Source organism: Rhodamnia argentea, chromosome 4 (assembly GCF_020921035.1).
Source record: "Rhodamnia argentea isolate NSW1041297 chromosome 4, ASM2092103v1, whole genome shotgun sequence".
Classification (NCBI taxonomy): Eukaryota; Viridiplantae; Streptophyta; class Magnoliopsida; order Myrtales; family Myrtaceae; genus Rhodamnia; species Rhodamnia argentea.
Genome location: NC_063153.1, coordinates 22,581,201 through 22,693,320, shown reverse-complemented (window position 1 = coordinate 22,693,320; position 112,120 = coordinate 22,581,201). Strand labels below are relative to the sequence as shown.

Sequence of the window (112,120 nt, the reverse complement as noted above, 5' to 3'; positions counted from 1 at the left end):
CGATGACTTATCTTCAACAAACTTGACTATTATCTAATACAGTAATAAATTCGCTAAAAACTTTGAGTTCTATTATTGATTAAGAGATTTACAGAGAGTGCATTAGGTATTTAGACTGCACAAAAGATGCTGGTCGGATATCCCACCTGAACGCGTCCGGACATTGATCGGTTCATCAACTTTCACCTGCAACTTTCTTGCTAAGCTAATTCTCTTTGATCGAACTCTAAGCTTAATTAATTATGCGGCAAAGAGAATATTTTTTGCTCAGAGAGTTCGTGTTCTCAATTATCATTTAATAAAACTATTGAAGGTTGGTTTTGAATTGATTATGTGGTCAGCTCATCCTTCTTGATGGGAAGTTAGACATTTGTCTTTGCACTAACTAAAGCACAACGAATAAATGATTGCGCAACAACACTGGACTCCTTTTGTTTCGCGATAGATGAATAATTTGAATAACATTTCTTCAAAAATTGATCGTTTTTATAGCTTGTTAAAGTGAATGAATGGGGAAAAAAAGTTCCACTGTTCACAAAAATATTTTGGACATAAGTTATTGTCGATAACGAGGACGTTTTTCATTGACGCAAGTGACATGAGCAATTATTTTAAGGAAATATTATCTGAATCAATTTTAATTTATGCGAAATAAATGTTGGCCAGCTTCTTTAAATTTCAAGAATTGAAATGTTTGACATTTTCCACACATACTTATACGTGTAGCTGATAAATTCAGGATTTAGCATGCATTCGTTTGCATCATCGGTATTATATCTGCAATCCGCTATCACAATAATCACAGGACTTTCTTTTGTCATATTTATTACTTGCGAGTTACCATTTGTACTTATAGTAAAGTATGTAGAGGAAGGTACAAGGGAATAGTTAAGACTCGAGTTATATTCTCAAGAAGATATTTTTCAAATCATTTATTTTTTTTACGAAACAAATAGAGTTGGTGGGATCCGATTGTTCCGAAGAAAAACCGCAAAACGAAATAAGATGCATATTCTATTGTACCCTACAGAGCTTTATCGATATGTTCGTTTAATCCCAATTCCCATTTTTAAGCGGACCATTTTAATGAACGTAGCTTCGAAACACGAAATGATTAATTTGTTCTCTCTTTGAGATGATGGCTCATCATTTTTTGAATGAACATTTGTTACATTAAACAGTACACATAAAACCCAATTGATCCTACCTGTTCACATGAATCTCGCTCGAGACGTATGCGATCCACTGGTTAGGATCTCCGGACTCAGGAGCACCCAGAGCATGCAAGCAATAGAAAAAATAATGGAGATCACATTTGGCAAATCTTAGCAACACGGTCGTCCCTCTAATTCCTAGCTAAGCATGAGATTGATTCCTTGGTGCTACATTTCTATGGGAGTTATATGAAAGGCAAGCAAAATTAGGGGCGATCGGTTCTTAATACGGTCCGGTCCTATCCCGAAACAGGGGACCGGACAGGATCGGAGGTGCCCGAAATTGATCGGGTCTAGTTCTTGGGTGAGTTAGTATAACCGGTAAACATGTACTCACATTTTCAATGTGTAGATATATTCCTAATAAGAGTTTAAATGGGTTTCTTTAAATGTTTTTAAGAAGTAAAATTATAGGTTAGTACCACGAAAAATCTCAAACCGGTACACTCGTGATAAATTTACCTCAAACTATTTTTTTTTTACCACAAAAAACCCAAACTGGTATACTATGATAAATTTACTCCAAGCTATTTTTTGACTATCAAAAATCCTAAACTAACACATCCGTGACAAATTTATCATAAATTAAATTTTTTTATCACAAAAAATCCTAAACCGATACACCCGTAACAAATTTATTCTCCATTAAATTGGATTAATACCACAAAAAAAAATACAAAATTGATACACTTGTACAAATAGAGGGTAAAAATCTTAAAATGGTATACCCCGTTAACTACAACGTGCCATTAAATTTAAGGAAAATTAACTAATGGTAAATTTATCATGTGTTACAGTTTGGGGTAAATTTGTCACAAGTATGCCAGTTTGAGATTTTTGTAGTAAAGAAATAGTTTAGAATAAATTTATCTCAGGTTTATCATTTTGAAATTTTTCACGGTATTAACCCTAAAATTAAAGTAAAAAAAAATAGTTAAACCGGATGGGAGGTTCCATCTCTGGATTCAAGAATCAAACCGACAGTTAACCAATTACAATTTTGTGAAATTGAGAACTGGACTGGAGCAATCGATTCGGTGCAGTTCGATCCGGACGGCTCTCGATCCGATCGGCTTGTTTTGCTCTGCTCTAAGCAGAACTCTCCAATTTTAGGGACTATTGCTTCAGGCCCAACTAAGATCTGTGCAAGTGTCATGAGAACAAGGGGAAGTGGGCCACACGCTGGGCCCCACCTCAAAAGGGCATCCGATGACAGATGTACAAATCACGACAACAACAAAAAAAATCCAACGGCTAATTTTACCAATTTAGAACAAATAAAATAAGAGAATGAAAGGAAAAAGACAACCGCATTAAGTCAAACCTAATGATAGGACATGCCCAACTCCATCATTTGCTCCAGTCAAAAGTTGTAAGGAAACCGTGAGGACCCTCCATATGTCTAAAAAAAAAAAAAAAAAACACCCACCAGCTAAAATGACCCATAAATAAATAAAAAAAAACCTTTTTACTATTGGAATTCTTGTAACTGCTGTTTGTTGAGAGATCCTTGTTACTTCATTGGATTTGATAAACCGAACACCTACCTACCTTTCTATAATCAATTTGAGAAATCATCAGTTAATGCGTTAATGCTCTTCCTACTGCCATATTAAATTTGATAAATTCGCGAGAAACTTTTGAAATTTCTTTTGGAAAAATGACAGAAATGGTCCATGAACTTTGACCCAACGTGTAATATGGTCATTGAACTTTTAATTTGACCAATATAATCCCCGAGCTTTAGCCCAATATACAATGTAATCTCTGAACTTTTAATTTATTCAATGCGATCCTCAAACTTTTAGAACATGTTTAACTTAATCTCTGAACTATAAAAAAAAAAAATTCAAAGTGGTCCTTGAACTTAAATTAATGAAAGGACTAACTTGATCATGTTTCAAAAGTTCAGAAATCATATTGATCAAATTAAAAGTTCAAGGACCACATTGCATATTGAGCTAAAGTTTATAGACCACATTGGTCAAATTAAAAGTTCATGGATCAAATTACAGATTGAATCAAAGTTCAAAGATCATTTGTGTCATTATCTCAATTTTTTTTAAAGAAGTCATTGCGAGATTATAAAATACCCACTCTGACAAGTCTCGTGGTTTTGATTAGGCATGTAAATGATTACGCTTTCTTTTTAATTGTACGAGGCGCTCGACTTCATTTTCGGGGTATATTTTGCGGACAAAAAAAAATGTAGGGGCATAGATTGCTCGTAGTGTTCGAATTGGAAAGCAAGTAAAGGTGACAAAAAAACCATCTTTAGCAAGAAGTTAAATGGAGTTTACTGAAGGCAATGCAATACTTTCGGTAATTGAATTCGAAGAAGGAAGGAGAGATTTTCCTGCCTTGTTTGGACGCGAGCAACAGAGCAAGAAAAGATTCTGACCCGTGGTCAACCGCCTATGTTTCCCCTTGATTGGTTGCCTTCGTCTTCCCAAACAACTGTATATCCACGTTATTCAGCAAACGAGGAGAAAATAAAACGACAGTTGAAAAATGAACGAGGTGGGGGTGGATGACGTAATTTCGGTCTGTATCGAGGTCATTTCGAGCGTCGGTGGAGGGAGGGACGCATAAAATCGCGGGTTAATTCTCTGCAGCATTTCGAGAGAGAGAGAGAGAGAGAGAGAGAGAGATATTGGGTGTATAAAGTCGTTGAAGAGAAGGCGAAAATATTTCTTGAAGGAGAAACTTCGTACGCAGGGAGAGGGAGAGAGAGAGGCGAGAGATTCGTTGTTGGGTTCTTGGGGTGGACAGAGAGGTGGGGAAAGGGCCTCCCATGGTCATGGGAGAGTCAAACGAATCCGTTTCCGTTGATGTGGAGAAGATCTATCTCGGTGGAAAGGTATCATCTTTGTCCCGAACTCGCAAATGTTTTCGGAAATGGGTTTTCGATTTTCAGTCTGTTGTCGAATCGAGTGTCGAGGCGATCCTGCATTTCCTTCGTCTGAAATCTTGATTCCTAGTGGGTCGCTTCGAATGTTTCTGTTCTTTCCCTTCTTGGGTGACGCGAGCTTTGTCGAAAAGCTAGACTTTGGGGCTGCACCTGCATCTGGAATTGCTGGTCTTTGCCATGTTTGATTGCTGAATATGGTAGGAGAGAGATGTACAAAGCCTGGAACTTTTTGTCGTTTTAACGCTTTGTTAACCAAATGAGAGGAAAAGTCCACGCTTAGCAAGCTTGTTATTATTTTGTTCTTCTTCCTTACCTCAAGTCGTGAAATGGAAGCAATACTTTGTGTTTCTTCCTTTTCACTGATTAGAATGGAGGGTTTCTTCGTTCGTAGATGTACATTTGGATTCTACTCTTTCCACTGTGTTGGTATTTTTCTCATGCTTTTATCAATGTTGATATCTGCCATAGCCATTTCGGAGGTTGCTTCTGATCTGAGTCTGGACTCGTTTTTTCCTCTTTTCATTGGTGATTTATTTATCATTTATTTTATTTTTTTGCATTTGTACCATTGAACATTCTCTTTTTATGCTAAAGTGGTCTATTTTAGATGCGTTATTCATGTTTGGATTTTATGTTCCTTGATCGACTGGTATGATGACGTGCTTTATTGATCTATTGGGCTTAGCTGTTGTGCTTTGATCTATGGGATACCTGACTTAATGTTTGATGATTTCCTTGTGGATTATTTGATGTCTTTGTTTTTCTAATTCAGTCATTGTGAGTTGGAGCCCGAAGTGATCCTCTCTCCTTGTCTTATATCGTCTTTGTGTTTTCTAATTCATGTCTTTTTTGGTATTGTCTTTCTCACTACCATCGATTGAAATTTACACCTACAATTTTGTGCCAGCTGTTTCTTCTAAGTTGTTATGTGGATTCGATACCATATAATTGCATGTACTATGTAGGGAGCCCTCCTATATGGGGCCAGCAAAATGGACAAAAGAGAATTCTTTCTTACTTGAGGAGTTCACATCGGTGTGGTGCACTGACTTGAAGTTTACTGAAGTTAATTTACTGATTAGAGAACATGAAATGGTGGTGGTTGAACATTTACTTGTTGTCATGCAAAACGGAAGTGACATTTTGTCTGTTGTTGAGCAATTCCTCTACAAACTTTTGGTTGGTTCTACAACTGGTAATGGTTTTTCTATGCCCGGCTCTTAACAGGCAATTTTATTTGTCTTTTACCAGGAACATCTTATCCAAACTGGTTCCGGTTCAGTCTCTGTTATAGTATATGGAGATCCAGATAAGCCAGCATTAATCACCTATCCAGATTTAGCTCTTAACTGTAAGTGTCATTTAATCAATGTGTTTTTTCCTTGTTTCATTTGTTTTAATCTAAACATTATCTTACCTCCTTTTAGAAAATTAGCCCCATTCGTCAAGTGTCAAGAGTAAAGATGAGGTGCCGCTTTGGTTTCTCAATGCTTGTTATTTACGTAACATTTTGGTCTCAGATGCACCCATAATACAGGTGCAGCACATAGATGTTCGTGTCTTGATATTGTGCTAATGAGTCCCTTTCTCCATTCTCCTGAATGGATCCCTCGTTTTCTTATCTATTAATTCTAGTGACTTTGTTCGGTACCTTGTAAGTTTTAAGACATCACCATTTTTAGTGCAACATCCAGGATGAATTTTGTTGCAGAAGTTTTCCTGAGTCCATATTATGCTTGCTGCATCTATTTTCTTCTTATGTAGTGATGCTTCAGAAGGTGTTTATATGCAATTTTTGAAATCTCTCTTTCCTTAATAAGCTTTTGTTTTCCTGGATTTTCCATTTCAGATATGTCCTGTTTCCAGGGATTGTTCTTTTGTCCTGAAGCAGCTTCTTTGCTTCTCCACAACTTTTGTGTCTATCATATAAGCCCTCCTGGACACGAGGTCTGTAAATTTATTGATTTGCAAGGTGAAATGTTCATTATTTAACTTCATTTGCTCTATCTTATATACGTACTTTGCTGAATTTCTTAGTGCCATTATTAACGTGATTCCTTCATTTGGACTGCCACAAGTGTTCTTGCAGTTGGGAGCCGCTACACTTTGTCCAGATGATCCTGTACCTTCTCTAGATGGTTTAGCTGATCAGATTATCGAGATCCTAAATTATTTTAGGTAATTAAGGGTGAAGTTCTTTGCTGCTTTCATTCTATCTTAATAGCGGAACACTGAATAATCTTTCAGTATTTGGGGTTGGTCAACATTTGTTAGCCTGCTTAGTTATTGCTAGTTATAGCCAGAGACATAAAAGGGTATTTCTGGGCCATGTCCTGTCATTCTATTTAGCATCATCTTCCTTCTATATTTATGATTTTGTTGCTGATCAAAGCTTATCTCCTTATTAGGCTCGGTGCAGTAATGTGCATGGGATTCGCTGCTGGTGCTTACATCCTCACCTTATTTGCCGTATGTATTCACACGAAAGTAATTATAAGGAACTTTAACGCATGGTGCTTATAGACTTGCTTTTCTATTGCAGATGAAATATAGGGAGCGTGTTCTTGGGCTTATATTAGTATCACCTTTATGCAGATCTCCTTCTTGGAGTGAATGGTTTTACAATAAGGTCCCATTAAAACCTTCTGCTTATTGTAGTCTAAGGATGTTGGCTAGTTCCTGGAAATAAAAAGCTACTTATGACATTTTAGGTTATGGCGAACCTACTATATTATTACGGCATGTGTGGATTGGTGAAGGACTACTTGCTCCAGCGGTATTTCAGCAAGGTGTTATGATCTTTCATCTTTTTTTCTAGTATTATTTCGTGTTGAGTCATGAAATAGCCTTTTTACTGGTCTATAGAAACTGAAATGTTCTACATCATAACAGGAAGTTCGAGGAAGCAGTGAAGTTCCAGAATCAGACATAGTTAGAGCTTGTAGAAAAGTAGCGTTCTCTAACTGTTTCCTCTCTCTCTCCCTCTCTCTCTCGTACAAGCACACATGATGTATTCTTTGTCATAATTTTCATGTTTATGTCTTCAGTTGCTTGATGAGAGGCAAAGTGCAAACGTTTCGAGGTTTCTGGAGGCAATTAACGGGTAAAAGGAGAAAAAAATAAATTGTTGATTATCTCTGAAGGTTTTGGCATGCATGCTATTTCCCTTTTAAGTTATTTCCTCGAGTGATTCCAAGTATCCCTTTCAACTACTTTCAGAAGACGTGATATTACCGGTGGATTGAAGAGACTGAGATGCCGAACGCTAATATTTGTCGGTGAGCATTCTACTTTTCACTCCGAGGCTATCCATATGATGTCAAAGCTGGATAGGAGATACAGCGCCCTAGTTGAGGTACTTCTCTTCTCCGTTTGCCTGCATAAGAAAGGCCCTTACTCTTCTTTTTTTAGTCGTTTCTGATTTATGGTTGATGAACGTTCCGAGGATATTGGGGATGGTCAAATGCCCTTATCAATCGAGTGTTGTTTTCAAAACTGGTGTGCAGGTCCAAGCTTGTGGATCAATGGTGACAGAAGAGCAGCCACATGCAATGCTGATCCCCATGGAGTACTTCCTCATGGGGTACGGATTGTACAGGCCGTGCAAGTTCAACGACAGCCCGAGGAGCCCTCTCAGCCCGTCTTGCATCTCTCCTGAGCTTCTCTCTCCCGAGAGCATGGGCTTGAAGCTCAAACCGATAAAGACTCGCGTCACTCTCGATGACTCCAATTGAATCGAGTGTTAGGATCAGATCTTTTCTTCTTCTTCTTTTCCGGTTATTGCTTGCTCGATCGATATTTTTCGTTGTGTTTCTTTGATTCTTGATTGGTTCGGGATGGGGGAAGGGTACAAGGTCAGTTGGGAGAATGTAGATAGGAGGTGGGGGTTGAAGAAGTCTAGGACAAAACACACATTCATTCTTTTGTAGAGTCGATCATAACAGGAACAAGAGCTGTCTAAATGAACCAAGACTTTCATATTCATTTACGACAAGAAGCAATAAACAGTGGAAAGAAACCATAGATGTGCTAAAAATTTCGTGTGGTGCCTATTTTATTGTAAAAAGTTTTCGTCGGCTCACTTAAGTGCCAAACCGAATAAACAAGCAATAAATTAAATGCCTCTGGCGAGAAATTCCAGTCAAAAATATCGCATGGCTTTTTTAGGAAGAAGTTTAGTCCGACTTGGCATTTTCATTTTAAAAACGACTCCAAGTAGACTTCTGAAAATCATGTCGCACGAGCAATTCTTGTAAACTGAGAGGTGGCCTTACCGCAAGGTCACCGGACTCAAATCGCCGAGTATAGTCCTTGGCCACAACCACGGCGGCTTTCTTCTGTAGTGCAGCATAGTTTGCCTGTGTTGACAAAGCGCCCAACGCATCCTTCTGTAGTGCAGCATAGTTTGCCTGTGTTGACACAGCGCCCAACGCATCATCCGCTCCATCAGCACCAACACCATCAGTGCTGCCACCGACGATCTCGAGCACATTGACCATAGTCGCGGGTTGAGGTAGAGGCGGAGGCAGCGGAACAACCTTGGGAACCACGACCTGCAGAGTACCAACGCTCTCTCGAGCCCTGGTCCTCCGAGCATCGTTCAAAAGCTCCTCGAGCTTCAGAATCTCCTGCACAAACGCGTTCTTTTGGGTGTTGAGCTCACGATCATAGTAATATTCGACTTCTTCTTTGCTTCGTTGAAACGAATTTGAGCCGCTTGTCATGTTTCTGCTTTTCATTTGCAAGATTGAGTTGTTTATTTTGAGGGGAAATCGAATTAGTGTCTATATTTGGGAAATTGGATGAATGGCCAATTTAGGATTTATATTTGGGGTAAAATATGTAGAACACGTTGTTCAGGATATATATGCAGACTAGGCACGCCGGCCAGCCACATCGATCGGAGAAATCAATTAAAACTGGCTATGTCGAATTTCCGGCAATCCAAATCAAAGTTGGCACTTAAGTGATCGATTTTTTTTTTTAAAGTGGTACTTAAGTTATATGAAAAAAAAAAAAAACTTTTGGCGTACAAACAAGCATCATACAAAATTTTTGACACTTTCAATATCTTTATGTCCAAAGATGTACAATTATTTTCATTGAAGGGAAGGCTGAAAGTACGTTTTCGATGCTCGGGCAAAAGGCTTTAAAACTCTCACGAAATTCAAATCAGTTAAATCTTAATCCGAGAATGGTTAAGTAGAGAGTTCCACTTGCCTCCCGTCAATTTTTCTTGTGAAGATTAACACACGGAAAGATTTTAGACTAAGTTAATATAATCTATCTTTTCCGCCATTATGTTTCCTTCTTTTTTTTGTCGAAATAAGCATTTCATATACTAATTAATATAGTTCTTACAATAAGCGACCAAAGAGGGGGGCGTCAAAACAAAGTAAGTCCCAAAGAGTTTTGAGGGGATTAACAAACCAATTATTAGGGATAGAATCCAACCGATATGCTCTGGCAACCCAGTCGGCGACAGAATTTGTTAAACTGTTGCAATGGGCCAAAGCAATGTTTTTGAATTGGGCCATAAGGGCCCAAATGTTCACCAAGCAAGCCTCGGTCTCCCATAAAAAAAAGTCTCTTCTCCACAGATTCCTCGAACGTTCTCTGCACAGTCAACTTCCATCTCAATTGCTATCTCTCTCTTCGATGCGAGCCACTTCAAAGCTTCCTCCATGGCGACGCCTCTGCAAGCTTCGGCGACCAAGCTCGGATCTTTCCGTTCCGCCGTTATGTTAAGCTTCTCAATTTTCCGCGATAAGTGATTCTAAATAAATGATTCGTGAAAGCATATCATATTGAGATTATTATGTCCGCAATAGTGTCCCTGTCCAAAATCAATTAATAATTTTGCTGTCTCCCGTGATTTATATAATCAACGTGCTATTTCTTTTGAGTAAAAATGAAAGCCTAAGACCCGTGCAACGCACTAGTTAACCACTCTGTGCTAAAGTTTTGCTATTCAGAAATCAGGTCATCGAATTTTAATTTAAGGCTCCATATGTTTTGTGTAAGATGAATGGTTTGCAAGATATTTTCCTAAAAACGAATTTTTATATCTTTGAAATAATTAAAATAAGTAATCGATGCAAATTATTTTCCAAATCATTCATCCTTCGCAGAACAAACGGAACCTAAAAATTATCCGAGTGGCTTATCTCCATTCATCTTTTCTTAACTTGATTTGACTCGACGAGTTAATAGAATTGTTTGTTGCAACTTATCTTTTCAGATTTACGAACAGAACAGAAGAAAAATCTATAAGCTCGAAAGAATTACGAATAAGTATCTTAAACACGACATGGGAATATAAGCATAATCTCAAAAAGTCAAATGGTGAAAGAGGTGATATTTGAGAAAATTTGGAGAAAGGGGCAAATCCCAAAAAAGGCTTGACCTTTGCGCTTGGAGAAAATATCACAATCTCCCAGTCCCAAGCATTCTAAAAGCAAAAGCTCCCTTGCAACAGAAATATCACAACCCCGTTAAACATATAAAACTGACACTCGTTACGAATTCCGTCCGCTCTAATAAGTAAGCCACCGTGCTCGTACTACATGTCTTACGGTGCCAAATCTTGTATTATGTACAAAAAACATTACTTTTTTTCGTGATTAGTCAGGTTCAATGTGCATGTCAGTAAACTGAGCCACGCGGGATGAAACATTATTATTTCTTTTTTCGTGATTAGTCAGGTTTAGTGTGCATGTTAGCAAAGTGAACCACGCAGGATGAAACATCAATTTTTTTCATGATTGATCAGGTTCAGCAAAAAGGTTCGGCTTTTCTTGGTATTTGGCCCCAAGAAAGTGACAAATTTAAGAAGCAAAATGACAGCTTAAACCCAGCCTACCGACGTACACAAAGCTACCCACCAAAGCTACATGCTAAAATCAAAGCGTCGGTTCTATCAACTCTTGGTCAAAATCGCAAATATCCACGCTGAAATTAAGACAGAACCCTCAGTAATTCAAGATTTCTGGTGTCATTACGAGAAGATTCGCTCAGAGCCTTCGACCAGCTCTAGATGAATTCGAGCAAGATGGGGTGTGTTGTGATGCAGGGTGAGCTAATGGTGTGCTCTGCATAATCTATCAAAGCTAGAGTGGTCTGCTAATTTGCATTAATAACGCATACAAAAGCAACCCAATCTCTATTTCGACAACTTAGTACTACAAAGCAACTCGATACTTAAATACAAGACGTAATCGGCGAGTTAAGAACGCCTAATTATGCCATATCACGAAAGAAGAATAGGACCTGATTCTTGCAGTCGATTCTATCCATCGCTTATCAGCAACTAAACAGCAGGACAATAGTAAGCCAGGGGATTGATACAAGGAGTTGATGGTATACATATGTAAGGAAGCGATTCCAAGGCTCGCGACACGATCTGCACTGTTCCTTAGCCAACATAAACAGACATACGAGCTAAAGCGGCATAGCAAGTAAAATTCATGCCATCATCCATACTAAACCATCACGCATACAAAAAGAAGAACCAACATGTCAGATTATATAACCTGACCACTCGGAAATGAATGAAGTATGATCCATGGACTCTCCGGGAACCTCCTCGTGCTCCTTTGGCTTCTCCTTTCCTCCCACCAGCCTCGCTGGGTTCCCCACTGCAGTTGTCCTAGGTGGCACATCGATCAGCACAACTGATCCAGCCCCAATCTTTGCTCCCTCTCCAATGTTTACGTTCCCTAGTATTGTCGCGCCTGCTCCAATCAGGACCCCATCCCTGATCTTAGGATGCCTATCACCACCCGCCTTACCCGTTCCGCCGAGAGTAACATGATGCAGAATGGACACGTTGTTCCCAATCACGGCCGTTTCCCCGACCACCACTCCTGTCGCGTGATCGAACAAGACCCCTTTACCAATTTTAGCGGCTGGATGTATGTCGACAGCGAAGACATCAGATATACGAGACTGAAGTGCAAGTGCTAGCGGCTGACGCGACTGATTCCACAGTTTATGAGCCACTCGTTGTGCCTAATAGGAGCAGAAGACAACAATGTCAGCATCCTTACTGTTTAACCTCCGAATTAACTATCAGGAGAAGCCCAGAAGCCAAGCCACGGGCAAAAGAATAGCAAAATTATTCTTCTCGCCTCCCTACACTTAAAAGCCCAAGCTTGTACACACAAACAATGGATATGATCATAGAAGATAGGATGTCGGTCCAGCTCATAATACCCAACACGCTCTTCAATCTTCAAACGCAGAACCTCATTTGAAATTTTGTAATTTGAATCCAGTCGCATCAATCTAGAAGACCAATTATAATCCAGTCGAGAAGCAGTAGTCTCTTAATTTCCACATTTAGCATTGAATTTTCACTATTCTAAGCCAACAAATCCAGGTCATTCCCTCTCTTCACTATTTTAAACAGGAGATTTAGGTCAAACACCATTCTTACATTATTAAATAAGAAAATAAGCAGTGCAACGCAATCATCCGCCTCGATCAAACGACACGCGAATAAGCAGTATGTTCCCCTAGTCCCTGTTTCTCCCGCAGACAACGAAATCACAATCAAACGAACGGTACGACACATTCCCTAACCTGACAAGCCAGAAACCCCTTGTAATTGAGAAGGCAGTGCGAGAACGACACGCAGGCCGGGTCGCGAGCCCTGGCGGCGCGCAGGTCGGCGACGGTGGCGGCGCGCAGCTCGTGATCGGAGGAGAAGGCGTTGAGGAAGAGGTCGTACAGCAGCGTCGACAGCATCGTGGAGGAGCAGAGCTTGTTGCCGAGGTGGAACGAGATCGACCGCGCGAGCGAGGAGTGGGAGAGGACCGTCGAGTAGAGGAAGCTCGCGAGGGCCGGCTCCGACTCGGCGTCGCGCCGGGCCTCCGCCTTTATCTGCGTCCACACGAACTCCTCCTCCTCCCTCTCGTAGTCCGACTGCCGGTGAGGCTGCGGATGCGGCTGAGCCGCCGGCGCCTGCTGACGGAGCTCGCTGGCGGGCATGGCGCGGCGCGAGCTGAACCGCAGAGCTCGAGGGAGTCGAGCGTCCTGAGATTTTTCTGGAGAGGATTGAGAAGAGGCGTGAGGTTTCGGCCGTTAATTAATGGATTGGCCGCGAGCAACTTCTTATCAACCATATTTTTTTATTCTCTTATGGCGGAGAATATCCTCTATTTATTTTACGCCCAAGGGATTCGAGGCCCGGACGACACCTCAAACGAAATATTTTAAGGACTTACTCAGAAATAAAGATTCTTCTTTATATACGCACGTGAATGGTCGTGTTTACCACGTGCATCGATCAAGATTTACATGGAAAAATTAAGGAAAAGCGACACAAATGATCCTGAACTTTGACCCAATATACAATGTGGTCCCCGAGTTTTAAATTTGTTCAAAGTGGTCACCGAACTTTAGCCTGATGCTCAATGTAGTCCATGAAACTATAATTTGTTCGGTGTAGTCCCTAAATCGTTGGTACATGTTTGATATTGTTCATGATCTCAAATTTATTGAAGAATTACATTGAATGTTTTCACATAGGTTAAGGATTACATTGAACAAACTAAAAGTAAAGGGATCACGTTGACTAGTATGTTTAAAGTTCAAGGATCATATTGAACAAATTAAAAGGTCATGAATAATATTACACATCGGGTCAAGATTCAAGTGGACGTGGTAAATAAATACGTAAAAAGAAAAATCAATAATTGATTAGAGTGGCCCAATAATAGAACGTTTGTTATTACTTGCATGGTGAAAATGAGTTGCTGTAGTTACCCTTTGATGGAGCAAGTAGGTGTCGAGAAGGCGAGGGTTCCAATGGGGAAAAGAAAGCAGAAAGCTTTGACTAGACGTACTATCGGACAAATAGCCGGGGTTGGAGTTAGTCATGATTAGAGTCGTCAACACTGAGTACATCATTTTCTAACTCATATTTTATGCAAACGAGTTATACACGGATCGTAAGTTCTTAAAGGTCCCAATGAAACTGAATCCAAAAGATTAAAGTTAAATCAGATGGGTCAAAAATGGGCCACACAGTTGAATCTATTTTCGACCCATTAAGTCATCAGTTATGTTGGGCTTGGCTTGGGAGACCTCAACTATGTTAGTTCATATTTTTTTTTTCTTTTATAAGTAAACGAAAGAAAGAAAAGTAAAATTTAAAAAAAAAGCATTAAAAATGTTCAAGAGGTGTAATGCCGCTGCCACCAGATTTTGAAGGGAAAAAAGCAAAAGAAAATAGAAAATAAAAGTAAAAATATATTATTTGTTTATTTATTTATTTTGCGTTTGGTTAACCTGTGAAAAAAAGGGACACCACAAGTTACAAAAAAAAAAATTTTAAAAAAATATTTTTGTTAAAAATTAAAAAGATATATTGAAATTTTTTGCAAGATTGGTATTGCGTGAAAATGCTTTAGAAAATCATTCTTTAACAAATTATAAGGAACAAGTATCTCATGATTTGGTTAAATATGAAAATGTTTAAGTAATACGGGTCGGGTCCGGTATGGGTAATATATGAGTCGGACCATTTTTAATTTGATTCATTCGTTTGGCACCTACGGTATTGACAGAGAACAAAGTTAGATTAAAGCGCGGGAAGAGAAAGAGATGAACAATCTCCGAGTTACGAAGGATGGGAAGTCAAGGCATGGACCGACTGCTGCCAGATAGAGCAAGAATTCTGTTTGGTGGAAAAACTTTGAACAAACGTTTAGTCGCCCAATAACAAACTCATCCTAGACCGAAAGTTCGGTCGATACGTAAAACTGTTGGATCGGTGTTGACACATCAATTTATCGCTAAAGAGTTTTCTCACTCATCCCACATTAAACAATAGAGGTCGGACTCGTCAATATCGACAGAATTAGACCCCTAAGCAAAAATATTAACTCCCCATGTCATCGCATGAAATATTGGGGACAAGTAGGTTTAGGAACAGCATTTCGCGGAAAATGAAACAAAGGCCTCGGGTACGAATTTCATTTGAATTAAGTCCAATGGATGGTCCGACATGCGAGACGAACTCCGAGAGCTCCAAAAACTTAATTTTTTTTAAGATCACGTCCACACGAGCCTGACCTCCATGTAAGTTCGGCAACTCTCCTTCATTGTGCTCGCATTGGCATGCAAAGGCGAGGAAAATTTTGCAAATTATTTCAATCTTTTGGTCTAGTTCCGGCTACGACTCAAGAGAATCTGGGAATTGGTCGGAGTTCGGATGGAAGTCGGATGAAATTTTGGAGATGATGACTCGATTCGGATTGAGTGAGCCAGCTGGAATTGACCGGATCTCGTCGGGTGGGTTTGGGAGCAAGTTTGTGGAGATTCGAAAAGGAAACAGAAAGGAATGATGGGGAGCATTCCGATAATGAGAGCGGCAGTCACGGATGAAGAAGAGATTCTTTCTGATACAAAATGGCTACGCGGGAGCTCCATCTTCGGGATTTTCGCCGTCGCCGAAGGAGAAACGCCACCATCAGCCCCCGTTCTCTCTCTCTCTCTCACAGAGCCAATTTCGCTCCCCGCCGTACGAATGCACCTCACCGCCGAACCTCCGAGATATCACCGGAATCCACCGCTGGCTTGGGCGGTCCAGCCCGTCATCGTCAGCCGCGACCGCTGTTGTAAAACCCGCCATGGCTGCTATCCGAGTCTCCACCGCCAGGCGCTTTCTGACGGCCATTCGCTGCCACTGTGGATTCTCGTGCCGGCGGAGCGGGCGCCGTTCCAGTCGAACCCAATCGCGTCGTGTGGTTTTGCGAGCCTCCCTCACCGCTCGTCCTTGACACAGACTCTTCTTGCGCCGATTGCCCTTCCCTGATTCCTGATATTTCTCGCATATCATTGCATGTCTCTATAGCTGTTCCTCGTAGGAAACGTTGAATATAATCTCGTTTTACTGCATCTAGGTTATTAATTATGATCAAGATTGCTTTTTTTTTTGTTAACTATTAGTATTCATCGTGTAGCACTTTAGTCTATGCATAATGGATTATGTCTTTTTACGTCTAGGATTCAATACATGGCATGTTTCTAGGGTTCGTTCCATTCATGCATGTTGATAAGATGAAGAAAGACTTTCAAAAATAAAAGTAGCATCTCATATAGATTGCTTTCAACTATGGGATTAACTTGTGTTTATTTCTATTTGATAAAAAGTGTTGATGTCATTTAGGGCGTGATATGTCCTTTGAATCCGATTCGATTTTTGTGATTAACGCACCATATAGTCATTTTACGCAAGTAACTTTGAAATTGTCATCGAAGTTAAATGAAGAAAATATGATAATGACGTAGATTAGGTTGCATATTAGATAGTTTTGCATCGTAGCAAAAAGAACGCGTTAGTTAGATGATTTATGCACCAGTCATTCATGTGTTAGGCATCTCATCTGGGCCATGTATAGATTATGTCGTTGCAGCTTCACCTTCTGATTTTTGGTGCGCAGGACCTTGTGCCAAAGCTTGGTGACGAGCTTCGCTTAAGCTTGCTTGGCGCATTTCAGGTTCTTTTAACTTTATTCACAACTTATTTACCGCATTGATTACTGGTTATCGTTTTTGGTTGCGCCCCATGCGTGATCACCTTCACATGTTAGTGGCGATGAAGAGATCGCATGCAAAAGGTCTTCACAGAAGGAGTACTAGTAATTACCCGCATTCAGAAAATCTGGTTGTAGAAGTAAGACAAGACTCCCGTGTGTTATTTGGGTTTCTAATTAATCCCTAAATGATTAGCGGCGGCTTAGTTTTATTGCATGATTGAATTGAGAAAGCCAATTTGCAACAGGAACGGTTTGGGAGAACCCGCGCTAAGCGTAAGCATTTCTAACCTTTGCTCTCGCTTAGCAATATGTCAAATTTCCCTTAGCGGTTCACCTCGACCAAGGTTGCTACAACAACATAGCATATAAATCATACAGAAGTTGACCATCTGTTGTGAGGAAAAGCTTAGGGACATTTCCGATCCCCAACCTGTGCAGATTATCTAGAAGAGCTATGATCAGAGCCAATATCTATATACTTCAATCATTCTCCAGAATGATAGAAAGAGAAAGAGTCAACAGAAAATGCGCAAACTTCCTTAAACCGGATTCCTTGCATTTGGAACTACCACATCACTAAGCTCTCCGAATAAAACAGAAAGGCAGCCTGTGCCGGCAATAATTCTGTTCCTTATGCTGGTTCGCGATACCATAAGACCATTAAATTAGTTTCGATCCATCAACAGAAGCAAGCTGTCGGTTTTAATATTCCTGGTGCCAATGTCTGCTCCGTATGTTATAATTTAATGGCTCAAAGAATATTGCATTGTCTTCAGCTGCCGACATGTTTCTTTTTTATCTGGTTTATCCTCATCCCTTTGTGATGCTCGCACCGAACTCTTCCTCGAGCAGCTCTCCTCGTGCAGAACGTGCCATCACCGAAATCCACTCCACATACAGTACCAAAGTCATTTTTGACGTTCCCCTGCTGTAAGAAAGCTTCTTCTACCATGTTTCCCAGTTCATGGATCTTGCTGGATGCTCCTTTTCTGCTCAGTACAGAATTTGATGCTGGAATCCTCATCCCCTTATGCTCGATACATCTTTTCCTCCCTTGTACTGGTGGTTTTGTACAGGGAGAGCCATCTTCCAATATGACCCCGCATGAAGGAGAGAAGCTCTCGTTAGCTGGGTAGCTAACCGAAATTGCAGTGTCATTAGCATGGGATACGGAATTCGATGCCCAAATCCTCATCCCCTTATGTCCGCTACATCTTTTCCTCCCTTGTAGTGTTGGTTTTGTACAGGGAGAGCCATCTTCCAAGATGACCCCACATAAAGGAGAGAAGCTCTCGTTAGCTGGGGAGGTACCCGAAATCGCAGTGTCATTAGCACGGGATTCACTTATGACCAGCCTAGGCCGCGATTTGCTGAACTTGAAAATCCCGTTTAAGAAATTGTTGTTTTCTCCTCCAGTTTGGGGAGAGGTTTCTTTCTTCTCTGAAAGGAGCTTTCCTCTGATTCTGATGCCCACTTCCCTGGGACGGAAAGGGAGAAGCTTCCTTGCCATGCTGGAAATGTGGTATGTGCTTGAAGCGATTTCATCAAGTTTCCGGAAAATATCACTGGGCCGCCGTGAACCGTTACTGCCTTTGTTCCATGCATAATCAAAGGTGTCTAGAAGCGAAAGTTCCGCTCTTTGAGCATCTCCCTTGTCATTCAGCTGCAGATATCAACTCGGAAATAAAATAAAATACGATGGATAATTTTAGAATATCAAATTATGAGGCAAGAGTTAGCCTCTACTAGGTCGATCAGCACAATGCAACCGCCGCAATTGATTAAGAAACTTACGGTAGCCCATCGGAACACAATGGGGTTGCCTCTTGACAACACTTCCTCAAACAATCCAAGCTGTCTGGTGGGAGAGCATGTCTTGCAGTCAATTTCACAAGCAGCTGGCGAGCACCTGCCCAAGTGAGCACCGGACCGACCGTACTGCTGGAGTCTGGTCCTGACACAGTCCGCCTTCCCAAGGTAAACCACAACTACGAGTCGTGGATCGAGCTTGGCGACCTCACGCCCCGACTTGGCGTGAGAAGCAGCCACGCCGAGCTCATATATCCCCGGCCCCGGACTTCTCGGGAGATTATGGACCCTGTACCTGGTGGCACCTTCCTTCCCCGATGAATAATCTTCCCAATCAGTAGGTCCTACGAGCACCTAAGGACGAAAAGTCGCACCACGATATCAAGAATTCAAGATCCATTCATCACAACACAAGAAGCCGACCCTTACGAATCTCCTCCTCCCAATTCGACCTCCATAAAATGCCAAAGAGTCGAATTTCAAAGTAAACATTAGCCTCACCAAGAGTGCTTCGATCAAACCCTTCCTCCATCATAAAAATTCAACAGCTTGGAATCGAAATGCTCGGAAACAAAAACGATCATGAAGCAAAACCCATTTTCAGGAATTGATGGTTTATGAAGATAAATTTCGTTTCGGGGGAATGTAGAAAAATCGATACCTTCCAAGTGGAGAACGCAGAGTCGTGTTTGGTTCGTCCGCAGTCTTCCCTCTTCAACCTCGGGAGGACAACGTTCGAATCGGAATCGCTGCCTCCCATTCAAGCTTGGCAGAGTCGAACGTTGATGACGAAACAGCTTCCTGAAGACTGAAAGTAAGATCGCTTCAGACAAATTAATCCAGTGACCACTTTGACCTCAAGGAGCGGGCACAATTACCGGTAGGGTCCTCGATGTGGGCTCAAGCCCAGTTCGCCATTTTCGGCCATGAAGAGTCCAGTGGGCTTGGCTTGAAGAGTCCAGTGGGCTTATCTCTCTCTCTCTCTCTCTCTCTCTCTCTCTCTCTCTCCAAATCTTGCTTTTTCACAAAACGGAATCCTATGATTCTTGCTCTCTTTTTCCCAGCCCGCCGGCAGAAAAAGCGAACCGATCTTACTGTTCAAGAGGTTTGCGAACGACGGAATTCGCGCCGACTTTAGGCGGATAATCGAGACACGGGTCAAGCAATCTCTCTATTCTTCCATAAAAAATGCGCAAATGAGGTCGAAGAAGGTGAATCACCATCATCGTCTTGTTCTTGCTTTAGGCAAAGTGTCCTTTTTCTTGCATTGCTTTCACGTGCACGCTTCTCTTCTGCGGCCTTCAAGCCATGACCCGCCTTTGCCTCCGTTTCTTTCGTGCATTGCCAGCTTTTTATCCTTATCTGTATTCCATGCATGATTGCGAAGGTGTGCACCAAACTCTCTCCTTTTCCTTTTGGCCGTGCAAATGTGCACAAAAGGGTCTGTGCGTTTTCAGCTCAAAGGAGCTCATTTTTTTATTCCAATTTTCCCTTCAACGTTTTTAAAAAATAAATTTTTTTTATAAAAATTGTTGAGACGATAAATGAATGTTTCCGTCCGGCAAGAGCCCCGTGTTTCGACACGTTTATTGTTCTAAGCGTAGTGGTTTTTCATGTGTGACGTTATATCCATGCCGAACTTCGAACGCCATAGAAAGATATTAGAAAAGATACAACACAGTGAACATCACTTCAAATGAATTCGATATAGTCACAAGAAAGGAAAAGGAAGAATAAGTTTGTGCGCCGTGCTAAATAACTAAAGTTGAAAGAGAGATCCCATGAGCAAAAAAGGTAATGATCGACGCTCGAAATGGCCATATTCGATCTGTCACTTAAATGAGGTGTAGTGTGCTGCTTTCTTCATTTCCTTTGGCCAATCTTTAACCGACCAACTAAAAAAGAAAAACTCAGATGGCCGGTTGACATCGTTGTTTTCATCATAGGTCATCGCGGAAGGACGATGCATCGCATTTGATGTAATGACTGTGCGCACGACATCTCACATTAAGCGTGAGGACACGAGTCTTGCTCTCTCGAACGGTAATATCAAGTTGCGATTACTCTACATTAGATAAACGATAAGGGAAAAACGATAGCCAATTATTCATAAACCAGGTGAGTCAACTCGGGGTGCTCGTGCAAGGAAAATTGGAATCTTTGAAGGAGCACAGGAGCATCTACCCGTCCCTCTTCTCGGACATTTGGATGAAAGAAGACTTTCTTGGACTTTATGTCCTTTCTGCTTCCGCCCATCACTCACCTAAAACTTTGCCTAATGCTTTGAAACTTTCAGCTTCGGGCCACCCGGAAATTATAGAAAGAAGGAAAAGCTAGCTCTCAATTAGTCTTTTACATGGCCCAGCCAAAAGGAATCATACAAGCAAAAAAAAAAAAAAAAACAACTAGGGTTTCCTTTTCATGATGCAGTCGCTGTTAGTTGCTTCCCAGCTAATATTCTACATCTTAAAAAAACCGCCGTATGACCTAATCGGGAGCGACCCGGTAACAAGGACGTCTCCGTTCTTTCGATCTAGAAATCGGTGATTGCGGGTTCGATTCTTATCATAAAGAACTCGAATCTAAGCTAAGGGTCACGGATATTCCTCCGAATAGCCGGTTAATTAAGATGGTGCCCGAAATTGTAAAACGAATAACACTTGATGGAACCGAATAGAGAAAAAAGAAAGGAATAGTGGCAACCTTACATATATGACAATGATGATAGAGGCGGAAGCAACGGACGATCATAAATTAGGTGGAGGTGGGCTGGCCATTAAGATTGTGCAGTCAAATCAATGTTTTGGTCGATCCATTTCTTAATGGAGAGGCTTGTAACTAATTAATGCCCTATTGTTCCTAACATCTTACAGCCAAAGCACGAGGGTGGTGATGGGACTTGTCGGACTGGGAAATTCAACTCTTCTAATGAAAAATTTTAGGAATTGCACTTCATTTTTTTTTTTTGTCACGAAGAAATAGGACTATCGATTGTAAATAAAGATGGACGGCGAATTCGGATAGAGATTTGAAGTGATCTAGTTACGTTGAGCTGGGAAAAAAGTGAAAAAAAAAAAAGGTTCTAAACCTAATTTATAGATGTCAATTCGGTCTTAAATTTTTCAACTAAACTAATTTAGCCATAAACATATTTACATTTTGCAAATCAAGTCCATCTAGACAATATAGGCCAGAAATAGTTGACGTGAAAGTCGGCGGTCTTATGTGATATAGTCGATGCTAACGTGCATATTTTTTTATAATTTTTTGATAATATTTTATTTTATTTTCTTTTTTTCCTTTCTTTTCTTTCCATTCTCTTTTTACCAGTAAGCAGCCACCAACCACTGGCCATAGGCTATGGTCAACGAGGGCTCCCCTTGCCTAGGTCTAGCAAGGCTGACCCTTGCCCAAATTAGACCTCGCCAGGGCAAGGGCCACCTTGGCTAGATCCGGCTAGGCCGTCCCTCGCCCAGGTAAGGCCAACCATCACCTAGGATGACGCCCGGCTAGGTTAGCCTAGCCCGGATGACGGTTAGCCTCTCCGGATCCGGTGAGGGAAGCCCTCGCCCTTGCTCGATTGAGGCCAGCATAGGCTAGCCGGGGCATGTGGCCGATGGTGGGCATCCGTCCACTGGTAAAAAACAAAGGGAAGGAAAAAAAATAAAAATTTATTGAAAAATTTTGAAAAAAATGACCACGTTAACATCAATTGTGCAAAGTAGGCTAGTGGGCGTTCACGTCGGTAATTTAAGGCCAAAATTGGTTTAATGAATTAGGTTGGTAAAATGTAAAAAATATTTAAGATTAAATTAATTTTAATTGAATTGTTTATAACTAAATTGGCGTAAATACGGTAGGTTCATAATTTTTTGTGTACGTTTCCCTCGAAGCGAAAGGATGAGATACGTAAAGATGACAGACAGGCTCCAATACAGAAGACCCCTCCTAAAAAACCCTTAATTCACTATCGTGATGTGCCGAAGTCAAAGCGTTTGTTATTCGGATCAACAGATATTCAGACTTTAGTAATAAATTATTATATTAATGTCTAGACATCATATATATATATATCCTATGAATGTATAGGATACTAGTGTTTTTGTAGCTTTCCTACTTTCCAGCTATAAGATTGGAATCACAGGCGAACTCAGAATAATGTCCCCGAGGCCCACTCTGTTGCATCCCTTTGAAAATGACAACGATATGTTCCCCTGCCGTTTCGTTGATTGATTCAATCGGGCTGGCTGTTAAGCGTTCTACATCAAAGGACCCCCATCGCTTCTTAAATTCGAGGAAGCAGGTTGGTCTAGGGCACCCTATGCATGCTCCTTGAACATCAAAAGAATATGAGTGTTCATCGTTGTCGAGAAAAAGTCGTTCCGACACGTGATGCCAACGGTCAAAGCAATAGAAATCTGTTCAGGAGATAGTGAATATTGAATCGGCCATGCTGGTTAGATCAGAACGCAACGAGAGAATAGGCGGTCAAAATCCGAAACTCGAAAAGGGTTGTGCTCATATAAATGTGTTATCGATGGGAAGATGATGAGTAGCGAGAATTGTTCATTTTCGGGGCAAATTCAATACGGTAAGAAAGGTGAACTCTCCTATTAAGAGAGGGTAATTTGGTGAATAGTGTTCTGCAACGTTCTCGAGTAGCCAGACATAGGAAAAAAAAAAAATCAGTCATTGCCTACAGTAATTGATTGAAGATGTATAAGCTTGTTCGAATTCTTTGTTTCATTTTTCAACCAATGCGATTGACTTGGGAACAAGCGGTGAGTGTCTTAACTGATTTTGTGCTTTACTTTTTGCATTTTCTAATGATTTCATATTGCAATTTACAATACTTAATCAAATCGCTTATATTTGATTTCACTTTTCTAAGTATCGGATATATCATGTGACAGTGATGGGTAATGAAATAAAATTATCGTAAATGAGAAATTATCATTACACGCAAAGATAAAGGTTGGTTAGAAATGCATATCGTGTTCGTTTTATGATCGGCATAGAGGGTTAAAAAAGCACTAGCTTTATCCTTACAAAACAGTGGACATCAAACAGGCGCAAGAAAAAAGACACATGGCAGGCAAAGTTTCATTGGCCAATGAACACTGCTTAAGGTCCTCCACGATGATGATGATAATAAAATGTCGGATAAGACAATGAAGTACGACAAGCGGTTTCTCACACCCAGAATTCGATTGTCCCCACTTGACATAATCGAAGATTATTGAGCATGGTCCTCCAACAACGAAGACCGATTTCTAGACATTTGCAGACGAATTAAAGTTCACATTTTTATCTGATTAATTAAATGGGCGTTTCCCCATCTGGCTCCAATTGTTCATATGCCTTTTTCTACTTTCTCCTTTCTTCTTCCCTTTTTGTCTGTCCGCATTTGGTTTTTGGGGATCCGCGGGTGTCGTTATTCGTGATTGGAACGGAGGGGGTTGTTTTCTTTTTCTTGATTTGTTCATTTGGGTCTTTCTATTTCGGCCTTAATCTATCAGGATCTAATCTAATGCGCAGGACTGTGCCAAAGTGAACAGCTTCAAAACGAAGATTTTGCCCTTAGCTTTGGCTTCTTTCGCTTTGCTTTGCTTTACCTGAGACCGTAAAGTGTGATCTTACGAGAGAAAAATGTTGGACCCGGTTTGAGAGAGAGAGAGAGAGAGAGAGAGAGAGAGAGAGAGAGCATGTTGTCTCGCATCACATGTACTTTGTGAAAGGAGAGATGGGAAAATAAAAGGGGGGAACGGGTGATCAGATTGATATAGATGAAAAGGAAGGTGTCTTGAAGTGCCCGTCCTCTTCAAGCTTTTTCTCTCTTTCAGCTTTCCATTTGGGTTTAGCCGAGAAAAGCCATCGTCATGGGGTCCATCACCGTGTTGTTACAGTGATGATTCGATCTTTTTGGTGTCGCTTAAAAGCTGGACCAAAGAAGACTTGAGATGGGTTTTTGGTATAGGTGCTGGCGAGCAATAATAATCGTTGTGCTCAGTAATAATTGAGATCCTTTTGGAGAGTTGAGCATGAAAGAGAAGGGCTCTTCAGATGGAGTTGGGGATGGGAAGGTGGTGGTTGTTGCTGTGAAAGCCTCAAGGGAAATACCAAGAGCTGCATTGGTGTGGACTTTGACTCATGTTGCTCAACCTGGGGATTTCATCAAACTGTTGGTGGTCATTCCTCACTCCTCAAGTAAACTCAGATTCCTTTTTCTTCTCTTTCGTTCTTCCTTAAATGTTTTTTTTTTTCAATTCGTTTCCTCCTATGTTGAAGTAAGAAGGGATTTTTTCTCCTCATAAAGTACGTGGAAGAGATGTGGACCTGTGATTTGGTTCATGGGATTTCACATGATTCCTGTTCCCATGTCTGCTTGCTGTGTATTCCCCTGTTTTCTTTGCTGCTGAGTTGGGCAACTAGTGTAAGAATCTGATCTTCGTCAAAAAGAAATGATCTTTGCCTTCCATGAAGCGTTATACCAAGTTCGATTGTCTGTAGAGATCTATCGGTTTTTCACAACGATGCAGTCTCTTTTAAGTTTCTCTTCGACAAGAGGTGTTTGAGGAAGAGCACAATCAAATCGTTGTCTTGCGAAGGCCAAACTTTTTAAAGAAACTCAATTTGCAGTTGCCAACTCCTCTTCGATTGATCTCTAGTTTTTTGTTCACTCTTTTGGCCTGAGGTTTCAGTTCTGTAGCACTGCAATGATTGGAAATGACTGACGTATCGGTGTTAATTTCATTTGCCAGGCAAAAAGATGTGGATGTTTTCAAAGTTTGCAAGTGACTGCACCACCGGTCATCACCGGTCTATCTCAGAGATCAGTTTGGATGAGAAGGACGACATTGCAAATTCTTGCTCTCAAATGATGTATGGACTCGACGATTTCTATGACCCAGATAAGGTTGGTACATTTATCTCCTGCTCTTTGCATCTGTCTATTCAACCTTTGGATTCCATTTATTCAATCTTGTTGCTCTTCTTGACAGGTCAAGGTTCGGCTGAAAATTGTTTCCAGCATGCCAATTGGAGTGGTTGCCGCTGAAGCCAAAAGAGTACATTCAAACTGGGTTATATTGGATAAGTAATGGTTACATATTGTGTCATGTGGTCAATTAAGGAACTGATGCATAGCTGTTGATGGCAAAACTGCGTTTTTTTTTTTTCCTAATCACTCTTCTAAAACCCATTTTCCCTCGACTTGTTTGATGAAGTGGTCTGTTGCAATTGTATGACAGGCGGCTGAAACACGAGAAACGGGTCTGCATGGATGAACTGCAGTGCAATTTTGTGGTCATGGACCGATCTAAAGCAAAGGTCTTGCGTCTGAATTTGATTGGATCACCAGCACTTGACCCAGAAATATCAACTTCATCAATGGTCGACATCGATGTATCTCATATGGATGCTAGTCTTGAATTTGAAAGTATGATCAGAGGGCCTCTTGTGACTCCTGCAAGTAGTCCAGACCACGAGTCACCGTCGGCCACAACCGATGTTGGAACTTCATCTTTATCAAGTTCAGATCAAGGGAACTCTCCATTTCTCCTCTCCGAAGTTCACAGAAAACTACAGAATGAGTATATAGGTAAAACTGAAGTGAAACTGAATTTTGAATATTCTGACTCCGATGTAGACAGTGAAAAGCTGGGTCCACCTGCCATATCATGGGCGGGACATACTTTCGAGACTTTGGAGGATGAATCACCAAAGCCTGACAACAAAGCTTTCTTTTGCAACTATGGATCTTTGATGGATCAAATTTCTAATTTGGATAGAGACCCTGATAGTGGAATAAATTTTAAGCTTGACATGGACTTAGGCAGAAGCGTTAGGGAAGCAATTTCATTGTCCAGAAATGCACCTCCTAGTCCTCCTCCGCTATGCTCAGTGTGTCGACACAAAGCACCTGTTTTTGGGAATCCCCCAAGGTGGTTCTCTTACGCTGAGCTGGAACTTGCTACTGGTGCATTTTCTCAAGCAAATTTTTTGGCTGAAGGTGGATATGGTTCTGTCCATCGAGGGGTTTTGCCCGATGGCCAGGTCGTTGCCGTGAAACAGCACAAGTCAGCAAGTTCACAGGGTGATGTAGAATTTTGTGCAGAAGTCGAGGTTTTGAGCTGTGCCCAGCATCGCAATCTCGTCACGTTGATTGGGTTCTGTGTTGAGGATGGAAGAAGACTGCTGGTTTATGAATATATTTGCAATGGCTCTCTGGATTCACATCTTAAAGGTGTTCTTCTGTCACTGATGTGTCATTTGAAATTTGCAATAGGATGAAGAATAGAGAGATAATGGTGGCTACTCACCAAATATAAAACATCTGTAAAATATGAAATGTGAAAAGTTGATATTGGGTTGATATTGGATCCACAGTCATGTCCTTAACTTAGTAGTTTTTCTTTTTCCTTTTTTTTTTTTCCAGGACATGATCGGGGCTCTTTATCATGGTGCGCACGGCAAAAAATTGCAGTTGGAGCAGCTCGAGGATTGAGATACCTTCATGAAGAATGTCGAGTGGGTTGCATTGTACACCGTGATATGCGGCCTAACAATATTCTTCTCACGCATGATTTTGAACCATTGGTATGACATGCTGAACTGTATATAGTTGATAGTCCTTCGTATGGTTATTAATCTTATTTGTCTCTGCCCAATTCAGTCAATTAACACTTCTGGCTTCATCTGCTTAACGTCATTCATTCCATATTATCTCCAACTGCTTTGGCCGCATATCTTAGAGGTGATTTTCATCGCTGGATGTTAGGTTGGAGATTTTGGACTTGCGAGATGGCAACCGGATGGAGACATGGGAGTAGAAACAAGAGTGATAGGAACATTCGGGTACTTTCATGTTCTCTCTTGAGCTTCGTTTAACATTACTCACCATAATCAAAATCTAACGAGGATGAGCTGCCATTATTCAGGTACTTGGCTCCAGAATACGCTCAAAGTGGTCAAATCACTGAAAAAGCTGATGTATATTCATTCGGTGTGGTACTCGTAGAGCTTGTTACGGGACGAAAGGCAATGGATATAAAACGTCCCAGGGGTCAGCAATGCCTCACTGAATGGGTATGGTTTGGAAACGTTCTTCCAAAGAAATGATTTCATCATCAAATATGTGTGGGCGATTTTACTCATTGTTCAGTTTTGGTGCAGGCACGGCCATTACTAGAAAGACGTTCAATCGGTGAATTGATTGACCCGAGTTTGAAAAATTGCTACTCAGAGCAGGAGGTTCTTCGAATGCTGCGGTGTGCTTCATTGTGCATCCGGCGGGATCCTCAATTGAGGCCTCGCATGTCTCAGGTTGTGTACATCTTAACTTGTTTCCAAAACTGTTTGTGAATTTACTGCTAGAACTTAGTTTTCTCCAATCTCTTTGGAAGCAATAGTAAAGCACTAATGGAATGTCCATTGTTTGCTGTAAAAGAACATGCACCTGTACCTAATTACATGATGCATATTTCTTGACACATGCACGTTCGAATGAACTTTTTTGCAAGTTTCTGCGCATGTTTCCTTAGGACTTCTAGGCATATAGCTCTCTTTCCACTTTCGAAATATTCACCTGCTCATTGCCTCTTTGCCTTTCCTTTAGGTACTACGTATGTTAGAGAGTGATATTGCCTTGAACTAAACAGAGAAGCAGCGATACATGCTCATTATATCAAAATATGAGTGGAGCATGCACATCAGCATGTGGATGGTAACTGATGGCAACACTAATATAACAGTGCTTCAGATATGGGTGTTGGAACCGAGGTACTAAGCATTCAATCTGATAAATGGAAGCGAAAGTCCTCATTTTCAGAGCAATTGTAGAATATCATATCTGGGGTCTGGCAGACCAAGAGGCGGATGGAATACGGGGAACTTTTCTTCGACTACCTTTGCAACTGGAATGCAAACTGACAAGGGATTATTGAGGTGGAAACTCTTGTAAGAAGCACTACTTATCAGTGTTAATTCAAGAAGCTGCAGAATGGGTGAGCAGATGCCTATGCCGTGACGCTCCAAGTACTTGCAGCTCGAGTTCTTTCTTCACTGTCTAATCTGGAATGCGATTGCATTTCTAGCACTATTGTAGGAGCTTTATCTGGCGTATATTCTGAGGAAATAGGCCACTCAAACTTGATGCCTACTTCTCAACATGCTCTAGGAAGATCTTTTTCAGACAGCGGCAGTGTACGATGACTTACGATGTAGTTGCTTGGCAGGAACAATGTTGGTGACGGACTACTGCAGAATCAGCTCGAGAGCTTCTTTTTCGAGACTTCCGTGATGTGCCGGGATCTTTTCTTGCATTGCATGTGCAGTGACTGGAAGAAGAGGCTCACATGACTGGGTTGTGCGTAGCATACCATGTGACAATCCAAGCAAAATTCAGGAAGCTTCTTGCTGAGCAGGAGGCTTTGTCATTTTCTTGAAGCTGTGTACATTAGAGTAGAATTGGTAGCTTATATCGTTTCATTTGTTAATTTTTCACCGGAATGACATTTACACAATGGTTCAATGAATTGAGGTATCTAATGACTGAATTTTTGAGGGCTTGAATTGATGTAGTAAAAAAGATACGGAGCTAAAGCGAGAGCACTGTAAATTGTTGGAGAAAGTACAACATCCGAGGTTCCACTTCTACTCAAAGAAAAGATTTTGAACTCAGCAGCAAAATGAATCCTTTCAATAACTTGTGCCCAGAATCAATCCACAACAAAAGTTGACAAAGTACATAGTGTCCGAATCCTGAGATAAGGGTACAATGATCGGGGCCTAATCTCGGCAACTCGAAACACAAAAGAAGTAATTTTTTCCGTTTGTCGGTCGAAGAACCACTCATGGGCTGCCTCTATCACCGATCTGGCCACCGTTATTTGGTCTTTCACCATCATCACCAGCCGCGATTGGCCCCATCCACAGTAGAACGATGGGGTTCAGGAAAGTCACCCGAACCCGCTCCCACTACGGCGGGCCATTAGGTCCATAGGTCTAATTTCACCCTGTTACAAGCGTAACCCACTCAAACGTCGTGTGTCCGTGCATTGGTCCGAAGCAGAGTTTGAAATTTCAACTCGATTCAACTCAAGAATCTCTCTGTCGCTGACACCGAGCTCCAGAGCCATGAGTCCACTCCTCAGGGTGCGCAGGGCTGTTTCGTCCCTTCATCGCTTCTCCAGAACCGTCTCGCGTATCTCTCTCGTTCCTCTCTCCTGCTTTGTACTTGCGAGCTCATTAATTTGAATAGCTCCTCATACTTGTGGAAGCTTTGGTTATATTATGCAGGTGTTTCAGCTTCAGAGCACAAATTCGCAGAACCTACACTGGAGACAAATCCATGCTCCATTCACCCAGCTGCGGTCGTCCACCCAAACGCCGTTATTGGTCAGGTACTTAATGCTTCTAAAGAACATGGCCTTTTGGCTTGTATTGTGTGATCATCTTGGGGGGTATTAGCTTGGGAGGAAAACAATAGGAAAAGGATATTTCTCGTATAGAAGTTGGCTTCTGGGTTGAGACTGTGTGGAACCATTTTGTCAGGCACATGTCATTCTGTGATGCCAATTTGTTTGAGCAAGTCGTCTTTATGAAACCCCTGTTCCTGGAGAGGGCAGTTCTCGTTCTGATCATAGCCATGTCATGATATTTCAGGGTGTTTCGATCGGTCCTTTTTGCACCGTTGGGGCTTCTGTTAAGCTTGGCAATCGGTGTCGGTTGTACCCAGGAAGCCATGTTTTCGGAGACACAGTCTTGGGCGAGCATTGTGCGCTCTTAACGTGAGTTGTAACTACCATAGGGCGTTGCTTATGTGTGAGTTATGCAAAATGCACTCTCCTAGTTACATAAAAATTCTGAATTTGTGTCAGGCAGTGGTGCCGTGGTTGGCGATGATCTTCCGGGGCAAACAGTGATTGGGTGCAATAACACAATTGGTTATCATGCTGTGGTTGGTGTGAAATGCCAAGACTTGAAGTATGAGGTAATTGCAGTTTCTCATGTGACAGATAGCATATTGGCCATATCGTGACATAGTCATAGTTCTTGTGTGTCTTACGGCATGTATCAGGTAGTATATCAAGGTTGTGACCTGGTAGTTCTACTAATAATCTTCCATAGAAGTATCCAATTCAGTTACTTTTGCAGTATATGTATAATTAGCTGTTGACAATTGTCTCAGTTTCTTTTACATCAAAGTGCCACTTATAGGTTCAAACTTTGAGCAAGCTAGCTGTTTCCAGGTTTTCATTTCCTTTGATCTATGTCCTGTGGCAGTAAAAAAATAGAGACCCAGTTTATCGAAGAATTTGGTTTGGGATAAGTTTCTCTTCACAAGAGTAAATGAAATGGAGCACTCAACTGAAAATTGCACGGGAATAAACATTTGATCGGGACATACTAATCCCATGTTATTGTTCTTGTCAGTGTGAAGAATGCTTATTGTTTTGCATGCCTTAGGTTTCACATTTGGCATCTGATTGAAGTAATTATCATAAGATTGGCTTGTTGGCATCCAAGCTTGAAACGCTAGCTGGACCAGTATGACTTAATGGAGTTTTTTCTTCTTTTCTTTTTTGGCTTCATCAACATCTTGTTAGTTGTTAGTAGTGGAAGCCAATGTTCTGTTGCCATGGCCCAAATGTGAAGATTAATTCTGTGATTCCTAATATCATTTTGCTAATTGTTTGACATTATCCTTCTTTTGGTATGACTTTAGACAGGGGATGAATGTTTCCTTCAAATCGGGGACAACAATGAGATCAGAGAATATGCCTCCATCCACCGATCTTCAAAGTCAAGTGATAGAACTGTAGTACTCTTGCTAAAAACTTGCATTGCATCATATGGAACCTTAGATGCTTACCCCGTACCCTTACTTACATTTTTACTAGGTAATTGGTGATAACAATCTCATCATGGGGTCTTGTCACATTGCACATGATTGCAAAATTGGGAACAATAACATCTTTGCAAATAACACTCTTCTGGCGGGCCATGTAATAATAGAAGTAAGTTACAAGCTTTTCTTTTCACAAACTTTGAGTAACTTTTCATCATCATCTATATTATCTCTTGACTGCAACGTCCATCCTGAAGTTAATGAAGCATTGCAAATGTAGGACTATGTTCATACTGCAGGCGCCATAGTAATTCATCAGTTCTGTCATGTCGGCTCGTTTGCTTTCATCGGTGGTGGTTCTGCGGTATGTCGTATGAAATGCTTTATATGGTATTGCCCTCAAAGCACGAGAACAGAGCTATGAACTGTTTCCTATTTTTTATATGTTGTTCATGTAAATACACTTGTATATTGTGCTGTATAAACCTCATCATCAAAATTTGCTTCTGTGTCCACAGATTTCACAAGATGTACCCAAATACATGATGGTGACTGGAGAAAGAGCTGAACTTCGAGGTTTAAATCTCGAGGGTCTTCGGCGACATGGATTCACGACCAGAGAGGTTGGCATGAAACTCGGTTTTTTTCTCATCTTCTAAAGGTCCTAGATTTAGTGGGTGAAAGATTGATATATGGTCTGGCGATGACATCGTTCATTTACGATTCCAACTTATTCTGTTTGTACCTAGAATTTTTTGTGTCAGAAGAGACCATGTAAGAAAGAAGCACTCAGTGGCATGTGATGTTACTCTAGGAAAAGGAACCATGTGAAACTGTAGGGGTGGAAAGAGACCATGTAAAATGAACTTAGGAAAAGTCACGAATGAAGAGGCTGGTGTCACACAAACTTATTTTAAGTGGAGAGTGAGACTATGATTAGCTCAAGTGCATCTTTTGGAGTACAAAAATTGGTAAAAGTTGAGATACCTGATCGAAGTGAATACTGTGTAATTCTTGTTGCCTGAATGACATACCAATCTGTCTCTGTGGTCTATCTACTGCAATGCAACATCTGTAAACATTTCAATGTGGATTTGTGGTTCATGATTGATTGATCTAGATGAGGAGCCTAAGGACAGCTTACCAGAGGATATTCATGCCATCAGATGCCAGTTCTGGGGGTTTCGAGGAACGTCTCGCTGAAGTGGTACTCAACACCGTGAAGTATATTGGCTTATATCAAAGTGAACTTGAAATGCTCATGGTGGGGTTAAATCTACTCTGCAGGAACGACATGAAGTATTGGCACAAGTTTCTTCTGTAAGGTCTATGGTGCAGTCCATTCGTGATTGTTTTGCTGAAAATCGCCGTGGAATATGCAAGTTCAGGCACTGGAATGGCTGATTAGCTATGCTACAGTAATTTCTATGGGTAAATGTCTTCAATCTAAACATTAGTCACCGTACATTTTGACATTCTTTGTTAATTTCTTTTTGCTGATTTAGTTATAGTCATGCTACCATATTGTTATTTGTATCTTTGTCTAGCTTCCGAAATTTTGGAGTCATCAGTGGAGATTCAATGCAACCAAGTAGCAGATGTTACCCAATTTTTTTGGCTTGTTTCCTACACGCAGCTTGTCTTGTGGACTGAGGCAATTGTATTGTATGCACTCGCTTGACTCTTGCATGAAGCTCATTAAACTTGTTTGAAACCAATTTGTGCAGCTTCATAGAGATTATTCATGAACCATTGTTGTGCACCAGTCACCATGAAGGGCAAGAGAGCCCTCGATCTTGGCTTGAACTGAATCCACAGAATTGGGTGAATCATGTAATAGGACTCGAGAGTAAGTTTCTTTAACTTTGTAGGGGATTCAAGTTCTAAGAGTTCTTCTTTTTCCTTTTCCATATCGTGATGTTGGATTGCAATATTACTATATTTCAGCGTTGTTCATCTGTAGTACCAGTTTACCACAGTTGAAAAAGAAAAATCTTTGGAATCAGTTTAATTAATTTGTATGGTTCTTGATCGTTGATGGTACTGTTTATTCTGAATGCGCAGCCAGAAGCCGCTCTTTCTTTCACTACTTAATGGAATAAGCTTATGTTTATGAATGTTATGGAATTGTCACCTTATTGGAGAACAAAACCTCTGTTTTTCTTGTTGTCGTCGTCACATTTTGGGTATCTGTCTGTTTTTAAGGATAAACCTTTCTAATCATGTTTGGCCTTTGTTAAGTAGACGAAAAGAGTGAGAAAAGTCTACTTTTTTAATGAGGTTTGATGACAATAACAGCTACTACTCTTGTGGTTTGTTTATTGGTCATGCAAGAAAGCGCTTGAATCATTTATCTTGTATGGTTTGAGTCAAATATACTGTTGACATCTCCCTCTCTATCATTTATCTTCTATGGTTTGAATCAAATATACTGTTGACATCTCCCTCTCTATCATTGCGGGTCAGTTCTGATATTAATAGAGAACTTCTAGCCTTCTAACTTCAGGACATAATCTGGTTAATCATGTCTCTGTGTTTACAGTAACTGCTTTTTAAGGAGTATTGCTAGGAACTTCATTCCCAATTCAAACATAAAAGTTGAACGCCCGTTAGTCTCTTTTCATATCTTTTGCTGTCTGCGCTATAATCAACTAGGGTCTGTCACCAAATTATGTATCACCACGCAACTTGTATCATTGAGAAATCTATTATTAGCCTATAGCTAACCATTTCTTTTAAATGTGGATGTCCATAAACCATGTGTCTCTGCCTTCCTATGGTGGAATGATGATTGCTTGCTTGTATTTGCATCCCTCCTATATGTTCGACAGCGAGTGTTACATTCTTCCTCTCATCTAATCAAACCCTAACATGCAGTCAGTCCGCGAAGCAGGAGATGGAGTTCCTGCCAAAGAGGAATTAGCTGGAATTATCACGGGCAAATGGACGTGGACTTGTACGACAACTTCATTTTCTGTACTCGTAGTCTCTTAAAAATTGTCGCCTATCATTACGCAGTTTACTCTCTCCTCTAACTCTCTGTTCTTTTTAACATTTGAGGCGCGAGCTGGGGTTTCCAGGAATGATGCTAGAACCTGTCCTGTACTTGACCTGCTAAGATAACATCTATTCTCATGATACGACACCAGTTAATATTTTACTGCAGCATCCAGATGCTTTGCTGGTAGCATAGTTATTGTTTAGTATGTGTCGACCTCAGGTATGACATCCCTTGAAAAAGCAAGTTCTTTTTTATTTTTCCACTCTCCCCTTTGGTTTTCCTTCACAAGCCGAAACAAAAGCATCAAATGCTCCGAACCGAATGTGGAGCGTCTAATGTCAACGACATGCTCGGTTCTTACGTTGTCGCCCCAATTGGAGCTTGTCAATGAGGGTTGCGCCAGCCTGATCGCAGAGAGTCGCCGACGATATGATTGGACAGGAGCGAGAAGAAAGAATCTTTTAGGTCCTTGAACAATCTTTACACCAACCCTTTTTTCTCGTTCTTTACATCTCCTCTGTTTGTTCTCGCTTGCCCTTTATTCTCCCCTATGTTCCTTTATCTGGTGTTGAGGAAGAACGTCGAGCTGCCATGCGCGGCATACAGTCTTGAGCGACAGATGCGTTTCCTAAAATATGCTTGCATAGTTCTGACATGGTGCTCCCATCGAATTCTTTTGCTTTTTAAAAAATATAGGTTAACATAAAGTAAGAAAAAAAAATGAATTAGGAATAGTAATGTCTTATGTCTTTCTAACGTATTTACCAGTTATTTACTCATATAAATTATGTATTTCTTGGTGAGAGATAGCTCTTCAGGAAAATAGAATTTCCACTTCCTTCAATTCTTTTGTTTATTGTGTTGATTGTGTTTTCCACTAATTAGCACCGACATACGACATGACAGGTTGACACATCAATTTTCAAAAAATAGAGAATTCCGACACGTTGGGACAAGTTATATATTAAATGTATATTTTTATATATGCATGAGGACTTATCATTTTTATGATTATTTTAATCAAATTAATTTGATTCAAATCCTTAAATAAATAATAATAAAAAGAGCTTAGAATGAACTTACACTAAAAACATTGAAAATTAGAGCAAGCCGACTAGGGTGGAGGATTTTAGAATATTAAGTTTTAATAGATTTACGTTTTGACTCCTAAAAATATTGAAAATTTATACAATTGATCCCGTGCGTAACGGAATGGAGTGTCGGGATGCTAGACTCGCGTGTCGGGAGCGTTGATCACATTTCGGCACCCGTCATATACCGACACGCGTCCGACACCGACAGGGTGGTTCCCGGAGAGTGTTTGTGCTTCTTAGGTTTTCCAGACAGTAGGTGCGGAGAAGATTCCATGGATAGGCAGTGCCAAATATTTTCAACGTGAAAAGCAAGTCTCAAATCATTTGTAGTTCAAAAAAACAGTTGGGCCATGAAAATATCCTCCCACTTGGCATCCGCGATCGTTGTTTTTTTTTTTTTTTTCAAGTTGGCCATTTGTATATAAAAATAAAAGCACCAAGACAAATTAAAAATGGGTAGTTGTGTTAAAAATAATCATATGTTCCACCAAATTATGTCACTGTCTCCATCTACATATGTTTCATGGGCCACTTTGTCTTATCCTCTTTGCTTGCTTTCTATGGGGGAAAGAATGTTCCCAATTGCCTCATTTATGCACGACACGTTAATTAATCTTAATTTTTTTTTTTCGCAATAAGTATCCAATTTGGATTGACAAGACGGAGTATCTTTTGCTATTGTCACTGATTAGGCAACACTAATTATGGATTTTGAACAATGTGCGGAATGCCTCAAGTGATAAAAGAAAATCAAAAGAGAGAATGGTTGATATGACACGCGTAATGCTTAGAGAAGACAAGATGTCCAAAAAGTCATAAACTCATTGTATGGCAGTTAATTCAGTCTTAAACCTTTCAATTGTGCCAAAGTAATCCTAGATTTTTTGAAGACTTATCAATTTAATCCCAAATCTTTCAATTGTGTCAATTTGGTTCTAAATATTTTGATAATTTGCCAATTTAGTTCTAAAGCATTTTGATAATTTGTTGATGCTTTCAAAATAATAGGTTCATGACTAAACTAGCAAAATTTCAAAATGTTTAGGACTAAATTGGCGAAATTTCAAAATGATTAGAATTAAATTGGCACGGTTGAAAGGTTTAGTACTAAATTGGCAAATCATCAAAAAGTCTAAAAATGAATTAACATAATTGAAAGGTTTAAGACTGAACCGACCACCGTGTAATAAGTTTGGGACTTTTTGAACAATTATCTTCGAACCGTGATGGTATGAATTGCCATGAAAAAAAAAGAGCAAATCAAGAAACAATTATCCAAAAAAAAAAAAAAAAGCCCAGAAGCGAATTTCGAATATGAATAGGAAGAAAAAGGAGAACATAAAAGGTGAACGACAGGAAATAATAATTTGTCACTCAAGGTACATTATACAACGCCGGTTCCGTTCCGATCCTAAATCAATGTACAAATCCGCAAAGTCCGATACGAAGTAGGGATCAACAACGGAGCCGGTTCAATCCGAGAACCGAACAAAACCGGCCTTAATTGATTTCATCCTCCGTAGTGACCGGTAATCAAATCTTAGCTTCTTCTTCTTCTTCATCATCATTTTGGGTTGTTTAAGAAAAAGATAGAAGTGTTGGAGATGGGCTTGGAACTTAGAAAAAATTGAAGATCATCCGAATCCTTGACTATTATACCACGAATTGTTCCCCGGTTCTTGGTTTACAACCTATCTACTCTGGAACTCACCATCCCTAATTTGAAGTCTGAGTAATTTACGAAATCATATGGATCGTTTGATATTCCTTTAATTAATGTCTCTTTTTTTTTTTTCATTTTCTAGAATACACTTGTGACTATAGCTACTTATTATCTAATCTTCAGGTCAATTTTGATTTTGAGAAACGGTTTCTTTGGCAAGATTTATTCAATCTCGTCGGACCCACTTGTAATTAACTAGGGCTTTCTCCCAAAAATAAAATATTAAAAATACAGGCTCAACTAACTTCTTTTATTTTCTTACCTGTAGTACTGGGTCGATTGAATATAGTGACAATTTATATAGCAGCATATCGTTGTACGATGATTCTAACTCCGAGGAAAAGGTGAGAATTGGTTGATCAACGTTAGACTTCGAAATTTCTATTTTGTTGAGGGTCTTTTAATTTCCCTTTTTTGCAAGACATTTAAGGCCAACAACTTATCCCAAATGATTAGAAGATCATTTATTTTGACGGTTTGCTAACGTAATCCATTAGCTAATTTGGCCGGAATTTGATGGTGGTGTGGGACATAATTTTAATGCCCTTCTCAATATCATGTTAGAAAGTCCAATCCAAAAACTTAAGCTAATAGGCGGAACGAGACCACATGAATATAAAAAGCGTATGGGACCCATTTACAATCGATGTGGGATAACAACTTCAACAGCCTTATACTAAGCCAAAAAATTATTCAAGTATTGTTATGAACACAGTTGCTGTGATGAACAAATCAATCACTTTTCCAACAACTTGATTGCAAGAAATATGAGGAAAAAAAAACTGTTTTTTTGGAATTTATCTAATTCCAAGCTCTTATTGGTGTTTGATATGCAAAATACTTTTGAGACAAGCTAAATAGAGTTTTCGAAATCATATCGAAGATCGAACCAAATCCTCAAATGTTGCGGACTCTAGTCAAGTTTGAATTGGCCAAGAAAGACCGGATTGGAAATCGGATTAGTCCCCGATTAATCCAGCCGGTGTGGCTCATTTTTTCAAACTACTACTTCCCCCAAAATAAGAGCGAGAGGAAGATGGGGACAAAAACAATAAGAGTGGTATAACTTTCGTATGACACTCACTTTAGTGTAACATCGGAGTAAAATTCATCATTTGAGTGTCGGTTACGGCAAATCGACTTACGCGATTTTTTACTTAAATTTTCATCCGACATGAAGTTCTTATAAACAAAAACCAAAGTTCCACGTGGATTTTTTCTTTGTTATTTTTTTTTTTCTGTAACCGTGATGGGCAACCAGCAAGGCTGTGAAGGCCCTGGGTAAGGGCTTCGCGACCCTCGTCGGCCAAAAAATAAAAAAGTCAAAATAAAAAAAAATAGTCATTCACGTCGGTTTTTTGGCATTCACATTGGCTTTTTTCGGTGAGAGAAATCATCAATGGCACTTAGGTGATCGATTTTTCAAATTTGTGATACTTAAGTGAACAAAAAAACAATGATACTCAAGTAAATATCCTACAAAAGTTATGGCACTTCTGATATTTTTTTTTTAGGAAGATACTATCATTAGAAAGATACCCCGTAAAGGAAACGACTATGATAAGATAGGGAAGCTTACGAGATGAATGAGATGTCTACTTATTTGAAAAAAGGATACCTTTTTGAGTATGGTGCTCACTTTAATGTCAATATAATTTTTTTATCACTTAAGTGCCATTTTTAAAAAAAATGATTATTGAAGTGCCAACTCCAGTGAAGTTGCCGGAATTTCTTGTCGTTGGCACCAAAGTGATCCTTTTTTTTTCTGATTTGGCATTAAGGTGATTTTTACGGATCACTTAACAGTCAATTTTTTTTAAAAAAATATTATTTAAATGCCAAGTCCCGTGAGGTCGCTGGAATTTCTCGTTGTTGGCACTAAAGTGATCGTTTTTTCTCCTATTTAACACTTAAGTGATTTAAAAAAAAATATTGACACAAAAGTGAGTCCGTACACAAATATTGACGCTTAAAAGTGTCCTTGTGCCCTACTTATTCCCAATCTTTTTTAACACAAGTTGGGGGAAATATCCAACCAAAATTAAACAATGTCCATCCAATCATCCCCTCCTGGGGTGCATCTCATTTCTTGTAAACCCCACCCTCTCCTCCTCATCTTACATACCTCTCCACCATCCACCCACCAGACCCCATCACTCCCCTCCCTCCCTCTCCCCATAACATTTCTGGTCTTCTCTTTTGTCTGGACGAGAAATGGGAAGGAAGTGCTCGCGTTGTGGGAACATAGGCCATAACTCAAGGACTTGCACAGCTCTCATGGGCGCAGCAAGTGCTTGTGGACACAAGCTCTTTGGCGTTCAACTTGACCTATCGCCGCCGCCGCCGCCGCCGTCGTCTTCTTCTTCTTCTTCGTCGTCGTCAGCATCTCGTAGTTGTGCACATCCTTATTCACTTGCCGTAAGGAAGAGCCTCAGCATGGACTGTCTCTCTTCTTCCTCGGCCTCCTCCTCGTCTCCATCTTCATCTCTCTCCTCGCCGAGAGTTCTTGCCGACGAACCCTGCGATAAGACCTCCCTCGGGGATCTCTCCGACGGCCTCGCCGCCGGATCCCAAGAGAAAAGGAAAGGTGAGAGTTTGGAACCTCGGTTATTTTTGGAAGTCCTCATGATTCATATTGGCTACCTTCTTGAGGAAAAAGAATGTATGTATTGACGAAAAATAGTGTATTAAATCTCATCATTAGCATCTCAACTAGTTGTATGCTTTCTGAATTATCATGTCCCGCCGATTGTGTTTATGTGTTATCGGATGATGAAACTGTCAGGAGTTCCGTGGACGGAGGAAGAGCATCGGACATTCTTGATCGGGCTAGAGAAGTTGGGGAAAGGCGATTGGAGAGGCATCTCTAGGAACTACGTGACCACGAGAACCCCGACCCAAGTCGCGAGCCACGCCCAAAAATACTTCCTCCGGCAGGCTAGTCTTAACAAGAAGAAGCGACGGTCCAGCCTCTTCGATATGGTTAGTTTTCCGGTAACCACGGCACAGATAGGGCACCGAAAGAAAACTCGGTTCTTTTCAAAAAGATCTCACAATTTCGAAGAATGACGAACAAATTATTCGCTTGTGATGTTGTGGCAGATTGGAGGCGGTTCTACCTTGCACGAGCTGAACGAACGACCGCGGTTGATCAGAACAAAGAGCTCTCTCCGACGCGAGGCGGCGCCTCTTCTTGCGATGAGCTCCTTCAAGCCCGGCGATGGAGAAAGCGATCGCGACCCGCATGGTTCGATTTCAAGAGCTGTTTCATTCCATGATTCGGCCAATCCCTTGGAGCCGAAACCATCACCATTGAACCCAATGATGAATCCACCGAGGGCTGGAACAGCACCAGACCTAGAGCTCACACTGGCTGTTCCAGTGCCATTAGACCAAAATGAAACCTCGACTTCCTCTCTTTTTCATTGGAGGACCAATTAGGGTGACCTAAACGATGACGTTTGCCTATATTTTTCCTAAACAATGGATGTGGTTTCTCTTATCTCTCTCTCTCTCTCTGTCCCAAGTCTAAATGGATCAAGAAGATCAAATTGTGGAAATGTTTCCCATGTTACAGATGCTTCTTTTACTCTTTCCATACTGGTAGAGGATTGTTATTAGTGGATGAGCAGAGATCTAGAGGGTGATCAGCACATTGTCTGTATAAGTTTGATTAAATCTCTCCGTTCATGACTTTCCAAGATGCGATTTTTCATGTTCGCCCCTTAATCTGAGCTGCTTCGATAGTTTCTACAGATAATTTTTAGGAATTTTCGGCAGTAGCGACGATGATAAAAATCAGTTCACCTTTCATGAGACAAGAATATTATACAACCGTCATTAGATGCATGCACTCACGGAAAATCGGATAAATGCACTCACGGAAAATCGGATAAATGTAATTTGTTTACGCCGCCTGTTCACATGATGCAATTTCCTATCGCATTTTCTTATCGTCTGTGTGCTCATGTCCGAAACAAAAATCTTGTTCAACACAGGCTAATTTGGAGGAACCACGCGTGTCCATTCGAATACTCCATGACAATTATCCGGATCGGTCTCTCCAGATAAGATTTCACCCGAGTCATGTGCACGTAGAGCGATCGTCCCCCATCAAGTCAAAATTAGGGTTTCTGAAATCCGAGTTGTGCTAAGAGGAGAAACAGCAATCCATGCTCTCTCATCTCTCTGACTCACACAAGTCACAAGAAGATCCATCTTTTTCCAGGGGAGAGCAATTACTAGAACCTTGCCGTTGCCATTTTCGCTTCCTCCTGTGAATCCAAAAATTAGAAGCATCAATGGAAGGACCACTTTGCACTTTTTCATGAAAGGCATATATTTCTACGTACGCTAGGGCACGACCGCAGTAAATTACACACTCCGTAATTTAATACATCGGCCGACGGAACGGACAAAAGAAGAAATAGTTGTCGTCGAGATGCAAAGGCTTGGACCACTTTGACCTTTACTCCTCGCAAAATCGGCAGCGGTGTCCTCCGCTGGAACCAGAACTATGAAATCCATGAACAACCTTTCGTCGAGAAGCTTTTTCTGTTTCTGATGACCGGCCATTCATGTGAAATCGCATTGCATACTAGGATTGATTTGAATTTTTCGCCGACTTCTTTTGTCACATTTTTCGTTCTTCGATACGGCGAAAACCGATGATGAGTCGTGTGAACACGGTAATCGATTTGTTGGAGCATGGGGAGATTTTCGAGTCGTTACTGAACGGTCCATTAGCACACTGAGTAAAGAAGAAGTACGGCGATCGGAACTCGAGCAACGTAAAAAAAAAAAAAATAGAGATGCAAACATGAAAAGAGATTATGGACACAGGCCGTCCGGCATAAAACCACAAATCGAATTGCGCGAATCCAACAAATTAAAGGACTTGATTGTGCAAATAGAAAAGTTCGAGACTCCGCCTATACATTTTGCAAGAGTTTTAGCCCATTATCGTATATTTTTTTTTTTCGATTTTATTTTGTCGAAATTGCACATGAAAGCAAGTTCGCCAAATTAACAAAAGGGACTGCGGTTTCATTTTTGGTACACAAGGCAACAAGAATTTATGTGACTAGAAAAGTGACACATCTTGAAACGTCGGCTGTCGCTATAAAGATAAGGAGGAAACGCAGCTTGTCCACAAAACTGAGTTAGAACTTGGAAGAAACCGCTTTGTCGAGTCCAGCCGGCATTTGATGTTCAATAATGGAGTAAATCCACCTCGTTTTGTACCTTTGCGGGGAACATTTCCAAGGCGGATATGAAATGGGGGGGCCTCTAATTCGTCGTCATCGTTTTTCGATATATTTCTCCCGAATCGCAAGTAGGTGAAAACAAATATCGACGCGTCATCCGAGAGTTTTAGCATTAATCTCTAATCGGGAGATGGAGAGAGATGAGCAACATGGGTAAATTTGCGCAATCACAGACTGGTTAGTGGAGTGAATATCCGGAATAATGGAACTTTGACTAGGATAAATCGAGACGGAAAACGACGAAAACGTTATCTTGAGAGTGGTGTCATCCGAACCATTTAGCCAAACTCGTGAAATGCCCACGTGTTGTTTAATGTTTGGTAGCCGATCCGAAATCGAGTGCCAATATCTTTCGGAAAGGAAATAATGTGACATTGACTTGGCCTTGAATGGCCACCCAATTAGATGACAAATCAAAGTTTTCGAGTGGTCTTTTCTTTAGGTACCATAAAGAATCTTTTTGGCTCGGCTGTCCAAGTGAGATTTTGGCTCATGAAGCACCTCAGAAATGTCTGATCGTGCAATTGATCTGGGTGTTCAGAAAGGACATGGTCGAGAGGATCCGAGACTCCGTTTCCTTCCGGAACTGTGGGAGAAGGTCTAGTCATTCACCTTGAACTTGTCCTCCCACGGCTCAGTATGCTTTTGGCCTTTCTTAACGCTCTTTCTGGAGCGGATGGACCATCAGTAGATGCGCATGTCCCCAGGACAGGACACTCCTCCAAATCGAACGAATTGTCGCACGTGCAGACATGTTCATTTCGCTGGGATCGGAAAGATCTTGATGCATTTAATACTCGCTTTTGGAAGAAAACGACACCTGAACCACCCGTTTGCTTTCTAAGGCCTTGGACCAACCCGAGAGAGCTATCCGTACATGACACGAAAAACCAAAAACACGCGTCAGAAATAAATGGGGGATTCGGAGAAACTTTAATGGGGACGACCATGAGCCGGCCCCATGACGACTTGAACCGGCTTCACGTGCTAATAATTCCTAAGAAGTTTCGAGTACACGTAGGGCATATTTGTATAGTATCTGAAATCATCCTCTCTTCCTTGAGAAATGCGTTTCGACAACAACGGCTGCTACATTACAGGGGAAAGAAAATATATTTCTATATATATGCCAAAATGTAAATAAGTACATAGCAAAACTAGAGGAAGCACTTATGATAATGTGGGAAAGCGTGGATATGATACACTAGTTAGGACACTACATCAGATCTTTGTTAGTTCATATCCGAAGTAACTCAAACCGAGAAGTTCAAAATTGTGAAGAGGGAAAAAAAATGAATCAATCAACTTGCTAAATGACAGGAAAGAGAATATGAATATTCTACCTACATTTCCATGGACAATATGTTACACTAGAGGCCACCAAAGAGACTAAAAATGACGACCTAGATCCAAGATTAGCAGTATATTTTCGCGTGTGAATCATATACACTCCCCCATTCTTTTTTTTCCTTTACTTGGGTTACGGTTGGCATGCTGTTCACTCTGCTCTGATCAGAAATATGTACTGGACGTAGGCAAACACAAGAAGAGCTTTCACAAAAGGAAGAAACCGCATGCTCAGTCGACTTCCTTTGCAGTCTTATGCACCTGTCCCCCCAGAGTATTAAGAAGCCCATCAGGAAAGGCGGGAAATTTGCATTTCTGTGGGTTTGTGATTTATTTAATATCATGAATCATGAGAGCCTTGGACCATGAAGGTAATACGCTTAGCACTTTCTGCACGTAGGCTATCTCCTTTATATCCAATCTGGGAGCAGAAACCATATTCAATATACCTCAAAGCGCTTGCTCCAGCAAGAATTTGCCGAAAGTACTTTTAAATTGCACGGTTCGCACCGGGCAACATAAATGTATAAGGAAAAGAGAATAATCGGGTGCATGGGATTACCTCACTAGGACTGTCCGGGGTGAACCAGCCCAATAGTACTCCAAGATGTACAACAGCAGGAATCAGCTTGAACAGCAATGGCGTGGTCACCTGAAAAGGCCCCATTGAAATAGTCATGAACATGCGCCTAATGTTTGCTAGAGAGGATTAAGCAACGTGCTTCACAATTTTTAGACATTATGGAAGTTTGATCAGAACGGGTCACTACTAACTATGCACCATCTCTTCTAGTTCTAGTATGCTAACTGTGACACGAGCCATACAAGATTCAAGAAGATTCACCATCAATGACAGTTCTTTTCCATCTTTTTTGCAACATCCTCATTCACCATTGAAAAGTAAGAACAATATCTGGATTCTTGATACTACACATAATTTACAGAATTCAAGCATCTTGTAGTCTGACCTAGCAATTGCTCATCGACACCAGAAAAAATTAGTACACAGCTATGCAGGGTATATTGAAAGACAGACAGTAAAGCTGATACATACCAAACTGAGAGCTGTGGTACCAAGTAGCAAGAGGTACAGTTTACCCTACAAACAACAGTAAACATCTTTAATTGCTTGGCTTAAAATACACATAAAGCAAATATGTGCACAATCATCCTTTTTTGGGAGTTAATACTCTCATTTACAAAAGAATAAGATAGTTTCTCTTTCTTTCTTCCTTTGCTAAGCAGAACTTTTGCGGTCCAAGGTTTCCAAACCTCACCCCCACCCCTGTAAAGGAATTTTTCAACCCCAACATTCGGGCAGTGCCCGGAGGGGAATGTTCCAGTGACTGATTCAATAGACAAAATATAGACAACATTGATGCCTCTATACTGCATATATTCCCAGCTATCCATTTGTCCGTTTCTTTTAATATATAACATATTTTTCTATGTTTACTTTAGGGACCAATACACTAGCATCGAGAGGCTAGGTGTGTGTGTCTCCTCTAAAGTTAGGCATAATATTATATGTGCTGGAAACACAGACTTCAAACTAAAATAAATTGAAGCACAGACCTCAATTATTCGAAGATTAGAAGCACGACTGAGAAGGACAAAAGCAAATTCCCCAATCTGTGCCAGAGACATTCCCACCTACAGATAAAAAATCAATAAAGGCAGGGTAAGGAATGTGTCAAATACCTAAGGCGAAGGCGAAGCAACAGAGAGAAGATAGCCAAGGAAACGCTATCTAGTAAAATCTTACAAGAAGTGCTGTCTTGTTGTTGTATCCAAATCCTTTCACAACTGTGGCCACGACTACTGTTTTTATGATGATCACCAATATAACAGCTGCTACTAAAATATCAACATGATTCCAGAGAAAATGAATATGTATCAACATCCCGATGCTGGCAAGAAAAAGAGCAGCAAAGAAGTTTCGGATAGGTTCAACCTAAGAAAAAAGGACCAATGTAAGAGCATAACAACAGATCAAGTATAACAAGAAAAATAACGTCTAGACACAGTTGCAACATAAATACGGAAGAACATGGTCACTGATCAAAAGTCAACAGTTACAACTCATATCCATGCCACCAAAAGCATGTATTGTTTAGCAAGCTATTCAAAGTGATTTTCTGAATGGCTGGGGACATGAAGCAACTCTCTGAGTCACATTTAGTGCAGCCTACAGTCGAAAATTCATCACGTTTGCTCAAAATTCTTAATTCAACAACACACACACACACACACACACACACCCCCCAAAAAAAAAAAAAAAAAGAGAGAGAGAGAGAGAGAGAGACCCACAAAGGAAGAAAAACACGAAAAATATTGCAAAGCAGCGAAAGAAAATAAAAGAGTTTTGAGACTAATAAGAAAGGAAAAGGAAAGAATCACTACAGATCCAATTGCAGAATCATCTCTCGATATGTAAAAAGGGAACCAAAAAAGCAATAAGTGATATTGGTCATCAGCCGCTGTGTTTCGTAAAACTATTCTAGAAGGGAATTCATACTTGTTCGAGTGTGTGTTGAGCTAGATCAGTCGTTGATATCATCACTCCAGCAGCAAAGGAGCCCAGTTCAAGGCTCAGGCCCAACTTGTCACTACACTGAAACAAGGCCGACATATCATATTAAATAACAATGACATGTATGCTCAAATATGAGTGTGGATATGCTGCAGATGACTTGATTCATCACTCATAAGGCTTTACTTAATGCATTTGAACAAAGTGACATGTACCAGTACTTGTGCAGGTGTCTCCAGATGAGTATTCAGTGATAAAACAGAAAGAAAGAGAAATAGAGCTAACCCAAGCAACAAGCAGGCAGAAAGCCACCGATGCCAATTGATAAAGTTCATTAGTCTGCATAGCATGAGTTCCAGTCAAACAGAGTCTAACAACAGAATAGTCATTTTGAATGTAAACTCTATGCTTACTTGTGATGACAAACTGATCATAAGCTTCAGGAACCACGGAACACATGTACGTGATAATATCGACAAAATCGCCAAAAACGCAATTAGAATCACCAACCTGGAACAGATAACAATCATAATTATAAAGGATTATAACATCAGTAATCAGCATAGCGGGAAAATTTAACAAATGAAAAGAACATATGCCAGATGTCAATTTACATATCACCAAATGTTTTCCAAATAGGGGATAAAATATAATAAGTAATAAGTACAAAGACAATACTAACATTAGCAAAACACTTGTTAAGACACAGATACTCCAGAAAACAAAACAGATTCTTGTCACTGTCACATAAAGCTTGCAAATCTTTGTTATTAATTGTGCATATATGCTTGAATTCGTATAAAACCAGTTGAAAATCAGCAGATCCAATGCTCACGATTTAGTCATGGATATCACTCCTTGAAGGACACCAGAAGTGCCACCAAGGACTGGAAGGAGAGCAAACAGCAAACCAACAGCACAATCCTGGATACCAAAAGGCTCGAAATGTGACGCAAGTAACAAAAGAATCTCAACAAACTTCAATTAGCAAACAAAAAATATGCATACCTGCAAAATAAGGGTTCCTATTGTAACCTGACCATGAAGAGCACTTATGCTATTTCTTTCCATCAAAAATTTTAAAACCTGCAAGCCCCAAGATAAAACAGGTTATACTTAATCAGTAATCCCATATTTGCCTCTAGAAAGTGCTACATACATTACCTAAAAAATGCATGCAAGATATTCAGCAGGCACAAGAGTCAAGCACAACACCCGGCATTAGCAGTAGACAATCCGATTAAACATTGGTAACAGCCCAAAACTCAGACAAACAAGATCAACCCAAAACCTTTTGATGTTGATGGCTAGAAGGACTCATCCCTCCCTCCCTTGGCGCATGCATGAGAGAGAGAGAGAGAGAGAGAGAGCAGAAGTTCACATTAATGATAAGTGAACTTAGGAGAGACAATGCATCGCTCTCCAAAATGCTTCTAAAAATTTTCTGAAATAACAATTGATGTTAATCTGTTTCGTGATGAAGCTTCCATATCCAAGACATCCTACTAACCTTAAGGCTATAAAGAATAAATGAGGAACAGGAGGTTGTATCACAACAAGGTTAAGTATAAAGAAGTATCAGCTTTGTGGAGGCCAGTAGTGGAGAATCTTAAGAAGGTTCCAACCTTCATCATAAGGAGGAAAAGGAAAGGCCGCAGATTGAGGTTGCATTTCTTCTAGGTTTCAAAAGAGTATATTCGGATCTTGCTTTTGAGATTTTTAGCAGAAAAGTATCAAACGCTGCTGTCCGCATGCAACAACAATTAGGTCTGCTCTTCTCACAGTCAAATCAACTTCATGATAATCAACAAATACAGAACAAAAAATAGTCAACATTTATAATAAACAGAAAGAAACAAAGAAAGATCAGATAGAGAACTTCATATTTCGGCTTTATAGCCAATTCAGTGAAAGAAAAGAACGATAACCAGCATGCTGCTTATAAAGAAGTGACAGCCAATACAAGTTTGCCATTACAGCTTCCAAGTGCAAAAGCGCTGATGTGTGCAATAAGATTCTGAAAATAATTACCACAGCAGTCGAAGACATTGAAAGGAATGCACCAACAAATACCCCCTCTGAAGGTTTGCCACCGCATAACTGCAAAAAGCATGAAGCCAGACATATGAGGTCCCACATCTTAAATACATCAGAGCCACATTCACATAATGGGGAAAAAAGCAAATTTCAAATAAAACTTCTCTTCACGTAGTCGGAAAAAAAAAAGATTTGGATGTCATAAGTACAGTCCTCCCATTGCTAACATCATCCTGAATTATCTTATCTAAAAAGACGTGATTCAGTACAATTCATGGTACAACATGAAATACTCAGTACAATTCAGATAATCTTTTTCATCCGTTTAACGGTCAGGACGATTTTGCATGTAGCGCACGCATTTTATGCATGATTGATGCAAATGTCCTAATAATATCAAGCGAAAGTCAAGTCCTTGACCCAAGGATGAGTCCACAGTTAATGTGATTCAATTGGTAATGATATTTATCAGCTCATGCAGAAAATGATTAGCATACCGAGGCTGTTATGCCGCACAAGCATATGAAAAGGAAAATCTGGAGAAGACCTCCCAGCACAGCAACTGCTCTAACAACTCGTAGCTGTAAAATGTTGTACAAGAGGATTTGGCATCAATTGCTAACAACATACAATACACAAGATGAATATGCAAGGGTAACCACAGAGAAACAAGGAAGCTAAGTCAAACCAACCTTAGTTGCTGAGAACTCAAGTCCAAGCGCAAAAAGAAGAAAAATTACACCAAACTGAGCAACTGTTTCAACCTGTGTGCATGTATTAATGACAAAATCAATATTAAGAAGGAACGATTCCGAGAAGTAGGGCAACCACCACATTTGCAAAACAACTGTTTCTAGTAACAATTTCAAGGTAACTGCTTCAACTGCATGTATGGACTAGTTTTCTATCAGGGGCAAACATGCATCTACCGTTCTAAACAAAGCCCTCCCTCTCACAGGCACAACTGAAAATTAATTTAAAAAAAAAAAAGCAAAGCTAAGCTAACATGATAAAGCTGTTTAAAATTTCCTCCTTTAAAACTGCAAAACTTCGTATGACCTTCTACAGACCTTTCTCAATTATGGTCAATGCCACACCTTAACCCTGTATATATAAATGTGGAAGGCAAGCATACATGATCAAGATCATTGATTTAACAGAACCAACGAAAAACAACATTTAGCACGTAAAAGTTCTGGACTAAAATCTGAAGCTTGATGGCACTTGATATAGTGCTCAGCATAGAGACAACACAACATACTTGCACCAATTCGCTAACAAAGCTAAAGCCACCAGGTCCAATGAAAGATCCTGCAAGCAAATACCCGGTAATCACCTGCAAAGTTCAAGGATGATACATTATTTGAGAGACCCAATTAAGACTTAAGTAAGACCACAAACCAGGTATTCTTAATGACAAGGTGCAGCTTCCAGATGTGCAACCAAAGAAGGCCCATAGACATATGGGACTTAACAATATGGTTTCTCTAAAACCTAGATAAAATAAAAGAAGAAGAAGAGCTTGCAAAATCATACCGGCTGTCCAGCACAAGCAAAAGCGATGCCACCACAAGTTGCAGAGACAATGACAACCACAAGATCTGATATCAATCTGAAAGTATAGAAATACCAATAGTTTGAATCAGCCAACACATCACTTTCCTCCAGATACTAGAAAACATGGCTTGAGCATATAATCGTATGCTAACCTTAAGTCTAACTGTAACACAGGGTACTTCGACTTTGGATTCGATATGATGAAGACATTGTCCTGAAGATAAATGTTCGCGTGATTGAGTTATGAAATTATATTTTCACTAGAGGCGAGGCTTCAATACAGAGAAGCAGACCTCCATTTGTGGAAAGGATTACCGCAGTTTCCTCATAATGGGATAAGAAAAGCAGAATAATACCGAATAAAAGAGTAATCTGAACTCCATACATCTGCTTAATACACAATATATTTCCCGTGTTGCATACCTTCCGATCAATAAGCATTGGTGTGTCTTCTGCTCGGTTCTCATTATCCAGGTTGAAAACAGTATGTAGCTGGAATGACCTGACACAAGGCTCAATAAATGGCTCAGAGATCTCATTAATTTATTGCTAAGGCGAAGAGCCTCATAATAAAAGAATTGTTGGCAGAACCACATAATAGAGAAGAAGACATACTTCTCCTCCTTGGTGTCATTCTTCTTGGACTTTACTCTAGCAACAGTTTCCAAAACTGCCTGATGAAACACAATATACGACATTCAATGAATGTTCAAGTAATAGAGCCCATTTAAGAGGCCATTTCTATAATACACAGCTAACACACAAAGCAATTCGAATTTTGGATCAGTAACAGAAAAATCACTATTTTTTTCCCTCTTCCAGGCTTGATCAACAGAACAAACTGCAATGGCTCCAGCCCAGACTGCAGGTAGTTAGCCAAACTCTCTGAGAGATGTCTTCTTCTAAGTAAAGTCTTTATGCAGGCTTTATGATGTAATCAGGGAGTCAATTACTCATAAAAATAGAATCCCACACAGATTACTCATAAAAATAGAATCCCACACAGACTAATCAATATTAATCTATCTACTGCGTTCTCTCACGATGCAAAAGTTCAAAATTGTAGAAGATTTTGGTCAACTTGCTCCGTAGCAAGCAAAAGATATATAAAGAATAAATGACTAAAACAAAAAAGCCCCATCAATTAAGATCAGACTAAACGGCAACATTACATACAAATGATGCTAACCTGCTGCCCTGCAACACTGTTATTGAAGCTTCCAGGATCTGTAGCTGCAAGTAGCAAGACGGGATGGTAAGATGCCCACATGCATCATTAATCTAACGACTACCCCTTGCAGAACCATTTTCTTCTATTTCAGAAAGGAAAAGTACCAAAGAATTGCAAAAGCAAGTTCCTTAATCACTTCCATATTTTCATCCTTCGTCCTACTGCAATACAAAAAAGAATCTGGAGCTGAAAGCTAATCCAACATAATTCTGCTGATTGCAAACTAGACCACACAGTACGGACAAGCTGAGCGCGTTAAACCAAAAAGTTTGAAAATCAGCAGCCGCTAGGAGATCATCTAAAATGCAGCAAGAGAAATCGACTCTAAACTCCAACCTAATTGTTCAACAAAAAGAGCAATTGATTCCTTCACAGCACTCGTTAGCATCGACTCCACACTAATGTCCTAGTCCCGGCACGAATCCGAAACCCTAGCCCAACTACATCCCCAAACAAAAAAACAAATTGCAAGGACCATTCCGAAGCGAGCCCAAGAGCTCAGATCTAGCACAAACCTTCGTTCTGGTCGCTCTCGGTGAACTCCTTCTCTAGAGCGCGATCGATCATGTCGGCGAAGCTGTCCTCCTTGGATCTCGGCCGTGAGGCATTAAACTCGGCCGCGGTCGCATTGATTTCGTCCGCGAAGGCGGCGTTGGACCGGCCGGTCGAATCATCCACGGCAAGCGAAGAGGGAAACCGGACGAGGAGGAGGAGGAGGAGGAGGCTGCATGCGAGGAGCAACGAGAGAGGCACATTGGACCGAAGCCTCATTGCCGGGAGAGAGAGAGGGATGGTGGTGCCCGGAGCGACACCGGATGGACGTGGCGGAGCGACTAACGCCTTCCGCTTCCGCTTCCGCTTGCGCGTCGTCTTCTTCTTCAGTCCAGTGTAGGCGTAGAGAGAAAGAGAGAGAGAGAGAGGGAAATGGTTTTTGTTTGCGTAGTTGAAGCTTTGGGGGAAAATGGAGGCTCGACGCGAAAGTACAGAACAGCCCTGGTATGGCTGGGGCCCGCGAGGGAGAGTAGCCACTTGAAAAACTGCAACTCCCACGCGCTCGTCTCTCACGCGCGAAGTACGTGTGGAGAATATGCTGCTAGCCTGCTACTCCATCATCGTGATCATTAAACTTTCTTTTTCTCACTTTTCCATCTCTTTTTTTTTTTATCGACCAAAAACAAAAAAAAAAATCTGACGAGAGGGGGAAGGGGAAAATATTGGATCAAGTGTAGAAATTCAATAATTTATGAAATTTTCGTGATCAGGTGTATTGGATAAGAGATGATTACTAAAAAATTTGAACTCGATATCCGATGAGATAAGAGAATTAAAACGTGCGTAAAGTGCAATTGATTATCGGATAATTATTTTTTTTATCAGGATTATCGGATAATTAACGAGTAATAATCATTTGATGCTAAGGAGAGTGTTAATCGTCTAATACCCATTTCTTGCTAGATTCTTGTTTGGCCGTCACCTTAAGTAGTTGCTCTAATACCACAAATCGAAATCTTAATCCACTGTATTTAATCGATTTGCGTCTGACTCCCTAGCTCTCCTTCGTCCTTCATGCTTTGGACTTTGCTACTGAAAACCCACGTTAGCCGAAACCCGTTAAGATCCGAACCGACAAGAAAAGGAATTTTCCTAAATCAACGCCTATGTTGCTTGAAATATATATATATATATATATATATATATATATATATATATATATTTGTAATCCAGGATCCGCCGGTCGTAATCGGGTCAACTCACCACCACCCGAAGGGCGGCGAAGACCCTTTCCGACGGCGACTATACCCGGAGGGAGGCTAGCCCCGCAGCCCACCAGCAAGGGCCCCCCACTTAAATCCGAGAAACGCGTTGGGAGGGTTTTGAACCTTTGACCAGCTTGCGCCTTAGGGCCAAAGAGCTCAAAGCTCACCAAACGCGCCATGCCCGTGGTGGGTTGCTTGAAATATTCATGTACCGCTAGATTGAAAAGTAATTCCACTGAATTAAGAACGGTTCTTGTAATTATTGAAAGTTGGTGAGCAGTTGGTGAATCACAGGTTACATCCATGCAGAAGCATTTTAGCACGATTTTTCTATAATTGGCTAGGGTTTGTTGTTGTTCTTAGACAGGAGGATAAATAGGTTCATTCTAACAAGCAAGAAGCATTTGCATCGCAAAATCAAAAGGAGGAGCTGTATCAAAGATGTCTAAGTTGGCACAAAATATATCTCCGGCCTTCTCTTTTCGACCGGCACAACCGAGATATCATATTACCTCACAGTCTAATCAAACCGAGCGTTCAAACTTGGGCTGTGTTGAGTAATCCAAATTATTCTTCTAATTTTCCTTTCGAGTGTCGAAATGCTGGCCAGAAAGAGAAGGCCGGAGAAACAACAAGACGACAATTAAACGGAGATCTTGCTCACAGTAATTAGCGAGTTCTCTCGATCTCGCAAATATCAATTAAATGCGAAATCTTAACGTAGAAAAATATAAAGCAAGGGTTCGTAATCGATCCGGCGATCGATTCCTTTGTTTTTTACGAACTCCTATCAATTTTTCTTCATATTTTTTCAATGAATTCGAATAAATGCAACTTAATATCAAAACACCACTTTTACGCTATCTCATGGTGACAAAAGAAAAAGGGGGGGGAGAGGGTCAATGTAACAAAAAATCCCGAATCAGTATAACCGTGCCACATTTGCCTCAAAATTAATTTTCGCGCCATAAAAATTCTCAAATTATTTAAAATTAAATTTCCCGTCTCAAAAAAATTCCAAAAGTTACCAAAATCTTAGACGGGAAATATGCAAAATCCACTAATTTTCCATAAGAGCTCACTCGTGTTTCGAAAGTCCAGCAAAATCCCCAATTTCACCCCTAAGATCTTGACACGACTGATGGTTCATGGTAAATATGGCATGATTATACCATTTGGGATTTTTCTTTACACAAGAAATAGTTTTGGGGTAAATATGACATGAAAAATAATTTGAAATTTTAGAAATGACGCGAGCGTGGCCTGGGATATTTGGTGACGCGAAAATTAGTTTCGGGGTAAATGCAGCGATTGGTGTACCTGTTTGAAATTTCTGACGATATTTACTTGGAAAGTGAGATATGGATAATGATAATATTCAAATCAAATCTAGTGGTTGCAATTTAAGTGGCCAATATCAATACTGGATTTTCAACAAGCATCGCGAAAATTTTTTTTCATATATTTATTTTAATGGGTTAATATCACGAAAAATCCCAAACTAATACAATTGTAATAAATTTACCCCAAATTATTTTTTTAACCACCAAAAATCTCAAATTGGTATATCTGTGATAAATTTATTACAAACCGGTACAACCGTGACAACTTTACCCTACGTTAGTTTTCGATAAATCTAAACGTCAAATTTTCTTAAGTTGAATGACATGTGGCGGTCTCAATTTGGAATTTTTACCCTTTTTTTGTCACGAGTTTATCAATTTAAAAATTTTCGTGGTCTTAATCTAATTTAACGGATGATAAATTTATCATAAGTGTACAAGCTTGAGGTTTTTCTTGGTAAAACATATTAGTTTAGGATAAAGTTATCATAAAAGTAATAGTTTAAGATTTTTGGTAGTCAAAAAAATCGGTTTGGAGGTAAATTTATCACGGGTACACTAGTCTGGGATTTTTTATGGTAAAAAAAATAATTTGAGATAAATTTATCATAAATATATCAATTTTGAGTTTTTCATGATATTAACTCTTTATTTATTGGTGGGATTTTTTTTTCTTTCCTTTTGTTTTTGGCCCCAAAAATGATGGCACGGTCTACTTCAGAGCGGCAACGGTCCGGGAAGGACGATCGCACTTTTTTCTTCGATGTAACGTGGGATCTTTACGTGAAATTGAACAGAGAGGGTCAACTCTACGTTGCATCATCACGTGTGATCTGCCACAGTCGCACGAGCAGAGGAGGCCCAGCATAGATGGGCCTGTCGAGGCCCATTTCCCTTCTTGACCAGCCCATGTTGGAGATTGAGGCTTGGGGCTATACCTACCCAACAGAGAGAGAGAGAGAGAGAGAGAGAGAGAGAGAGAGAGAGAGAGAGAGAATACTCAACTAGCATTAGACCATGTTTAACCCCGCAATAATATTCAGGTTTTCTTGGTCGGTTTTCGGATCGTCTCGACCCCCGACACCCTCCACGACCGTCTCTTGCCCAAGCGAGGCGAAGTTGAGGGTCGTGTGACCTCGAGAACCCAAATGGATCTCGCCTCAACTCTCGGCATCTCGTGCAACCTTGGGCGACCCTCCTCGGCCACCCTCGACGACCATTGGCGCTTGTCGGCGATCCTTACGTGGCACTCGGTGAAGTTTATGATTCGCTCCCGAGTCCGAATATGAAGCGTCGGCTTCAGAGACAAAGGAGATGGACAATTGTTTCGTGAGGACGAGATTGGAATACGAAAATGTTAATGAGGGGAAGATTGGAAGAAAGAAATTCGTTACACCTCAACAGCAGCATTTTTGGAACGTCGAAAGCCAATTGGTCTCAGGCTACATTGGACTTTTAGCATTTGCAAAGCTGGATTTCGACCTAAAGGCCTTTGCAATTGTGTTATCAAACACTTGGACGCCTTTAGATGCTAAAGTCCTTTGGTAAAGTTATGTCAAAACACGCCCCACGGATTCGCCAACGATACTTAAAGGCTCCACACAACGAAGGGGTATAGAGATCTACAATCCGGAAAAAAAAATTTGGAAAACTAACAATGATCATCTATGCATTTACACAAAATGTTCACCCGCGCGTTGCGTTAATTGTCTTTCTAAAACATATTTGAAATCGAGTGGGAAGCATTTTAGCATAGGTGGTATTTGTTATGCTAAGATGTTTTCGCCGAAAGCCCCGACAAAATATCTTTCGAAACGTGAATCAATTGATAGGAACCAACAATTTTAATGTCATAACTTTTCGTTAGATCCCTTAAATGACATTTTTGTACGTAAAACAAAAAAAATTCTTAAGTACCGTCCGTGATTGGGGATGCCACATGCAATATTCTATATTTTTTTTTTGGCAGACGTGGCTTGCCAGCCCTCTGAGTCAGCATAATCCCCTAAACGGCATCGTTCAACATGTTTGTCCCAGATATAAACCTTAATTATCAAAATGCAATGACAACAAAAGCGCATCCACAAAGGAGCAGCAGCGGTACCGCAAAATGGTCGGCAATCTCGCACAACCTCGCAATTTCGACAGCCATGTGGAACTTCCTCACCTTAGGCGACGTGTAGACGAGCAAGAGGGACATACCTTTTCAAGAGGGATAACAAGCATTGAGGCGTTGTGAGAGAGAGAGAGAGAGAGAGAGAGAGAGAGAGAGAGAGAGAGAGAGAGAGAGAGAGAGATTAAATTGCTTTAGTGCGGCCTCATCTTGTGATTAAATGACATCTCATCTGCAACGAACCGATTCGATGACGGGTGGGAAGTGGTCACCGGGGCTAGAGGACTTAGACAAAATCGGTTCCCGACAAGCTTTTAGAATGGCGAAAGGAGCATGAATGAACCAAACCGTGCACGAAATAGGGGAATGGTGATTCTGAAATATATATGTGAAAACTAGAATTAACTTGTGAAGACACTTTTTGATGTAATGGCAACGCTAAGATTTGAAACTTCAAAATTAAGCATGCTCGGGTGGAAGATAAGTGACCTCCTGAAAAGATGCCCACCTTTATACCAAAGTACAAAACCGTGAGACTCTGATGTGTTAACATTATCTAGGGCATCACATCATCGTCCACATGCACTTTCATTTTTTTTAATTGAAAAGTCATGTAGGTATTAACATTTAATTCAAAAGGCCAGTCATAGGCAATTAAATGATCACTTTTCTCCAATGTGACACTGAATTACCAGGGGAAAAGTTTGACATTAATGTGAACGTTACGATAGTGCCCCCTCCCCTAAAAAAATATACGAAAAAATTAAGGATTAATACCATGAAAAACCCTAAACTGATGTAACAAATTTACGTCAAATTATTTTTTGACCACAAAAAAATCCTAAACTAATACACATGTGACAGATTTACTCTAAACTAATTCTTTTGACTACGAAATGCCCCAAACTGATACATCCGTGACAAATTCACCCTTCGTTAAATTGAGTTAATATCACAAAAAATCCCAATTTAATAAATCTGTGATAAACAGAGGGTAAAAACCTCGAATTAATATACCTGTCAACCGCCATGTGTCACAAACTCAGCAATTTGACAGTTAAATTTAACGAAAGCTAATGGAGGATAAATTTATTACGGTGTACCTGGTTTATGATAACAAGCGTATTAGTTTGAGATTTTTTGTGGTAAAAAAAATAGTTTGGACAAATTTGTCACGGGTGTACTGGTTTAGGATTTTCCGTGGCATTAACCCAAAAATTAAATATGAACATTTTTGTTTTGGTAAAAAAATTTGAAAAGTTAAATAATGAAGAAAGATATGGTTTTTTTTTCTTTCTAGTTTTGTTGGAAAAGCATCCAAAAAATTTTCTAGTGATGATAAGAGTCCAATTCTAGTAATTTACAATCCCAAAGTGGCACACTTAGAGAAAGATTTTACATTCGTATGTTCACACAGATGTACAAAGGTCGAAAGGTCCAAAACAAAATCCAAATCTCCATGTGACTCTAAGTATTGCCCTTCCACGCACCCACCAAAACAAATGCAGAGCATAAGACACCAAACCCCAATCACGTTCTCATTCAAATCACCTAATCGCGATTAATTATAGATGATTAGCGATTATCATGCCAGAATCAAGCGCCAGACGCGGTTCCTCCGTCCCTCGTTAAGTCTCGTCTGGATCGCATTGACTTCGACACTTGCCAGCCCGATTTCGATTTTACACAAATCAGTGAAGAGAGAATTGCAATAATACGGGAAATTTACTTCTAAGCAAACGGTTAAAATAGACTAACCGCGTCATCGGAGTACGGTACTTAGAAGAAATAAAAAGAAACCCAAAACAGGCGATCAAATTCTCTCTCGCTGGTTATTCCCGTTCGATGCGAGTAACAAGCAAGATCATGTACTCAAACTTAGCATACCAGAGGACAGACCACTCTACCCGCTAGCCTTAGAAATGCCAGACAGCATCAATATCAGTACGATGTACGAGGAGATGAACGATTGAAATCAAAAGGTGTTACCGAAACAAACTAGGGAACGTTAATGCTATGCGCGGCATTCAATCACTGGCCAGACATGCATCTTCTTCTCTCTAAGCGTGGAAAATATTTGATTGAACTAGGAAGAATCACTTGGCACTCCTATTGCAGCATCTAATCAGCCAAAAGTGCAGTAACACAACAACAAAAGGCCAAAGATTCATACTTCAATACAATCTGCCTGTACTAGAGGCCACTAACAGTTAAAATCAGCATCATGTCAGATACCAACATATGCCCTGATTCGACTCTGCTAATTCCATTCTTAGTTTAACATCTCTCAGTGAAAAGAGCAATTCCAACGTCATCATGTCCCGATAATGCACCTCGAACTTGCATTTGCATAATGCATGTAAATGTTTAGAGCTCGTGGAACCTCGCCTATGCTCTCACATGAAGCCAATCTGGGAAAGCGTCAATAGATTTCTGTAGGATAGGAGACAAGATACCCATCATTGACAACCATATTGGAAGCACCTGAGTCTAATCTAGAGCTAAATTTGTTAGATAAATTTGATTGAGACTGCAATAGGACTTGTCAAATCTTGCCAACAATTGATGATATGCAAAAGATTCTCGGTCAAATCTCTCATAGGGAGTTTCCAAGTTAATATACCTGGTTTCCTGTTTCAAGAGGCTATTTGAAACAGCTAAATTTGGCTCCACACAGCACCTAGTTTTGTTTGGCCTTGATTGTTGCTGCTAAAGAAACCACCAATGTGGATGTGTTTCCCAAAGTGAATAAACCATAACCTAGTTGGCATAGAATTCCACCGTGCTTGCTTATGCTTGTGTTTGTGTGTGTACATGTGGGGGGAGAGAGGAATGAGGCTTACGAGGAGAAAATTACCTCATCAGGAAAGTTTTCGATAAGAATTATAAAACCTTTCTTGCATTTCAAGAGAGAGATTATTCACCCATAGAAATGGGATGCAATCACATGGTGGTGATTAACTGAACTTGGACTTTACATGCTAGATTCGAGGCACCACAGTTTCCCTTCAAACAAGGTTGCAGTTAATCTCTAACTAACTTCTCTTCTAGTCTAACTACCCATAACCAGAATACAGTAAAAGAAAATAACCCATATCCCAAAGTCTAGGCCTATAAATACTCCTCAAGAATCATCCTATTCACACAAACAAGTATAGATAAGAACACAGAAAGGAAGGAGATGGAGGTCCCTGTAATAGACTTTAGCCAGCTCGATGGAGAGAACAGGAGCAAGACTATGGCACTACTTCACAATGCTTGCGAGAAATTTGGCTTCTTAAAGGTACATATTGTCAATCTACTACAGATGAACCTAAAAGCGTACTTTACTATATATGCCTCAGTTAATGGTATTAGCTTTGTTTGCAGATTCAGAACCATGGAGGAGACAAAGAGTTGACAGAGAAGGTGAAGCATTTTGTCAATTCCCACTATGAGCCAACTTTGAAGGAAGCATTCTTCGATTCAGAAGTAGCTAAAAGTTTGGAAAATGAACATACTAGAGACGGAGACTGGGAGAGCAGCTTCTTCATTTCACATTGTCCAAAATCCAACATCAATGTACTTCCAAACCTTTCTGAAGATCATTGGTAAGTTCACAGGTTTCTTCATAACATATGAACACGCACAATTTATCAAACAGAAAGTTTCATCACTTATATATATGCATATTGAGTAATTAGCACTGCACAATTGCAGCAAGGCAATGGATGACGACATAGATTGACTGATTGTGCTAGCTGAGAAGCTCTCAGAGCTCATGTGTGAGAATCTTGGCTTGGATAAAGGTCACAAAAAAGAAAGTTTTCTCCGGAGAAAAAGGTCCTTCTGTGGGGACAATGGTGGCGAAATACCCGCCATGCCCCCATCCTGAACATGTAAGGGGACTCAGAGAGCACACTGATGCCGGTGGGATCATACTCTTGCTCCAAGATGACCAAGTCCCAGGACTCGAATTCCTAAAAGAAGGAAACTGGATACAGATTCCACCATCTAAGAACAACGCCATCTTTGTGAATACAGGTGATCAAGTGGAGATGTTGAGTAATGGAAGGTATAAAAGTGCATTGCACAGGGTCATGAGCCAGAAAAATGGAAGCAGATTCTCCATTGCAACATTCTACAATCCTGCTACTGATGCCATCATATCTCCAGCTCCGAAACTACTATACCCCAATCATTTTAGTTTTGGAGATTATCTAGAACTTTACTCCACGAGAAAGTTTCTGGAGAAGGAAACCTGATTTGAGTCCTTAAAGAAAACAACCAATGGCCCTTGTGGTCTGCTTGTCTAAAATGTGTTTCCCACGAGTTTGGGTTTGCTTGTCAGTTCTCAAACCACGTGTGATGTAATTCCATGAAACATAGCAAATAAAATCACCCTTTGTTGACTTATTTCTATCTATTATTGATGATATGCAGATTCATAAAGTCGGCTATCCCACATGCAAAAAGTAACATGGAAAACTAAAGAAATAACCATGTTGGAAAAGTAGCAAGTGAACGAGAAAGCAATCAGGGTTATTACGTTACTGTCATTCCACAAGGTTGATAAACTTCTTCAGAGACCGCGCACTTAGAGCACTACGCCTTTCACTTCTTTCAACAATGAAAATCAGACGCATGCTGCAAAGCAAGCTGTGTACATTCTGTCAAATTTCTGGATTAGCAGACTTGAAGTTGCATACTTTTCATTCTGATCTAGACCATATAAAACGGCCCCAAGATAATTATGTGATGGTAATGTCACTTGTCACGGTTTGTAGGAAACAGTCGTAAGAATCATTCAAGCATACGATTTTTCACTTCCACAATTTTCTTGACAAAATCCAGATAAAGAGATGGCCATGGAGTTGACTATTAAGTATTAACCAATATAGAAATTCCGAGTAATAGCATCCTAATTCTGGCATACCTTAGTCAACTTATTAGGCGGTTAAATGATGGTTTCTCATTTTAGGGTGGATAGTGGGCCTAAAGTGCAAATCTGCTCCAAAGAAGAAGACTGCATGTATGCACGATGATATCTAGCAATTGACCAATTAGCTACGGAGCTACATGCTATTCAGATTCAGTAGGAATCTTAGAATCATAGAGGAAAATACAAGTAAGGCCTATAAGCTTGATAACTTTGACAAGATGGACTTTGTCACCAGAGTATTGGTACATTCAACTGCTTTAGTCAGCGACTGCTTATGGGACTTCAATGATGAAGAGCATTTGGTGACTAAACATAGTAAAAAATTTCCAAACTTCAAAGATTTGGAGAACCTTAAAGACAACTTCTGTACCGAGTTAATAATACAATCAACTGACTCCTGGGTCAGATGAATATTATGATTCAATAAGTTCTGAAACAGATTAAACAAGGATTCTGTCCATACCAGTTCAGGCGATGTTAGGCATTGATGAGAGGGTAAGCATATGAGTTTCTTGTTATTTTTCCCATCACACAACAGCTTGTGGCAGAAGGCCGTGACATGAGCTGGATGTAAGCATTCCTTGATGATCCTAGAAATAGCCTCACAGACAGGGTTATTTATGCCCTCCTTTCGCATTATAAGTGGCAATAACAGTGCATATTCTGTAGATTTCTGATGAAGCTTGCAGTATTCTATTGTTGCAGTTAATAGCACACGAGTTACTGGAACTTCAAGAACCAATAGTCTGGGAAGGATAATAGAGCAGAGGACAAGGCTTGGCCAAGTAAACTCTTCTTGAGTTCCATCTGTAAGGTGGGAAATCAGAACTGAAGCAGCCTCATCATCTGCTTTCCAAGGTTCAATCAGTTCCAGAACTCCAACAGAATTTAACCCTTTTCCCAAGCAGATTTCGCGGATTGCATTCGCCAAGGCAACAGTTCTGCTAGTAGATTCGAAATATGCAATCTGAGCCCTCAAACTCTTTGCCTTATACTGAATTTCAGGTTCTAGGGGAACTCCCAGGGAATCACAAATCTCAATGTCCTCCACATCTTCATCCATAGGTTCCGCTTCAAGTTCTTGAGCCTCGCTCAACAACTCCTCATTCTTCTCGCCGTCCGGAAAAGACTCTGCCGAGTTGAATTCATCCAGCGACACAGGAAGCCAAGGCAGAAGCACACGAGTGGCAGCCACCTCATTTTTCAACCAAACCGGTACGGACTCAAACTCATCGCTGGTTCTTTCTTCCCCCGAATCCAAACCCAATCGAGAGATCCACTCGTAATCCGACTCAGGCATTACATCGAGAAGGTGTCGGGCAGCCCTCGACACCCAAAAATCTACCTCATCGCCACCACCACCCAAAATGCCACGGGCAAGACTCGACAAGTCCCTGGCGCAGAATCTCCGGTGCTCGAAAGCGAGGAACGACAAAATCCGCGATTGCACCATAGCGGGCAAAGTCTGTATAAACATAACCCTACAGAGCAACGAGCAAACGGCCTCAACGAAGTCTACCAACAAATCAAACATTACCCAACCAAAAGAAAAAAAAATGTTCTTTTCTTCAATTAACTGGGTTTTACCTTTTCGTCTGAGCAGGTGGCGGAGACGAAAGAAAAGAGTAGCCTTGGGCAATGGCGTCGAAAGGTTTCGAGAGAAGAGAGAGGAAAGAGGCGGTGGTGAAGGGCGTGGCCGAGGTTGAGGACGAACAGAAAGACTCTTGCAGCCACCGAGACGCGTCGGATTCAGGCGTCGGAGAGTTGAGGAATATGTCGAACAGCGGAGTCCATGGCTCCATCCTCGTTCGTCGCTTCGTTTCCGCGAGACTTGCGATGGGGAAAAGGCGGGAAACTCGTCCGACTGTAATGTGTGTGGTTTCCGCATTTCGATTTAGCGAAGCGGAGGCCTAGAGACGGGGGCGTTGAGCGGCGCGTGTCGTGAGTCTCTCGCGATGCGGCTGGGGATCGTGCTTGGTCCTTTTCGGGCTACAATTTGCCGACGAACAGAAGTCGGTGATCGCGCGCGTGGGGCAAGGCACACGCGCCGCCGGTGACTGTCTAGCCTTTGCACGCAGCGGACACGTGCTGCAGCGGCAACGGACAGAAAGGGGCGGTGAGTAGGTTCTCGGTCGGGGAGCAACGAAAGGCAATAAAAATTAGGACTAATTGTACGAAAAACTCCAAACTGATGATACATGATAAATTTATTGTAAACTATTTTTTTTATCACAATAAATCTAAAATTGGTACCGTGACATTATTTTAAATTATTTGTTTGATCGCCAAAAATCTTAAACTAATACAACTATGACAAATTTAGCCCAAATTAATTTTTTGACTACCAAATATTCCAAACTAGTATATTTATAACAAATTTACCTATGTTAATTTTCGTTAAATTTTATTATAAAATTACCGAGTTATATAGCACATGGCGGTTGACAGGGAAAAATTTGTCACAAAAAATCTTAAACCTATTATATTTTTTCCAATTCGATCATAAACCTTTTAATTTTGCCAATTCAATCATAAACATTTTGCATTTGTATCAATTCAATCATAAACCTTTTGCATTTATACCAATGTAGTCAATCCCATCAACTTTGGTCGGCCGGCGCTGACGTGGATCCGATCGGTGCTGATGGGGCAAATTTTAATAATAAATTAATATTTTTTATTTTTGTATTATTTCTTTTTCTTATGTACTGTTCTTCTTCTTTCTTAGGACTCCTCTTCCCGAACTTCCGCCTGCGCATGCATGGATTGCTGCCGACCTCCATCCTTGGCTGTTGTCCGCCATCGCCGATGCCAATAACCGTCACCAATCTCGCCATTGGCGAATTACGACCATCACCGCACTTCCGCTTATGGCCAAATCACTCAACATCGTCAACCAATCTCGCCCCTTGCCATCGCCTAGCCATGGCGCCCAGCAGGGCACGGCGAGGCTCAATTGTCGTCGGGCGACGTTGAGCTCACCCAACAATGGCAACGAGATGCCATGGCTAGGCAAATTAAGGGATAACTTCAAATATGACCTCTTACTCTCAGACCTGAAACAAGAGATAGAAACAAAACGAAATCACCGCACTGCTATAGAATGAAAATCAAGCGGATCTAAACAAAAAAAGGAACACAAGAGAACAATGGCAGCGAGACTGGATTAGATCTAAGGCGTAGATGATGGAAAAACACGAAAACAACAAAGATAGAAGAGACAGATAGGCAGCGGTGACTTCGACTAGCGGCGTAGGAGGCGACCTCGTCTAGCAGGCTAGTGCACGGTGTGGCCTTGGTGGAGGAAGTCTGGAAGAAGATCCCAACGAAGGAAGAAGATGACCAGAAAAAGAAAGGAGAAAAAGGAAAAAATATTATTAACAATTGTCCCGTCAGCACCTCCCGGCATCTATGTCGGTATTGGCCGGTCAAAATTGGCCGGATATACTAAATTGGCACAAAAAAAGATTTAGGACCGAATCGATACAAATGCAAAATGTTTAGAACTGAATTGATAAAAATAAGATGTTTATGACTAAATTGGCAAAAATACAACGGGTTTATGACTTTTCGACAAATTTTCCACCAATTTTGGGTTTGGATTTTTCATGATATCGACCAAATTTAATGAAAATTAAAAGAGAATAAAATTGTCATAAGTGTATTAGTTTAAGGTTTTTTGAGGTCAAAAAATTATTCTGATGTAAATTAGTCACAAGTGTACCAATTTAGAGTTTTTGGTGGTTAGAATAATCGTTTGTGATAAATTTATCATATGTGTACCAGTTTTGGGTTTATTATGGTCAAAAAATAATTTATGGTAAATTTATCACATGCATACTGATTTAAGGTTTTTTGTGATAAAAAAAATAGTTTAGTGTAAATTTATCATATGTGTACTAATTTGAGATTTTTCGTGGTATTAACCTTAGAAAATTATAACAATTGTATTGTCGTTTTGGAGACTTTATGATTTCTCATTAAATAAATTGCGTATTTTATGCAACTAGTATTTTTTAAAATGTATAATTTCTTCTTTTTCTTTTTTTTTTTTCTGAAAAAGTGTCTTTATATTGTTTTCTTTAACTGATATTATATATACAATATCTAACGACAAAATTACGTAGCAAAAAAAAGAAAAATTCCTTCTTTTTCAAAATCAAGTTAAATTACTTCATTAAATTTGCATTATCTTCTTATCACGGAAAAAAGCGACATATCCTCTATATCAAAGTAAATATTGTCCCTCTTAATACACGATGCGTGGTAACAATTAACGAAGCCCGTCCGGCGGTCACGCCGTCATGAAGCAGCGAACCGATCACTTGCTCGGCTAAAGAAATCGGATCATCATCCCTCGAGATACCGATAGAAAAACCACTTTTCAAGCATGATGAGATGATGAGATGCTAAAGTATATGAATTCTTTGATGCATGATTGGGGTCTCCAAAAGCACAAGATGACCCCGAATACAGTAACATACCCACACGCAAAGGGTCTCCCCACATGTGACTTTACCATATCTCCCTCGATTAGCTATTTTCGTATAATCTCGAACTAGGTAAGTTTATTGACATAAGCCGTTGAATTATGTGGATCCCACGTGAATCTTATATAATCCGACGGTTTATAAGATGATAAGTCGGAGTAAATCTCTCTTTTTTTCTTGATTAGAGTAGCTCGAAAGTGCCTAATAATTTTCGTTCCTCCACACTCCCTAAAGATTAAAAATTCCCAAAATTTCCCGCATCTCCGTGTCCATCCGGTCCTCGCAGTTCTCAATCCTCCATCGCCGACCGACCAACCTCCGAAAAACTCTCTCTCTCTCTCTCTCTCTCTCTAGAAGCCGCCATGGGGGTGAGCAACAACATGACATCGGTCCTCAACTTCATAGCCTTCATGTGCTCCATCCCCATCATCGCCGCCGGGATCTGGCTGGCCTCCAAGGCCGACAGCGAGTGCACCCACTACTTCCGGTGGCCGGTCGTCATCCTCGGCACCCTGGTCCTCCTCGTCTCCCTCGCCGGCTTCGTCGGGGCTTACTGGAACAAGCAAGGGCTCTTGGCCTTCTACCTCTTCTGCATGGCCATGCTCATAGGCCTCCTCCTGATCGTCCTCGTGTTCGCGTTCGTGGTCACCAGGGACGACGGGAGTCGCTCCGTGCCCGGGAGGGAGTACCGGGAGTACAGGCTTGATGGGTACAGTTCTTGGTTGAGGGACCACGTGACCGACCCCGAGAACTGGGTCAAGATCAAGGCTTGTCTTGCCGAGTCCGACGTCTGCACCAAGTTGGCCCAGGACTATGTCACTGCCGACCAGTACTTCGCTGCTCACATCTCTCCTCTTCAGGCAACTCTCTCTCTCTCTTTTCCCCTGTTTTGTCCTGTGTTTCTATGTCCAGGAAAAAGACAGTGTTTTGATGTGTGTTTCTTCTGTCTTTATTGACTGCTTTTACTGGAATCGATATCGGTTAAGGTTGAGATACTTCTTTCTTGGCCTTTTGCCTCTGTACAAGCAGAGCACTGAGGAATCCCTGGAAAGTTATGAACTACACTTACAGAGTCCTTCTGTAACAGGAACTGGCTCCTTCTGCTTCGCTAATCTCTTGTGAACTTGAACAGAAAATGCCCATAAAAATGATACCCTTTCCCCTTGAGAATCAACTAACTCCATCAACGGGCAATTAACTAGAAAATTGGGGAATACAAGTTATAATTTTGACGGAGACAGTAGTTTGTCTTTTCCCCTGGGAGCTCCAGAGTTCTGATGGCGATTTGTGTTGTTGGTGAAGCTAAGGTGGTCGCTTGAAGTTACTAGAATTTAGTACAGGTTAGCACTTTTGGTCCTAGTTTAAGTCGAAATCAAGAAGGATCTGCCTTTAATCAGGTTTTGTATATCTATCCTGTATGCGGTGCTATAAAGCATCCCACGTTCATCGGTCCCATTCACTAATCAATCTGGTCCAACCACCTGGACACAGTTTAAGATCTTCCATATCTTGTATCATCGCGAGGAATTTGCTTTTAGAGGACTTAAAGTCAAATCTTGCCTGCCCCCCTCTCCTGTGCTATAACGGGCATATATATCCACCCACCTCAGCTCATCTGATTCACAATCATGAAGTTCAGGATTAAATTATGGTCAGAACGGTAGAAAAACAAAGCTCTATAGTTTGTCTTTTGTCTCTTATGTCTGGGAAAAAGGTTTGAAAGAAAATGTTGTGGTTGCCAGCTCTGGCACACGTACTCGGCATATAATTTCGTGGGGCGTTTGCTGTCGACATTGTTTACATTGGGAAAGAATCCCTATTTTCATTCGCAATTTCACTGCTTTTTTTCTCTGGGTGGGCGCCCATTTGCGATCGCAGTCGGGATGCTGCAAGCCGCCAGCGATCTGCGGGTACAGCTACGCGAACCCGATCCTGTGGCTGAACCCGACAGACCCGACGGCCGACCCGGATTGCTACCTGTGGAGCAACGACCAGACCCAGCTCTGCTACAACTGCAGCTCCTGCAAGGCCGGCCTGCTTGGGAACCTGAGGAGGGAGTGGAGGAAGGCCAACGTGATCCTGATCGTGGCTCTGGTGGTCCTCATCTGGGTCTACCTTATCGCGTGCAGCGCCTTCAGGAACGCTCACACCCAAGAGCTTTTCGGTCGCCACAAGTAGGGATCGATTCTGTAAATGTTTTGCTGGTTAGGAGAAAACTTTTTGCCTTTAGCTTTTCCTTAAAGGTTCCTTTTTTGGTTCTTGTAAGTTTTTTTGTCTTGGTGTGGGGGTGGTTCTTTCGTGCGGTTCTGTCACCTTTGGCGTATGTATTCGTGTCATTTTAGGATCTGTACGATGTGGCTTTCGTAGCTTTAGGAAGGAAGGATGCCTTATCTTTCTCGTTTGACTGTTGACCTCTTTTGCATTTTGAGCGAGAGAGAGCGAGTGTTGAATTCGACCGTTGTGCAACGTCTTATCTTTCAGAGCATGCATTTATTATCACAACCTATCGCCAGCTTGATCGGCGATCCAGTTTAATTAAATCGAAAAAGCTTTTAAAATGTGTAATCAAGTCTTAAAATTTGTTATTAAAGTATAATAGTGCACTAAAATTTTTAAAATTTATAATTAAGTCTTTAAATTTATCACGGAAGTGCAATGTGAGTTAAAATTTTCAAAAAGTGTAATTAATAGAAGAATTTAATTTTATTAATTTGACAAGTTTTAAAATTTAATTGCATGTTCCGGAAGTTTTAGGATTCAACAGTATTTTTTAATAAATTTTAAGATTTAATTTTATATTTTGAAAGTTTTAGGATTTTCATGAGATTTATTTCATTTTATTTAATCTATCTTATATGTATGTACCATATCCATTGTCCGAGGCACCGACCAACCACCGACCGTGCAGAAGAGCGCTTTTTTTTTTGTCTTGGAATTCTCCAATACGACATCTGGGCGTATTACTAAGTTTATGCAAGCTTTTCTCTGCCTTCAGCAGATTGGAACCTAGGATGATCTATGTACTAATGAACCCGGGTTAATTCATCGCCTCGAGTTTATCTAAGGGGGCTTCCTCGTCGTGGAAAAGACGATACCCGAGCTGAGATCGGACAGAGAATGGAGTTCGGCCGACGGAGATTGCTAGGATGCTGAAGGGAACTTATTTCTTTGTAACGTTCAAAGCGCGCGCGCACTCTTTAAGACATGAGTTGCAAACAAACAATGCATGCTTTTATACAAGATTGATGAAGTTTTCAGCCAAATGGCATTAGCTCAAATGCCAGGAGTTCATAATCGCTTATCAAAATGAAAATGCCAAAGAGTTAATTGGCCACGAAAAATGCCTATTTTAGTTGCACCCGCCGCTCCCGAACAGCTATATAGAGTTCTAGAGCACAATGAGCGACTATCTTATAACAGCATACCTCATAGAGGGCAGTGGTAGGGGGCAATTGAGAACGCATTAGTTGAAGACCATCTAACTCCTTTCCCTACTTGGAAAAGGCGATGCTTCCCCGCTCTCATATCTCGGGCTGTCAGGGCCTTTCTCGAGTACACGACGTGCATCGGATCCGATCGCCCAGGGTTTGGAGAAATATCCACAGCCTGTAGATGGAAATGTTGCATGAATTCGACTCATCAAATCCCCGCAGACCGACAATCGTGAATATAGAACATAAATAGAAATCAGGACCCAATGATTTAGGAACAGTTTTCACATTTCCAAATCACAAACTCTTCCCTTCCTTTATTATTTCTGGGTGATATTCAAAACACAAGAATCGAAATACTCGGTCCTATCTTTCCCTCGCTCCATTCTGTCTCACCAGATGTAATATTGGCGTTTCAATATTTTGTTCTACGCAACAAGGAAAAGTAACCGCTCCCTAAAGAAGCGAAAGGCGTTTTGGCAACTGCAGTAGAAAGGAGGAGACTACCAACGTGTATTTTGCATCAAAAGTTAGCTAGCCGCGGAACCATGGTTCCCAAGCATCATATGGTGCAGCTTATAAATTCAATCTCCATTTCTACTGACATTTTTGCTACTACCGATATTCTTACTAAAAGAGGTGCTGGTGGAAACTGGCCGACATAGTAGCTTTTGCAGTTCCCTGTGTGATGCCGCCATCCACATGATTCAAGTGCATTGAAGCCAGGTTCTCAAATAAGCAGTTGCTCTTTAAAGCTCAAACGCAAACATATGTGATTAAATTGACACCGTCTCTGAAATTCATCTTCCATCCGCAGTGTATGGTAAATGAGGACACGGATAGTTACCCAAGACCCACATTACTAGCGGACAGAGCCATCAGAAGCTGGTTTTGCTTATGACATACTCTCTTCATATTAAAGCGATAAGTATCTTTGCTTTTCAAGAGATTAGCATCGCTACATGTTAGCAAGTGAAACTAATAGGTAATATCTCTATTACCTGAGGAAGCTCGAATCCTCCTGCATACTGAAAGTACGACCCAACAATCAAAACATGATCTGTATCACCTGTCGATGTCCATATCGAGATCGCTTTGGTCCAAAAGCAACGGTCGGAGAAACTCTTTCACCAAGAAAGATATCAGAAGTGCTTTATCACAGGCAGGGCACAAGAATTTGGGAACTAACAAAAACAGTTAGAATATCTTCATAGAACAACGCGGGTTAACAAGGCCTTCAAGTTTAGGTTAAAAGACAAATATATTGGTGCTGGCACACTCTACAACCACTACATGAAGACTATACTGATTTTTAACACCATGGAATTATGTAGTCATGGCGCTTATTGCAATGAACATGGAAAGAAAAATCTGCAGATGCTGGAGTATAATAGAGTTTTCTTGGAAGTGGAACTTGAAACATTAAAAGAAGATTCTGCATAATTCTTTGTCAACATGTTCATCACCTCATTATTGCCTGACCTCCTGGCTTAAGAATCCGAGACATCTCCTTGAAAAGATCAAGAGGCCTAGTCAGATAGTCAACACTGACCTGTGAAATGACCAAGTTAGGCTAGATTATTAACAGGGTAAGGTACAGGTATGCAGATTTCGCATAGATGCTTCTCCATTCCAAATCCATCATCTTAATGCAACTTATACGTGGACACCCTGACAGAGGAGCAAATCCAAAGTAGGTAACTTCTCATTCTGAACTGGAAGAGGTAAATAATTATTTAAGTTCAGTCCAATAATTGGGCAGAGTCCATTTACTCCACTTAGACTGAAGATCGCAAAGGAAGGAACAGACCCAAATACCATGCTGCAGAAAGTCAACAAAAGCTCGTCCAAATATTTTCTTAGGTCATAGTAGAATTCTAAAGACATTAAAAAGCAATCTCTACCTCTGTGAATTATGCTCGAAGAGAAACTTTTCTTACCACATTGGTGATAACATCAAAGGAATCATCTTCAAATGAAAGTTTAGGATTCACATTCAAGTCTTGGATAATGTACTCAGTCAGGACCTACAGAACCAGTCACAGGAATTACTAGGAGTTTCCTTATATACAATTAGAACATGGTATCTAAAATATAAGACGAGTCCTCTTTTTATCCAGGGAAAATAACTCGACTGGACATTAATGCCTCACCGAATTGCGCTTGAGCTCTTCCTCGTTCATTCCCATTCCTACTATCCTCTCTTGCTTATATCCTTCTGGATAATGGCTTATCTAGACGTTTAGAAAAAAAAGGATTTGTCATTTTAGAAATAAGAATGTATTAAGAGGCTGATTTCGAGATAGAATGTCTTACCCAACTGCTACAAATATTGAGGATGCTGACTCCTGGACTGTTGCTTGGAGGTAAGACCTTTGAGTAAAACATAGTAAGTGCAGCAATGGCTGGATCATCTATATGTGTAACGAAACGAGGAGCCTTGTAGAACAAAGAATCTGGAGATCTGACCCCCAAAGAGATACAAATTTCTTAGTATAAAAAATGCTACGAAAACCAGATACTTAGCTCCACATGTAGGATATTGATAAAAAAATTCTTGCATTTTCACGTATTGCAAATGCAACTATGACCTAGTAGGTGCTGATCTAATAAGATTGAAGACCCGGCAGGAAAACATCACAAGTCAGCAATAACTCCATGTTATAACCATAACATTGTGATTATTATTGCTCTTATATGATGTGGCGGCAAGACAGTAGCTTTGAACCTTGTCTTATCATTCAAAACTGACATCATTGTGTGGGGATATTTTTTCTGTTCAAAAACAAAAGAATCTCCATCACGAAATTGAAATTATTGCCCACACTCAGAGAGCATGAAAAAAGTAGCTTCAGAACATCATGAATCCCGCAAAGTTGAAGTGTGAAATGAATGCAAATCAATAAGCGCATTGTCTCGCTGAAAACAGAGTTCACTTCCAATGGAAGTTCAAGTTAAAGAAGTTACACATCATCCCGCTGAAAATCCTCATCTTCGAACGGAAATTGTTCTGGCCATTCCACGTTCTTAAATACCTATAGGATCCTCGTTTCAATCAAGATAAAACCATAATCAGAGAAAGGATATAAAAGAAGCCAGCCTAGTTTTATTTTTTTTTTTGGGTCGAAAAAAGCCAGCCTAGTTTAAGAAAGGGTTTTAATGGTATTCTGTAGATTACCAACTTTATTGTGTATATAATTTGTGTCGTAAGAAAAATTCAGACACCGGACGGTCACAATCACGAATAGCAAGTTAAGCCGAAGCAAGATCATTCCCCCCCCCTCAACAACATGGACCACAAATTACTTACAGCTCCATGAGCAGAAGGCTGGTTGTCGAAACAAGCTTCATGAAAACCACCAAAATGAACTATTCAATGGACTACGACAACGCAATCTCTTCATTCACCAGGAAACCACCAAAACCAAAAGTTCTAAAGAAACCCAGAATCTCAAACGTACGTACCCCAATCAAGAAACGAAAGAACGGAACTCCAAAATCCACAACAACTATGATCAAAATCCAAGAAACAGAACGCCCAACATAGAAAAATCAAGAAATAACCCCGGTGATGCCCGGGTGCAAGAAAAGGGCCGTCACCCGGTCGACGTTCGAAGAAGGCCTGGCCGCGGCGGCAAGGAAGGATTTCCCGCCAAATGCACCGGACGTGGCCATGGACGGAGCCCAGAACGAAGCTCCGAGGCTTAAAAACCGAGCGCCGAGCTGGTCTGGAGGTGGCCTTGCGTTCAGCGAATGCGTCACGAGTCGAATTCAGAGCACAGGTCGTGAGGAGGGGAGCTGAAGAAGGAGGGAGCGAACGAGCACCCGCCAAGATGCGAGCACTTTTGAGTGTAGTCCAAAGCTGGAGGTACTCCTTTTTGTTCGGGAGCGGTAGAAGTTGCCCATTCGTCAGAACATCGAAATTCAAACACTGTTTAGAGATTTGATGGCAAAAACAAATGGAATATAAAAAAAAAAAATCCTAAATCTATTCCATGCTATATCAATTTCAGTCCTAAATATTTTTTCTTTTTACCCAGTCAATCCTAAATCTTTTATAATTATGCTAATTCAGTTCATTTGGCCGCGCGGTGCTAACATGAAATTTTTTAATGATATTTTAATATGTTATAATTTTTTTACAATTTTTTCTTTAATGTATTTTTTCCCCAACTCTTATGGCTGGCAAGGGGCGTCGCGGGTGAGGGTCGACCGGAGACCCTCGCCGGCCCTAAGTGTTTAGGAAAAAAAAACTAAAGAAAAAAGCAAAAAATTAAAAATTCATGTCAGTGCCGAGTGGCCAAAATAGAATGAATTAACATAATTACAAAAAGCTTAGAATTGAATTGGTAAAAAAAAGGTTTAAAATTGAATTGACATAATTGCAATAAGATTAAAACTTTGATGATGATTCTTCCGAAAACACAAAAAAAACATCTTTCGCTTTTAGTTAAGTCCTTGATGTTCCTTCAAACAAATTTAGTTAGAGCTGAGTTGGTTGTTAGGTAAATGCTAGAGCCGATCATCGACATTCACATGTCATGGTCGGGTTCTCCAACCATGGTAAGGAGCATCATTAGAAATCGCTTTATTTCTCTGTCCATCGTGCTATAGAATCAATGCATGTTAAATTCACGTCGCCTTCGGGTTCGCCATGTGATCGTGTCGGTCCGTGTCATAAAATTGCCGGCCCTCATTAGCGCATCGCCGAGACGTTCAATAAGATTCCACTCGAAGTGCGTCGGTTGGAAAGAAATTCAATTTTAGTGTATTAGATCGCGGAAATTGTTTCAATGAGCTAGAAGAGAAGATAGGGTGCATTCGATAACTCGTTAGACGCCGGAAAGTCTAGTTTTCAACACTTAAATGTTATATCAAGTGCGTTCCACAACTTGTACATACATACAACTTAATTTTTGAAGTACAAGGAGCGGCTACTTATCATAGCATACCTCAACAGAATGGGGAGCATGTGAAGATGCATTCCATCTAACTTCATTCCCTACTTGGAAAGGGAAGCACCACGATCAAACTCAAGCGGTCAAGGCCTTTCTCGAGTACACGACGTACATCGGGTCCGATCGCCCAGGGTTTGGAGAAATATCCACAGCCTGTAGATGGAAATGTCGCATGAATTTGACTCGTCAAAACCCACCCACAGACAGATAATCGAGAATACAGCACATATATAGAAATAAGAACCCAGTGATTTAAGAACAGTTTCGACATTTTCGAATCACAGACTCAACATTCCTTTATTATTTCTGAGTGGTATCTGAACACAAGAATCGATATACTCGGTACATTCTGTCCCTCGCTTCATTCTCTCTCGAGAGTGAGACCTATGCAACAAGTACACAAAAGAAAATGCCCCACGAAGAAGCAAGAGAACGTTTTGGGAACTGCAGCAGAATGAAGGAGACCGCCTACGTGGATTTTGCATCAGAATACAGCTAGCGACAGAACCACAGTTAACAAGCATCAAATGGTGCAGCTTAAAAAAATCATTCTGTGTTTCTACGGATATTTTCACTAGAAGTGCAGGTGGAAAGTGGCAGAATTGGTAGTTTCCATGTGTCATGCCATCTACGCGATTCAAGCATTGAAGCCAGTTTCTAAGCAGTTGCTCTTTAAAGCTCAAACGTATACATATGTGACGGCATTGACACAATGACACCGCCCGTCAAAATTTATCTTCCATCTGCAGTGTACGCTATATGAGGACAAGGATAGTCACCAAGAACCGCATTGCTAGTTGGCAGAGCCATCAGAAGCTAGTTTTGCTTATCACATACTCTCTTTATATTTATGCGACAGGCATTTAGCGTTTCAAGAGAAAAAGTATCGCTACATAATAGCAAGTGAAACTAATAAGTTATATAACTATTACCTGAGGAGGCTCGAATCCTCCTGCATAATGGAAGTACGACCCAACAATCAAAACATGATCTGTATCACCTGTCGATGTCCATATTGAGATTGCTTTGGTCCAAAAGCAACGGTTGGAGAAACTGTTTCACCGAGAAAGACGTCAGAAGTGCTTCATCAAAGGCAACGAGGAACTAACAAATACGGCTAGAATATCTTTATAGAACAATGACGTTAACAAGGCCTTTGAGTTCAGTTTAAAAGAAGAATTTATTGGTGCTGGCTCATTCTGAAACCACAAAGTTATCGAGGCCTTTTTCCATGTTTTGGTTAAAGGAGGAAAACATTGGTGCTGGCAAAATTCTATAATGACTACAATAGATTAGTGTGCTGATTTCTAGCATCATGGAATGGTGTAGTCGTGGAACTTATAGTGATCAACATGGAAAACAAATCCTGCAAATGCTGGAGTATGATAAAGTGTCCTTGGAAGTTGGAAAAACATTAGAACAAGCTCCTGAATAACTAACTTTTTGTGAACATATACATCACCTCATTATCGCCTGGCCTCCTGGCTTAAGAATCCGAGACATCTCCTTGAAAACATCGAGAGGCTTACTCAGATAGTCAACACTGACCTGTGCAATGACCAAGATAGGTTAGGTTAACAACACGGTAAAGGTTATTGGGATGCAGGTTTCTCATAGATGATTCTCCATTCCAAATCCACCATCTTAATGCAACTTATGATTGAATACCATGACAGAGGAGCACATCCCAGAGTAGGTAACTTGTCATTCTGAACTGGAAAGAGGTAATTTGTTATTTAAGTCCATTATCAAGAAAAGTCGACTAATAAAGGAAGGAATAAACCCAAATATAGTGCCGAAGTTGGATAACTAACAAATGGTGGGTCAATGCTACAGAAAATTAACAAAAGCTGGTCCACATATTTACTTAGGTCACAGTAGAATTCTATAGACATTAAATAGCAATCTCTGGCTCTCTGAACTATCTTTGAGAAGGAGAACCTTTTCTTACCACATTGGTGATGACATCGAAGGAATTATCTCCAAATGGAAGTTTAGGATTCACATTCAAGTCTTGGACAATGTACTCAGTCAGGACCTGCAGATCCAGTAGCTGGATTTAAGATGATCTCCTTATTTACAATTAGAACATAGTATCCAAAACATAAAACAACCCCTCTTATCCAGGGAAAACAATTCGCCTGAACAATAAAGCCTCACCAAATTCCGCTTGAGTTCTTCCTCATTCATTCCCATTCCTACTATCCTCTCTTGCTTGTATCCTGCTGGGTAATGGCTTATCTAGATGTTTAGCAGATAAAGGATTGTCAGGTTACAAAAAAGAATGCATTAAGAGGCTGATTTTGAAATAGAATGTCTTACCCAACTGCTACACATATCGAGGATGCTAACTCCAGGACTGTTGCTAGGAGGTAAGACCCTTGAGTAAAACTTAGTAAGTGCAGCAATGGCTGGATCGTCTATATGTGTCACAAAGCGAGGCGACTCATAGAACAAAGAATCTGAAGATCTGCCCTAAAGAAACGCAACTTTCTTAGCATAAAAAGCTATAAAGGTCAGTACCATAGTTACACAAGTAGGATATTTGATAAAAAAAATTATGCATGTTCACATATTGCACATGCAACTATGACCTACTAGTGTGGCAACCTAATAGGCTAGAAGACCCGGCAGGAATCATCTTAAGTCAATCGCTTGTGATAGAAAAGCTTCACATGAATGGTAGTAGGGAGCAGGCGAAGTCTGATTTAGAAAGCTTCCAATAGCTCCACGGTATAATCATAATATTGTCATTATTGTGTCTCTTAGCTGATGTGGCTGCATGACGGTCACTTTGAATACTTTGAACCTTCTCTCATCATTCAAAGTGAAATCATTGTGTGGGGACATTTTTGTGCTCAAACTACAAAAGAATCTCCATCGCGCCTAGTGAGAATTCTTGCTCACACTCAGAAAGCACAAAAAAGCAGCTTCAGAACACGACGAATCTGGTGAAACTGAAATATGAAATGAATGCAAATAAATAAGCACATTAAGGAAAAAAATGTCTGCTAATTTAGAACAGAATCCACTTCCAACAGAAGTTCAAGTTAAAGAAGTTACTCATCAAAGCGCTGAAAATCCTCCTCTTTGAACGGAAATTGTTCTGGCCATTCCACATTCTTCAATACCTATAGGATCACCGTTTAAATCAAGACTGTGAGATTTTGTGGGACCGCTACCAACTGTTCTAAAAGCTTAAGCTGTTTGATGAAGGCGTGGTTTAATATTAATTACTCTTACAAATGCTAAATCTTGATCAGAGAAAGGAGATAAAAGATGCAAAAAGACAGTGAATCATTGACAAGTAGCCTAATTTAAGAAAAGGTTTTACTGGATGTTGTGGATTACCAAGGTTATGGAGTGTATTCATTTGTGCGGTAAGAAAAATGCAGACACAAGGCAGTCACCATCTCGAATAGCAAGTTAAGCAGAAGCAAGATAATTCCCCCTCCCCCTCAACAACATGACCACAGTTCACTTACAGCCTCATCCTCCAAAAAATCTGTAGAAATTTCTGCAACTTCAAATGCAGAAAGCTGGTTCCCCAAACAAGCTTCATGAGCAGTTGAGCACCACCGAATTGAACTACTCAATAGACTCTCCCACAACAACGCAATCTCTTTATTCACAAGGTACCCACCAAAACCACAGATTCTAAAGAAACCCAGAAAGTCAAAACGTACCCCAATCAAGAAATGAAAGACACGAACTCCAAAATTCGCAACAGTCATAATCAAAATCCAAGAAACAGAATACCCAACAGAGAAAAATCAAGAAATAACCCGGACGATGCCCAGAAGCCCCGGTGCAAGAACAGGGCCGTCACCTGTTCGACGTTCGAAGAAGGCCTGGCGGAGGCAAGGAAGGACTTCCCGCCAAATGCACCGGACGTGGTCATGGACTGAGCCCAGAACGAAGCTCCGAGGCCTAAAACCAAGCGCCGAGCTGGTCTGAAGGTGGTCTTGCGTCCGGCGAATGCGTTACTCGTGGAATTAAGAGCACAGGTCGGAAGAAGTGGGGGTGAAGGAGGAGGAAGCGAACGAACACCCGCCAAAATGCTAGCACTTGGGTGGGGTCTAAGCTGGAGATAATTGGCCATCCCTTCCCCGTTTAGTCGTTTGTGATGATGGATAGAGTGTGCGCACATTCGCGGCCTTACAGAACGTTGAAGAAGGCCATTCGAAGATGGCCCGTTAATGTGTCCACGATTTTTTTGCATTGCTTATAAAAATAAATTAATAAAAAAATATTTTGATATTTTCTTGCCGGTAATGGTAACATTTCATGTTGACCAATTATCATTTTCAGGAGAATGCTTTTTCAATCATTCATTTTTTCGCAAAACAAACGAGTCATGGACTCTGATCGAGTTCAATTCAATTTTCTACTACAATTTGCCTTAATACGACAAGTAGAGTGGCGCTAAGTTAGCTTATCTTACCAAAGACTCGGTTGAGTCGTGTCAGAAATTGCCGGCCCTAGTAAATGCCATGTGGCTGCCCCGTTAGCATGTCATTGGGAAATTTGATTGGATTTTAAGCGAAGTCGGTCGCAAAGATTTAATTTCGACGCATTAAACCGCTGAAATTATTTCAATGAGCTACTTACAGATTATACCAAAGTTAGGGTGTGTTCAGTTAAATTTTTGAGAGTTTAAATTTATCACTGAATGGTATTAAGTGCATCTAATAACTTCTAAATACATATGGTTTTATTTATTATTTTAAGTCGAAAATCACTGAATGTGGTAACTAAAGAAAAATTTCAATTAGGGGCTCAAAATGTCTTTATTTTCTTAAATAAGGGTATTAAGTTGATATTATTTCAAATAAATACTTGAAATGGCCACATCAATCTCAAAAAAGGGCTTGACTCACCGATTGTTAGGGGCATTTTCTTCATATACATTTTTATTTTATTTTTTCCTTTTTCCTTTTTTGAAAAATAATAATAATTTTATCATTTGACGAAAATACCTTTGACCGGCTGGCAATGTCACGCCCTTATTTGAGACATTCATGGCTACTTCAAGCCCTATTATGAGATAATGAAGGTATTTTAGGTCCTTATTTGAAATAAGATAAGGGTGTGTAACTAGATCGGATTGCCTAGAAAACCGGTCCGCTTCTCAATTCCAATGTCAAAAGGTCTCGGTTCCCCATTTCAAATTTTTGAAATCGGTTTGTATAGGTCTGATTTTTTGTTTCAAGTGAAAACCCATCCAGGGACCGAATCAATTTTGGAACTGGTTTTTAGCTACAAAAAAAATAACATAATTTCTCTAAGTTGAGTCTCACTTTGCCTCGCCTCATTTGTTCCTTCCCCATTCTTTGTCGCCTCTCTCTATTCTTTGGAGCAATATTTTTTATGGACGAATGGAGAATGAAGTTTAAAAATTTATTTTGTTGAATGGGGATCGGAGTTATGAAATTTATGTTTTATGTTACGTGTTTGAACTTTTTATTGTTTATAATTGTACATGGCTATATGTTCAAATATTTTCTCATTTATTGTTGTACGTGACCACATGTTTGGCAGATAGGGGTTTATGTTGATCATCTTTTGGCCTAATACCCAAAAAAATTCTCAACTTCAGCCTTTGTCTCAATTATATAAAAAATATTGTCTCATAAAATGCCATCAATTTTAGCCTCTGTCCCAATTGTATATATAAAAAAAAATATCTTGTATAAAACCCCAACTTTTATTTTTGTCCTAATTCTATCGGCCTAATATCCAAAAAAATCTCCAAGTTTAGCATTTGTCCCAATTATATCCAAAAAAATTATCTCATATAGAACTCCGAACCTTTACCTTTATTCCAATTCTACTATCATCAGTTTTTCATCCATAATCACGGTTAATTAATCCTACGTGGCTAAAATTTTCTCACCGAACTTACCAATGAATCTTCAAAATTCAAAAACAACATGTTTCAATGACATTGAAGTCAGTAAGTCCTACATTATTTACCAAAAAATTTTCAAATAAAGGCCCGAAACGCCTTTATTTTTTCAACTAAAAACATGAAGTGGTCCTTATTTTAGGGGTGATCGGTTCCAAACCTAGAACCTAGAACCTGTCATGTCATGACCGATTCTCAATTTTTAGAACCTGGAACCTATAGGAATCGATTCTAGAACCCACCCTGTTTTTTTGGTCCTATTGCAGGATCTATCCGAAAACCTCTCTCTTTTTTTTTTTTTTCCTTTTTTGATTTTAATTTTTACGGGAAAATGCTATGAGCAACACAACAGCTCAAAGTAAAAGATGATGGATCGATACTCAACAAAACCCTCATTTTTAGCATATGTCCCAACCATATACAAAAATTTTTCGAATTGAGTGATAATATAGTTATTGGCAATTAAAATGCTGTCAACTATACTGTCGAAGCCTTCCAATAGCGCTCACTGTTTCAATGTTCATTAAGACACTATAAAGAGTCATTATTTAGTTTCTATAAATAGTCAGACCACCTTTTTTTATTTGCATTATTAGCATTTAAACGCATCATCAAACGAGATCCCTCGAAAATCTGGCACTTGATAAGACACGATCAATAAATAGACCCCCCGATAGCCAGACAGACAGATGGATTCGCACATTCTCATATTTTTGCTAACGAAGGGAGTAGATCCATTATTGGTTGGGCCACAAAGTACAGTAAGTGGGATTAAGCTTAATGGGTCGGGTCGGGTCGGGTCGGGTTCCTATGATATCCGGTCCGAAACGATAAAGGGATGTGCTTGACCCAACCCGATGCAATAATGACATAATCCAAAATGGTCAGGCCGGGTCACGTTCCACGTGCTATGAGGCTCTGTTTGTTCTACGATTATTATTATTTTTAAAATGATCGCCCATACCGCTTAAGAAAAAAATAAGTGAATGTAACTTTTTTTCATCGTCTACGAAAATATTAAGATATACATTGTTGTGGATACCGAAAGCATTTTCAATTAGCTAATTATTTTATGCGACACAAACAATCGTTTTCGAGAAATCATTTTTCAAATCATTTATTGGTTTTTTTAGAAACAAATAAAGTCTAAATAAAAGAAAGATGGGCCGTGAAACTTTGACAAGGAAGTCATATTCAAATAGATTATAATCTGCAAGTTTAATTCGAATATAGCTGCCAGGTTCGCCAACTCGAGCACCTAGCTAGTAGCTGCTGTTGTCGGAGGTAAGAAAATTTCTTAGATTTTTTTTTTTACTTTGAACGTAGACCTCGATAATCGACATCATCATATAAATTTATCTGATTTAGAGCATGTCAACCCCAAACGTTAACCTCGGACCTTCGGTAGCTGCTTCGTGGAAATTTATGTGAAGCATGTCCATGGAAACAAATGAACTTTTTGCATCCAGATGAGGAAGAAAAAAATTGAAGTCCTGATCATTACTTGACAAGCCTAGAGATATCAAAATCAGTGAAGGAAATTAATATAAGATGCGATTAATTGCTAGCGAAAAATCAAATTTAGATAAGCGAGCAACATTCACACGTGACAAATTTGAACCGAAACACTGCCCGAAATCTTCGTAATACCCAGAAGTTAAGCCATTACCCAACCCGAACAAGATCCGAACAGCCAATACTTGAAAATTCCGGTTGATTCCCATTTCGGTTCGGGTATAAGATTTGGTTTTGACACCCTAGGCTTAAGTGCTTTTGGTTTGGGTAACAATTTTCTTGTCGTCTATTAGACCATCTCTTTGAAATAATTGGGTGTGCCCGGTGATCGTACTGCATTCGCAACCCGGACAAAAAGCTGGATGGGATATTGTTAAACGTGTTTAGCGTTTGGAAATACACTTGGATTGAAATAACTCGTAAGGTCTGGACAAAGAGCTGGATAATCTATGTTGGCCCTAGGGATGGGATAGTTTTATTCCAACCCGGATGAATTTTATAAATAAATAAAAAGCAAAAAGTGAACAACAGTGATAGTCCACCACTCGGCGTCGCCGCCTTGGCACCGGTATCGAGTACTGCTCGAAGAATGCAACTCTCCGGCGACCACCGGAAAATAGTTGCCCGAAATTTTTTCCTCTCTCCAATTGCGTGTGGCGATCATATGTGGGTAGATCTGGCCACGTTAGAGTTAGACAAGCCGTCGGGTTCGTTCGCTGCCTTGCTTCGGCAACCACCCAATAATGGCCGCACCGCACCAAATGCGATCGCAATGTCGTGGCCGCGTCATTCGCCCTCACTCATGAGTCGTCTCTCTCTCTCACCATATTTGTTTCCAGTCGTGATGGTTGCCACGGTTAAGCAATCGGTATACATCGTTCGAGATCGACAGCAGATTTAAGTTTGTCTTTTTTTTCTTTTTATAGGGATATGTTCACTAGAAGTGCTAAAACTTGTAACAAAAGTGCAATTGAGTCCTTAAACTTTCGGAAAGTGCAATCGAATCTTAAAACTTGTCAAATTTGTAAAATCGAATCATTTCGTTAATGCTGTTCAATTTATCTAACGAAAAACGTTGATGTGGCTTTTTCTACTATTTTCTCTCTCCTATGTGGTGTTGACGTACCTAAAACAAAAAAAAAATCCAAAACGACATCATTTTTTTTATCCAAATTTGATTTTTAATATAAATATTAATTAAATTAAATTAAATTAAATTAAATTACAAAAAAAAAAGAAGCAAAACTAGCTAGGATGGACAAGGCCCTCATCGCCCTTTGCCTTGCCGCTCCACCATCGTCGGAAGGGCCGACGATGGTGGGATGAGGGTCGACAATGGCTTGCGGGCCCTCACCCAAATCGAGCCGAGGTCCGCCTAGCGGGGTTGCCACCCAAGCCCACCCCGGCCAGCGGTGACCATCGCCCGATTTGGGTGATGGCCGCGATCCTCACTTAGATTTGGGCGAGGGTCGCCGGCCCCTAGTTAGGGCCCAACGAGCCCCGCCTACCATTTCCCTACCATTGTAGGCCTTTCCGGGCAATGGTGGGCCGGCGACGGCGGCAACAAGGGCGGCCGGTTGTGGTTTTTCCTTTTTTTTAGTTTATTTTTAAATTAGTTTAAATAAAAATCATATTTAGATCAAAACGACGTGGTTTTAACCACGTCATCGCCATGTAAGGGAGAAAAGATATTAAAAAAAGCTATATTAGCATTTTTCGTTAGCTAAATTGGATGAAGTTTGATTGCACTAATTTGATAAGTTTTAGAACTTAATTGCGCTTTCTTAATGAGTTTTAGGACTTCTAGTGAACATATCATTTTTCTTTAAATTATTTATTCATTTCTTTGCTACTCTTTGCTTTGCTTCCATAGTTTAAATGTTATGTGGATTTTGAAAGAATTTCAAAAACTATTTGTAATTTACGTGTTGATATCCATACATTCAAAAACTTGATTAAGATTTAAAAAAAAAGCTAAAATGAGTGTACTACCGTGATTTCAAAGAAACAAAAAGGCCTAAACAAAAATGAAGATAGGCCCAAAGTCACCAATACTTTTGAAAGCTGCTAGCCTTACAAGATCGTCAATTATTTCTGACCACACGATCTCTCAAAGAATAACTACCTTATGCAAAATATGCCGTGATTGTGTGTGGATTTACGATTGAAATTGTCTTGTCCGTGACAGATTGTCATGGAATCGTTTTTCTTTTTCAAACATGCAAGCTACTTAACAGTCTACTTATTTGGAGTGATTTTTACTTCCCGCTTTTGATTTTTTTGGGGATTTCACGGTATATGCCTTTTGATTTTACTAATATGAAATGCTCGAGGCAAAAATGAATTCACATATAGCTTCTCATAAATGTTAATTTATAGTTTTCAAAAAGTTTACCTTTTTCCAATAAGTTAATTTCGATAGGGCATTGAATCCCTCCTGATCTTTTTCACTGGACGAAAGAGAACGAGCATGTTTTTTTTTTTTGGTTCCCACAGCAGAAAATAATTCTTTCCCTCAAACCGTTCAATAAAGATTAGGACAAGACAAACAGAAGTGGCTGAACGATGCTCTCCACCACACGTTCCGACACAAAAAAGGCGCATTAAAGCTAAAGTTCAACATCTTCACGAAGCTTCCCCTTTTTATATTTCCTGCTTAACGATTCGATTAATCAAAGCAAGCGGCCAAAATAAACCACAGTTCAATTCTGCGTACTTTGGAGAATCATGCATTGGCATACGTGCATGCAATGTTCCGAGGTCAACGATTGTTAACTTAGGTAGCCTCTCTTATTGAGAGCAATTATAATAATACAATGATTGTCAAAAAAGGGCCGATGCCGGGTACGGCGTCGGTGATTTCAAAACTCAGCACTGGATTTGTACGTAAGTGCATGGACGTACAAAACATGCGAGTACATAGACAGGTGCGAGTACATTATGACGTTGGCCAATGCAAACCCTAATTATAAGAAAGCGAATTAGGTACATGCGGATTCAATGCTTTGTAGTTGGGTATGAAACGTACTGGTTCACGAGATGGACAATTCTTTTGTAAGGCAGGCTAGGTTAGGCGAGGCGAGGCGAGGCGATCCTATCTCGAGCCTTCGATTAGAGTGCTTAATTTTTTAACCAAGCACCCTGGCTTACATTTTAGAGGGACATGCAGATCAAAGCCACATTGGAAAGCGAAATGGAAATCAAAGCTTCTCCTTCACATATAGTTTCTCCATCACCTTCATCTCCCATCACATACAGACAGCTTCTCTGATTTCAACATGAAACGTCCGGACAGAAACTCAAGCAATCATACGTTGTAATCATAGAGAGAGAAAGATGGGTAGGTGAGAGAGTGGGGCCAATTGCAGAGCTCCAGAGAGATGGACCATGGCATGGCAAGTTCTGAACTCTGTCATGGATCAACAGCATCTCTCTCTCTCTCTCTCTCTCTCTCTATGAATAAGATAGCAGATAAAGAAAAGGACCAATAAACAAATGCCTGCAAGCTAGCAGCAACTACCAGTACACATTGTTGTTTTCTTTAATGTGAATCCAATGTCGTCATCAATTGGCTAAAGCACATGTCCCTTATGTCCTTCATTTGGAGAAGTTGATCGAATTGTGACATGGATTCCCCTTTTCTTTTCGACGGGCTAGTGCTCTCCAGAAGACCACGTTTGTTTGGTACTACTGCAATTATTCTGAAACAATCTGAGATTGGGACCGTTTGTTTAAAGGAAAATTATTTTGCGACTTTCGATATTTTCATCATCCTGGAATGAAAACAATAATATTTTGATGATGAAAAGAGCATCCTGAAATGAAAACAATAAGTTTAGATTGGGAGAAAACAACTTTTGTATCTGATAAGAAGGAAATCACTTTCCCTGAACCACCAAACAAATGAAAACTAACAATTTTTCTCAAAAAATGAGTTTCATGGAAAATATTTACTTTAGTGGAATAATGACATCGAGTTCCTCGACCCTTTATCTTATGATTTGATCATTTCTATTTCTTGATAGGGATATAACTCCATGGAAGAATGCCACCTTGAAGTGTTGGAAGTCACTTGTACTTGAAACCTACGCAAGTGGGTAGGTAGAGAAAAAATGGAAAGTTACATTCCGTCGCCACGTAATAGCGTGCGTGCATGTCTTCATCGCCGTTGTTTTTTGATTGGAAAATCGAATGGCTAACTATCAAGACTTTGGGCTTTATGGATAGTGAAGTGATCTTCAATTATATCAATTGAACTGAAGTGATGAGCCGTTGTCATGAAGTTTTTCTGTAAAAACAAGTCCACCCTTAGCGATTCTTTTATTTTCATGGTTGGTTGAGGCGTTTTCAGCTCGGGAACCGAAGCTTACTCATTCGAGTCAGACCAATTGCATCGAAACTGTTTTAGACCAGGCCACCAACACATGCCAAATGTCTAGATTTAGCCCGTTCACGTCATGCATATTCATTTGTAGAAGATTATTGATCACTAATATATTAGAAAGTCAAATCCAAAAATTTGGATTCCAGCTCATGGAATTTGACTGATGGGGCCGTGTGAAAAGGGATAATACTTGCTTTAATACCGCGTTAGAAAATACAACTCAAAAGTAGACTAAGAATACAACACGTGGAATTCGGCTAATGTGGGGGTGGATGCACATTCGCTAAAGGGATAGCACTTATTCCAATACTATGTTAGAAAGTTCAATTCAAATATTTAAACTATCAGGTGAAGATAGAATTCGTGAATATAAAGAGCATTTAAAATCTGTTGTCAAGCGTGCGGGATAATAAGTAGACAAACAAAGGCATCTTTGAACTCATGCATGAAGTTGATTTGACCTTCACATGGAAAGCAAACGTGAGTGTTTTATTGCTGGAGCCTGCATCACCGCGACGGCTTCTCCAAGCGGCAGTTTCACGTCAGAGCAATTACACGTGTACGTAGCCAATGTCATTACGTAAGTTCTTTTGACTAGGCGAAACCCTCGACCGTCAGACCATCTCCGAAGGTTCCCGACAAAAGAGACCGATGAGACCTCAATGTCTCTCTCTCTCTCGGTCCATTTTGCGGTCAGATTTGCATCGTGCTTGTTAGGGTTTGTATGATAACACTTCATGAAAAATATTTTTATTTCGAAAGTATTCTCGAAACACTTTCGAAACAGAAACGTATATGATAAAAAAATATTTCAAAAGTGTTCTGGAGAACATTTTTGAGAAAAAGAACACTTTTGAAGCAAAATTAAGGAAAAAAAAAAACTTGTTACTTGTTTCTTGTTCTTCGGAACACTTTTTGGAAACAACTTGAGGGTGAGCTTGTGCAAATCACCATAGCCCACCATCGTCGGCGAGGAGTTGACACGGCCGCCGACCCCAGCCCCGGCCGCCGCCGCCGATCGCGGGCCTCCGCCCTTGCCGGCCGCCGGTTGCAAATCTTTCCTTTTTGTGAAAAAAAATGTTTTTTTTTACTTGCCAAACGCGTTTCTATTCTTGAAAATCGTAGCCGGAAACACAAACACAAAAAAATGTTTCTGTCCTAAATATGTACCCAAGAACAGAAACGTCACCATACAGATCCTTAGGTTTTTGAATTCGGGCGTTAGTCCCCGACTCGCAGTGTCGCATCGGAGAGCCTGTCACGATGCTCTTATTTGATTCACCGCTCGACGAGTGTGAAGTTGGGTTTCGCCGGGGAAAGTGAAAGATCTTGCGAAGCAATAGAATTTAACCAATCGACTAAGGCTCGAAAGGATCCTGTTGAGTCTTGGATGGTGAAGGGAATGTATCCCACAATATACGCAGGGAAATTACATGAAAAATATGCCCCGAAATCAACTCGAATCACCGATCATAAACTAGTACATCACAACACGAGAGACGTAACGTAATTTCTGCATATTAAGAGTTACAATTGCAACCTCGAGAGAGTCCTTCATCGGTTTGACATTCGGGAGAGATTCAGAATTCGCCGTCCTTTTCTTTCTCCTTCAGTGTTCTCTCCTTGAAGTAGAGATGATGTTCCGTTAGAATGAATAACAGTTTAAGGTTAAATTGCCTTTGGCCGTTATTCCTTTGATTAAGGGATAGGATATCCTACATGGGTGGACCATCGTCTTTTCCATAAATCCCAACATATGGGAAATGTGAACCGTGTAGAATTTAAAGACACGGATACCTGTACTAGAAATGTAGAGCATGCTTAGATTAAAAATGAGCTACATGTGTTCTCGGATTGATTGATCAATTCTTACAAAGAATACATCCAAAGTAATTCTAATCTGCAATCGACGGTTATATAAAGAGTTACTAAGAAATAAACTTTGCTTTAATTTTCATTCCCAATTTCTTTCATTTTTAATCCAACTTTATAGCTTTCGAGACATAAAAAGTCATGTTCTTTTTTTATATCGCATGTCATTTTTTATATATGAATTTACAGTTTTTCAAACGTGTTCTTTTTTATATTGTCTATTCACAAAAGGTATCCGCTCTTTTCAATATATTTTTACTCTTGTTTTTCCTTTTTTATGAAAGTACAACCTATCAATTATTTCTCTTTCGAGAGTCCTTGAAAAAAATATCAGAATTGTTTTATGATATTCTCGTTTAAGACTTTGCTGCATAATTACCGGTAATCATTAGCAACACGAATAGTTCCTCAAAAGCGGTATTTTTCAAGTCTCAAAATCTGACTCCATTCTACTCCCCCGATCACCTTTATGATTAAGGCCATCACGACTTGTGACATGTCTTCTTTTGCTAAAGTTCATGCCTTCACTCGACGAAACTCCTTTTTGTCACCTTGCGAAAAAGATGTCGTGGCTTGGACTTTCATTGTGGGGCTCAATTTCACTGAATATAATAAATTTAATCGCACGACCAACGCGTGCTTATTGCTTTGTAATCACATAATTTCAACATGTTAGTCGTGTCTTCCGCTTCAACATCGCATTAGCTAGTAAATATGGGTCGCGTGAAATCCACGTCACAAACATGAGATCGTTAAAATAAAAAATAAAAAAGAGAGAACACCCGACGCAAAACATATTCTAAGGAGTACGAAATATTCTTACCATCGGATGCAACACGTGACTATTGCAATATCCAGGAATGAGATGCGAGATGCGCAACATAAGAACAAGATGCCCCCCATCCTAACACAAAAAGAGATTCAACTAATTGATTGGAGGCAGTTGAGCATATGTCGACCGGGAAAAAATACCTCATTCGTCACGAACCGATTGTATGGATGCCAATTCGATCCGAAACTTTTCAATTATGTCGGTTTAGTCCCAAACATTTACACGGAAGTCCGGTGCAGTCCCTCCGGTTAATGGATCTTGCTGAGGCGATCCGGTGATTGGTAGCCATCCTACGTGACGGATCGCCACGTCGGAGATTTTCGGAAAAAAATTAGTCGGAACGAATGTATCGAAATTTCCTGCAAAGTTTTTAGGATCAATTTAGAAAAATTTGTAAAGATGATGACTAAATTGACATATGTACATTAGATATAGGATTGATCGGGGAAATTTCCCAGCACGATGCGTGTGTTTATAGGTTGGCCGTTGAAGAAACCCTTATCCGAGCCATTGTTCACTTGCATTACTGTCAATTTTAGACTAATTGAGGCAGCAGTTACGGGGAGGAATGACTTTTCAGACATCCTATAATGTCCTTTTATGATTGATATCTCTAGTCAGACCATTCACTCAAGAAGTGGAATGAATCGGACGGAGGGCATGTCAATCTCTTTCCTAGTACTTTTGACATTGGCATGACAACTTATGTATTTATTTCAAAATAATTAAATAATTATCCTTTTTTTGTCGAAAATAAAAGTGGTATTGCTTTTTAAACTTAGGGTTTTTCTTTTTTTCGCTCTATTGGTGATAAAGTTTTAGATGTCGTAGAGTTCAACTTTTTCATATTTGGATGATGGAAAGCTGATTGATATACAAAAAATGTTTATTCCGAACCGAAAACAACAAGTTTGAATCGAGGGAAAATGACTTTCCCTTCTAGAAAGAAGGAAAATACGTTTCCTAAACTACTAAAGTAATGAAACTAACCGTTTTCCTTAAAAATGATCGCCATGAAGTTTTCAGCGAATCAAACGCTATCACTTTCTTTTCCGATTAAATGTTCGACTTCACAAACCCGAGATCATTAGGGTTTGGAAAATATATTACGCGCTCCGGATTGGACGAATACACCAAAGTGATTTCTCTCATGCCCCAAGCAACAGCAGCGGTGGACGAGAGCTCTTCCCTCTGTGAACTTGTGAACCTCGTTCGATTTATCATTCCCGTGTTCATGAAATCGCCCCGAGCGAGCCAAGGTAATCAAAATTTGGGCTCAAGAGGGGAATCGCTTATCGAGATCTGTCGCCCTTTACATCGATCGGGTTTGATAGCCTCGGATCGAATCGCTTGTCTCGTGATCAGGGGGCTTGCCATTGAAACGGAAGAAAGTCGACTAGCTAACGGTCAAAACTCACCGTTTCCGCTCCTCCCAATTTCGAGGAGAGGGGAGGCGAATCTCCTCCAACTATTTGTCACTAGCAATATCCTTCGCGCGCTTAGCAATTTTTTTTTAAAAATGTGTTAATTATCGAGTGTGCCGTGGAAGTTCTTGATTACCGAATTAAATAATTAACTAAAGAAAAGATAAATGACTTGTCATCGGCTATAAATAATCGCCCCATCCGCCGTATTCCCTACCCCTCCGCCTCTTCCCCCTCCCCGTTCCCAAGGAACTCCTCTCTCCCTATCTCTAATTTCCCACCACAAAATCCAGCAAGAGCCCCGACCCGTTTCATGGACCCGCCCAGATTCGTGATCGAAGCTCCCGAGGCCGCGTCCATGGCGAAGGACGCCGGCCTCGCCCTGACGGACCTCCTCCCCACCCTCGTCGGCGATGCCAAGTGCCTCGCCCGCACCCCCATCTCCCGCTACCACGTCGGCGCCGTCGGCCTCGGCTCCTCCGGCCGGATCTTCTTCGGCGTGAACCTCGAGTTCACGGGCCTTCCCCTCCACCATTCCGTCCACGCCGAGCAGTTCCTCGCCACCAACCTCGCCCTCCACTGCGAGCCCCGCCTCCTCTCCGTCGCCGTCTCCTCCACCCCCTGCGGCCACTGCCGCCAATTCTTCCAAGAGATCCGCCACGCCCCCGAGATCCAAATCCGGGTCTTCCCCGTTAACGACCCGGACCAGGAACCAGACCCCGCGTTCGGCCCATTGTCCCGCCTCCTCCCCCGGCGGTTCGGCCCGAGCGATCTCCTCGGCGAGGAGGTGCCTCTTCTCCTGGAGCCCCACCACAACGGGCTGACCCTCTCGACCCGGAACCCAACCCACGAGTCCTCCTGCAACGGCTTCTGCGGCGGGCCCGAGGCCGACGAGCTCGCGGCGGCGGCGCTGGAGGCGGCGAACGAGTCGCACGCGCCGTACAGCAAGTGCCCGTCCGGGGTGGCGATCGTGGACCGCGAGGGGAAGGTGTACAAGGGTTCGTACGCGGAGTCGGCGGCGTACAACCCGAGCCTCGGCCCCGTGCAGGCGGCGCTGGTGGCGTACGTAGCCAGAGGAGGCGGCGGGTACGAGGGGATCGTGGGCGGCGTCCTGGTGGAGAAGGAGGGCGCGGTGGTGAGGCAGGAGCACACGGCGAGACTCCTGATGGGGCTGGTGTCGCCCAAGTGCGAGTTCCGGGTGGTCCACTGCAGGTCGGGCTAAGCGGGGTCGGGTTCATTCGCTTGATGGGTGGGTGGGTGGATTCTGATTCTGAATCTTGATATCGATGTGCAATTGGTGACTCTGAATTCGATCGACCCATGTTGTTTTTAGGCCTCCCCAGAAGAAAAGAAGACTAGTGTTCTCAACTCTGTGTCCTTTTTTCTTCTTCTTGGCTGAATTACAATAGTATGCTGATCCTAAATCAGATTCATCAAAATGAAATTTGGATATGATTGTGAGGTTACCCGATCAGATTAGATTACAATATTTTAATCATAGCTGTCAGGCATTAGGGACATAGATGACCGGTCCATTTTCCGAGCGGTCCAATCATTGAACCAGTCGCATGGTTTATATTTAGAAATTCTTTCATTAAAAAAAAAAATTATTCAGTCCAGTCTTGACCGATTGGTTCGATTCTCTTTGGAACCAGAAATCGCTTTATAACCTTTAGGAATAAGACCCAATTGGCTGATCTGGTCCGGTCTGGTCCGGATAGTTTTCATTTCGATTGGTTTATTATCCTTAGCCTTAGAATTTTTTGAAACCGCAACCCAACTTCCCCCCCAATAACACAAAAAAAATTTTGAAAAAGATTTTGCACTTTGTAAATTCTGAACGATATGCGTTGAATTGAGCCAAAACGTATGAATATTCTTTTTGGTGGCAACAGCAAAGCTAGCAAAGTTGACCTAGCTGTCCTGGGCTGATCATGGATGTCTGAGCTGTGCGCTGTGCTGCTTTGTCATCTTACAGATACGGGGAAAGGAGGGCGAAAGCGAAAGCTAGCCGGCTTTCCTTTGCTTTGCTTTCTCTAACAGTATGACTAGGAACGTCCTAAAAGCAGCAAAGATTCGGCTATCCCCGAGGCCCAGGATCGGTAATCAACAGCATTTCTTGGATTATTATAAAACTGATATGGTCCTCTCTCTCTTTCACTCTATGTTTGCTTCTGCGTGTGATTAGCGAGCCTGGAGCTTGGGACTTCCAAAGTTGCAAACTTCTTTCAGAAAAACTCCTTTCGGTTGAAATGGATTTCAGAGTCGAGAACAACCCCCACCCATTTTGGATAGGGGTGATCGGTTCTAGAGTTGGGAATTCCATCAGGGAACCGCCCACCCATTCATGGTCCGGTCCTCAAGTGGGTCCATAGAACCCACGATGACAAACTCAGTGATGCACGTGGTAATCACTCACATGAAATGTTGGCCAAGGGATCCAGATGATGTTTCGATTTGTATACCAAGGTGTGGAACATATTGATTCGGTATTGAGGACAGTTTTTTTATGGAATTCAATCCGCGGTTTTCACGGACAACTTTACCGGTCATGGGAACTTCGATCTGTGATAGGGGACATGGACATGTAGGATATTGCTGGGTTGTGATCTCTCAACGGGGAGGGACTACGACACCGACACTTAGAATGCGAAATTGTCGTCAAAATGATGTGTTTTGCTCAGGATGCCTAATTTTCGTTCTTGAAATAGAGCATGGAATTATCGTCCACATGAAGTGTTTTCGCCAGTGAACAGAAGATGGTGAACAGATCCAATATTGAAAGCACAAGACAGCAAACAAGATCGGACAAGAAAATAAGCAAACATACCGTCTTTGTGGTATTCAAATAGTACAAATCATCAGAAAACAAAGGATATTTAGAGGAGGACAAAATACAGTACACAATACGGAGTGGAAAACAAAAGATAGTATCCAAGTACTAGAATTAGCATCGCATTGCGTGTTCTGACCTACTTTCGAATATCCACTGACGGTAGTCTTGGATGTCGTGCTCTTCTCGCATGACCGCACCGCACCGCAGCGGTCGAAACTTGATCGGGCATTCACTATCTATCCTCATTGAGATCAAGCAAAGAGCAGAAAGGACAGAGCTTAAAGAATTTCAAAAAGGGTCGTGCTTTCAACCAAGGACCTCATGCTTTGTAGGATTTGCCATCACTAAAAGACTCGAGTTGACCAGTTTACCTTCTTGTTTGATGGATGAAGACACGGAGACAGTGAGTCATCCGTTTGTCTTCCTTAAAAAGACAAAAGCTCAATGAACATCTAATAAGTACTGACGCGGCCCCAGATATATGAACATTTGTTTATCCAGTTCCTTTTCAACTATTCTATGTTTAAAGATATTATATCTGGACAAAAAGAAAATGCACAGGAATTCCCAGATCGCGACAAGAAAGTGATCAGGAACAATCTACTTACATATCATCAGAGGAAATATACTAGCAAGAATTACATTTCCATTTGATGTTTCAAACTGCATACACCAATAACCAAAGCCAAAAATTCTTCAAGAATTGCAAATACGCAATCAGAAAACAACTTTCAAACGTTGCTTCACCGTGGTGGCGTAAATATACATGTTGAGACTGCTTTTGCTGTACTACAGCTGATTTAGAGAGAATTTTATGGTATGATTTTTAGGTGGAAGTTGCGCCTGCTGATTTATCCTTCCAAGGAGAAGCAGCTTCTAGAACAAGATCACCGACCCCTTTAGGTGGTCCGATGCTGCAACGCTCAGTGTTATGCATTTGGATGGCATCCCTAATTTTTTGGAACTACAGATAATTCAAGAGAACAAAGGGAGATCAAATACAAGATCGGATGCAGCTGTTTGTTTAAGTTGCATGATAAAAAACAAAGCCTAATTATATGCTACATGATCAATTATTCATACAGAAGATTCCTGAACCATGGTCTCATGCCTAAACAGCAACTCTACCTCATAAATATCATCAAAGAATCGTAGATGTAGCAATAAAAGTTTCTGCATAGACACCACCGCCACCTACATATGTGAAGATTTAAAGTTGTTTCACCAGATTCACATGAAACTCTTTACTTCTTCAGACTACCCAGCCCCAACCCATGATTTCAGGAACCCTAGAAGATCACCAATCCTCACTTCCAGACTGCAAGCTATTCAGTTACCAGGTTTTAAAGTTGGAAGGCATAAATAGAGTAGACCTTGAGCAGCCACTGAATAGACTATCCCTCAACTATTTTTGTTGTCCGAACTTTGAAAAGAAAATCTACCTGACTAATCCAGACTCCAATACCACCTTAAAATCCTGCAGTCTCATCTTGGAACCCAATTTTCTCGTCCCCCTTTAGCAGGTCATACTATCCCGTCTCAACTTCATTGATCCAAATTCCCGATTGTTCTACCAACATAGCGCAATGAGTATCTCACCGGAACCAGCTGTATAAACGCATGAAAGATTATTTGAGAGACTTACCTTCGCAAGTGAGCATGAAAAGGACTCCAGTTGTCCATCAGCACCACGATAGAAGTGAAAATAAGGAAGCACTTTCACGCTCAAACTCTTACACATTGGCTTATTCTCATCAAAATTGACTTTTAGGAATAAGATTTCGGGGTGTTCCTGGGCCGTCCTGCAGAGCTGATGGATTACCACAAGAAAACATCAGCACAAAACCCATATTGGCTTAACACAAGAAAAAGAATTCCAACAAAAGTGCAAGGAAGTGATGGCAAACAGGTTCCAAAATTCATTTGATGTATCTTGCCCATGGCCAACTTGAGTTTCTACTCTAGGATATATGAAACTGGGTTAATCAGCATTGCATCTTTTTATAAATTGTCAATCCTTCCTTCTAAGGGACACATTTTCTTGACAAAAATACCACCTGTTGGAGAAAGAATCCTAGACCACATGCTACCATGATCAGCGACTTATTTAGCACACTCTGCATATCTTTTTGTCGCAAATGCCAGTATTGGTTCAAAAGACCACAAATAGTTTAGAAGTTCTGATTTTTGGACTTTGTATTCTTCGGAATAAGAGAATCTCATGTCTGTCATTCCTAAATATTTTTGCCTCTCAAGCTGTTGTCCATACAGTACTTAATACTCTTTGCCACATGCAATTCTAGGCATTCCATATACAAACTAACACTGCTTCGCATATAGATGACTTATGCTTCATTTGTTTCAGTCGATCAAGCAAACAAGTACCTAGATACCCGTCAGAACAGGAACACTGAATTGAGCAGATTCTCATTCAACGTGCCACACTTCAAATAATTCTCAGTAAAATGTGTATAAAGGTCAACCCTAATTCCTAGGTAGAAAACAAGACGGAGTAAAATTGAGAAGAATTCAAAATCTAAAATGACACCTGCATAAATTGAGTGTATTCTATTTCTCCTGCCATTTATACAATCAGCGACCACAATATGAAATGAGAAATGCATGCCGTCAGGAGAATACTTTGAAGTATATAATGTCCGGTAGAAAAGCTGCATATATATATATATATTTTATCGATGGGGAAGGGATCAAGCTGGCCAACGGGAAATGACAGATAAAATCAATGTGTCAAGACAATTCCTTTATGTTGACTGAACCATGAAAAGAATAATAGATGGGACACTCACCTTGGGAAATAATGCTTTGCAAGAAGCACACCAAGTCCCATAAAATTCAACAATTACTAGTCTGTCTCCAGCTTGACTTAACGCACTCAAAAACTCTTGTGTAGAATGAATGTCAACCATATTGGGTCCGGCATTCCTCTCCCACCATTTTGGCTGATTTGTTTCAGTGACAGTTGCATGCGCCTGGAGGAGAGCAACCAACAGGGAGAAAACATAAACAAAACAGTCATAAAACAGAAATCTTATTCATATGTGGTTGAGTGCGCATGTGTTGGTAATTTTGTACATGAAGTATACATATGGGAACATATTAATAGAGTACACTTGATTTCTTTTTTCCTCCTCATGGTGGACCTGTACTATCAAACGCTGATGCATCAATTTAACAACCTACTCCCAAAGCAATTGCCCACTAGCTTAATCAGGCTCCCTCGGTGTGTGTGCGTGTTTGTGGCTTCCACTTCTGTACAAGTCAGTTTGTGATTCACAGATGATCTATCGACAACTGTCAGAAATTTATATCTGTCTCGAAATCAAGAGTAACAAAATGGGTAGGGGTTTCAACTGGTATCCACCCGTGATATTAGGTTCCATAATCGGTACCATGTTCGTCTGGTCAAAATCCCCTATTCTTGAGTCAAACAAGGGCCAGCAAAAGGATCATATCAAGTCAATAGTCTGTTAAATTTGCATCTTCGCAAGTGCAAACTTCTGTGTATGTACAGTGCAATATACTTGATCTTAGCCTGTAAAACATTTTTTTAGCTCTAGGCTGTTGCTGGTCTCTTATTGGCTCAGGATACCACATCATTGGAAATCAACTGATTGTCCAACCTCAAAGGATCAACGTACGAACTGAAGGAAACCAGAGCACCGGCAGACAATACATTACCAGGATTTCTTGGTTTCATTTGACTACAAAAGTGTAGGATGGAGCAAGACCAAAGAAATGGGATGTATAAACCAAAAATCCTATCCAAGATGAGGTTTCCCTCGCTCATTTATTTCCTAACAAGCGCTTCCGCTCGAAATTAATGCTGGTCGGTCATTCAGTCCTTGTAATCCTAGAGACTCCGACAATCATGCACAATACAACAATCCCCCAAAGCACTAAAAGAACCAATCCAATTGAAACCGAAAAATATGAACTTGCCGGGGTTAATGTGCAAAACAGAAATCGCAACAACAAGCCGCTCATTCAAATGAGTCCTCACAAGTTCACTACTGTCAAAGAACACATCCCGCAAAAGCAAGAATTTCCCCAGAAAAAGAAAAGGGAAAAAATTGCACCTTTAAAGAGGCAAATCGCTTTCGGGGTACGAAACCAAGACCCGCAACACCACCAGCACCACCACCACTTGAACAATTCGCGGAAGAATCAGACCTCTTGTGGAGCTTCTGAGGAGGACAGAGGGCATGCCGGCTCGAAGAGGATGTCGTCAGAGAAGAAGAGAAGCGCAATGACGACAATCGAACCACATCAGCCATCTAAGCCAAGACCCAACCCAAAAACCAAAAACCAAGGAGAAGAGAGGAATCGAAGGCACCGAGTATCAATCCTTTCTTCCCCTCGGAGCTTCGTGGGCACCGCGAAAGATGGGGCAAAAGCGCAGCTTTACGAGAGCTTCGGAACGAATGTCAGAGAAAGAGATCGGAGAGACATGGGAACCGGAGCGTCGAAGCCCGAAGGAGGTTCTGGGGTTTATCTTCTCTTCCCTTCTCTTCGTCTAGCGTTTGCGTTTGTGGGTAATGCGAAGCCGAGAGACGTCCGAGTATCTGGATTGTTGATTCCCTCAGTGTGCCAAAGTGTCACATGTGAACCACAGGGAACCGTCCGCGACACGAGCTTCCCCAACCCCTCGGTCGTTTTTGACGTTAGTTCCGACACCAAAACTCAAAACCTCAAAACCCCGACTCGCCGGATATTATAAGCTCAGCCAAAGTTCCAAAGATGACCCCGAAGAACCTCTTACCACTCGATCAACATGACTCAATAACTTTTGAAAGTGCCGAGCTTGATTTTGGCCCCTCCTTTTCCAATGGCACTTCAGTTTGAAAAGACACGTTTCTCTCTCTTTCTTACTCGGTCGCACATTAAAAAAAAAAGGAAAAAAAAAAAACGTGTAGAGAATCCCGAATGTGTCCCCACTTTATACATCGAAAAGAAATGGTCACGATTTCTTGAGTATAAATCCGCTGCAGACGTGAAACGAGAGCGGTAATGGGAATGTCGTCATAGGAGAGCACTGCGCCTATCTAGATTTTCATTTTTTACTGGCAAGCTCTTGAGATTCTGCACCCGGAAAAATCACGCCTTCGAAACCGGCGATCCAAGTGGCCCACCGCCGCTGCCGCCTCTGAGGACCTGCGAGGCCGTGCCTGAGCTCGCTTGATGTTACGACGTCGTGGGTCACAGCAGCCATTCGGATTGCTAAAGAGCCTCTCTGGCCGTTCTCCGATTTTTGGGGTCAAATTGGTTGTCCAAGCGGGCCTGGAAAAGAATCTCATCCGCATCGGGACGACTTTTCCCCGGGAAAACGAAAGAAAAGTAAAGCCCTGCGTTCGGGTGGTCCTTATTCGAATCACGTTTTCCTTCCACGATTCTACCCTGCAATAAAACAGAAACCAGATTCCGGTCTCTGCCCGACATGCGAAACAACAAGAGCAAAATCGAAAACGTCAATTCCAACGCTCATTACCGAAATCAGGACAGCCAATGCCATCCCTCTCCATCTGTCTATCATAGGAGACGTGTTTGTTCTTGCGTCTTTCGCTCACGCGAAAACAGAAGAGAACTCTGAAATTGCGTTCATGTGGAAAATACTATGAAATACCAACTACAAACGACATTAATGTAGAGGCCGCTTGGGGAAATATAATTAAGAATTATGTAATTTTATGTCTAGTAATGGTTTTTCCTAATTTGTTTGTCTTTGCGTTGGTCAAGCACTCCGCTTCGTCTTCGTGACTCATTGAAGGACACTTTTCTTCGTGGAAAACACACTTTTATCTTTGATAATCTTCTCGTCTTGGAATTTTTTTATTTCCCAGGTTTGTTTGCCGAACATGTTCGACTTGTTTTGAAAGATCTCAAGCAGAAATCCTCGAGACTCTATTTTTTTTTTTTGTCTCGCTTCTCGAACTCGAAAAATCCCCGGTAGCTTGTTTGTCGAATAAATCTCTAATTTTTCATGGACTTTTCAAACGGGGAGTAATCGGAGCATAGTTGGGAGGCTGTGATTGAAAGGAAGAGGGAGTGCCAAGCGTGAACACGGAAAGTAAAACAGAGAGGATATAAAGAATGCAGTGATGAATGAGTGCACGTGAGCGAGCCGAATGCAAGTGGGACAGTAAGCAAGGTAACAAAATATTAGGGTTGGAGCTTTCGGGACAAGAAAACTAAAAGAGAATTTTAAAAAGAAAATTGTCATTAAAAAAGGACCAAAAAAATAAAAAAATAAGGGGAAAATTAAAATTGTCATTCCAGTTTGGCAATTTGACTGTAAATTTTGATGAAACCAATTATCAAGCCAAGTGGTTCCGGTTGGTGGCTCCTCGTCTGAAAGTTCTTTTCCATATGCCAATCGTAACCTTAAAATTGAACCATCTAATCGGCTGTCGCTAGCCTCATCGACCTTCCTATCTTAGACTTCACTAGTAGCCTAGACTAGTATCATAGGGTGAATGTGGCATGGTTATGCTAGTGTTGGGTTCTTTGCGACTTGAAATAATTTTTAGAGGTGAACGGTTCGGGTTTCGTAAAAAATTTACCTAGAACCCGAATCTATTCATCGGAATAACTTTTTTATTTTTTGGAACTTGAAACCTACCGTGCACACCCCGAAGCCCGAAACCTACCTTGTCACAAGTTATAGGGTCTATCCATGTTCCGCTTGCATACTCAATTGAATGATTACAGTGAATCATCAACTTCAATAATCACCACTTACTAGTACAATCCATTAGCCACAACTTATATTTAGGCACTCGAAAAATATGAAATATTAACAAAAGTCAATGTATCAGTCATGGATATTGTCGGAAATTGAAATTCAGATTAGTGGTTCAAGATTACACATTCATTGCCGAATGCCATAGAATACAGCACCGCGAAGACATATAGCAAGAAAAACACAAAACCTGATTTCAAGTTCCACCTACCCGGAACCTAAAAATTACCCTCAGAACCGATTACCTAATTTCTTGAATTTGAAATCTACTTTGCATATCCTAGAACCCGAAACCGAACCGGTTCTTCGATTTCCAATTCTACCATGAAATCACGCTCATCCCTAATTATTTTGGCGAATAATGTATTGCTTTGAAGATTTTTGTGGTATTAATTTCATTTAGGGTGTGTTTGGTTTGGGGAAAACTCCGTGATAAAGAAAAATGCTTCGTGGGAAATCACTTTTCGGGAGCATAGTTAATTTTTCATGGTTGGTGGTATGTGATTGAAAATGATTTTTGATGTTTGGATCTCATTCGAAAAATGACACTAATTTCACGACTTTATTTGAGAAAAATTAAAATTTTCAGCAAATTTTAAATAATTTATTGTTTTATTTTATTATTTTCTTTCATTTTCCGTCTTTCTCGGCTTGTGGTTGGCCATATGCGAGGATGAGCTCGCCCAAGGCCAGCGAGGCTTGGCCTCGCCGATCGGTCGCCGTCCTTGGTCGTGGCCGACCACCGATACAGGAAGAATAAAAAATAAAACTTAAAAATTAAAAAAATTAAAAATTTAAAAGAATAAAATATTTGAAAAAGAAATTAGTATTAATATATTTAAAAATGTTAAAAAATTAGAGAGATATAATTTTGAAAAGAATTTTCACTTTTTTAGATTTAAAAATTTATTTATAATTATGAGTATTCGATTTACTGGAAAATATTTTTCGATTGGCTAGTCAATTTTTACAATCCAACGGATGAAAGTCGGAAAACTTTATCAGAAACAAACGCACCGATACAAGACATAGAGAGAGAGAGAATTATGGACAATCGCGACGTTATCGAGTCGACCGGTTTCGAACTCGACTCAGTATTCGAGCCAACGGAAAGGAGACAGAGGTACAGCTACGACTGTCGACTGTCGAGCGTCGAGCTTCAGAAACTGAACAGAGCTTCCGGCAGTTGATGCGACGCAGACGCAGACGCAGGGGTCGATCCATCTGAGATATAGGGAGCGGGAAGAAGACAGAGAGAGCGGGGCGAAAATGGCGTACCTGAGCATGGGCGAAGCGCACCGGAGGATCACCGACTACCTCGGCCGCTTCTCCGACGCCGTCTCCTCCCAGGACGTCGCTTCTCTCAAGCACCTCCTCTCTCTCTCCTCCAACTCCCCCTCCCTCCTCTCCCTCGCCGATGCCCTCAACCTCTTTCAGGCCTCTCTCTCTCTCTGTGCGACGGACTATTTCGCGGAGCCTCATTTCGACCGATCGATTCGTCGGATTGACTCGTGTTTGTGTACTTCCAGGATGCGAACAGGTTGATAAAGCAGTCGGATAAGTACTCGCAGTTCGCGGAGATTGTCGTGCCTCTCTTCCGTTGCCTTCAGAATTACAAGCTCAACAATTTGGTCGATGCGTATCACGCCTATGAGAAAGCTGCCAAGTAATTTTTTTTTCCCTCTTGTTGCGTCTTTTTCTGAAGTTTTTGCTCTTTGAATTTGAGGAGTTGGTGTAGAAATGGATGCGTTGGGAATGAGATTGTGCGAATTGGTGGAAATTGCAGTGCGTTTATTCAGGAGTTTAGGAACTGGGACTCTGCTTGGGCACTGGAGGCGTTGTATGTGATTGCTTATGAAATTAGGGTTCTTGCTGAGAGGGTAATTTGTTGGTCGTTTCTCAGTATCTTATTTTCTCTATCATGCATTTTTGGTACTTTTACAGTAAAGTACTCGAATTCGTCTGTTGGGTATTTGATTTTGCGTGTTGATTTTACTAGGCGGATAGAGAACTGTCTGCCAACGGGAAGTCACCGGAGAAATTAAAGGCGGCTGGTTCCTATCTCATGAAAGTGTTTGGGGTCCTAGCTGTGAGTCTCTATGTTCACAATTCAACTCGTTGCTTCATCTTCTTATCATGAATCGGTTTTGCTCCATTCTTGGATTTTCCTGCTACTCAGATTCCAAGTAGAATTGGCACTTTCTTTTGCATTAACTGATATTGGAGATCTTTTTGGTCCAGGGGAAGGGCCCCAAACGTGTGGGAGCATTATATGTGACTTGTCAGCTGTTCAAAATTTACTTTAAGGTAAAATACTTTGTCAACTCGTCTGTTGCTTATACGGTTATCGTCCTTGTGTCTCCTTTTTCTGATAATGTGGAATATGCAACTCAAAAGCTAGTCCGGCAAATAGTAGTCCAAACCTCGTCTGAAACCTTTCTTCCATAAGTAGTTGATGTTTGTTTTGCATGAAATCTAAGAGGCGCTAGCATTTTTTATTTACAGCTCGGTACAGTTCACCTTTGTCGCAGCGTCATAAGAAGCATTGAGACTGCTCGGATATTTGATTTCGAAGAATTTCCTCAAAGAGATAAGGTCAAAACTTATGCTGATTGTGTTGCTGATGCTGTTCCTTCGCATCTTTTGTAACTTTGTTTGCAGCTAGATAAATAGCATTTGACTGTCATGCATTGCCAGGTGACATACATGTACTACACAGGTCGTCTGGAAGTTTACAATGAAAATTTTACAGCTGTAAGTAGTCTCATTGCCTTATACTTCATGTGACATTTCATTTTTTTTGGGATGAATGTTAAATATTTTGCTTTGATGATACGGGGCTATCTGAGGCTCTAAGCCTTGATTTCTTGTGAATGTTGGATGAACCTACCAGCATCTACTAGTTAAGCACTTTACAATGGCCCCATACACAATGCGAGGCAATATGCTATGCTTTAACCCCTTATTTCTTGAGGATGGAGCATCGACATACCAGTTAAGCACTCTACACAAGGCTCACTTGCACGATAAAAAAGTGACTTGCTCTTTTAAACAAGATTTGCTGGCATCTTCTCTTTGTTTGATTGCTCCGGCTTTGGCGTTATGATATTTATTTGATTATATTCCATTCTTATTTGGCATACTGATTTGATGCAAAGTTGTAATTTACTGTTCTTGTCTTGGGCTTATGAGTTGTATTCCTCTTTCCTGGCAGGCTGACCAAAAATTGTCTTATGCCTTGGCACATTGCAATCCTCGTAGTGAAGAAAATATAAGGTTTGTTCAGATGTCTTGCTGAATTTATATTTGCATTTTTTTGGTAATGACAGGGATTCTCCTGACAAAAGTGGTTTTTTCCACACTTAATATTGTCAAGAGTTCTGTTTCTAAGTTGATGTTGATATAAGCAATAGTGCTATTTGTCAACTAAACTGTATGACACCAGCATAAAGTCACATGTGCTGATTGATGCTGTGCATATGCATACCTGGTTTTCCTATTGGATCGGATCATTTTGTCCAACTTCCAGTCAATGGATTTTGAGTTTGAGCACTTCTTACTGGATTCCGACTTATTCCAGGGAAATTACTTTTTGGTTGGCAGAACCAGAGAAATTGGGTGTCTTACTGGACTCCGACTTATTCCAGGGGAATTACTTTTTGGTTGGCAGAACCAGAGAAATTGGGTGTCTTACTGGACTCCGACTTATTCCAGGGGAATTACTTTTTGGTTGGCAGAACCAGAGAAATTGGGTGTCTATAATGTTGGGATGAAAATATTTTATGAAATCAATTGGCTTAATGGGCATTCCTTCTTTGACATGTCGACGAGGAACTAGTTCCCCATTGTTTTCATTTGGTACTAAAATGACTTTTAGAAAATCATATACCCTTTGGTTAACTATTGCTTTTCGGTTCATTTTGAGTTGTCTACTTTTTCTCTCTTCCCTTGGCTTTTGGCAGCAATAGCAGGTGCACTTCTTGCCTCTTGATTCTCTGTTTATAGTGTTGTTTGCATCATATAGTTAAGCTTTATGTACAAGATGATCTCTGTAGCTACATTATGGTGAGAAACTGATTTTCATGTGTTTCATAGGATGATATTAAAGTACTTGATACCAGTGAAGCTTTCAATTGGAATTTTACCGCAAGATTGGCTCCTGGAGAAATATAACTTGGTCGAGGTATGATCTGCCTGTCTGCTTTTCCTGTTGAGTTCTATGTTTTAGTATTCCTGTGCTATGTGCTCCATTAGGTTGGATGCCAGTGAGTGGTGTTTATGTCTGTTGGTGGCTTAACTTATCATCGATGGATGTTAAAAGTCCTGAAGGATGGAAATAAAAGAGCCAGCACAACTAAGTAGTTCTGTTATTCTTACCGCGTGATGATCAGTTTTCAGTTTATTTGATCCATAAGTTGTCTTTGGTTATATGGGAGACATTAATATCCCGGTCATCCATTCCCAAGTGACAAGATATATTTACTTTTACAGTACAGGAATATTGTGCAAGCTCTAAAGAGGGGTGACCTTCAACTTCTTCGAAGTGCTTTAGAAGAGCATGAAGACAGGTACTTCGCTTTGGTTTTCTGCAATAGAAAGAAAGTCACTATTTTATGTGACCTTCCTGCAATATCACCTGATATAGATGGTGGGGACAACTCGAATACTGAAGCTAACCATTTTTTTTTTGGTCAGGTTCCTTAGATCTGGTGTATATCTTGTTCTAGAGAAGTTGGAGCTCCAAGTTTATCAAAGACTGCTGAAGAAAATGTAAGCTCTCGTGATATCATTTTTCCCAGTGAACTTATGGTACTATTAGGAACAAGAATAAATAATCTCTGATAATTCTTTCATTGTTGCTTCTCTTGGATAGTTACATCATTCAAAAGCAGAAGGACCCGAGCAAAGCTCACCAGATGAAGTTGGAAGTTATTATCAAAGCATTGAAATGGCTTGAGATAGACATGGATTTGGATGAGGTATATTTTAATATGCCTTATTAGTGCATATTCTCTCTCTCTCTCTCTCTCTCTCTCTCATCGTGTTCATCCAACAGCTAGCTTGATCAAGTGGTGTGTGGAATTGGCAGGTGGAGTGCATAGTTGCCATATTGATACACAAGAACCTCGTGAAAGGTTACTTTGCCCACAAAAGCAAAGTGGTGGTCTTGAGCAAGCAAGATCCTTTCCCCAAATTGACTGGAAAGCCTGTGAATGCATAGAGATGGTCTATACGTTATACCACAAGTCGAGATTATGCAGTTCTTAATGGCAGGAGGAATGCTAGTTATCTGATGTAACAATCCGATCCAGGTGTCTACAGTGTATTTCTTCGTGCTCCTGTTTCTCCATCAGTGAAGGAAATGATCTCCCTCCTGGTGCCGTCAGCGAACACACCTCTTGTTACTACGGTTAAATCTTTTTTTTTTTAATCAGGTTTCCTCCTGGACCTTCTGCTGAATAGCCTCGACGGTAATTTGTTAGGCTTGTCGGATGGGGAGATGTTCCAGGTCGCTCCATCTCATTAGTTAAGGAAATATGATGAGCCTTTTTTCGGTTAGATTGGAGAGTTGCAATTGCAACACTTGGTTTTTGCCATGGATTTTCGTTTAATTGACATCCAATTTTGTGCATATCTTGCTGGTGTTTGAATAAGAACTCTCTCTCTCTCTCTCTCTCTCTGCGCGCTTGGGTGGGGCTACAGCCCTCGAACAATAAATTAACATCATGGAGGCAAGAACATAGTAGGATCCGAGGGATTTTTTTTTTTTTTTGGTCAAGTAGGATCCGAGTTATGGTCTCGCTGATACAAGCTGAAATAGATCTTTGGCGGTTGTATGCGATGCAAACTAAGGTTTGTGCGTCGAGCGTTTTCCATGGCTCAGGGATCGTGATAGCAGATAGAAGGGAAGTTATATGCGTGGGCAAACAAAGAAAATCCAGACAAGAAGTCGTCAATTCACGAGAAATCATGCTATACATTGGAAAACTTCAGTGACTCATTTGGGGAAAAAAACACAAAAAAACAAAAGGTCCCCCAGGTTCGCCGTTTCCACATTCTCTTTTCACGTGCTCTTGAGACGACGACGACGACGACGACCACGGCCGTGGACAAACGACTTTTACTGTCCATTCCCACAAATGAGGTGACAATTCGACTTTCATACAGTTTTTTCAGGCTGATGTCTAGGAAATGTCAAATGAAACAATTGTCAAGGATTAAAATTTTATTTGTCTGCACTTTGGCCACGTATTCCGTTGTAGTCTAGTTGGTTAGGATATTCGGCTCTCACCCGAAAGACCCGGGTTCAAGTCCCGGCAACGGAAATTTTTTCCTTGCTTTTGTGCCTTTTTTGAACTCTAAGTTCACTTTCTCTTTATTATAATCATCGGAAGGACACGAGATTTGCGACATATGTTCCACCAGTCTGCATAAAAATCTTACACCTACACTTCACAAAGTAAAATGCGAACGCGCCTTCTTGATCATATCTCTTATTTTTCACCATGACGATACTTGTTAAAACGACCAAGCAAAGAAAGTTTCCGCTTTGGTTGTTTTTTTACCATGACGATAACCGTTAATTAAATAACCTAATAAGGAAAGTTCTAGCTTTCTATGCATTATTATTTTTTCTCATCATGAATATACATAGTGAATTGAAAAATCTCTTTGTTAAGTACTTATTGTTAACAAGATACATTTTCCCCCCTCGCACGAACTTGCAACCTAAATATAGATATTGAGATACTCTCAAGGCACTCGTGAACATAACCGCATATATCTAATAAGAGCAGAAATAAAAAAGTTGATCAATTAAAAAAAAAAAAATATTCGTAAGTAACTCAATAAGAGTTTGTAACACAAAATTAGTCCGGAATTTAACTGGAGAAAAGTTGGTAGTTGCTTGAATAAAGGGTGGTAATTTCATATGATAGTTGGTAAACTTAAGGCGTTGACAAGAAAAGTAACCATAATGTAAAAGGAGAGAATTTTCTTTTCGGAAAAAAAGATAAGTTTGTAATAAGAAAAACTAAGGTAACTAAATTAAAGAGTAGGTAATGCAAACTGATTGGTAACTTTGTCAAAGAAAAGTTATTAATCTCTCTAATTAAGATTGGTAATTTCTATAAAAGAGTTGGTAAATTTATCAATAGGCAACTAAGACAAATAAAAGTTAGTAACTCGACCAAAAAAATTGCCAAAGTTAATAAAATAAGTAAACATTGTTAAGCAACTCATATGAGAATTTTTAAACCCAACTAATTCGTAACATAATGAGAGAAAAACTAGTAACTTGCCCGATATAAAGATAGGTAAATTTCATATAAAGTTGACACAGTTAATGTGTTTATAAGAAAAACAAATAAAAGTTGTTAAACAATAAGAAAGGTCGATAAATGAAATAAATAAATATACATTCGTCAGTAACTCAAATGAGAGTTGATAGCTGTAAATTAATTGGTAATGTAATAAAAAAATGAAAAATTGGTAACTTTAAGGTGTTAGCAATAAAGAAAAAGTAGAAATCAATAAAAGACAAGAAAAGGCAATAATATGCAAATTGTAACAAAAAGTTGGTAACTTCATAAACATTTCGGTAAGTTAGTTACAAGTCATGGGGATATCAAGCGTTTAGTAATTTTTTCAAACAGCTACTCGACACTTACCAGTTATTTTAAAAATCTCTAACATAGGAAAAAATCTATTCTTTTAACAGAATAATAAAATCGTCCCGACGTACTCTCATCATATTCAATAATATATATGTATAATTTGACTTAGATTAATCTCCATGAATGCACACAAATTAACTTTGTTATACACATGGGTAAGACCCCATCCATAAGGTTTTAGCCATGGGTCCCAAGGTCACATTGAAGAGGAACCTCGTGATTTGACCATGACGGGCTGCGACAATCAAATAATTTATTTGACCATTTAGTCGAATAGATATCGCCATGGTTATAGGCATGAGTCATATCGTGAGGGAACCTCTGGTCAGCTTATGCATTGGACATTGCTACTTAATGTGGAGAAATTTCTTAACTTCTGACACGTGCGGGCTCGTATACCTATTGAAGGATTTGGTAGCTTCGTCTCAAACTGGACATTTCATGCTGATATGAGATGGTTATTGAGAAAGTAGTTGCGCTGTTACTCTTTCCAAAGATAGCAAGGGCGGATACATGAAGAATGCAATCATGATAAAATAATCTCATGTGAGGGGTGGGATAAAGATAGATAGGATATATCTCCCACTCATTTTTGTTTTCTCTCCCCCTACCCACCCATGGCCTCCACCCACAGCTTCCCTCCAAGCTTCATCTTGTTGCCGCCACTGGACCTCGAAAAGTAGAGAGCTAACAAATGCAGGAAGAAAGATCAAAATCGATTGTCCGTGCTTGAAGGCTTATTGAGTTGGGGGCAAATCTATGGAAAGTGTTGGAGTATGATTTTGCTGTTAGTTCTGTAAAATACAGCCTTCTTTCTAATGAGAAAAAACAGAAAACTTTCCTGAATACTAGTTATTCTCTCTCGAAATTTTGCCCCCTCAAACTTCTAACGATAGGATTACTTCGGAATTGGTAAGATCTTCAACGCAAAAAAAAAAAGGGTTGGACTCATATCATCGTGACTTGGTTCTGATTTCTCAAATTTTCTAAGAACACCGCTTCCAATAGAAAATGCAAGCGACCTCATAATCTTGGCAAACGTGCGGCAACAAAGCAGGCATGCTCATTTCCTGAACGAACTTCCATCGTGCTCACAAAATTACTCTACGGAGAAATTTCCTTTGTCGCTGAACTTTATGTCCCTGTAAAGTTTTTGCCACCACCCTCAGATTCTCACGGAATTGAACCACCGGCGCTGGTTGCGCCAAATGTAGTCCTTCATTCACGTGTGTCTACCTGGTACTTGTTGAAGCCTCACGACAACAATTCATGTTACAGATGACCTCATCTTCTGCAGAGAAAGGAAAACAGTGCCTGTCTTCACATTGCAGAATCAGAGAAAACAAGGCGAATATATCAACTGGGAAAAAGAAGGGCAAATAATTGACAAGATAGAAGAGTGGTAGAGAGTAGAATGTGCACTGCAAGCTTATACAGAGCTTGACGTATAAGATGGAAAACCTTGTTCTCATTATTGAACTAATTTGAGGAGACTCCAGACATATAGCTCTTAAATGCTGCTATAGGAGCGATTTTCCATTTTACCATCCGTAATCGGTTATCTCTGTGATGGGGGTGACCTCAAGAAGCAAACGATGATCATAGAAACTATTCAGGAGTTATCGCGTGTAATCGGTGCCTCGATGCCTGTAGATATTGTCACATAACCCCATTGGAACGGTAAATGTGTGGAAAAGATTGGCGGTTCAATGACTGTAAAACCATTTTGTCTGTTCTATCAGTAGCTGTATCAACCATGGACGAGGCCACAGGATAAGGCCATAAGCAAGATGGCAGCTTCCTTCTCTTCTTGTGGGAACACCCGCTGGAGATTCGCTGAGTAACGCTTGCTCAATCTCGTGGCGAAATCCTCCAAACAAAGCTCCTTCGTCTCTCCGTGAGATGCCGATGTCGGAGAGGGAAGCTTGGACCTTTTCTTGACTGTTTCTGATCCTTGATCAATAGCTGGTTTACTTGCTGGCCTCTTGTTGTCTTTGTTTTTTAGCTTACACTTTGCAGGCAAAGTCATAGTAGGAAAAGGAACAATCGCACCGTAAGGGGCAGCGGCGGCGACAGCCATGGCCTGCCTGGCTTTCCTTTGCCGGATCCCACAAGCATTGCAGAGCGTCTGTGCCTCAAGATAAAAGGATGGAGTTGATTAAATTTCCTATAGGAGAGTCTTTACTTATTGAAGGTTCTCCAGAAGCTTATCTTTAAGGGGACATATCAGTACTTCGACAAACAAAACATCAAGAACATTTCCTATTTGTGAAAATCCTCAAAATGATGCTTCTTATCGTTCTAAACCTAACAATTACTGAAAATTATGAGAGACCTCAGTTCAAGACACATAATTTTGAAGAAAAAACGAAAAAAATCTCAGAAGACAGATTGATTACTCTTTTCTCTTGCATTCTCCGAAAGTTAGTTCATTACAAGAACAAAGTTTCAGAGCATATGATACTTAGGGAAGGATCGCTAAGCTTTTAAACCCAGATCAATGATCTGTGATTATATCACCAAGGGAGTACTAAATTTTAAGGGTAAGACTAGGAAAGAACCTTGGGACCTCGGGGACCACTTCTCCAGAGTGGGGTTTTCGATGTGTTGCAGTCGACACAAACCCTAGCCGTGTTGTTGTCGCTGCAGCCACCATTAGTAACCATCTGTGGACATGACGAGGTAATTGAGTCAGGGTACGACTGCTCTTCAGGATTGTGAGCTGATGATTTGTTGGGTGCTGGTCTCTTTTCTGAGAATATTGTCTTCTTCATCATCCTCATCTTTGACGACGTCCACTTAAATGGCGGTGGCGACGACGACGATGAGGAGCCATGTTCGACACGTCCCTTTTGATGATCCTCGTTAGCTCTTTGATATTGTAATTTCTGGGATGTAGCTACGCCGATTGGAGCCGGCAAAGCCTGTTTATCATCAGAGAAGGGTTGATCTAGTTAATGAGAACTTGAGGCAAGCAAACTGCAAATATATATGTCCTGCTCAGCAGTTTGTCTTAGGACAGCTTTATTAATTTACCTCTGGTTTACAAGCTGACGGCGGTGATGCCCTGTAGGAACATCCACCTTGTTCTTCGACGGAGCTATGGAAGACATGATTTGGGGTTGAAACCCAAGAAAAGCGCGAGGATGAAGCTTGACGATGATGATGAGGTTGAGGTCTTGAAGTTAAGCTTTCCTCTTGATGCTCGTTAAGCTCTCTTGTACGATAGTCTGGAGCCATTTTTGTCTTTCTGTATGTTAGAGAGAGAGAGAGAGAGAGAGAGAGGGAGAGAGAGAGAGAGAGAGAGAGAGGGTCTTCTTATGTTTTCCTGCAAAATTTGGCGCTTATGTCCTGAAAAAGACGAAGCAAGCATAAGAAATAAGAAAGGCAGGCGTGACGGTGTAGAGTTGGACTCTTTTGAAGGGAAGCTTGAGCACTGAAATTTTTCACAGGTCATTCACGGGACTTCTTGAGATCACAGTGAAGTTAAAACTTGAACTTGAAAAAGGATGGACTAAAAGAGAAATTACAATGAAGAGATCTAATGGATAGAATCTATTATAAATGTGTATCTTAGAAGTGAAATGCTTATTACTTTTACGAGAACATAATTAAACCGATTCCATATAATTTAGTTGGATAATTAAGCAACTCTAAGATACAATACTTTGTAAATTAGTTGATACCCGATATATAACTGAAAGATTTGTTAAGTAGTGCCATCGGGGCATCAACTAAGTTTTGTAATAGTGCGAAATGAAGATTAGGCTCATCAACAATATCATTACTTATGGAGCAAGTTTTCTCCATATTGTTGGAGTTGGTGAATACTTCGGAGACCCTTTTTTTTCATATTGGGCACGTTCGCGTGAACTTAGAGGAATCGAAGTATGAACCGATGATGTGTGACTCTTGCGCATGAAATGTTGGGGGTTCTGCTGCCCGGATAGCAGGTGGGGGCTCCACCAATGAGCGGCCGGCGGCTCGGGGCAACGCTCCAGAAACAACATCGGGTTTTAGGCTTGTGTTTTAAGTTGACCCGTTTGTTGTGGGATCAAAGGGATTCGGATAGATTTGGGCTTTGGGCTCATTTTAAGTTCTATATATTATACTCGTATGAGAGACCATTGTAATGTATGGTTGCGGTTGTAAACCTAAATATCATAGTGAAATCCTTTTGCGGGACGTAGCCCTATTTCTAGGGTGAACTTGGATAAATTTGTATGTCATCTATTTTTCTATTTCCTGTGTGATTGTTCTAATTCGGTTTAGGATATACCCCATCACATACCTCATATTTAGAATCTCCGGACCGCCGCCGCAACCATCAACTCATCCGGTACACCACGTCACTCAATTGATCAAGAAACGAAAAATTGCGTTGAAATCTAGTACGACTCATCATAATATCGTTGAAATGTGATTAGCTAAGCTTGATTTGAATTTGATCAATCTTAGGCAACAAAAACCCAAGAATTTGATGGATGAGAGTGTTGCATTGCATGGACCTTGGGAGCAGTATCATACTGAGCAGCTGCTACTTTGCCAAAAACTCATTGAATGCTTGTGCAGTGTAGAAGCGACATTATAGGCACATCAGAGCAAACGCAAAAACCCAACAATTGGTCTATATCGTCGCATGTTTTCTATATTTCTCCTAAAACCTAATTTTTGTTTACGCTTTTGTTCCCTCAAACGCAGGAAACCTAGATTTTTTTATATATGTTAGACAAAAATTTCTTCACGTCAGCTGATCATGCCACGTTAGATAACCAACATACACG

The 112,120-nt window shown here is 40.6% G+C and overlaps 15 protein-coding genes, 1 non-coding gene and 1 pseudogene across 26 annotated transcripts; 9 read left to right on the top strand and 8 right to left on the bottom strand.

The window, feature by feature from the left end:
- Positions 1 to 3,740: 3,740 nt before the first annotated feature.
- Positions 3,741 to 8,113, top strand: LOC115740621 (protein NDL1-like). 2 transcript variants are annotated; one of them, XM_030674140.2, is made up of 11 exons: positions 3,746 to 4,074; positions 5,377 to 5,476; positions 5,975 to 6,072; positions 6,215 to 6,303; positions 6,534 to 6,594; positions 6,668 to 6,754; positions 6,837 to 6,914; positions 7,018 to 7,074; positions 7,173 to 7,228; positions 7,345 to 7,480; positions 7,632 to 8,113. In XM_030674140.2, the coding sequence occupies exons 1-11, from the start codon at positions 4,009 to 4,011 to the stop codon at positions 7,857 to 7,859; spliced, it is 1,056 nt and encodes a 351-aa protein (XP_030530000.1). In that variant the 5' UTR covers positions 3,746 to 4,008; the 3' UTR covers positions 7,860 to 8,113. The 2 variants fall into 2 exon arrangements, with proteins under 2 accessions (XP_030530001.1, XP_030530000.1); XM_030674141.2 differs by lacking the exon at positions 5,377 to 5,476 and having other exon boundaries at positions 3,741 to 4,074.
- Positions 8,114 to 11,454: 3,341 nt separating this feature from the next.
- Positions 11,455 to 24,178, bottom strand: LOC115740623 (serine acetyltransferase 5). Of its 2 annotated transcripts, XM_048277394.1 has the most exons (3): positions 24,160 to 24,178; positions 12,709 to 13,148; positions 11,455 to 12,135 (listed from the first exon to the last, which is right to left on the bottom strand). In XM_048277394.1, exons 2-3 carry the CDS (start codon positions 13,114 to 13,116, stop codon positions 11,644 to 11,646), a joined length of 900 nt encoding a protein of 299 aa, XP_048133351.1. In that variant the 5' UTR covers positions 13,117 to 13,148; positions 24,160 to 24,178; the 3' UTR covers positions 11,455 to 11,643. The 2 variants fall into 2 exon arrangements, with proteins under 2 accessions (XP_048133351.1, XP_030530006.1); XM_030674146.2 differs by lacking the exon at positions 24,160 to 24,178 and having other exon boundaries at positions 12,709 to 13,193.
- On the bottom strand, positions 17,066 to 19,427 carry LOC115740619 (protein EFFECTOR OF TRANSCRIPTION 2). Of its 2 annotated transcripts, XM_030674138.2 has the most exons (4): positions 19,141 to 19,427; positions 18,465 to 18,833; positions 17,550 to 18,333; positions 17,066 to 17,510 (listed from the first exon to the last, which is right to left on the bottom strand). In XM_030674138.2, the coding sequence occupies exons 1-4, from the start codon at positions 19,237 to 19,239 to the stop codon at positions 17,443 to 17,445; spliced, it is 1,320 nt and encodes a 439-aa protein (XP_030529998.1). In that variant the 5' UTR covers positions 19,240 to 19,427; the 3' UTR covers positions 17,066 to 17,442. The 2 variants fall into 2 exon arrangements, with proteins under 2 accessions (XP_030529998.1, XP_030529997.1); XM_030674137.2 differs by having other exon boundaries at positions 17,066 to 18,333.
- A 51-nt stretch (positions 24,179 to 24,229) lies between the features above and the next one.
- Positions 24,230 to 29,043, top strand: LOC115740616 (inactive protein kinase SELMODRAFT_444075-like). 5 transcript variants are annotated; one of them, XR_007198093.1, is made up of 11 exons: positions 24,230 to 24,686; positions 25,241 to 25,395; positions 25,481 to 25,575; positions 25,730 to 26,724; positions 26,917 to 27,077; positions 27,259 to 27,335; positions 27,419 to 27,566; positions 27,654 to 27,803; positions 28,096 to 28,259; positions 28,344 to 28,483; positions 28,657 to 29,043. XR_007198093.1 is itself a non-coding variant. In XM_030674131.2 (9 exons), exons 1-9 carry the CDS (start codon positions 24,521 to 24,523, stop codon positions 28,132 to 28,134), a joined length of 1,986 nt encoding a protein of 661 aa, XP_030529991.1. In that variant the 5' UTR covers positions 24,230 to 24,520; the 3' UTR covers positions 28,135 to 29,043. The 5 variants fall into 5 exon arrangements, 1 of the variants encoding a protein (XP_030529991.1); XR_007198090.1 differs by having other exon boundaries at positions 28,344 to 29,043; XR_007198092.1 differs by having other exon boundaries at positions 28,096 to 28,483.
- A 152-nt stretch (positions 29,044 to 29,195) lies between these two features.
- Positions 29,196 to 34,513, top strand: LOC115740622 (probable acyl-[acyl-carrier-protein]--UDP-N-acetylglucosamine O-acyltransferase, mitochondrial). Its single transcript, XM_030674142.2, has 12 exons — positions 29,196 to 29,682; positions 29,778 to 29,881; positions 30,144 to 30,268; positions 30,363 to 30,471; positions 31,207 to 31,299; positions 31,382 to 31,498; positions 31,610 to 31,693; positions 31,848 to 31,952; positions 32,450 to 32,536; positions 32,617 to 32,760; positions 33,057 to 33,178; positions 34,207 to 34,513. The coding sequence occupies exons 1-10, from the start codon at positions 29,616 to 29,618 to the stop codon at positions 32,731 to 32,733; spliced, it is 1,008 nt and encodes a 335-aa protein (XP_030530002.1). The 5' UTR covers positions 29,196 to 29,615; the 3' UTR covers positions 32,734 to 32,760; positions 33,057 to 33,178; positions 34,207 to 34,513.
- Positions 34,514 to 39,314: 4,801 nt separating this feature from the next.
- Positions 39,315 to 40,898, top strand: LOC115740620 (transcription factor MYBS3-like). Of its 2 annotated transcripts, none has more exons than XM_030674139.2 (3): positions 39,315 to 39,734; positions 39,933 to 40,129; positions 40,250 to 40,898. In XM_030674139.2, the coding sequence occupies exons 1-3, from the start codon at positions 39,362 to 39,364 to the stop codon at positions 40,586 to 40,588; spliced, it is 909 nt and encodes a 302-aa protein (XP_030529999.1). In that variant the 5' UTR covers positions 39,315 to 39,361; the 3' UTR covers positions 40,589 to 40,898. The 2 variants fall into 2 exon arrangements, with proteins under 2 accessions (XP_030529999.1, XP_048133350.1); XM_048277393.1 differs by having other exon boundaries at positions 39,315 to 39,754; positions 39,842 to 40,129.
- A 2,698-nt stretch (positions 40,899 to 43,596) lies between these two features.
- Positions 43,597 to 52,021, bottom strand: LOC115740617 (K(+) efflux antiporter 4). 2 transcript variants are annotated; one of them, XM_048277390.1, is made up of 20 exons: positions 51,635 to 52,021; positions 51,078 to 51,121; positions 50,504 to 50,562; positions 50,312 to 50,390; positions 50,041 to 50,102; positions 49,868 to 49,943; positions 49,593 to 49,667; positions 49,024 to 49,095; positions 48,829 to 48,912; positions 48,326 to 48,394; positions 47,303 to 47,380; positions 47,130 to 47,218; positions 46,708 to 46,804; positions 46,580 to 46,633; positions 46,280 to 46,375; positions 45,527 to 45,715; positions 45,337 to 45,414; positions 44,816 to 44,860; positions 44,324 to 44,413; positions 43,597 to 44,182 (listed from the first exon to the last, which is right to left on the bottom strand). In XM_048277390.1, exons 1-20 carry the CDS (start codon positions 51,888 to 51,890, stop codon positions 44,102 to 44,104), a joined length of 1,773 nt encoding a protein of 590 aa, XP_048133347.1. In that variant the 5' UTR covers positions 51,891 to 52,021; the 3' UTR covers positions 43,597 to 44,101. The 2 variants fall into 2 exon arrangements, with proteins under 2 accessions (XP_048133347.1, XP_048133348.1); XM_048277391.1 differs by having other exon boundaries at positions 43,597 to 44,022.
- Positions 52,022 to 58,377: 6,356 nt separating this feature from the next.
- LOC115740624 lies at positions 58,378 to 60,627 on the top strand (annotated as a pseudogene).
- An 800-nt stretch (positions 60,628 to 61,427) lies between these two features.
- On the bottom strand, positions 61,428 to 63,226 carry LOC115740618. The gene is made up of 2 exons (XM_030674135.2): positions 62,841 to 63,226; positions 61,428 to 62,734 (listed from the first exon to the last, which is right to left on the bottom strand). The coding sequence occupies exons 1-2, from the start codon at positions 63,053 to 63,055 to the stop codon at positions 61,447 to 61,449; spliced, it is 1,503 nt and encodes a 500-aa protein (XP_030529995.1). The 5' UTR covers positions 63,056 to 63,226; the 3' UTR covers positions 61,428 to 61,446.
- A 2,800-nt stretch (positions 63,227 to 66,026) lies between these two features.
- On the top strand, positions 66,027 to 68,147 carry LOC115740626 (tetraspanin-2-like). Its single transcript, XM_030674147.2, has 2 exons — positions 66,027 to 66,603; positions 67,622 to 68,147. Exons 1-2 carry the CDS (start codon positions 66,106 to 66,108, stop codon positions 67,919 to 67,921), a joined length of 798 nt encoding a protein of 265 aa, XP_030530007.1. The 5' UTR covers positions 66,027 to 66,105; the 3' UTR covers positions 67,922 to 68,147.
- Positions 68,148 to 70,052: 1,905 nt separating this feature from the next.
- On the bottom strand, positions 70,053 to 72,849 carry LOC125314853. Its single transcript, XM_048278088.1, has 7 exons — positions 72,739 to 72,849; positions 72,142 to 72,209; positions 71,491 to 71,638; positions 71,328 to 71,408; positions 71,115 to 71,201; positions 70,641 to 70,726; positions 70,053 to 70,296 (listed from the first exon to the last, which is right to left on the bottom strand). Exons 1-7 carry the CDS (start codon positions 72,847 to 72,849, stop codon positions 70,140 to 70,142), a joined length of 738 nt encoding a protein of 245 aa, XP_048134045.1. The 3' UTR covers positions 70,053 to 70,139.
- A 1,232-nt stretch (positions 72,850 to 74,081) lies between these two features.
- Positions 74,082 to 78,313, bottom strand: LOC115740573. The gene is made up of 8 exons (XM_048278216.1): positions 77,962 to 78,313; positions 77,196 to 77,263; positions 76,455 to 76,602; positions 76,293 to 76,373; positions 76,084 to 76,170; positions 75,595 to 75,680; positions 75,065 to 75,185; positions 74,082 to 74,285 (listed from the first exon to the last, which is right to left on the bottom strand). The coding sequence occupies exons 1-8, from the start codon at positions 78,280 to 78,282 to the stop codon at positions 74,208 to 74,210; spliced, it is 990 nt and encodes a 329-aa protein (XP_048134173.1). The 5' UTR covers positions 78,283 to 78,313; the 3' UTR covers positions 74,082 to 74,207.
- An 11,971-nt stretch (positions 78,314 to 90,284) lies between these two features.
- LOC115740745 (cytidine deaminase 1-like) lies at positions 90,285 to 91,579 on the top strand. Its single transcript, XM_030674325.2, has 2 exons — positions 90,285 to 91,387; positions 91,426 to 91,579. The coding sequence occupies exon 1, from the start codon at positions 90,381 to 90,383 to the stop codon at positions 91,287 to 91,289; it is 909 nt and encodes a 302-aa protein (XP_030530185.1). The 5' UTR covers positions 90,285 to 90,380; the 3' UTR covers positions 91,290 to 91,387; positions 91,426 to 91,579.
- Positions 91,580 to 93,489: 1,910 nt separating this feature from the next.
- LOC115740737 (thioredoxin-like 2, chloroplastic) lies at positions 93,490 to 97,571 on the bottom strand. Of its 2 annotated transcripts, none has more exons than XM_030674317.2 (4): positions 97,001 to 97,571; positions 95,711 to 95,911; positions 94,549 to 94,713; positions 93,490 to 93,867 (listed from the first exon to the last, which is right to left on the bottom strand). In XM_030674317.2, the coding sequence occupies exons 1-4, from the start codon at positions 97,196 to 97,198 to the stop codon at positions 93,730 to 93,732; spliced, it is 702 nt and encodes a 233-aa protein (XP_030530177.1). In that variant the 5' UTR covers positions 97,199 to 97,571; the 3' UTR covers positions 93,490 to 93,729. The 2 variants fall into 2 exon arrangements, with proteins under 2 accessions (XP_030530177.1, XP_030530178.1); XM_030674318.2 differs by having other exon boundaries at positions 95,711 to 95,893; positions 97,001 to 97,567.
- Positions 97,572 to 100,707: 3,136 nt separating this feature from the next.
- LOC115740744 (enhanced ethylene response protein 5) lies at positions 100,708 to 105,256 on the top strand. Its single transcript, XM_030674324.2, has 13 exons — positions 100,708 to 101,097; positions 101,190 to 101,326; positions 101,447 to 101,540; positions 101,660 to 101,749; positions 101,902 to 101,967; positions 102,166 to 102,255; positions 102,358 to 102,414; positions 102,875 to 102,936; positions 103,756 to 103,843; positions 104,152 to 104,228; positions 104,356 to 104,430; positions 104,534 to 104,639; positions 104,750 to 105,256. Exons 1-13 carry the CDS (start codon positions 100,930 to 100,932, stop codon positions 104,879 to 104,881), a joined length of 1,242 nt encoding a protein of 413 aa, XP_030530184.1. The 5' UTR covers positions 100,708 to 100,929; the 3' UTR covers positions 104,882 to 105,256.
- A 657-nt stretch (positions 105,257 to 105,913) lies between these two features.
- On the top strand, positions 105,914 to 105,986 carry TRNAE-CUC. Its single transcript has one exon. It is a non-coding gene; the product is annotated as a tRNA-Glu (tRNA).
- Positions 105,987 to 108,784: 2,798 nt separating this feature from the next.
- On the bottom strand, positions 108,785 to 110,798 carry LOC115740748 (GATA transcription factor 21-like). The gene is made up of 3 exons (XM_030674330.2): positions 110,373 to 110,798; positions 109,898 to 110,260; positions 108,785 to 109,464 (listed from the first exon to the last, which is right to left on the bottom strand). The coding sequence occupies exons 1-3, from the start codon at positions 110,574 to 110,576 to the stop codon at positions 109,087 to 109,089; spliced, it is 945 nt and encodes a 314-aa protein (XP_030530190.2). The 5' UTR covers positions 110,577 to 110,798; the 3' UTR covers positions 108,785 to 109,086.
- Between the last annotated feature and the right edge of the window lie 1,322 nt (positions 110,799 to 112,120).

Excerpts from the sequence above, each read along its gene's own strand:
- LOC115740573 (XM_048278216.1), bottom strand. The coding sequence starts at position 78,282 with ATGTGCGCACACTCTATCCATCATCACAAACGACTAAACGGGGAAGGG. Across the intron at positions 75,681-76,083 it reads TCGATGTCATCACCAATGTG|GTCAGTGTTGACTATCTGAG; the intron begins GTAAGAAAAGGT and ends GTCATTGCACAG. Across the intron at positions 75,186-75,594 it reads GGAGGCCAGGCGATAATGAG|TTTCTCCAACCGTTGCTTTT; the intron begins GTGATGTATATG and ends TCGGTGAAACAG.
- LOC115740748 (XM_030674330.2), bottom strand. The coding sequence starts at position 110,576 with ATGGCTCCAGACTATCGTACAAGAGAGCTTAACGAGCATCAAGAGGAA. Across the intron at positions 110,261-110,372 it reads CGTCAGCTTGTAAACCAGAG|GCTTTGCCGGCTCCAATCGG; the intron begins GTAAATTAATAA and ends GATGATAAACAG. Across the intron at positions 109,465-109,897 it reads GTGGTCCCCGAGGTCCCAAG|ACGCTCTGCAATGCTTGTGG; the intron begins GTTCTTTCCTAG and ends CTTGAGGCACAG.
- LOC125314853 (XM_048278088.1), bottom strand. The coding sequence starts at position 72,849 with ATGGCCACGTCCGGTGCATTTGGCGGGAAATCCTTCCTTGCCGCCGCG. Across the intron at positions 71,409-71,490 it reads TCAATATTTGTAGCAGTTGG|ATAAGCCATTATCCAGAAGG; the intron begins GTAAGACATTCT and ends CTAAACGTCTAG. Across the intron at positions 70,297-70,640 it reads GGAGGTCAGGCAATAATGAG|TTTCTCCGACCGTTGCTTTT; the intron begins GTGATGAACATG and ends TTGGTGAAAGAG.
- LOC115740616 (XM_030674131.2), top strand. The coding sequence starts at position 24,521 with ATGAAAGAGAAGGGCTCTTCAGATGGAGTTGGGGATGGGAAGGTGGTG. Across the intron at positions 25,576-25,729 it reads AACTGGGTTATATTGGATAA|GCGGCTGAAACACGAGAAAC; the intron begins GTAATGGTTACA and ends ATTGTATGACAG. Across the intron at positions 27,567-27,653 it reads AGCAATGCCTCACTGAATGG|GCACGGCCATTACTAGAAAG; the intron begins GTATGGTTTGGA and ends GTTTTGGTGCAG.
- LOC115740619 (XM_030674137.2), bottom strand. The coding sequence starts at position 19,239 with ATGGGAGGCAGCGATTCCGATTCGAACGTTGTCCTCCCGAGGTTGAAG. Across the intron at positions 18,834-19,140 it reads CTGCGTTCTCCACTTGGAAG|GTGCTCGTAGGACCTACTGA; the intron begins GTATCGATTTTT and ends TTTCGTCCTTAG. Across the intron at positions 18,334-18,464 it reads TTGTGTTCCGATGGGCTACC|CTGAATGACAAGGGAGATGC; the intron begins GTAAGTTTCTTA and ends TGATATCTGCAG.
- LOC115740744 (XM_030674324.2), top strand. The coding sequence starts at position 100,930 with ATGGCGTACCTGAGCATGGGCGAAGCGCACCGGAGGATCACCGACTAC. Across the intron at positions 101,541-101,659 it reads TTAGGGTTCTTGCTGAGAGG|GCGGATAGAGAACTGTCTGC; the intron begins GTAATTTGTTGG and ends TGATTTTACTAG. Across the intron at positions 102,937-103,755 it reads CGTAGTGAAGAAAATATAAG|GATGATATTAAAGTACTTGA; the intron begins GTTTGTTCAGAT and ends TGTGTTTCATAG.
- LOC115740622 (XM_030674142.2), top strand. The coding sequence starts at position 29,616 with ATGAGTCCACTCCTCAGGGTGCGCAGGGCTGTTTCGTCCCTTCATCGC. Across the intron at positions 29,683-29,777 it reads CTTCTCCAGAACCGTCTCGC|GTGTTTCAGCTTCAGAGCAC; the intron begins GTATCTCTCTCG and ends TATATTATGCAG. Across the intron at positions 30,472-31,206 it reads GCCAAGACTTGAAGTATGAG|ACAGGGGATGAATGTTTCCT; the intron begins GTAATTGCAGTT and ends GTATGACTTTAG.
- LOC115740621 (XM_030674140.2), top strand. The coding sequence starts at position 4,009 with ATGGTCATGGGAGAGTCAAACGAATCCGTTTCCGTTGATGTGGAGAAG. Across the intron at positions 6,304-6,533 it reads GAGATCCTAAATTATTTTAG|GCTCGGTGCAGTAATGTGCA; the intron begins GTAATTAAGGGT and ends TCTCCTTATTAG. Across the intron at positions 6,595-6,667 it reads ACATCCTCACCTTATTTGCC|ATGAAATATAGGGAGCGTGT; the intron begins GTATGTATTCAC and ends TTTCTATTGCAG.
- LOC115740618 (XM_030674135.2), bottom strand. The coding sequence starts at position 63,055 with ATGGAGCCATGGACTCCGCTGTTCGACATATTCCTCAACTCTCCGACG. Across the intron at positions 62,735-62,840 it reads CCACCTGCTCAGACGAAAAG|GGTTATGTTTATACAGACTT; the intron begins GTAAAACCCAGT and ends GTTGCTCTGTAG.
- LOC115740626 (XM_030674147.2), top strand. The coding sequence starts at position 66,106 with ATGGGGGTGAGCAACAACATGACATCGGTCCTCAACTTCATAGCCTTC. Across the intron at positions 66,604-67,621 it reads CTCACATCTCTCCTCTTCAG|TCGGGATGCTGCAAGCCGCC; the intron begins GCAACTCTCTCT and ends TTGCGATCGCAG.
- LOC115740620 (XM_048277393.1), top strand. The coding sequence starts at position 39,362 with ATGGGAAGGAAGTGCTCGCGTTGTGGGAACATAGGCCATAACTCAAGG. Across the intron at positions 39,755-39,841 it reads GTGAGAGTTTGGAACCTCGG|TCATCATTAGCATCTCAACT; the intron begins TTATTTTTGGAA and ends GTGTATTAAATC. Across the intron at positions 40,130-40,249 it reads GGTCCAGCCTCTTCGATATG|ATTGGAGGCGGTTCTACCTT; the intron begins GTTAGTTTTCCG and ends ATGTTGTGGCAG.
- LOC115740623 (XM_048277394.1), bottom strand. The coding sequence starts at position 13,116 with ATGCCCGCCAGCGAGCTCCGTCAGCAGGCGCCGGCGGCTCAGCCGCAT. Across the intron at positions 12,136-12,708 it reads AGGGGTTTCTGGCTTGTCAG|GCACAACGAGTGGCTCATAA; the intron begins GTTAGGGAATGT and ends TGCTCCTATTAG.
- LOC115740745 (XM_030674325.2), top strand. The coding sequence starts at position 90,381 with ATGGACCCGCCCAGATTCGTGATCGAAGCTCCCGAGGCCGCGTCCATG.
- LOC115740617 (XM_048277390.1), bottom strand. The coding sequence starts at position 51,890 with ATGAGGCTTCGGTCCAATGTGCCTCTCTCGTTGCTCCTCGCATGCAGC. Across the intron at positions 47,219-47,302 it reads TAGGAACCCTTATTTTGCAG|GATTGTGCTGTTGGTTTGCT; the intron begins GTATGCATATTT and ends TTTGGTATCCAG. Across the intron at positions 44,183-44,323 it reads CCCCGGACAGTCCTAGTGAG|ATTGGATATAAAGGAGATAG; the intron begins GTAATCCCATGC and ends TTCTGCTCCCAG.
- LOC115740737 (XM_030674317.2), bottom strand. The coding sequence starts at position 97,198 with ATGGCTGATGTGGTTCGATTGTCGTCATTGCGCTTCTCTTCTTCTCTG. Across the intron at positions 94,714-95,710 it reads GCAAAGCATTATTTCCCAAG|CTCTGCAGGACGGCCCAGGA; the intron begins GTGAGTGTCCCA and ends GTAATCCATCAG. Across the intron at positions 93,868-94,548 it reads TTTCATGCTCACTTGCGAAG|TTCCAAAAAATTAGGGATGC; the intron begins GTAAGTCTCTCA and ends AATTATCTGTAG.